This window comes from Salvia hispanica, chromosome 4 (genome assembly GCF_029641045.1).
Source record: "Salvia hispanica isolate PSC_SH4W2 chromosome 4, Shi_PSC_v1, whole genome shotgun sequence".
In the NCBI taxonomy this organism is placed as follows: domain Eukaryota; kingdom Viridiplantae; phylum Streptophyta; class Magnoliopsida; order Lamiales; family Lamiaceae; genus Salvia; species Salvia hispanica.
The window spans coordinates 43,259,236-43,401,198 of NC_142695.1; the positions used below are offsets into that span (position 1 = coordinate 43,259,236).

Below are 141,963 nucleotides of genomic sequence, written 5' to 3' on the forward strand. Positions count from 1 at the left end.
ACATTCAAAATTAGGGTTCTCATCTTCTTGCCTTTCTGTCTCCACCATGGTTTCGTCGTTTGTTGGTCTATCCTCCTCTTTCTCCGCCTCCTGTGAAGCGGTTCCTGCGCGTTGAGATGTAGATTCTTGCGGTCTTTCTTCACGAAGATTCGCCGGTTGTGCAGTAGAGTCTGCCGGAGTCGTCTGTGTGGGTACGACCGGCGTGGACGTCATCAGGCTAGCGGCGAACAGGGCATATACTTCTTTTGCTTTTTCGACGCTCCCCAATTTCTGCGTCAATTCCGCCAACAGGGCTGGGTTGAATCCATCACTGCAGATTTGAAACTGAAAGAAAATCTGGTCGAATTTGGGTTAGGGTTTATTTTCTAAAGAGAGAACAAAAGTAGAGAGAAGGGAGAGTAAATTCAGATTTCGTCGATTTGGGATTATTGGAGAGAGAGAGACGACGGTTGCTTTTCTGATGAAAGGATGGTGCATTGCAGGCATGATGTAAGCAAGCGTACAACTTCCATAATTATCGGCAGATTTGAAATTCAAATTTTCTCCGTCCCTCCTTGACCTCTTCCTCCAAGCTTCCCTTGACTTCTCCCTTCAGGTTCTCCTCCAGACGACTCCCTAGACCATGACCCTACACAATAAAAAAAATTGAACGTTCCAGACTCCCAGGTCAAGGTTAGAGTATAAAGTATCGGTTTCCTTCGGAGTCTGATGCTTCGAAAATATTTTTGGATTTTCTAAGTTTGAAAAGTAATTAAACTATTTACACACTTCTTTTAGAGTATTCCCGAGATTCCCTGGTTCAGTTTGTGTTTTTTTTTTTTTTAATTGTTAACCTACTACTTGACCTAGGAATTCATCGAGAATATCCCCTCGTCCGTCTAGGCGATAGTAGGGAGTGCATATAGTGGAACTTCGTCCACTACACACAACTCGGAATTATCCCTATAGACTTTCACTCTATGAACATTGACAAGGAAAGGAACAGAGTTAGGAGCACTTCCCTGGATCTCCACTGCTCCGTTTGCGCGGATACCGACGACGGTATAGTATATGGGCCGATCCATTTAGACTTCAATTTTCCCGGCATTAGCTTGAGCCGGGACTGGAAAAGGAGCACCTTCTGTCCCACATGAAGTTCCTTGACCCGGAGATTCTTATCGTGCCATAACTTCGTCCTTTCTTTGTACCACATGGCAGACTCAAATGACTCCAGCCGAAGTTCCTCCAATTCTTGCAATTGTAACTTCCTCTCTTCTTCGCAAGCTATCGGTTTCATGTTTAGTTCTTTCACTGCCCAGTACGCCTTGTGCTCAATACCAACAGGTAAGTGACACATCTTGCCAAACACAATCCTGTAAGGCGACATCCCAATAGGCGTTTTAAAAGCAGTTCTGTAAGCCCACAATGCGTCTCCGAGCCTCTTGCTCCAGTCCTTCCTTGACGGATTAACTGTTTTCTCCAATATCGTCTTGATCTCGCGATTAGAAATCTCTGCCTGGCCATTAGACTGGGGATGGTACGGAGTCGACACTCTATGGTGAACACCATATTTCTTCATCAAAGCCTCGATGGTGCGATTACAGAAATGAGTTCCCTGATCCGAGACGATTGCCCGAGGAACTCCATATCTGTTGAAAATATTGGCCTTTAAAAATTTTGCCACCTCCTTCGATTCGCATGTTGTGGTGGCCTTTGCTTCTATCCACTTAGACACATAGTCTACTGCAACCAATATATACGTGTTCCCACAAGATGATGGGAACGGTCCCATAAAGTCCATTCCCCACACATCATAAATTTCGCACACGATCACCTGGACCTGAGGCATCTCGTCCCTTCTTGAAATTCCCCCCGTCTGCTGGCACCTCTCGCAACATTGGCAGAACTCAAAGGCATCCCTATTTAGCGTTGGCCAATAAAAACCGTTGTCCAAGATTTTCCTCGCTGTCTTCCTCGGTCCAAAGTGACCTCCACATGCTAAGGTGTGGCAATGAATTAACACATCTCTTTGCTCCCATTCGGGAATGCAGAGTCTAATCACTTGATCTGAGCACATTTTCCACAGGTAAGGGTCGTACCAAAAGTAATATTTAGCTTCACTTCTAATCTTCATCCTCTGGGCCCGGGAAACTTCGTCTGAACTTGACATCTCTCCTGTGACCAAGTAGTTGGCTAAATCAGCAAACCACGGTTCTGCGTTCAGTGTGCGCTTCCCCTTATCCGATTCCCCTAGACCGGTCAGAGCCAAAACTGCTTCCCAGTTAAGTGGTCTAGGAAATTTCTCCAGAAGGTACAAATGTTCCTCGGGGAAGGCATCGGGTATGGCCTCTTCTGTCTCCCCCTGATGTATTCTGCTCAAGTGATCGGCTACTCTATTCTCCGTCCCTCTTTTGTCTCTTACTTCCCAATCAAACTCCTGCAAGAGTAACACCCAACGGATTAATCTCGGCTTAGACTCTTTCTTAGCCAGCAAGTACTTAATCGCCGCGTGATCCGTGAAGACTATAACCCTCGACCCAAGGAGGTAGGGTCGGAATTTTTCAAACGAGTATACGACAGCCAACATTTCCTTCTCCGTGGTGTCATAATTTTTCTGAGCCTGGTTCAGCGTCTTGGAAGCATAGAAGATTACATAGCTTTTTCCATCAATTTTCTGTCCTAGGACAGCTCCCTCAGCAAAATCACTCGCATCACACATTATCTCGAAAGGATGGTTCCAGTCTGGTGCCCTGATAATTGGTGCTGATACTAACCTGTCCTTAAGCAACTGGAACGCCCTTTCGCATCCTTAGTCAAAGAAGAATTCCACATCATTATGTAACAACCGAGTGAGTGGTTGCGCGATTTTTGCGAAATCCTTGATAAACCTCCTATAGAACCCTGCATGGCCTAGGAAGCCTCTCACCTCTTTTTGGTTCGTAGGGTATGGTAATTTTGATATCACATCCACCTTTGCTTTGTCTACTTGAATACCTCTCTCAGAAACCACGTGACCCAGGACAATGCCTTCAGTCACCATGAAATGACATTTCTCGAAATTCAACACTAAATGCTTCTCTTGGCATCTCTGTAACACTAGATCAAGGCTGGCTAAACAAGTATCAAATGAGTTCCCATATACGGTGAAATCGTCCATGAATATCTCAATGCATACTTCCAACAGATCCGAGAAAATGCTCATCATACACCGTTGGAAAGTTCCCGCTGCATTACAGAATCCAAACGACATTCTTCGGTATGCATAGGTACCAAAGGGGCACGTGAATGTGGTTTTCCCTTGGTCCTCTGGATTAATGTAGATTTGGAAATAACCGCTGTATCCGTCAAGGAAACAAAAGTACTGTTTGCCAGCCAGTCTTTCCAGCATCTGATCAATAAAGGGTAGGGGAAAATGATCCTTCTTTGTGGCTTCGTTCAACTTCCTGTAGTCGATGCACATCCTCCATCCTGTCACTAATCTGGTGCGTACTAGCTCATTTTTTTCATTCTTAACAACTTGTATTCCAGATTTTTTTTGGTACCATATGTACAGGACTGACCCACTCGCTATCTGGAATGGAGTAGATGATCCCTAGGGCAAGCAATTTTAACACCTCCTTTAGGACCTCTTCTCGCATGTTCGGATTCAGTTTCCGTTGTGCATCTCGATGAGCCTTCGCACCTTCTTCTAAACGAATGTGGTGCATACAAAGATCAGGACTTATTCCTACCAAATCTGAGAGAGTCTATCCTATTTCTTTCTTGTTTCTTTTGATGACTTCCAATAACTCCTTCTCTTGCTCCTTGGTCAGGTTGCTGTTGACTATTACCGGAAATGTCTCTTCCTCCTCCAAGTAAGCGTACTTGAGGCCTGGTGGAAGTGTCTTCAGCTCTTTTTTTGTTCCATTCGTCTCCCGGGGCAAGGGATTTTTGTCCGCAATTTCTGGTAATGCCTCCTTCCCAGACCCAGGAGATTTTTCCAGACTAGCCACGTGAGCCGATCCCTTAGATTTGGCTGACTCAGGACTTCTGCAGAATTCCATAATGGCCTCCGTGAGTTCTTCATCTGTCAATTCCGCTATGTTCATTGCTGCACACCATCCTACAACTTATCTGTCAATCGAATGACTCAACTCCGAGTTGTCGATTTGTTCCTGTATTAATTCCGTCTCAAGATACTCTTGGACCAAGGGGTTAATAACATCAATAGCATAGAGATTCTCAACATCTAAAGGCCTTTTCATCCCCTAATCTATGCTAAAAGTATACTTCTCCCTGTTATAATCCAAGCAAATTGTTCCATCAAAGACATCGATAATGGTCTTAGCGGTACGCAAAAATGGTCTCCCTAAAAGTACCCCACTGGACTCAGCAAACTCATTATCATTCATCTTGATCACATAAAAATCAGCAGGATATAGAAAATCATGCACTTTGACTATAACATTTTCCAACACTCCTTCAGGGCAGATGCAAGTTCTATCTGCTAACTGGATCACTACCTTGGTAGCAACCATCCTCACTCCAGTCAATTTCTTATAGATCGAAAGCGGTAAAACATTTATTGACGCCCCTAGATCACACATAGCATGATCGACCTTGATATCCCCTAGAGAGATGGGTAATGTGAACATACCTGGGTCGGTGCATTTTGAGGGCATCCTTCTCTTTTGTATCACAACAGACACATTCTCCCCGATCACAATCTTCCCATCTGGCTTGGTCTTTCCTGCAATGAACTCCTTGATGAACTTGCTGAAAGAAGGCATCTTTAGGGCTTGCAAGAATGGCAGGTTGATTTCCAACTTGCTAAAAATCTCCATGAGATCCTCTGTATCATTCTACGCTTCCCCGCGGTATGGAAATGGCTTTGGTCGCTTTACTGCATTGGTGGAAGTCCCAACCTGGGTTCCATCAACTCCACTGTTTCCTTCCTTACTCACTTCTTCAGGTTCGGGGTCTAGGAAGAACGGGTCCCTTGGTCGAGGTAGGGATCCCCCTAAATCTCCCTTCTGGAGGTCTTCCTGAACAAGGATTTCCCTGGTTCTAGCGCTTTACTCTTGATGCAGCTGACTCTGTTTTCCTTCATTAGCCTGCATGGGCACTTCCTCATCAATTTCCAATGTCGGCCCTTCATAACCCCGCCCAGATCTCAAGGTGATTTGACTAATGTTTGCTCGGTCTGGCGGCTTGACGGTGGCCGGAAGTTTCCCTTCATTTCCTCGCATCTCATTCAAGGAGACTGCAATCTGGGACAATTGCTTTGCCATCATATCCATGGCGGCTTTATGTTCAGACTGAGCATCTTGTAACTTGTGCACCACGTCATTGTTGGAGTGTAGGTTACTCTGCATGAACTGCTGTGAATTCACTAGATCGTGGACCATGTCATCCAAACTCCTCTGTGGTCTGGAGTTGAATTGACCAGAATTCGGTCCTTGACCTTGATTCTGACGATAGTTACCTTGATGATTGTTATATTGGTTATTAGACCCTTGATTTCCCTGATGGTTGTTGTACTGGCTACCAGACCCTTGATTCCCTTGATGATTTGGTTGGGAGTTCTGGTAGTTCCCTTGGTTATTTCTCTGATGAGGTGGCACATAGGAGCTCCCTGGATTGTTCTGATTCCTATTTCCCCAATTAGTATGGTCCTGATTCCTGTACCCCAGCTGCAATTGCCCCTCTTGACCCTTTCCTGACCAGTTGGACTGCCTCTCCAGAGGGTGTGCATAATTCGTGAGCTGAAGTGGGGGTGGCTGGCCTTGATCATGGTCAGTCCACCTGAAGTTTGGGTGAGTCCTCCATGGAGCGTCCCTCTGTCTTCCTTGGTTCCAACTTCCGTCAGGATTCCAACTTCCCATCGAATTTTCCTGAGCTTGGCACTCTCTTTCGCAGGGCTGACTGTAGTATGGTTGAAGTTTCCTTTCCTCCTGACCAGAGGGTTTCTCAATTTCCACTGGAGCATGCAGATTGTATTTCTCAATGGCATTTAGCAAGGCTTTTTCCAGTTTATCGATCCTATCTTCCACCTTCTTGTCTTCTTGTTCCATTAATGCATTGGCTGATCCTCTCCTCAATATGCTTCGCTGGTTATCATAGGCCTTATTCGCCTCGATCAGCCTTCCCAAAGTTTCCCGAGCTTCACTTGCTTTATTCTTGGTTAAATTTCCCCCGCTCGAGGAGTTCATCAAGTCCTTTGATTCAGGGTTTGCACCTTCGTAGAACAGATAATAAGTCTCCGCTTCTATCATCCTGTGGTTCGGACAAGCATCCAGCAGCCCCTTGAAACGGGACCAATAAGAACTCAGAGACTCATCGTATTCCTGCTTGTACTCCTGAATCTCCTTCTTCAAGGCATTCGTCTTGTTGGACGGAAAAAAGTAATCCAAAAATTCTAGTTTAAAGTCCTTCCACGTGTTGATCGAGTCCGGTGAGAGCCTTAGCAGCCAAGTGTTTGCCTCCCCTTTGAGAGCAAACGGTATTGCTCGAAGACGGTAGTCCTCCTCTGTTGCCTCGTTGGGTCGCTTTTGAATACTGCATAGTTTACTGAACTCGTTCAAAAATTCACAGGGGCATTCGTTCCTCCGTCCAGAGAAAGTGGGTAAAACTCCGAGTACATTCGTCTTGATATCGATCGCCCTCCGTCGTTGGTTCGAGACTATAGCATGAGCGGGTTCACCGTCGAGATGTGCGGTGAGCGACCCTATTTCCGGATCAGGATCTACTAGATGAGCCATATTCGGGTCTTCCTCCTCCTCGGTCTCGGAATGCTCTGGTTCTGTTGACGACTCCGGGTTCTCCTCTGTCGACGAATTCCACTCTTTTTCACTCTCTGACTCGAACGGGAATGGATCCTCCGTCCTCAATCCTGATCTGGTGGTGATGGTAGATGTAGATTCCTTAACTCGCCACTTGTATTGGCCACTCCCCGACCCAGATGAGCTCGCCCAACTTCCAGAAAGGAAGCCTGCGTTCATAAACTGTCAAGGAGAAAGAAAATAACAGATATTAAAATATTTACACCAAATCCTTAAACGCAAAAACAATAAACGCCATCCTTCACCGGCAACGGCGCCATTTGAAAGTTGGTATTTTTTCTCGGTGCGCACAGAAGGAAATAAACAGGTTCCCTTGGTCCAGCAAATCCACTAGATCACGCGGTCTAGGAACTCGTTGGTTGTAGGAAATCCTGGTCGTCGGACACACAGAGCACTCTTTCAAAAACCCTCAACCACTTTACTAAACCTAGTATAAAGAAGTAGGGATCGATCCCACAGAGATGGATGCGTAATAATCGTGTTCAAGGATTTAGACTTGTTTTTGGGTTTGGTTGCTGCCACGCATTTTTTCTTGGGTTGAGGAAAATAAACTTAACTTGGAATTTTTTTTATAAAAAAGAACTACTACGCTAACAGCTAGATCTAGGCGAAACAACAAAGCATGCACGAAAACTACCCGATCTATCACTAGATCTAAGAAACTACTCTAATTACCTAGACTCAGGAAACAAACTGACTGTGGGGACCATGACTGAAAAAGCAGAGTACGGACGAAAGGCTGGCAGAATAACTAACTCTGGTACTAACTAACAGCGACATCATCTTCTTCAACCAAATTGCGTAAAAACTCATAAGAAAAACAACATGAACGAAATCAGAGCAGAGCAAACTAAATCTAAACCAATTTGATGCATAACAACAAGAACTAAACAGATCTAGAGATGCTAGACGAAGTTAAACAGGAAAACAAGCGGAAAACTCAAATCCATCCAACAACTCCCCTTTCTCACTTCGGATCCAACCTCAGACGCTAAATCCACTCCGGATCCAAGCGTCCGACACAAACTCCAACCAACAGAAACATTTCATAACTTCAGATTTTTGACGACAACCTCCAATAAATCAACAATCCACAGATCTATCACCAAATTCCCAGATCGAGTACCACAACATCAAAATAAAAACAGAGATCGACATAAACTTGTTAAAATAAACTCTCAGCAGCAAGATCTACGTAAATCAACTTGAAATATCACAAATAAACGCAAACCAACAGAAACGAAAGGATAAAAAGTAACATCAACAGTCAAATTGACTCCCAAAAGTGAAGTTCGACCTCAAAAGTGCAAAAACAACTGAAATTTAAAGAGATTGTATCTTCGCCCACACGCGGACGGTGTTGCAACTGAAATTTCTAAAGAAATGAACCCCTTCGTGACCCAAACTACCCCAGATCTCCCATTCCCAAGTGCGTGTTGTGTGTATGAGCTAAGAGTGAGCGAAAAAAGTGATAAAGTTCTCTTTTGTGTGTTGCATGCTCTTCTATTTATAGGCGGTGGAGTGGGGCCCAGCGAGGTATAGATAGACTTTGTTGCCTCAGCTACTGACTCCCTCCGTCACGCCTTCTTTTCTTTTGAATTCTGCTCATTTCACTTCATTCCTTCGCTAGATTGTTTCCTTCAGCATTCCCTCGATCTAGCGATTCTATCACACACCTGGCTTAGGAAACGTGTTAGACCCAACAAAATGTAACGCCTTATCAGACTGCAGCTGGCAGCTTTGCGCGACTTTGGTAGGACGGCCATAACTCTCTCCACAGAACTCCGATTGAGTTAATTCCCGCATAAGCTCTTTTCAAGATGAAGAGAATGGTGTATAGAACGCTCCGATCGGACTTCAGGATCGCCGGAAAATTGAGTTTGAAGACAGCTGTCGTGTGCCGCGTTTCTGTGGCGAGCCGCCGCACCTTGGCCGGCGGTCGCCGGGCGTGTCTTTGTTTCCGCTAAGTGCCGGCGGTCACCGGAAGTGTTGCGGCGGTCGCCGGAGAAGCTCCAGATTCCCTACTTCGCGTTGTAACTCCCTTTTTTGGCTCAAATATGCACATTTCTCACAAAACATGTCAAAATACCAAAATAGATAAAATATTCAAATAATGGACATGTAATGCAACTTTGACCTTAAAAAACGGGCCAAATAATGGCCTTAAAACCGTGCAAAATCCGAGCGTATCAGGATTTTAAGAAGAAAAAGGACAACCCCGTGGACTTCATGGAAATCTTTGGAAAACTGGGAATCAATCTCTCGTTCCTGGAAGCTTTGAAGCTGTCCCCGTTCAGCAAATTCATTAAGGAGTTCATTGCTGGCAAGGCAAAATCCGATGGAAAGATCGTGATCGGGGAGAATGTATCTGCAGTAATTCAAAAGAGGATAATACCGTCGAAGCTGACTGACCCAGGTATGGTTACCTTATCTATCACTATAGGAGGTTTTAGAGTCGAGCATGCTATGTGTGATCTAGGTGCGTCTGTTAATGTGTTACCGCTTTCCATATATAAAAAACTGGTATGAGCAAGAATGACTGCTACGAAAGTGGTGATCCAGTTAGCTGATAGATCATGCATTAGCCCTAAAGGAGTGTTAGAAAATGTGATAGTAAAAGTGCATGGTTTTATGTACCCTGCTGATTTCCATGTGATAAAGATGAGTGAAAATGAAACTGCTGAGTCTAGTGGCGTTCTTTTAGGAAGATCATTTTTTAGGACCGCTAAGACTATAATTGATGTTTTTGATGGCATCATCTGTTTAGATTACAATGGGGAGAAATTCACTTTTAGCATTGATGAAGCTATGAGGAAACCACTTGATGTGGAAAACATCCATTTTGTTGATGTCATTAACCCCCTGGTCCAGGAGTTTCTTGAGACCAAACTATTGCAGGAACAGGCTGATGCCTCGGAGATGACTGAATCGATGAGAAAAGAAGTTGCAGGATGGTGTGAAGCAGTTATTAAGCAAGGACTATCTGATGAAGAAATCACAAAGGCAATAATGGACTTCTGTAGCGAAACAGGATCCCCTGGGTCCAAGGGATCAGTCCAACTGGCCAGTGTGGAAAAGTTGCCAGAATTGGACGAGCTGGTCAAGAAAGGTATGGAGAAGAACCTGTTGCCCCCTGAAGTACCCCCTCCAAAAAGAGAGAGTTGAAGAACCTTCCTCCTGGTCTGAAGTACGCCTACCTAGGCGAAGGCGAATCATTGCCTGTCATAATCAACAGCCATCTGACCCAAGAGCAGGAGGTCAAGCTATTGGAAGTGTTGGGGAGGAACCAAAAAACAATAGGGTGGACTCTATCTGACCTGGTGGGGATCAGCCTCGATCTATGTATGCACCACATCCGTTTGGAAGAAGGAGCCAAGGCACATCAGGATCTCCAGAGGAAACTCAATCCCAACATGAGAGAGGAATTCTTAAAGGAAGTGTTGAAACTGCTGGCCCTGGGAATCATATACTCCATTCCCGATAGTGAGTGAGTGAGTCATGTTCACATGGTGCCGAAGAAATCAGGAATCCAAGTAGTCACGAATGATCGCAACGAGCTTGTGCCCACAAGGTTAGTCACGGGGTGGAGAATGTGCATAGACTACCGGAAACTCAATGCGGCCACACGCAAGGATCATTTCCCGCTACCCTTCATCGACCAAATGCTGGAAAGGTTGGCGGGAAAGCAATACTTCTATTTTCTAGATGGCTACAGTGGATACTTCTAAATCTATGTCAATCTGGAGGATCAGGAGAAGACCACATTTACCTGCCCCTTTGGAACATACGCCTACCGAAGAATGTCGTTTGGTCTATGCAACGCACCTGGGACGTTTTAGCGATGTATGATGAGCATTTTCTCAGATTTGCTGGAGGATTGCATAGAGATTTTTATGGATGATTTCACCGTATATGGAGATTCCTTCGAGACTTGCCTGGGGCACCTGGATGTTGTTTTGGAGAGATGCAGGAAGAAAAACCTGGTGCTAAACTATGAGAAATGCCACTTTATGTTCAAGGAGGGGATAGTACTGGGACATGTTGTATCGGAAAAGGGCATCGAGGTGGATCAAGCGAAGGTGGAGGTGATCTCTAAACTTCCACACCCAACGAATCAGAAGGAAATTCGAGGATTCTTGGGGGCATGCTGGGTTCTACCGAAGGTTCATTAAAGATTTCGCAAAAATCGCACTGCCCCTGACAAGACTTCTCCAGAATGATGTGAAGTTTGAGTTTGGTGATAAGTGTAAAAAATCCTTCCAGCTACTCAAAGATCGTCTGGTCACAGCCCCGATAATCCGCTCGGCCAACTGGAATTACCCCTTCGAGGTAATGTGCGACGCAAGTGACTTTGCAATAGGAGCGGTCTTTGGCAAGAGGATCGAAGGAAAAATTTATGTTATATTTTATGCCTCAAAGACTCTCAACCAGGCCCAGAAGAACTATGACACCACCGAGAAGGAGATGTTGGCTGTGGTGTACTCTTTTAAAAAATTCCGACCATATCTACTGGGGTCGAGGGCAATAGTGTTCACTGACCACGCAGCCATTAAATATCTCATAGCCAAGAAGGAATCCAAGCCAAGGCTAATCAGATGGGTGTTGCTATTGCAAGAGTTCCACTGGGAAGTCAGAGATAAGAGAGGGACCGAGAATAGAGTGGCTGACCACTTAAGCGGAATTGTCCAAGGGGAAGATGAGGAAACCGTACCCGATGCTTTTCCAGAAGAGCATTTGTATTACTTAGAGGGATCAACTAGCCCCATCAGATGGGTAGCAGTGTTAGCATTAACCGGCCCTGAGGAGTCAGAGAAACGAAAAGGCAGGCCGAATGAGGAGCCCTGGTTCGCAGACCTGGCGAATTATTTAGTTACTGGAGAACTACCTGCCGCACAAGAAATCACTAGGGCCCAGAGGATGAAAATTAAACGTGAATCCAAGTACTACTTTTGGGATGACCCATACCTCTGGAAGATGGGTTCAGATCAGGTGATAAGAAGGTGTATTCCAGAGTAAGAGCAAAGAGATGTACTCAACCATTGCCATGCACTGGCATGTGGTGGCCATTTCGGCCCAAGGAAAACTGCAAGGAAAGTTCTGGATAGCGGTTTCTACTGGCCCTCGCTGAGTAGGGATGCTTATGAGTTCTGCCAGAATTGCAATAGGTGCCAACTGACCGGAGGGATTTCTATAAGAGATGAGATGCCACAGACTCCGATAATAGTCTGTGAGATCTTTGATTTTTGGGGCATGGACTTCATGGGCCCATTCCCATCTTTATATAGAAATACGTATATATTGGTTGTTGTGGATTACATGTCCAAATGGATAGAGGCCAAGGCTACAAGTTCAAACGACGCGAAGTAAGTTTCAAAGTTTCTAAAGGCCAATATATTCAACCGATATAGAGTGCCCCGTGCGATCATCTCAGTCCAAGAGACTCACTTCTGTAATAGGAAGATTGAAGCACTGATGAGAAAATATGGAGTCCACCATCAGTTATCTACTCCGTATCACCCCCAGTCAAATGGTCAGGCTGAAATTTCAAACCGAGAAATAAAAAGCATTCTGAAGAAGACGGTGAATACCTCGAGGAAATATTGGAGTAAGCGTCTTGGTGATGCCCTCTGGGCCTATAGGACTGCTTACAAGAGACCAATTGGAATGTCACCCTACAGATTGGTATTTGGAAAAATGTGCCACCTGCCCGTGGAGATAGAACACAAGGCATATTGTGCAGTAAAGGAAATGAATATGAAGGCTCATGCCTGTGAGGATGAGAGGAAGCTGCAACTGCAGGAGCTAGAGGAATTGAGGCTGGAGTCATATGACTCAGCCATGTGGTATAAAGAGAGAACCGAACTCTGGCACGATAAGAACCTTCGGGTCAAGGAGCTGCAAGTTGGGCAGAAAGTACTCCTTTTTCAGTCAAGGCTCAAACTCATGCCTGGAAAGCTGAAGTCCAAGTGGATAGGCCCATACACAACTGTTGGCATTCGAGCACATGGAGCAATGGAAATTCAGGGAGTCAATGCTAACTCTGTTCCTTTCCTTGTTAATGGCCATAGAGGGAAGGTGTTTAGGGATAGTTCGGAGTTGTGCGAAGTGGAAGAAATTCAACTCCACACACCTTCCACTATTGCCTAGTAAGCTGTTAAGGCTAATTTCATGCATCGGTTATATGGTGAAAAGCACTATATTTTACTAGGTCTAACACAGCTTTTAAGCCAAGTGTGTGACAGAATCGCTAGATCCAGGAGAAGCTGAAGGAAACTGACTAGCGAAGGAATGAAGGAAAAGTGAGCAGAATTGAAGGAAAATGAGGCTAAAAGAAGGGAGTCAATAGCTGAGGGAAACAAAGACTATCTATACCTCGTTGGGCCCCACTTCAACGCCTATAAATAAAGGAGCAAGCAACACACACGATATACGATTTTTCGCTCTTAGCTCACACACAACACACACACTTGGGAAATGGGAGTTCTGGGGTAGTTTAGGGTTTTAAGGGTCTCATCTTCAGAGGAAGTCCGTCGTAACATCGTCCGCGTAAGGGCGAAGATACAATCTATTTACTTTCGGTTCTTTTGCACTTTATTTCGTTCGAACTTCACTTTTGGAAGTCGATTTGGTTGTTGTTGTTACTGATTATCTATGCATTCCTTTAGTTTCTGTTATATTTGTGTTATCTCGTGTTGATCCTGTTGTTTGAAATTTTATTTCGGCAAGTTGCATGTTAATCTCTGTTTTTGTCACTTTGGTGCTTGATCAGGGGAATTTGGCGTTGTTGTTGATCGGAGGTTGTTTGGTGATTTTGTAGATATGGAACGTTTTTGGCCGGAGTTTGTGTCGGATGCTTGGATCCGGAGTGGATTTAGCATCCGAGGTTGGATCTGAACAGGGGAAGTCGAGTTGTGCATGGATTTTGAGTTTTCTGTTTACTTTCTGTTTTACTTCGTCTAGTAGCTGTAGATTTGCTTAGTTCGTAATTGTTTTTTTTTTCGTTAAATCGCTAAAATCCAGTCTGCTCCATTTTTCGATTACGCTTGTACCTGTTTCTTCTGACATTTTGTGAAATTTGATTTGAAGAAGATGATGTCGCTGTTAGTTAGTACTTTAATTAGTTGTTTCCCAGCTTTTCGTCCGTACTTGCTTTTTCAGTCATGGTCCCCACCGTCAGTTTATTTCCCAGGTCTAGGTAATTTAGAATAGTTTCTTGGATCTAGTGATTGTCTCGATTTCAGTTTACATGCATGATTTCTGTTCTGCCTAGATCTAGCTGTTAGTGTAGTAGATTTTAATTCCAAGTTTAGTCTAATTTCCTCAACCCAAAAAAAAATGCGTGGCACCAGCCGACCCAAAAATAATTTCCAAATCCTTGAGCATGTTCATTACACATCCATCTCTGTGGGATCGATCCCTACTTCCCTGTGCTAAGTTTTAGTATAAGTGGTTGAGGGTTTTTGAAGAAGTATTCTGTGTGTCCGACGACCGAGATTTTCCAACGACCAGTGTGCTCCTAGGCCTTGTGATCTAGTGGATTTGCTGGACCTATGAATCTTGTTATTCTTTTCTGTGCACACAGTCTGAACAACCGATCTTCATAAGTTTTCGATCAACTGACTGGACCAGCTAGTTCCCAAGAATATTTAAACATTTAGATGTAAAAAACTTGAATAAGTTTTTTTTTTATGAAAATACAAAAAAAAAGAAAAATACTTCGAAAATCCAAAAAGATTTTTGAAATTCTGAGCATCCGTGGAAAATGCACAAGTTTGAAAAGCTTATCTCTTTGACCTAGATGCTCAGCAAACTTCGTTTTTTTTACCAAGTGTTTAAGTTAATCGGTCAAAGGGAAGTGGAGAAAAATCAGGGGGAAGTTTGAAATTTGAATTTCAAAAAGCTGGCGAAGCGTACGGTTGCATGCGTCAGAGACGCGACCATTCGCCTGCAGCCAATCATGACATTTTCTTTTCTTTTCTTTTCTTTTTCTTTTATTTCTTTTCTTTTATTTTCCTTTTCCTAAAATAACTTCCCTAAAAACTAATTAACTTCCCTCTCCTAAATTAAATTTCCATAACTCCCAAAAACCTAATTCCAAATTTCTCTTTTCTCTCTCCACAGATACCGAGAGCAACCACCACCACCGATCATCTACCACCGCACACCACCGCCGTTAACCAAAATGCAAAGAAATCCGTTGCCCCGTTCAGCCCGTGGGAAGAATAAACCGAATGAGAAGGTCAAAGGAGCGTCGACGGAGGCGACGAGTTCAAACCCTGCTACCGAGAAACCACCGTCACCACTACCCGAAGAAAGTCTAGCACCTACACCGGCCGAAGTTCAACCGCAGTCGGACAACAGTCAGAGCATCCCCATCACCGAGATTACTCCCACTGAGGCGGCATCCGACGACGATGATCTATACCCCGAGAAGGTCATACAAGAATTCATGAAGAAATATGGCAAAAGACCGCAGGCGAGCAAGTTCTTTGCCAAGATGTCGGAGGCATGCCGGAAGCAAGAAGAGTTAATTCCTGCCCTAACCCCACTTACAATTCCACCAAGGCCCCAAACCTTAATCGAAACACCCACTGCACAAGCCTTACCCACACACCCAGAAAATCCCCAAATTTTACCCGAAACCCTAACCCAAGAGACGAACCCCCCAAACACCATCCCTCAAACAGAGACAGAACCCCATGTTGAGCCTTCTATAAATGAAGAAGAAATTGTCGAAGAGGAGGGCGATAAGATAGATACGGATGAATCTGAGAGAGATGAGGAGGGGGATGAGCGAGTTGAGCAAGAGGAGATCTTGGAAGTAGATACCACTAGGTCTGGGGATGAAGGGGAGACAGGGGAGGGTGTAGATTGTGAAGAGAGTGTTAAGGCAGGGGATGACAAGGAGGAAGAAACCGAGGATGTGGAGAAGGCTGTAGATGGTGAGAAGGGTAGTGAGGGTAGTGGGGATAGAAGAGGTGAAGAAGGTGAGAATGGTGGTGAGGAAATTGTTGAGAATGAGACAGAGAAGAAAGAGGAAACTAATGAGGAAGTTGGTGGGAAAGAAGGAAAGAAAGACGGTGATAGAAAAGAGACCGGGGATGTAAGGGAGGAGATAGAGACGGAGATCATCGTGGTAGACGACACCACTACTGATGACCAAGGACCCCGACAGATGAGAGGTTGACAAGGAGGCAGTCCCGTCGGAATAGAAGGCAGGAGGATGAGGCAGATGCAAGCAGGGCCAAGAGCCTAAGGCTGGAGGACATAGAGGAAACAGGGGATGATATCCCCCAGGTCTAGGAAACTCTGCCGGCTGAGAAGGATATTTCTCCGGAGGCCCTGGAGATGAGATATGAGGCAGAAAGGAAGAGAAAGGGGAAGCATGCTGCTAAGCCCCAAAAGAAGAAATCTCGCCCAACGTCCACCACTATGGTGATTAACGAACCGGAGGCAATCCGAGTGCCCTTTGCCCATTCAACAGAAGAAGAGAAAGAGAAAGAGCAAGAGGAAGCGCATGAGGAGATGGGGATACCTACTGTGGAAGAAAGCCCGTTTGAGACGATGGAGGTCCTTGTGACCAAGAAGTTGCTGAAAGCAATGGTCCAGTTTGGGGACCCCAAGTTGCAGCAAGCATGTGATGGACGCGCCGCGAATGGGAAGTCAGAAAATTCCGGAAAGAAGCTGTGCCTATCGGACCTAAGGGATCTGGGAGTAGAGAAGAAGTTCATCTCCTACTTCAAAAGCATCGGGTTCGAGTGGCTTCTAAACCAATGTGAAGAGAAAGTACCGGTGGCTCTGGCGAAGGAGTTCTTCACGTCCTTCAAATTCAAAGAAACTACGGATCTCGACGCTGACGCAATCTCATTCCTACTGTTTAATGAAGAGATGGAAATGAGTATCAGGGAGTGGTCGCTGAGGATGGGGCAACTCACACCCGAGGAAGAGGAAGAAGGAACCTGGAACGAGAGGGAGATCGGCGCACCAAAGAATACAGAAGGCTTCGATGCTGAGGAGGCCTGGAGGATGATTGCCCACAAGAAGGTGAAAAAATTCAAGACGAGCTCATCAAAGGGGATACACATCACTGACCATGTACTCCGATTGGCACAAGTATACATCGGGTACAACCTCTTGGGTCAAGTGGGTGCAACTCTCACTACTCCAGAGCTGTACTTCATGTGGTGTATGTTGAACAATGTGAAGGTCCACCTCGGGTACTGGACTGCCTACGCATGCCAAAGAGTCAGAACCCACTCCGACCGCCATCTCTAGACCTGCAACTTGCTAGGAGCCTTCCTCCAGAGGAACGTGTCAATGAAGATATCCGACTCAGTCACTAACCTGCCAATGTGTAGCGCCCCAGGGTACTTCGATCTCGCGTTCTTTTTCAACAAAGGACTGACGATAATGAAAGACTATGTACTCAGATTCTACGAAGTGGGGAAATTCGATGAAACCAATATAAAGACCGAGAAAGTAGAAGGAGATGGCAATGAAAGAGTGACTGATGAAGGATGGCAGACTAGGATGGAAGAGACGATGCTAAGGCTGGGCGCGAATACGGTGCAGCAACAGGAGATCTTGTTGAAGCTGCACGAGGAGGCAGTGGCTCAGAGGGAGATGATGGTCGCGCAAGCTGATAGGATGACGCAGGCCGTGGAGACAATGATGAGAATGGTCGTTGTGGTCGACCAAAAGATCCTCCGGGTCCAACAGCAGCGCATGCCCCCGAAGTTGCCCACAGAATCTAGGCAACAAGCCCCAGGAGTCACCTCAGAGCAGTCAGCATCCAGCGTCCAGGAAATGCCATCAGCCAGGAAGAGAAAGGACAGTGAGACCACACCCAGTGTACCAGTGAAGAAGGATACTGGTCCCACAGGGGACCAGAGCCAGAATTAACCCCCCCATAAACCAAGTAATTTTAAGTTTCTATTTTTTTTATGTCTTTTTATGTTTTAGTTTTTTTTACAAAGCATGACCGTATATATGTGTCTGTGAATATTTGTGTTATCTTCATGTGTATATGTGTTAAGTTGTCTTCTCCCACTTAGCCCAATCCTTGGTCTAAGTGTGAGAAGTTTATGTTAATATGGCATGTTTTGGTATCTATTAGTTTGTATACCTTCTCCCACTTAGCCCGATGCTCGGTCTAAGTGTGAGAAGTTTGTTTTTATATTTTATGTGTTTTGTGAGTCTGTTGAGTATCGCACTAACTTAGCCCTGATTTCCACTTCACCGAAAATGCTTGGATGGTGAAGTGGGAGGGGGGAGGGAGTTAGTGCAAGTCAGTATCAAGCATGTGTGTCTGTTTGCTAGGTCTAGGAGTTAGTAGTAAGTCACTTAGTAGGTAATTATGTGTTTGTGCATAACTGGTAAATAGAAAGCAAATGCCCCTTAGTGAGAGTAATTGAAGAGAGAATGCATGTCAACTTTGATGCCCTTTTCCTTAATAAATCAAAATCGGTTTGGATGAAGTAAAGACGATAGAATATGCCTCGACTGATCTAGTTGTGAAGCCCTCCATGAAAGTGAGTTTTAAGCCTTAAACACTTCATACTAACACAAAATGAGAGGGTTGCCACTTGATGCTTAGGGAGAGAACTTAGAAGGAGAAAGTTTTGGTGATAGAAATAACCTCTCGGGCCTAGGGAAAGGGTACTGGAGGTATAAGCTGGACGAAGTCCAGGGTCTAAAAAGGAGGAATAAGCTGGACAAAGTCCAGAGAGTCTAAAAAGAAATTGGAGGTATAAGCTGGACGTCCAGGGAGGTATAAGCTGGACAAAGTCTAGGAGGGAAGAAGAGAAAATATTATAATAAGAGTAAAGACAGGGGAACTCTCTGACCCGAGGCATCAGTGGTATGACAATATAAGAGCAAACGACCCTAACATCCCTGGTGAGGAATGAGTGATCGAGCGAATCCAACAATTAGTAAAGTTAGAGGCTATCTTGGCAAACTGACAAACCGATTAAATAGAAGAGGGGAAGGGGAAGATTCGGAGACTGTAGGTTCTTGGATTGAACTTAATCTTGTGAGGATGGCTGCTAAAAGATGAACCAGTTTATGCATTTATGTGTTAATGTGTTTTATTATGTGTGTCTTTGTCTGTTTTCTTTGTCTAAGTCCTTTAGCGTCTGGGTCTAGTAGTTTGAGTCTTTTTCCTTTTAGTAGAGTCGGTTAAGGGGAAACCATGCATTGAAACTTGCCTTGTTCCTTTTTCTTGTCTTTATACTTGAGGACAAGTATGGTTTAAGTGTGAGCAGTTTGATAAGACTCGTTTCATGCATTGGTTTTGGGCCAAAATTCTGTGCATTTGGGGCACTAATCTGTGTTTATGAGTTCAGGTGCGTAGTAAATCTGCCGGACCTAGGAGTTGTTGTTACCTGACCTGGCAGATGCAAAAGAGATGAAATTGAAGTAAAAATCAGAAGTCGTCGTTTGGACCTGGGAGAATTAAAAGTTGGCGACAGGAGCAGAATGGAGCAAGAACAGATTATTTTAAAGAGTCTTATTCAAGGGCAAAAGCGTCTAATTACCAGAGGGATACCCTAGGGATCAGAGCCTCACATATATAAAGAGCTCAACCTTGAAGAACAAGAGCGCCTCTTCTACACACACTTTTAGTTCAAGCTCTTGTTCCATTCCTTAGTTCCACACTTCAAATTTCTCATTTCACTTGCTGTGCACTTGGAGATGGAGTGATCCTGGCTACCGTGGTTCTCATCGTTGTTTTGCTGATGTGTAACACCGCCTTGTGAAAGCGAAGAAACAATATTTACTTTGCTTTGTTTAGTTTGCTTTCGGTTTCGAGTACTTGTTGGTTTTTAAGTTTCGTAACTCTAGTTTCTGAGTTTGATCTGCTGGATTCGAACCTATTTCTCGTTATTATGGAAGTTTATGTTGGTTTTTGTTGGATATCGTGAGTTGACGTTTATTTCTTGCTTTTCACTTTCAGTCTTGATTATTGTTGGATGTTTGGAGCTGAAATCTATTGGTTTGTTGATGGAGGTTGTGGATTTTCATATGGAGATGTTTGGATTTGTTGGATCGTGGTGGATTTGAGTTGGAGTTTCGTAGATCCGGTGTTCTCTATTTACGTTTGCATGATTATGGCTATTTACTTTCTGTTTCTGCATCCTTTAGGTCCAGTAGCATAGATCTGTTAGTTTAGGCTTTAATTTCTCATTTCAAGTTTAGATCTGAAGTTTGCTCTGTTTTTATGGTGTTTAATACTTTGTTTTATCTGCTATTCTTGTTTGATTCCCGAAGAAGATGAAGTTGTTGGTAGTTAGAACCAGATCTGCTTTTGTCAATACTTTCTGCACATGTACTTTGCTTTTTCTGCATGTTCTCCAGACCCTTTTAGTACTATCTGCATTGTCTTTTTACTTTTCTGCATGCTTTTCCAGACCCTGGTAGTTTAAGGAAACTTGTCCCCACTTTTCGCTTTATACTTGTTTGTCCAAATTAGGAAAGTCCGTCTAGTTAAGTTAACTCCGGTTGTCTTAGAACTTTAAAATATCTCATTTCTCTAAGTCATACATGTTCCGTACGTTCTCATTTCTTAGACCCAGTAGGTAGAGTAAAGTAATTTAAGTCTCTCAGACCCAGTAATTTTAAGTTCTCGACCCACAAAATTGCGTGGCAGCAGCCAATCCCTTTTTCCCAAAACATTCTCAAATGCAGTTTCGTAACACATTCGTCCTCATGGGATCGATCATTTACTTCCCTGTACTAGTTGTAGTATAGTGGGTTGAGGTTTTGAAGAAATAGAGTGCATCCAACGACCCCTGTCTGATAGTTTCATGATCTTCTAGCCTCTGAAGTCTAGTCGAATCCTTTGGACCTGTTAGATTGAGATTTATCACACATCACTGCACGTCTATAGCATCTTCAGAGAGTTCATTGGTGGTGTGGAAGGGATTTTATAGGCAAAAGTCTACTCGTGTAGCCTTAATTGGGGCTGTTGTAATTCTTTGTTATTTTCCTGCAGCAAATCTCCCTTTTCTTTGATTTTTGCAGCAACTTTAACTGAATTTGGTGGTATACTAAGGAGGTGAGGACTATGCATTTATGTTATTTGTAGTACTAGGTACTTGGCTGTTTACTTCATCTTGTTCTCATATGGCCACCTTGTGACCGATACATAAACATTTCAGGTGTGGCCATATGGTGTGAAGGATTTCAGAATTTGACTTGCCCTCTTTGGTGAATTTTTGGTCTCCTATTATCAAAGAAGGGTTGTTTCTTCTCTTCTAATAGTAGTTCCTTAATTTCTCTTGTTCCTTAGCCATTTAAACTTGTTTTTATCTTGCAGGTGAGAGAATGGTTTGGCTGCCACGTCGTTGTCCGAATGTCACGCCCGCATTTTCTAAGGATAGAAAACAAGGTGAATCGCGACTAGGGGAGGGTTAATGAAGCGGGGAAGAAAGGGGAAACAACAAAACTCGACCATAGCTCAACATAAATGGAATAGCTCGAATAAAATCAGAGTATCAATTCAACAATCAACAACTCGAAATGAATATTATCTCAACAATACTTGGAATAAAAGAAACAACATTCAGCGAAAGCATTCGAGAGAAGAATAATACTATGTATGAAGACATAATATATTCGAGATCTTTTATTTGTTATCTTCTTCATTTTTATGCTCAACACCCACCGTGCTCGTCACAGCTCAACCTGCACATTTTTCAAAAGAAATGCAGGGCTGAGTACTTGATGCACTCAGTGGACTAGTGTCGAAAACATTTTTATAAAAAGTATTTATCATGCCACCTGACAAGATGAGGTTTTTATTAGGGCGGCGACTCTTGTGAGTGTGTGTGATAAGGCTAATTTCATGCATCGGTTATGTGGTGAGAAAACACTTTATTTTGCTGGTCTAACGCAATTTTTAAGCCAGGTGTGTGAAGGAGACGCTAGATCCAGAGAAAGCTGGAGACAATGGACTAGCAGAGGAAATTGAAGGAAAGTGAGCAGAACTGAAGGGAAAAGAATGGCTAGAAGAAGGAAGTCAATAGCTGAGGGCAACAAAGACTATTTATACCTCGCTGGGCCCACTTCAACGCCTATAAATAAAGGAGCATGCATCACACGCCATATACGATTTTTGCTCTTAGCTCACACACTCACACACACACTTGGTAAATGGGAATTCTGGGATAGCTTAGGGTTTGTAAGGGGTTCATCCTCGGGAAAGTCAGTGTAACACAGTCCTCTCGGAGGGTGAAGAAACAATCTGCTTTTCATTCAGCTTTTCATACTTTTATTCCGTCGAACTTCATCGTTTTGGAAGTCGATTTGGTTGTTGCTGTTACCGATTATCTATGCATTTAGTTTCTTTTTGTCATGTTGGTGTTATCTTGTGTTAATTTATGATTCTGGGTTTTCTTTTGAAGTTTTATTTTGGCAGCTGAATATTAATCTCTGTTTTTGGATAATTCTGTGCTTGATCTGGGGAAGAGGTTGTGGATCTGAATTGTTGTTGTTGATCGGTGGTTGTTTGTTGAATCTGAAGCTATGGATATATTTTGGTCGGAGTTTGTGTCGGATGCTTGGATCTGGAGTGGATTTAGCTTCTGAGATTGGATCTGAACAGGGGAATTAAGTTGTGCATGGATTTTGAACTCTTTGCTCTCTTTTCAATTTACTCCGTCTAGTAGCCGTAGATCTGCTTAGATTTTAATTGTTCTTCGTTTAATTGCTATTAATCCAGTCTGCTTCATTTCCAATTTACGTTCCATCTCTGTTTTTACTGAATTTTTATGCAAATCAATTGCAGAATATGATGTCGCTGTTAGTTAGTACTTTAGTTAGTTGTTTTCCAGCTTTTCGTCCGTACTTTACCTTTTCAGCAAATGGTCCCCACCGTCAGTTTATTTCCCGTGTCTAGGTAATTTAGAAATAGTTTCTTAGATCTAGTGGTTGTATTGCTTGATTTCCAGTTTACATGCATGATTTCTGTTCCGCCTAGATCTAGCTGTTAGCTTAGCAAATTTTCAATCTCAAGTTAGTTTAATTTCCTCAACCCAAAAATGCGTGGCAGCAGCCAACCCAAAAATAGTCCCAAATCCTTGAGCATGTTTAATTACGCATTCATCTCTGTGGGATCGATCCCTACTTCCCTGTGCTAATTTTTAGTATAAGTGGTTGAGGGTTTTTGAAGCAATATCCTATGTGTCCGACGACCGAGATCTTCCGACGATCCGTGAGTTCCTAGACCTTGTGATCTAGTGGATTCGCTGGACCTAGGAGACTTGTTATTCCTTTCTGTGCACACAGTACTTAGTAAAATACAGAAAAAGGTTGAGCTTCAAATGGCGTCGTTGCCGGGGATGGATGGCGTTAATTGTTTATGCGTTTGAGGATTTGGTGTAAATAGTTTAATTTCTGTTATTTTGTTCTCTTGACAGTTTATGAACACGGGCTTCCATTCTGGAAGCTGGGCTAGTTCATCTGGGTCAGGAAACGCCCGATACAAGGGGCAAGTCAAGGAGTCTACGTCCACCGTCACTACCAGATCAGGGTTAAGGACAGTACACCCGTTTCCGTTCGAATCAGAAAGTGAGAAGGAGTGGAACTCGTCAGGAGAAGAGGACCTGAAGTCGTCCACAGAAACAGAGCATTCCGAGACTGAGGAAGACGTGAATATGGCACATTTAGTGGATCCCGATCCGGAGATAGGATCACTCACCGTGCATCTAGACGGTGAGCCCGCCCATGCCATAGTCTCAAACCCGCGCCGGAGGTCTATCGATATCAAGACAAATGTGCTCGGGGTTTTGCCCACATTCTCTGGACGAAGGAACGAATGTCCTTACGAATTCCTAAACGAGTTTAGTAAGCTTTGCAGCATTCAAAAGAGGCCCAACGAGGCGACTGAGGAGGACTACCGCTTGCGTGCAGTCTTGTTTGCCCTCAAGGGGGAGGCTAATACTTGGCTGTTGAGGCTCCCACCAGACTCGATCAATACATGGAAGGACTTCAAGCTGGAGTTCTTGGATTATTTTTTCCCATCCTACAAGACAAACTCCTTGAAGAAGGAGATCCAGGAGTGCAAGCAAGAATATGATGAGTCTCTGAGCTCTTATTGGTCCCGGTTCAAGGGACTGTTGGATGCTTGTCCGAACCACAGGATGATCGAGGCAGAGACCTACTATATGTTTTACGAAGGTGCAAACCCTGAATCGAAGGACTTGATGAATTCCTCGAGCGGGGGAAATTTTACCAAGAATAAAGCAAGTGAAGCCAGAGAAACTTTGGGGGGATCGATCGAGGCGAAGAAGGCCTATGATAACCCGCGGAGCATTTTGAGAAGGGGATTAGCCAATGTAGTAACAGAGCAAGATGGCAAGAAGGTGGAAGACAGGATAGACAAATTGGAGAAAGCACTGCTGAATGCAATTGAGAAGTAAAACCCTCATGCTCCATCAGAAAATGAGAAACCCCCTGGTCTGGAGGAAAGGCAACTTCAGCCTTATTATGGTCAACCGTGTGAAGGGGAATGCCAAGCCCAGGCAAATTCAATGGCAAGCTGGAATCCGGATGGAAGTTGAAACCAAGGGAGACAAAGGAGGCCCCATGGAGAACTCACCCCAATTTTAGATGGACTGACAATGATCAAAGTCAGCCGCCCCCACTGCAGCTCACAAATTATGCACACCCTCTAGAGAGGTAGTCCAACTGGTTAGGGAAAAATCAAGAAGGGCAATTGCAACTGGGATACAGGAATCCAGATCATACTAATTGGGGAAACAGGAATCAGAACAATCCAGGGAACTCCTATGTGCCACCTCACCAGAGGAATAACCAAGGGAACTATCAGAATTCTCAACCAAATCACCAAGGGAATCAAGGGTCTAGCAACCAGTACAATACCCACCAAGGAAATCAGGGGAACTATCGACAACCCCAAGGACAACACCAAGGTCAAGGATCAAATTCTAACCAATTCAACTCCAGGCCACAAAGGAGTCTGGATGACATGGTCCATGACCTAGTGAATTCACAGCAGTTCATGCAGAATAACTTGCATTCCAATAACGACGTGGTGCACAAGTTGCAAGACGCTCAGTCGGAACACAAAGCTGCCATGGACATGATGGCAAAACAACTGTCCCAGATCGCGGTTTCTTTGAACGAGATGCGGGGAAATGAAGGGAAACTTCCTGCCACGGTCAAGCCACCTGACCGAGCAAACATTAGTCACATCACCTTGAGATCCGGAAGGGGTTATGAAGGGCCAACATTGGAGATCGATGAGGAAGTACCCGCACAAGCAAGTAAGGGGAAGGAGAGCCAGGTGTTTCAAGAAGATAGCCCTTGACCCAGAGAAGTTCCTGTTCAGGATGACCTCCAGAAGGGAGATTTAGGGGGATCTTTACCTCGAGCAGCTGATCCATTTTTCCTGGATCCAGAGCCTGAGTTAGTAAGTAAAGAAGGAAGTAGGGAAGCTGGTGAACCCCCAGCTGGGAGTTCCACAAATGCGGTTAAGCGGGCGAAGCCGTTTCCATACCGAGGGGAAGCAAAGAAGAAGAAGGATGATACAGAGGACCTCATGGAGATTTTTAGCAAGCTAGAAATCAACCTACCCTTCTTGCAAGCCCTGGAGATGCCCGCCTTTAGCAAGTTCATCAAGGAATTCATAGCAAGGAAGACCAAGCCGGACGGGAAGATTGTGATCGGGGAGAACGTGTCTGCTGTGATACAAAAGAGAAGGATGCCTTCGAAATGCACAAACCCAGGTATGTTCACATTACCCATTTCTCTAGGGGATATCAAAGTTGAGCATGCTATGTGTGATCTAGGGGCGTCTATAAATGTTCTACCGCTTTCAATCTACAAGAAACTGACAGGGGTTAGGATGGTCGCCACTAAGGTGGTAATCCAATTAGCAGATAGAACTTGCATCTGTCCTGAAGGTGTGTTAGAAAATGTCATAGTCAAGGTGCATGATTTTCTATACCATGCTGATTTCTATGTTATCAAAATGAATGATAACGAGTCTGTTGAGTCTAGTGGCGTGCTTTTAGGGAGACCATTCTTGCGCACTGCTAAGACCATTATCGATGTCTTCGATGGAACAATTTGCTTGGATTATAATGGGGAAAAATATACATTTCGCATAGATGAGGGAATGAAAAGACCATTGGATGTTGAGAATTTGTATGCTGTAGATGTTATTAACCCCTTGGTCCAAGAATATCTTGAGACAGAATTGATACATGAACAGATTGACAACTCGGAGTTGAGCCATTTAATCGACAGAGAAGTTGTAGGGTGGTGTGCACCAATGAACACAACGGAATTGACAGACGAGGAACTCACAGAGGCCATCATGGAGTTTTGCAGAAATCCCGAGTCAGCTAGATCTAGGGGATCAGCTCACGTGGCTAGTTTGGAGAATTCTCCTGGGTCTGGGAAGCAAACATTACCTGAAATTGCAGGAAAAAATCCTTTGCCCCAGGAAACGAATGACACAAAGAAGGAACTGAAGACACTCCCACCAGGCCTCAAGTATGTTTATTTGGAGGAGGATGAGGCATTCCCAGTAATAGTCAACAGTAACTTGACTGAGGAGCAGGAGAAGGAACTGTTGGAGTGATCCGGCGGAACAAGAAAGCAATAGGATGGACCCTCTCAGATTTAGTGGGAATCAGCCCTGATCTCTGTATGCACCACATCCTTCTGGAAGAAGGTGCGAAGGCTCACCGAGACGCACAACGGAAACTGAATCTGAACATGCGAGAGGAAGTTCTGAAAGAGGTGTTGAAATTACTCTCTCTAGGGATCATCTACTCTATTCCGGACAGTGAGTGGGTCAGTCCTGTCCATATGGTGGCCAAAAAATCTGGAATACAGGTTGTCAAAAATGATAAGAACGAATTGGTGCCCACTAGGCTGGTGACGGGGTTGAGGATGTGCATCGACTACAGGAAGCTGAATAAGGCCACAAAGGAGGATCACTTCCCCCTACCTTTCATTGATCAGATGTTAGAAAGATTGACTGGCAAACAGTATTTTTGTTTCCTCAATGGATACAGTGGCTATTTCCAGATCTACGTTAACCCAGAGGACCAAGGGAAAACCACGTTCACATGCCCTTTCGGTACGTATGCATACCGAAGAATGCCGTTTGGATTGTGTAACGCACCAAGGATGTTCCAGCGGTGTATGATGAGTATTTTTTTGGATTTGCTTGAAGTATGCATTGAGATATTCATGGATGATTTTACCGTATACGGGAATTCGTTCGACACTTGTTTGGCCAGCCTTGACCTAGTGTTAAAAAGATGCCAGGAGAAGCACCTAGTTTTGAATTTTGAAAAATGCCACTTCATGGTGATTGAAGGTATTGTCCTGGGTCATGTTGTTTCTGAAAGAGGAATACAGGTGGACAAGGCAAAGGTAGAAGTGATATCAAAATTACCTCACCCCATGAACCAAAAAGAAGTTAGAGGTTTCCTGGGTCAAGCAGGATTTTATAGGAGGTTTATCAAGGATTTCGTGAAAATCGCGCAACCACTCACTCATTTGTTGCACAACGATGTGGAATTCGTCTTTCACGAAGGATGCAAGAAGGCTTTTCAGTTGCTCAAAGACAGACTCGTGTCAGCACCAATAATCAGGGCGCCAGACTGGAATCACCCTTTTGAGATAATGTGCGACGCGAGTGATTGCGCTGTGGGAGTTGTCCTAGGGCAGAAGATTGACGGAAAGAGTTATGTGATCTTCTATGCATCCAAGACTCTAAATCAAGCTCAGAAGAACTATGATACCACGGAGAAGGAAATGTTGGCTGTCATTTACTCGTTCGAAAAATTCCGACCTTATCTTCTTGGGTCGAGGGTTATAGTCTTCACAGATCACGCAGCAATAAAGTACTTACTGGCTAAGAAAGAGTCTAAGCCGAGGTTAATCCGTTGGGTGTTGTTTTTGCAGGAGTTTGATTGGGAAGTGAGAGACAAAAGAGGAACGGAGAATCGAGTAGCCAATCACTTGAGAAGAATTCATCAAGGGGAAACCCCGGGAAAACTTGTGGAAGGGACAGATCTATACACTACTGGAGTACCGGAGCCCATTGAGGAAGGGCTAAATCTGATTGTGGACCTGGTGGACGACCAGGAAGAAGAGGCACCCCGGGTGGACGAACGAGCAGAGAGGAGAAGGGCCAGGCGGAGTCTGCTTGACAAAGTAGATGACTTGGTCTATTCCGAGAAGGAGGAGTTCCCTGCCCGAGGGACGGAAGAGGAAGTGGCAGAGGAGAGTCGCCTGGTCAAGGAAAGGGCGAGAAAAGGAAAAGCAGCTGCGACCGGGTCAACACGGTCGAGGAAAGCTCCCTCCGTCAAGGAGTTTGAGGAGACCCTTTCCCCAGTGACCGAAACTCCCTCTGCCGAGGAACAAGACAAGCCTACTCATGAGTACGACTCTGAACTTGGAGAATCTGAAGAGGAGTTTGTCCCAGGATGTCCGGAGGTATGGCTGACTAAGGAACTGCTGGAGTCGATGAGGCAGTTCGACGATCAGAAATGGGCCACGGCGTACAAGGAAAAGTGCAGTGCAGGGAAAATGGCTAAGTCTGGCAAGCAGTACAGTCCTAAGGAGCTTCGAATGATTGCATGCGATGAGGACTTCCGCGTATTTATCTATTCAATCGGGTTCGAGTGGTTGCTAAAGCACAGCCAGGCGAAAGTGCCGGTGGACCTAGCACGGGAGTTTTTCTCAACATTCCGATTAAAGAACACCTCTGACCTCGACGCGGACTCCATAACATTCAGGCTTTTCAATGAAGAACACGAGATGAGCATCCGGGAATGGTCTTTGAAGATGGGGTTGTTTACCCAGGCTGAGGATGATGAAGGAATATGGAACGAGAGGATGATCGGCATGCCGAAGAATACGCCGGGTTTCAAAGTACAAGCAGCATGGGAACTAATCACTCACTCAAAGGCAGGGGCATTCAAGTCAAGCTATTCCAAGGCTTCTCACATCGAGGACAGAATCCTCCGTTTTGCTCAGACGTTTATCAGCTACAACTTAATGGGAACTGCAAATTCAGCTCTGACGATAACAGACCTTTATTTCACTTGGTGCATGGCAAAAGGCGTTAAGGTGCATCTAGGCTATTGGCTGGCTCAAGCATGTCATCAAATGACCAGCAACCCTGCTCGACATATGTATACCTGCCATCTCCTAGGCGCCTACCTCCAGCGGAACGTTGAAATGAAGATAGCCAAAGCCACTCCCTTGGTCGTCATGTGCGAGCCCCCGGAGGTTTTCAACGTTGAATACTTTTTCAACAAGGGGTTGCTCCAAGCTCACGGCAAACAGACCTTCTTCTACACGGTAGGAGACAAGGTGAAAGCGGAGGCTGGAGAGGCTGAGGAGGCTATGACGAGTGAGGAGGTCGAGGAGCTGAGAAAGGATGTCCAGGATGTGAGGAGACAAATGCAGGTGATGAGGAAAGAAATAGTGAAAGAACTTGGGGGGATAAGGAAAGAATTGAACGGGAGCCGCGAAGAAGTGAAGACCTTGCGGGGCAATATTGCGGACTTGGCGGTGAAGTCCGCCAAACAGAACGAGCGGATGACGGAGGCTGTGGAGCTTGTAATGAAAATGTTGAAATGGTTGGAGAAGACACTCTCCTTGACCCAGTCGAAGGCAACTCCCGGGTCCAGCAGCGAGGACAAGCAACCAGGCCAGAGCAGTCCCTCCGTCCAGCGACCACCGCACCCGCTCAAGCAAATGGTTACCCCGCCCGTGTCTAAGCCAGTGTCAATCCCAACGAAATCAAAGTCCCTGACGATTAGGAAACCAATGTCTGATCAACCAGAGAAGGAGGAAGAGGAACCATCAAGAAAGAAAGTGAAGATGACCCGACCTGGGATCCCACCCCAATCTGGCTCTCGAGGGAGCCAGACCCAGAAGTGAATCACCCCCATGACCAAGTAACTTTTAAATTCTGCTTTCAGTTATTTTGTTTGTCTTTGTTTCTGTCTGTGTTTTGTTTGTTATTAACTATAAGTATCTGTCTTCTCCCACTTAGCCCAATGTTTGGTCTAAGTGTGAGAAGTTTATATTTTATGTTTTGTTGTGTCTTCTCCCACTTAGCCCGTTGCTCGGTCTAAGTGTGAGAAGTTTATCTATTTTTCTTTATTTGTGTCTTCTCCCACTTAGCCCGATGCTCGGTCTAAGTGTGAGAAGTTTTTATTTGTATAAATTGTTTATTGTGTGTTGAACTGACTACCCTTTCCCCCCTTCACGACGATGGCTTGGGGACAAGCTTGAGTGAAGTGGGAGGGGGAGGGGAGTCAATGCGTGTAATTGTCAGTATGTTATGAGTCGTTAAGTCTAGGTTCTGTTTGCGTCGCATGAGCTGGTGAATATAATATGGCATGATCTCCTTAGTGAAAGTAATTGAAGATAGGATATATTTCAACTTAGAAGCCTTTTCCTTTAATAAGCCAAGTCAATCTGGACGAAGTGAGAACGATAAAGGATGTCTTAGCTTACTTAGTTGTGAAGCCCCACTATAAGAGTGAGTTATAAGCCTTAAATAATTTTGAGCTAACACATGTAAAGGGGTCGCCACTGAATGCTTAGGGAGAAGAGTCATGAAGGAGAAAAATAGGGGATTTGGGTTATGAAGGTATAAGCTGGACGAAGTCCAGGTAAATGGAGTTATAAGCTGGACGAAGTCCAGAGGAGAGAAGAGGGAAATGGAAGAATAAGCTGGACAAAGTCCAGAGAAAAAAAAAATACTGAAAAATAAAAAAATAAAAAGGAGGTATAAGCTGGACGAAGTCCAAATGGAATATGTCTAAGGGCAGGAAGCAATAGTAACCTGACCCAGTAAAAAAAAGGGGAAGAAAGAAAAAGGTATAAAAGAAGAAAACTCTCATAACCCGACGCTTCAGTGGTATGGCAATAACTTACGAGAGAATCGATCCTAACATCCCTGGTAAGGAATGAACGATCGAGTAAATCCAACAATTGGGGAAGTAAAGGGCTATCTTGACGAACTGACAGATTGATTAGGTAGAGGAAGGGAAAGGGCCAATTTGGAGAAGTGCAGCCTGTTGAATTGACCTTAATCTTGAGGGGACGGTTGTCTAAAAGTTGAAGCTAGTTCATGCATATGTGTCTATGTGTTTTTATTTTTATTTTTATTTTTAAGTGTTTGTTATCTGTGCACTAGTTGTGTCTAGGTCTAGGAGTTTGTTTAGAGTCTAAGGAGTCAGTCAGGGGATAACCGTGCCTTGAAATTCGCCTTATTCTTTTTTCTTGTCTTTATACTTGAGGACAAGTGTGGTTTAAGTGTGAGCATTTTGATAAGGCTAATTTCATGCATCGGTTATGTGGTGAGAAAACACTTTATTTTGCCGGTCTAACGCAATTTTTAAGCCAGGTGTGTGAAGGAGACGCTAGATCCAGGAAAAGCTGGAGACAATGGACTAGCAGAGGAAATTGAAGGAAAGTGAGCAGAACTGAAGGGAAAAGAATGGCTAGAAGAAGGAAGTCAATAGCTGAGGGAAACAAAGACTATTTATACCTCGCTGGGCCCACTTCAACGCCTATAAATAAAGGAGCATGCATCACACGCCATATACTATTTTTGTTCTTGGCTCACACACTCACACACATACTTGGTAAATGGGAATTCTGGGATAGCTTAGGGTTTGTAAGGGGTTCATCTTCGGGAAAGTCAGTGTAACACCGTCCTCTCGGGGGGCGAAGAAACAATCTGCTTTTCATTCAGCTTTTCGTACTTTTATTCCGTCGAACTTCATCGTTTAGGAAGTCGATTTGGTTGTTGTTGTTACCGATTATCTATGCATTTAGTTTGTTTTTGTCATGTTGGTGTTATCTTGCGTTGATTTATGATTCTGGGTTTTCGTTTGAAGTTTTATTTTGGCAGCTGAATATTAATCTCTGTTTTTGGATAATTATGTGTTTGATCTGGGGAAGAGGTTGTGGATCTGAATTGTTGTTGTTGATCGGTGGTTGTTTGTTGAATCTGAAGCTATGGATATATTTTGGTCGGAGTTTGTGTCGGATGCTTGGATCCGGAGTAGATTTAGCTTCCGAGGTTGGATCTGAACAGGGGAATCAAGTTGTGCATGGATTTTGAACTCTTTGTTCTCTTTTCAATTTACTCTGTCTAGTAGCCGTAGATCTGCTTAGATTTTAATTGTTCTTCGTTTAATTGCTTTTAATCCAGTCTGCTTTATTTCCAATTTACATTCCATCTCTGTTTTACTGAATTTTTATGCAAATCAATTGGAGAAGATGATGTCGCTGTTAGTTAGTACTTTAGTTAGTTGTTTTCCAGCTTTTCGTCCGTACTTTACCTTTTCAGCAAATGGTCCCCACCGTCAGTTTATTTCCCGTGTCTAGGTAATTTAGAAATAGTTTCTTAGATCTAGTGGTTGTATTGCTTGATTTCCAGTTTACATGCATGATTTCTGTTCCGCCTAGATCTAGCTGTTAGCGTAGCAAATTTTCAATCTCAAGTTAGTTTAATTTCCTCAACCCAAAAATGTGTGGCAGCAGCCAACCCAAAAATAGTCCCAAATACTTGAGCATGTTTAATTACGCATTCATCTCTGTGGGATCGATCCCTACTTCCCTGTGCTAATTTTTAGTATAAGTGGTTGAGGGTTTTTGAAGCAATATCATGTGTGTCCGACGACCGAGATCTTCCGACGATACGTGAGTTCTTAGACCTTGTGATCTAGTGGATTCGCTGGACCTAGGAGACTTGTTATTCCTTTCTGTGCACACAGTACTTGGCAAAATACAGAAAAAGGTTGAGCTTCAGCGTGTCAACTGGCCAGGAGGGTGCCTAGACCTAGCTGTGTCGTTGGGTCTGTGCCTAAAACCTCTTGTCAACAAAAATACCTCAACCCACTTCTACTGGCTAGTATAGTGGAGTAAGGGTTGATCCCACAGAGATGGATGTAGGCGAAGTGAAATTGCAAAGACATTTTGGAAGGGTTGGTTAGCTACCACGCTTTTAAGGGTTGAGTTCTGCCTAGGCGTAAAATTAAAATGAGACTCTACCTATACTGACCAGTAGGTAACTAAATGCTTAATGCTATTGGATGTGTACATGAATGTGAAAGTTGGACACCTAGTTATGCATATGAGAAGCTACTAGACGAAACTTACTAAAAATGGCTAGACAAAAGGTAAAGGGAATCAAAGGACATGCTGGCAGACTGGCTGCTGGGTTTGCAGAAAAGCTGAAAAAAGTGCAAGTACAAAAGCAAAAAGTAACAAAAGCAACATATCTTTGATTGTGACATTTTCTTCTTCACCAAGCTAAACTAACCAGATCTAACAAACTCCATTGATGAATGCTCAAGCACAAAAATTCGTAAATGCAATATTTAACTTGAAATCAAGAACGGAAGCAAGAAAAACTGAGATTTAGGCATAATGGTCAACAGGACAGAGTGACAGACACAAGCAGAAACGAATTCCATGCATTTTTGTGAAACTTAAACCGATTAAAACTTGTAAACACTTGAGGAAAGACTAGATCTAACTAAGCTAGGCAGATTCAAGCACTTAAACAACATAAAACTATTAGATCTAGTTAACTAGAGAGATTTAAAGCAATAACAAAGCTGAAACTCAAACTTAACTTCATTCAAACATTCAAACCATAAGATGCTTCAAACAGATTAACTACTGAAATCCCAGACAAATGCAAGTAAAACAAGTTTTTAAACTAAGAAAGCATTAAAAGAAAGCATGTAAATAGCTGATGGCTTCTTCTGAAACTGGAACTGGACTACGGCGGCTGGAATGATTCAGGCATGATGACTCCCCACCAACTGGTGGCCGGAATCTTCATGGCAGGCTGTTGGATTTAGAGAGTGGAACTTAGAACTAATGGAACTATTCTCCCAAAAAGTGTTCTCAAAGTGATGATAAAGTGATGATAAAAAAATGATTCCTCCTTATGTTCAACTCCTATTTATAGGGTGCCCTAATTTCTAGGGCTGCCTCTTCATGCAAAATGATAATTTTGCCCCTCTTTAGTAGTTGATTGTTCCAAGCAAGTCCTTCCTTCTAGTGTCCAATTCTGTAGCATCCATCCTGGCCAGTTTGCACCTATTCTGCTCATAATTGCCAGTTTGCACTTTTTTTGCTCATACTGGCCAGTTGCACACTTTTTGATGCTTTTTCACGCCAATTCCTTCTGATCCTTTCCTCCTGATTTAGTACCTCAACCTGCACACTTTAGCAACTATTTTGCACATATTATCAAATAAAGCACGTTATACTGACCAGTAACCAAGGCCTAGAACGAGACTCATCACCACCATTGAATGCCCTCGGGGTTTAACTTTAAAAATGCCGAGACACTAAAATCATTTCCATTGTAAAATTCGACTGCAGTCATTTTCTCATAGATGTCTACCATATCTGATCCATTGATGACAAGGAATGTGGCCACATTCCAAGTCACTAGACCGGCCGACCTAAAAGACGGCTCACGATCCCCATTGGTGTACACTAGCCTGAGTAGGGACTCACTCCCTAGTCAGACCCGAATTCGATTATCCATAGATGGCAAAAGCCACAGCAGATAGGTTCCACAGATAAAACAAAACACGGCATGACAAATATTCATTTTCACATAAAAATATACTTAGGGCATTGCCCTTATTTAAAAAGAAAGCCCACCTCACAAGCTTAACTCTTCAAACACTTTCTTGTTCCCAACCGCAATAACGTGCACAAATTTACCCTTTTCGAAAAAACATGATATGAAAAAATTAGACTTTGTACAGATAAAACTTAACATCGATGCATGCATCCTATGTGTGTGCTCAAAATTTCCTTCATTTATTTCCTTAGAAACTATATACACACAAATAAAGTCTCGCATCTTATGGTCCAAAACTTAAGTAATTCGCCAACAATTGGTAATTAATTCCAAACATTTTTAATTAACTAGCCAACAATATACTTAATACTCCCACATCTTTACACGTCTACTACTCCCTTCTCAACTCCATACACCATATTGCCAATCCACTCAAACAATTAAGTTGGCCCACTCTTAAACAAATGCCCAGTAGGCCGAATTTAATTAGAGGCCCAATTACACAAACGAACGAAAAAGAAACAGCAACTCTTTCTCCTTCTAAAACACCCACACGTCCTTTACTCCATCTAAAACCAGCAACTCTCATCCTCTCTCTAAAAACACCCACTCTTTCTCTTCTGACTCCTTTCAATACAGAAGCTAAAGTCCAACAATTAATCTGCACTCTACAGCTCACTTCTCCTTCGTTCCCATCGCACTGCCCCGTCTTGTCCAGCTCCGCCGTTGCCTCTCCTTCGCACCGCTGTTGTAGTCTGCCGTCGTCGCTGCAGAAGCTCCAGCGGCAGCAGCAGCCGCCGCCCTCTCTCTTCTCAAGTTGGTAAGTCCCTCCCCCTTTTCCCCACCCAAAACTATTCTTTTATTGATTCCACGGTTTTATTAAATTTCAGAGTGGATTAACAAATTTGCAAACGATTTGATTCAGAGAGGACTAAAGCACTTCAACGATAGGAATTAAAGATTGAAACTTTATCAAGAAGAATCATTCCACAGTTCAGAAATTCAATTTGGTGGACTACCGTGAATGTATGGAACTATAACATGGAATCTAAGAAAAGATGATACCTTTGGGAGGAAGGGGATTTGCACAAGCAGCAGGTATTAAAGATCACAACCCTCTCGGTTTCAAACTGCAGTATTACGGAATTGACTACAAAATCAATATGACTAAGCGAAGGCTTATTATTCATGGAATTGGGGAGAAATATACCTTTTGTGGAAGAGAAGAAGCTGCACAAGAATTTTGGAATGGCGTTGATAAATGACTGAGATCATGAGAAGGGAGTGGAGATACTGAGAAATATAACAATTATGTGGAGATTTGGTTTATTGGAGAGATTTTAGGGAGTGGAGATATGGAGAAAAACCGATTGGTGATGGGTTTAATATAATCATATTTGACCAAGCAGTTGACTGCAAATTTGAATTACCTAATTGATTTTTGGGCTTCTCAAAAACATGTCTTCAAAAAAAAAATCAAGAATTGGGCTAGCGAACAAGATTATTCCTTAGGCCCACATGTAGATTTATTTTCCATCGTTGGTATCCTATGTCTCGTTCTTTGGTTTCCATTCGCATCTTTCTCACTGGTCGTAAGTCGAGTCCTTCAAACGTATAAAGGTTTTAAAAAAAAATTGGTTGTACACACAATGTCTTTGAGAACGAATAAAAAGGTAGAAAAAGTTGGGGTGTTACACCGAGACATGGGCTCGCTGCCCTGGGCTCGACGGCTGGTCGGACACAGGTCGTGGAGGTGGGGTGCGACTTGGGCTCGAGGAGAAAGAGGCTCCAAGTGTAGCAAAAGAAAAGATTTTAGTTTCTTAGCTTTTTGGCTCATGACTAATTGTAAAGTTTCCTATATTTACTTCTATTCATGTAAGAAGATCATGTAAATTAAAGTATTACTCGAGATGTATGCAAACACCTCCATTCGGGAAAAAACCTTGTATCCTTGTAGCATTCTTTTTATTCCGTAATGTATATTAGTTTGTTTAGTTCGTTCGATTATTTTTTTAACCTTTACTTTGCAACTAACAATATTAAGTTTCATCAAAGGCTCGAGTTCCATTTATTTTCACGAAACAAGAGAACGATACATCTTTAGTTCGACATTAACATAACAAAAGGAAAATAAAGATGCGGGTATTACAATATATTCACCTAAAATATAAATTTAAATTTCAACATAAGAAAGGAAATAAATTATGGGTGATGAATAGGATGACAGTATCCACCCGAGTGTAAGTAAATATTTTCCAAAAAAATAGTACTGTACTATATTCCTGTTGCACATGGGCTGGGTCAAATTATCCATGTTTCATACTCCTAGTGAAGGATAATGTGCTGTATTTGATCGTAATCCTTTCGCTCTTGGATTCCAGCTATGTTTTTACTCATTTCCAAATAATAAGAAAAAGAATTTAGTTAGTGACGTATCCAGGATTTTTAATTTGGAGGTGCAAAAATAATTACGGCTTCTTAAATTTTCAAAATGTGACTAATCTTTTTGTTTTCTTTGTTGTGCTTTTTCAATTATTATTTTTAAATAAAACCTTTTTCTTTATTTTTTTTATCAAAAAACTTCATTTTAAATAAAAGTAAATTATTTTATAGTATCACGTAAATTATACATTTGGAATACATATATAATATAGATATGAACATAATGAGGAGGTTAGTTTTATAAATATGGAGTATTTTATGGAGTAATACTTATTTCAATTTAGTAATTTACATTGAGTTTTTTTATTACAAATATATAGTTTATATTAGTCATATAAGTACCTATTAAAAAATTAATTAGTGAAAGTTAAATATGAAAGAATGTATAATTAAATTAAAAAAGAGCAAGTTAGTGGTTAAACTAGTAAACGTATTTGTTAAAAACAAAATAGTTAATAAAACTTAAATATGAATTGAGAACAAAAATAAAGTTTAAATTAGTATGTTAAAAGTTGGAAATGTGCTCAGCAGGTCAAACACGAGTCTCCAGCTTGGAGGAAGAGACAACTTACCAATGAGCCACCGACGAATTTAGTGTAAATTGGACTACATATAGTATTAATGTAAAAAATTTTGGGAGTACAATTGTATCCCCTGTACAAATGTGTATACGCCACTGAATTTAGTATTTGAATAGATAATCTAGAAAAAAAAATGGATATTGGAGTAGTAATACTTATGTCGATCTGTATTGGTCCAAAAAGAGCATTCCACAGACATGGGTGCTATCTTAAATATATAGTACTACTAGATGAAAAGTGACTTTTTTGCAAACATTTCTTGTGACCAAATCTTATCTCTTTTGCTTTTCCTCCAAGTTGGGTTGATGATGCATTTGCATCCACCATTATCCTATATAATAAAAGCATTCCAGTATTAAAAGAAAAAAAGTAGTACTACTAATAAATTAATCAGAACGTGTGAGTCATGCGCTTGACCCAGAAGTGATGATATTTATGTTTAGTATTTAAGGTTTAGGCATTGCAACAACTTAATTGGCTTGACTATTCCAATGAAAATCATGAAATCTAATCATATAATTATACTTATACTAGCCATGATATTAGAGATGTTGTCATTCCATGAACAATCACTTGTCCGCTGCTTTTATTTCTGCTCAAAGTGTGACATTCAATCAATTTTAATGACCTCCACAGACGACTTCAATACATATGAAACAATTGGCTAGAAAATAAAATATTGAGCATTAGGTATGATATTGACGTCCATCTATTAAACAACAATTATAAGATTAGACCCATCCGGTGGGTCAGGAAGTTGAGCGATTTGTTTTCTTGTTTATCATTAATAGGTTTATTTGCACAAAATAAAATAGACTATGGTAAGAGACATTCATGGCTGTAATCACGTTATTGATATCTTCAAATTGGAAACGAAAACAAAATAATACTTAGTTAGTAAGTATATAATTGGGCAACTTAAGAGTATTGGTAAAAATAATCAAAACGACAAAATAGACAGATTTTCATTTATCATAACAAAATAATTAAAATACTATTTCTGCATACCAACCATAATAGTACTATGGTATTGGATGCAAAACTAAATAAGACCAATTAATACACACACGAAGAATAAAAACTAAAAAGAGATCCCACATTTAGTACATCAAGATAAGTGAAGTTCATAAAAATAAGAGTGGCAACAAATGCTTATTAGAATCCTTGTCAGCATGTGAATCCTCAAAGGAGGGTTGTCTCGGCAATCATAGAGGTGACAACATATGGATCCATATTGGACGCCGGCCTTCGATCCTCGAAATAGCCCTTGCCCGCCTTCTCCGTATCCCGGCCCACCCTAATCGAGGCTCCCCGGTTTGCTACCCCCTTCATCGATACAATATGAACAAGTGTTAGATGTGTAAATAGAAGTCTTGTGTTTAAAAAAGAAAATAAGTATTACCCATAAGAAAGTGTTGATGTCGGCGGTCTCGTGCTTCCCGGTGAGACGACGGTCATTACCCTCACCGTAGGCAGCGATATGTTCCTTATGCTTCAATCCCAGCTTCTCGATCGCCTTCTTTATCACTTCGTATCCGCCTTCTTCCCTCATCGATTTTGTGCTGATTTCACATCTCAACCATTAATTCATTTATCATAACAAAATAATTAAAATACTACTAGTATTACACTCTCCATATGTACCTGTAGTTTGTATGAGCACCTGCACCATTCCAATCCCCCTAACCCAAAAATAAACACACTCAAAATAAGTTGAAAGAAACGTAGCTTAAGTTGGGTAATGAAATGAGAAATAGGTTACCGGAATAGGCTTCGGATCGAAGGAAAGAACAACACCGGCTGTCTCTGTAATCCTCTGTCACCAACCAATGAAGCTTGAAGAAATGAACATATATGAAAAGACATCTAAATTCATTGATAAATATTACTAGTAAATGATACCTCAAGAATGTAACGAGCCACCCAAACTTGATCAGCTGCAGAGATGCCGACAGACGGCCCAACTTGAAATTCCCACTAAGGAAAGGAACCAAAGTTGATGAAAACAAGATTAATTGATGAAAACAAAGACATAGTAGGCACAGGTACTAACCTGGCCAGGCATGACTTCGGCATTAATGCCACTAATGTTGATTCCGGCGTACAGACATGCTTTGTAGTGAGAATCTACGATGTCGCGTCCAAAAGCCTTATCCGCACCAATCCCGCAGTAGTATGGCCCCTGAGGCCCCGGGAAGCCGCCAACCGGCCACCCGACCGGCCACTTCACCTCCTTCTGGAGTAAAGTGTATTCCTGCTCTATGCCATACCAGGGCTCCTCATTAGCAACCTGAGGCTGGCTAAATATTTTAGCAGCACTATGCCTGTTGTTGGTTGGAATAGGCTCCCCTGCTGGTGTGTATGCATCACACATCACCTATAAATATCATATTACTCCATCAATTTACATACATACATACATACTTCTACTGCTATCTATATGTACAATACAAGGAAGAAAATGACTAACCAGGATGTGGTTTCCTCTCCTGAAAGGATCACGGAAAATTGCCTGAGGACTAAACAAATACTCCATTTATTGCATTCATATACTAACATAACTAACTCAAATGAAACAGAGAGACAAAAATTAGTACTAGATGATGACTTCAGAGTCTTCACCGGGCGCTTGGCCAGTGCTGGAGCCGTCGTAATTCCATTTTGGCAGCTCCGATGGATCACTAACGGGGCCAGAGAGCGTCTGAATTCATATTTATACATATTATCAAAATCCAACATCCAACATGCACATATATATGTTTCAATAAAATTATTACCCTGGCCTTGCTTCGGAGATCTAGACCACTTCCTCCGATCCTGATCAATCATCAAAACACATACCATAACATATAAGTATGAAACAAACATGAAGAATCTAACACCCAATTAATAACTAACCATATATACTCCGCTATGATTTTCTCGGTAACGTCGGAGAGATCCAAGTTGATGAGATCGTTGAGCAGAGCCATTTTTTTGCACTAAATCAAATTACAATGACAACTTGCTTTGCTTGCTAATTATCACTCTTCTGCCTTCTATTTATTGGCAGCGTCAACAGACTTCACAATTTTTAAACAGCGTTGGAATTTACAAATTACTACAAATTACACATTTTTTTTGGGGAAATAGTACAAAAACTAATCTAAAATATGGATAAGAATATTCATCTGTTTAGAGTCGCCAACTTGAGCCAGCTCTTACAAGGAGTGACATGAATCACATTTTAATATTTTTCTTCCAAACTAAACTTGATTTTCTTCCCATATAAAAATAAAGAAATAATTTGATTGCAAGCAACCTAGGCTCTATGATGGAAATTATTATTATTATTATTATTATTATTATTATTATTATTATTATTATTATTATTATTATTATTATTATTATTTTGGAGTATTATTTGATTTTTTTTTCCACACAAGAGTAGTTGGCGAACAAGTGGTGAGGTTCAACCAACCATACTAATGAATTGGATGCTTTACTGATAGCTATATGTCTTCTCTACTAATCAATTATATGGGTCGACTATTCACTTTTTGATAATTAAAGTTAGTAGTAGTAGTATTTTTTTTTCCTTTCAAATGAACAATTTTCGGCTCATATATCTTTTTTTTTTCTACTCGTTCCATGCTTCTTGCTTTTTCTTTTTCAAAGTATACATGACTATTTCAACTTATATTAATTACATACACCATTTTTTAAATTAGATATTCCATATTGAGGACTTGTGGATGAGTGACTTGACGATGCAATCCTCTTTATATTTCATATATGAAGCTAGTTTAATTTCGAAATTGCAAAACTTGTGATTGGGAGAAAATTTCATGCAGAGAATCAATTAATATTCCGAAATTCCGAAATTCGCAATAATCCGAAGATTCCTTAAAATCATGGAGTACTATCAAGGAATAAATTCTGTTATTCAAAATGGTAAAGTAGGTATGCAATGAATGGAAATTAATTTCAGTTTTTATCTTTTTAATAATGTCAAATGGAGAAGAATAAGAACAAGATTCCAAATTCTAGAGAGAGAATCTCCAGAATCTCGGGTTTATGGAAACTTGACTCATTCCATGGAATCCGATTAGGATTCATGATGGAAAATAGAGATACTCCAAAATCCCTAAAATTTGGCAAGCAATCTTCTTTATCTTCATTGCATGTGAATTAATTTACTGTTAATGAGATTTTTGAACTTTCATTAGTTAATAGTATTCTATATTTCATCGAGTTGGTGATGTACTAGTTTATATCACACCAATATAATTTTGGAGGAATTACTCAAAAGTATTTTTAATGCCTTGATATGAATTTTTAAAAATATCAAGTAGAACTGCTTGTGGATGTCCATTTTCCACGTCATCACGAATATACTCCATATTTTACATCTATGTATTTGTTCAGTGTTCTTTAAATAGATATACATATTGATGGAAATTAATGTTAGATTCCAACAAATGTGTGTAGGATCACTAAGAGTGGGGCTTGGAAACTCAATTTATTACACATGAGTCCAATTTTTATGAAACCACAACTTTATCACACTTTAAAGCCAACTCATACTGGACCCAAAATGTCTTGGAGGGTGGGGGGTTAGTTACGTTAGAACAATGCATAAACTTTAGTGTATAATATGATTATGAAACACAAGAATATATGAATAAAAGAATAAGTGTAATGCAATATAATTATTCTATATAGATGGCCTTGTTGTTGATAGATGTATCCTATTTGCTAGCTACTTAGGCCACCAAAGCATAAAACAATGGAATTTTGTCACAAACTATATCTCTCCCTTGTTGTTGCGTTCTTGAAGCCGGCAAAACTATGCTGGACCACCTATCCCTCCATCAACCAATCTTTGTTGGTTTAATCGATTAGATAGATATTAATTGTCATTAATATTTTATACTAGTAACTAATAAAAGATTAATGCATACTATATGTTATGTTACATATCTTATACTAGCAACATTTTTACTTAGTTTACATTTAGTATTATTATTTATTTTGTTTTATGTACATTTCTTTCAAATAACTTAATTGTTATTGACATTAGTAATTTTAGAAATTATACAGATAAAATGAAGTTAAATATTAGAACTAACTGATATTTTTGTTTCTTCTCTCCTCCTCTACATAGAGTTTCAAAGATAAGAAATTACAATATAGACAAAGGGACCAATATCTAATAATTTTGGTACGTAAAATTTGCTCTATAATTTTGTGATGAAATGTTTTGGCCCACAAGTATCAATATAAACGAGGTTTTACCTATTTCTTATTTGTCACAGTAGTTTTGGAATATTGATGACACACAGATTCTTACGTACATGCTTGCGTGATTGAAACAAAACTAGACAAATGCAATAATACAAAAATATCAAGAAATAATTGATATAGATAATATCGTATAAGAAGCAGGAGTATTATGGAGTACGTATTTAGATATTCGAAGTTTGTTGCCACTTATTCTTTGGTGAGGTTGATATTGCTTTTCTAGTTGATTGGGTCCATTCTCAAAGTAATTTTAAAGATATTCCGAAACAGGACATTAATTATGATCGTCACTTTCTTTTAATTATGATTATCTAATAATTATTTAAACCCAATTTGCATTACTAATAACCATCTCCATGTGGATGCAATGCAAATATTGAATATTTGTAAGGCATTTTTGTAAATTTAATAATTTTTGCAATGTACTAGTATAGAAGTAATTCTTATTTGGTGGATGCTCACAAATTTATAAGAGACACTTTAAAAACGAAATGTTCTAGTACTTGTTTTTTGAGTCATTCGAATGCTATTTAATACAGGAGTAGAATATTTATTTTTCAATTTAATACTAGGTTTTATCACTGAAATAGTTTTGGGATAATTTCGGAATATGATTAATGTTTTCAACAAGCTTATTAATATTTACCATTTAAGTTTGAACTCGCGCCGGACTCTATTTTCCTTCCTGCCGCCGCCGCCATGCGATCTGCGGCGGAGAAGCTCCGGTTCTTCCACCGAAGCTCATCCCTCAATCTCTTATCTCCATTCTCTGCATCCAGACAATTGAAGACGTCTACAATAACGACCAACGCCCTAACCGAGGAAGAAGTTAACCAAATCAACGCCGTAACCCACCGCCTATGCGACTCAAACCACCTGAAAGAAGCTACCGATCTCATCTCCGCGGCCCTCTCCACCGCCAGCCCTCCTCTCGCTTCACTCCCTGTCTCCTCTCTCATCAGCCGCCTCGCTTCCCAACCCGATCTCACCTACCCTATGCACCTGCTCAACTCCCTCAAATTCAACCCTAACGCATCGGATCCGTCGGTTCTAATCCCCGTCGTGAAAATGATCCTCGCCTCACTCTTCGACAACGGTCGGCCGAAGATGGCCGTCAAGATTTTCCAGTGGGTGGCGCGGCCCGATTTTCCCGGAGGTGTGGCGCCGGACCTGGAACTCTACGCTGGTTTGGTTGATGGATTTTGCAGGAATGGAATGATGTTAGACAGTCTCCGTGTTTTGAGAGTGATGGCATGTGAAAAATTGGTAATTGGGGATGAAATTAGGGTTTGTGTTTACAGGGGTTTGTTGAGGGAGGCTAGGGTTAGGGAAGCTTTGGAGCTGAATGCTGCATTGGGGAGTTGTACATCAGGGAGTGATGGGGATACTTGTGTTTCAGAGAAGGTTGTGCATTTACTGGAGCGGATTATTTCAAATTGGGTGGACTAGAATTTGTGAGTTGTTTATCTTTATCTCTTAATTTCTTGCTTATGTTACTCACTTTCTCATGTTTCGTCTTAGCTCGTTGAAATTCAAAAATTATGTAAATTATTTGGTGTATTTAGACTTGGAACAACAATTTTATTCGAGGTTTCATTTCAAGATGAAGTCTTTAAAGTTTGAACCATTGCCGTTTTGCACATATAGGCGCAAAATAAAAAAATCGATTAAATACTCAAAACTATTCTAGAGCTAAAGAATAATATTGTGCCACAAAATTCAAATTTGGGCATTGATATAGTAGTGCATCTAATCTTTGAAATGTTCGATCACATAGTATTTCATTTATGCATCCTTCTGAGTATGACTATCGGTTAACAAATCCAACCGTTTGAGTTTGACCGACTAATGCATCCGATTTTGTGAAAAGCAAACAAAATTGTTGGATAGTTTGCCAACTAGTGAGAAAGGCCACCCTACTAATCCAAAGGTGATTGCAGAAAACAACAAATTTGGGGATATGTCTTGCAGTTGATAAGACTGAATATTCACCACTCTTTTTTCACACCTCAATTAATTACTAAACTTGAGTTTCCACTTTCTGCATTGCTTGCTTCATCGTATCTACTCAACTATGGCTTCTGTTTCTGCCAATTTTCTTTGTGCAGTTCGACTGCCCAACCAGGTGAAAATGCTTATATATTCTTGTTAAAATTTCAGCTTTTCCATGTTCAATTTTGGAAAACTTCCATTAGCTAGAGTCTGTTTTATGAATCAATTCACACTCTGGACCAATTCTAAGATATCGAGTAGTAATTAAGAAGCAGATCTGGAATGTAGGTTTAATTATGTATAGAATGTGATGTAATAACATTATGGCAGATGATGCTGTGCAAGAGTTTAAGGTTGGCGACAGTTGGTTGGAGGAGTACATCTCGTCTCACTACTTCCCGCTTCCAAATTAGTTGTGCTGTAAGAACCCCATACATCCTTACATCCCCATCTCCCCCCTCCCCCTCATGCTGAGATATGTTTATGGTGCAGGCAAAGAAAGAAACAGTGGACAAAGTGTGTGAAATAGTGAGGAAGCAGCTTGCACTGCCTGCTGACAAGGAAATCACCCCTCAGACTACTTTCACAGATCTTGGAGCTGACTCGCTTGACACTGTAACCAACCCTCACCATTTTCTTTCACTTACTTACGCTCCCTTTTTAATAAATGTCTCATGCTTTCGATTATGGCCATTAAATCAGAACGAAGTAACTTCATTTCAAATCTAGAACTGACCCAAAATTATGCTCTTCCTAGATTTGGAAAATAAGATATTTGTACTGAGTAGATTCGAAAAATCGAGCTTACGTTTTCACATGGCCTCTCATACTTCTGATAATAACAAATGGACTTGCCTCCCAAGTTCCAAATCTAGGACATACCCACTTTTTCATGTACTTTGAGGTCATGTTGGAAACTGTCCGTGTGAATGAATTCAGTCATTCGCCTATTTGTAGATTTCCGATTGCCTACAAATCCGAAAAAGCTGGCTTGCTGCCTTGTCCTGGATTTGGAACAGATTGAGTAGTGGAGTATCTGATTTTGAATGTGTGACTATGATGTGCAGGTGGAAATAGTTATGGGGCTGGAAGAAGAGTTTGACATTACAGTCCAAGAGGATAACCAAGACAACATATCATGCATCCAGGAAGCTGCTGATCTCATTGAACAGCTTGTTGCCAACAAATCTTAATACCTTCTTTTTTATACTATATCAAACTTAGAATTATGATAATCATTTGATGTGGGATTTTTTTTTCTTTTGAGATACAATCTGTGATTGGGATCTGTCGGGGGAGGGGGAGAAAAATAGTTCTAATTTGAATTACTACTTCCGTCCAACTATAAGAATCACATTTTGCTCTTACCATAAATAGTTAGTAAGTAGTTTTATTATAAAATTAATATAGTATATAAGTAGGATTCATAGTCTACTAACTTATTTACATTTCTTAATACTCGTGTCCACACCAAATGTTACACCATTCATGGGAGATGGAGTAGTTCAGATCCACATGAAAGCTCCATTCGAATTTCTAATATCTACTAATTTTGTGGAATGGGTGAAATTGGGACTCAAAGGTTACATGAGTTTTGATTATTCCAATTCCAACACTGTATTGATTGAATTTGCATCTTCTATGATGTTTTGTTTTGGTTAGATGAGTCAAATTGAATTGTTTGCGGTAAAGTTCCAATAAATCTATATATGATCGGTGGAGCGCGTATACCCGCTGATTGTTAAAATCAACCCAAAAATAAAAAATTACGCCGTTGCCGGGGATCGAACCCGGGTCACCCGCGTGACAGGCGGGAATACTTACCACTATACTACAACGACTTGGTTGTTAGTTTTTTGCAATCAGGAAATATAATTAATGATCCATTTTGGTTGGAATTCCAACATAAAGAGCAACTCAAAATAAGTTCCAATGAAGATGAATAGTAGTAAGTTTCATGCTACTCATTCCATCCTTATTCCTTCCATCCCATTTTATACTACTCATTCCATCCCTAAACATTCCATCCTTATTCCTTCCATCCCATTTTATACTACTCATTCCATCCCTAAAAAGATCCCCTTCCTTAGGAGACACGAAATTTTATGTAGTTTTAATTTATGCGTTAAGGCATAGTTTGGTAGCTCTGGCAATGATAGATTAGATTAATTAACCTATATTATTGATCATTTGGTAGTATAAACTATTTATGTTTAAGCCTGTGATTAAAAATGGGCCCGATACAATAATCTCCTATATTATAGAATAAATTATCCGATCATCATGGTCGGATTATTTTATCTGGATCAATTTTAATATTAAGGCATAGTTTGGTAGCTTTATAAAATAATCCTAAGTTAAATTATATCCATATAAATTATCTTAATAAATATGATTACTAATCTATTCTACACGTTTGGTAGACATTAAGAAATATCAATTTTATTTTTTATGTTGTTTGATAGAGTTTCTAAAATAATAGATAAAATAGATAATGACAATATTATTATTTAATTAATTTCATAAATTAAGGTTAATTACAGAAAAAGATAACATCCACTGTTACGGCAGCTTCTTCTCCATTACTCCACTCTCTCAACTCTCCATTATTCATTCCATCACTCCACTTCTCACCCATTTTAATCCCACTCTCTCCACTCCATCGATCTCCTCCAAATTTTGTATGAATAGAACTCCCCCATTTGCTTAATAACAGTTCAACAAAAATTGCAGGAGGTATACAAAATTTGTAGCTTTTGTAATTTCATTCCCGAACTTGTATTAATATATCTGTTCTTTGTTGGTTAGGCATGGCTGAAGGTTCCGCAGGTGGTAGTGATATGGGGCGAAAGACAAGACGTGCAGTTGAGATGTGTAGTTTTTTTAGATGGAACGGTTGTAGAGAAATAATAAAAAGAAATAATTTTTTAATATTAAAATTGATCCAGATAAAATAATCCGACCATGATGATCAGATAATTTAGTCTATAATATGGGAGATTATTGTTCGAGCCCATTTTCAATCACAGGCTTAAACATAAATAGTTTATGCTACCAAATGATCAATAATAGATTATTATATTATTTATATCTAAAACCGTTTCATACATATATTAGGGTACAGAGTATCAATAATAGATTATTATATTATTTATATCTAAAACCGTTTCATACATATATTAGGGTACAGAGTACAAATTGAATGCCATATAAATAATAGGAGTGAATGTACCCCCACTCACTCGAAAATCATGTTCAAAACCAAATTGCATGAGTTTTGTCAGCGGCGACGGTGGGACTTGCCGGACTACGCCACCGCCAAAGACGGCCCCGATCATATGCCGCGCTTCACCGCCACCGTCACTGTTCAAGGCTAGCTATTCCACACCCTTGATCACTGCAAGTCCTCTAAAGACGCACGGAACGCCGCTCCCCGCATTGCTTTCGATCACCTCACCTCCTCCGATCCGCTTCCCACCCCTCCCAATATACCTCCGCATTCTCAAATGGGAGATTTATACTTTCAAAGAGGGGAAACGATAACTAAACAACTAACAAGCTAAGATGTTCACACACCATGATTCAAAAGCCATGAAACAGATAATCACACAGGAAAAACAAACTCACATCACTCTTATCTCCAGCAATTTATCAAATTGAGAAAAGAGAAATTTATTGAGTATAAAAAATGAATACCAGGAGCAGGGTTTGGCAGGAAGGGGGGGAGCGATACAGGCAGGGGAGGAGGGTCTGCAGCAACAGAAAGGGGCTGCATTTGAGAATGCGGAGGTACATTGGGAGGGGTGGGAAGCGGATCGGAGGAGGTGAGGTGATCGAAAGCAATGCGGGCAGCGGCGTTCCGTGCGTCTTTAGAGGACTTGCAGTGATCAGGGGTGTGGAATAGCTGGCCTTGAACAGTGACGGTGGCGGTGAAGCGCGGCATATGATCGGGGCCGTCTTTGGCGGTGGCGTAGTCCAGCAAGTCCCACCGTCGCCGCTGACAAAACTCATGCAATTTGGTTTTGAACATGATTTTCGAGTGAGTGGGGGTACATTCACTCCTATTATTTATATGGCATTCAATTTGTACTCTGTACCCTAATATATGTATGAAACGGTTTTAGATATAAATAATATAATAATCTATTATTGATACTCTGTACCCTAATATATGTATGAAACGGTTTTAGATATAAATAATATAATAATCTATTATTGATACTCTGTACCCTAATATATGTATGAAACGGTTTTAGATATAAATAATATAATAATCTATTATTGATCATTTGGTAGCATAAACTATTTATGTTTAAGCCTGTGATTAAAAATGGGCCCGATACAATAATCTCCCATATTATAGACTAAATTATCTGATCATCATGGTCGGATTATTTTATCTGGATCAATTTTAATATTAAAAAATTATTTCTTTTTATTATTTCTCTACAACTGTTCCATCTAAAAAAACTACACATCTCAACTGCACGTCTTGTCTTTCGCCCCATATCACTACCACCTGCGGAACCTTCAGCCATGCCTAACCAACAAAGAACAGATATATTAATACAAGTTCGGGAATGAAATTACAAAAGCTACAAATTTTGTATACCTCCTGCAATTTTTGTTGAACTGTTATTAAGCAAATGGGGGAGTTCTATTTATACAAATTTTGGAGGAGATCGATGGAGTGGAGAGAGTGGGATTAAAATGGGTGAGAAGTGGAGTGATGGAATGAATAATGGAGAGTTGAGAGAGTGGAGTAATGGAGAAGAAGCTGCCGTAACAGTGGATGTATCTTTTTCTGTAATTAACCTTAATTTATGAAATTAATTAAATAATAATATTGTCATTATCTATTTTATCTATTATTTTAGAAACTCTATCAAACAACATAAAAAATAAAATTGATATTTCTTAATGTCTACCAAACGTGTAGAATAGATTAGTAATCATATTTATTAAGATAATTTATATGGATATAATTTAACTTAGGATTATTTTATAAAGCTACCAAACTATGCCTAAGTAAAAAGAGTAAAGTAAGAGAAATAAATAAAAGTAGAGATATATGTGTTTTTATTTTTTTTCAATAAGTTATCTTGCATTGGAACAGCTGAAAAGGAAAGTGAGTACTACCCATCGACAGTTTAATACAGACAGCAAGAAACAAACAGAGAGAACCAATGTCTGAAGGGAATCACCATCCGAAACAACATACCCCTGCAAGAGTAACAACTCATCCCAACTGAAAGGCTAAAATTTTCATACAGTTCATCAGAGTAGTTGATATAATAATCTAAAGAGCTGCTGGTGCTGGCCGTTGTTAACGGACGATGACCACTGCATCGCCGGATGACCATTCGCGGACAAATTCAAACGCAATACAGACAACACCACCATAGTCGATAACTCAAAGGCAAAGTCTAAACTACCATGGGCTCAGGCGCTGCCGGTTCGGGAGGGGTACCACTGCTCCCATTGAGAACTATCACGTTCCCATCTGAATCCACATCCACAATAACGGAATCGCCTTCCTTTATCTCACGTGCGAGCATCTTCTCAGCCATGCTATCCTCCAAGAGTCTCATGATGGCTCTTCGGAGGGGCCTAGCTCCATAGCTCGGGTTGTATCCTTCGTCCACCACCCTATCTCTGAATCTCTCTGTCACCTGAAGCTCTATTTCCTTGGTTTTGAGCCTCTCGAAGACCTCCTTCAGCATTATATCCGCAATCTCCTTCACCTCGAGCTTGGTGAGCTGCCGGAATACAATCATCTCATCCAATCTGTTCAAGAACTCAGGCCGGAAGTATTGTTTCAGCTCTTCTGTCACCAAACTCTTGATCCGGTTGTAACTGCTATCCTTCTCGTCGTAGTCCAGATCGAAACCTATACGACGGCCTCCCTTCTCGATTACACTGCTTCCAACATTTGAGGTCATTATGAGCAGCGTGTTTTTGAAATCCACGGTTCTACCTTTGCTGTCGGTCAACCTTCCATCTTCAAGAATTTGAAGCATCATGTTGAAGACATCAGGATGAGCCTTCTCAATTTCATCAAAGAGAACAACGGTATACGGGCGGCGCCGGACGGCCTCTGTCAGCTGTCCACCTTCAGTGTAGCCAACATAACCAGGAGGCGAACCGATAAGCTTTGATACAGTGTGTCGCTCCATGAACTCACTCATATCGAGCCTAATCATGGCCTCTTCAGATCCAAAGTAGTAGGCAGCCAGTGCTTTAGCCAGTTCTGATTTACCCACACCAGTTGGACCGGAGAAGATGAAGCTAGCGATAGGGCGGTTGGGATTCTTGAGACCAACACGGGCCCGGCGAATAGCACGACTAATGGCTTTGACGGCTTCGTCTTGCCCAATGACCCTCGTGTGAAGGGTCTCCTCCATCTTGAGGAGTCGGTCGGATTCGTCAGTGGACACCTTCTCTACAGGGATGCCGGTCCAAGAAGAAACAATGTGTTGAATGTCAACCTCTGTGACTACTGGACCTCCATCCCCAGCCTCACTTTCTGCCTTCGACATCTCCTTGTTTTTGTCTACAAGAGCCGATATCTGTGCCTTTAGATCCATTTCTCTATCACGCAGCTCCCCAGCCTGACAATTTGTTTGACGTTATTTAGTTTGGGAACCAGGCACAAATAGAACATATACCATAAATCATAAATCCAATTTTACCTTCTCAAAGTCTTGACCTCGGACAGCCTCATTCTTCTCCTTAGTGATCTGCCTGAGTTCTCTCTCGAGCTCTCTAGCTTCTTCGGGTAGCTGAAGAGGATGAAATGATAAATCACCATCATATATTACCATATAACACCAAGAAATAGCAAGTGAACCTCTAAGAATGGTGCCTACCTGTGCATGACGAAGTCGGACTCGGGAACCAGCTTCATCAACCAAATCAATTGCCTTATCAGGCAAAAATCGATCACTGAAACAGGCAAAGTGATTGTAAGTACAGAGTGTTCATATAATCAACTATACCAAAATTGAAAAGAAGTAAAGAACTACTGATAAAAAGATTTTAAACAGAAAAAAAAAAGAAAAAAAAAGAGAGAAATGGTAGCTAATTATGAGACTGAAAACTCCATACCTGATATACTGATATGACAACTGTGCTGCAGCAACTAATGCTTCATCAGTGTAACGAAGCTTGTGGTGGATCTCATAGCGCTCTCGAAGCCCTTTAAGAATCTGAATGGTTTCATCTACTGTTGGTTCAGGGACCTTGACAGGTTGAAACCTCCTTTCGAGTGCAGGATCCTTCTCAATGTGTTTCCGGTACTCATCAAGTGTAGTGGCACCTATACACTGCAAGTAGATTATAGTTGCCATTAGTAAGTAAATACATCTCGAAAAATCTTAGAAACACGAACACAATTTTGGTGATGACATTTCATCACATTAATAAACACTGGATTATTCTATCTCAACACTACAAGTTTCAGAAACTTTCATAGTGATTTATGCAAAAAGTAGCTGGCAAATACAACAATCTATATATCCCAGCTTACCTGTAGTTCACCACGAGCCAAAGCAGGCTTCAATATGTTTGCAGCATCGATTGCTCCCTCTGCAGCTCCTGCTCCAATCAATGTGTGCACCTCATCAATGAAGAGAATGATTTCATCACTTTGCTTAATTTCCTCCATCAGCTTCTTCAATCTTTCTTCAAATTCACCACGATACTTAGTCCCAGCAACAAGAAGACCCATATCTAGAGTAATAACCTGATATAACCAAATAAAAACCTTCTCAAAATTGCAGTTCCAGTATAGTAGCACCAATAATCAGAAGAGAGAGAGAGAGAGAGAGAGAGAGAGAGAGAGAGAATTTGTGTGTTAGCACATAAACTAAATTTTCCCTGCCAATTATTTTCATGTTCCATCATTATTCATTATCAAATGCACCATTTCATATATTCAAAAATTGAGTATCTGCATCTTTTTGTGCTTTGTCCCTCCAAGGTTAACTATTAGCAACCTGCATATACATTTTTAAGTACTACTCTTATCGTAATGGTGTCAACTAGCTAACCTTCTTCCCCTCAATTGTCTCTGGAACATCCCCAGTGGCAATTCTCTGAGCAAGACCCTCAGCAATTGCTGTTTTTCCAACTCCTGGTTCTCCGATGAGACAGGGGTTATTTTTAGTGCGACGTCCCAGAATTTGAGTCACACGCTCAATTTGATCCTGCCGTCCGACAACTGGATCTAGCTTACCCTAAAATAATCATGAGGATTAGATATGGAAGTGCTTCCATAAAAATTTTAAAAAAGATATAGAACTTAAGAAAAATATTACCTCCTCTGCTAGCTTGGTCAAATTGGTACCGTACTCCTCTAGTGTGGGCATCTTGTTGCCCGAGCTCCCACCCCCAACACCAGCTCCAACAGCCTCAGCACTTTCACCCACCATTCTGATAACCTAATCACCATAAAATTTTACTTGGGTTTCAAATTACAAAAAAATATGTGAATTGTGAAGTAGACAAAAAAATGAAGAAATACTTACCTGAGTTCTAATGTTGCTAGGGTCAGCACCTAAATTCTCAAGGACACGAGCTGCCACACCTTCACCCTCACGCAGCAATCCCAACAACAAGTGCTCCGATCCAATGTAATTGTGACCTGAATCAACAGGGAGCACCAACGTGAAAACATAGATGATCAGTGAACAGGTCCAATACAAGTACTGCATCATTTTGATAATCGAAGGGCTAGAGCTTAAAAACAAAATAAGATAGTCAATGTTGCAGGAATAGTTGTATCCATTAGGTGAGGTACAAAAAATGCAAGAAGAAAAACACAATCATGCAAAACAAACTTACCAAGCTGACGGGCTTCCTCCAAAGAGAGTTCTAAGACACGCTTTGCACGAGGCGTAAAAGGGATCTCCACAGCCACAAATCCACTACCTCGTCCAATTATTTTCTCAACCTCCACACGTGCATCCTTGAGATTGATACCCATGGACTTGAGCACCTTTGCAGCAATACCAGTGCCCTCACCAATAAGCCCCAGCAAAATCTGTTCTGTTCCAACAAAGTTATGGCCAAGCCGTCTTGCCTCCTCCTGTGCAAGCATAATGACTTTAATTGCTTTTTCTGTGAAGCGCTCAAACATTGCCCGTGGCACCATTCGCTGTTTCTTCCCTCGCTTGCCAAAGGTGGCTGAGGCAACCTTTGATTGGAGTGTCTGACCACTTTTTCTCACCAACATGTCCAAGGCATTAGCTCCTCGAAGTCCTGAGTAACTCCTCGCTCTCACAGGGGCCGACTTTGTACAGCAGAGCATTGTGGATGCCTTTTTGTTTTTGCTAGATCCCTCAAACTGCCCATTATTCACCAAACCAACTGAAGATGGGAAGCTGGTCGATTGAACTAAAACGTGCGCCATATATACCTCCAAAGGACTGGGTATAAATCAACAAAACGCAGTTAGACAGGTCTCTCAAGCAGAGTATTGCTAGAAGAATCACTGTACCAACACTCGATTGATCATTATGCAATAACACAGACAACAAATTTGTATCCCTACAATCAACAAATTCCACAGTTCATATCCCAGAGACAATAATTAACATGAAATCAACTTTCTCTACAAACAAAAAATATACTCCTTGAAGTCTGCCACCAGCTGAAATGAGATCAAGATACCGTCCGAGTTCAAATAAGAGTAGAAAGCTCAAATCTTAGCAACCAGCAGTAATTTGCACAATTTAATTACAGATTCATGCTAATAGTAAGCAATACTACCAAAATCCCAAAAATCAATTCTGATTGCATACAATCAATTGACCAAAGCAACACTGAATTTCAATTACAAGCTTTCACCGCTCGCAAGCAACAGAGAGAAAGACCAGATTTTTTTCAACGAGACCTCGAATTAATCGAAGACCGCAAAAACTCATAAAATTAAACCAGAACCCACATCGGTAAATCAGGTGAAGAAGAAGAAGAAGGAGAAGAAGAAGAATAACTCACTGGAATGACGGAAAAAAGTAATCGCAGATACACTAATCTGGATAAATAAGGTAGGAAAAGGGTCCGTTCCGTTTTCGAGAGAGAAAAAGAAGAGCCACCCTAAATTTATTCGGCCGGATTTCCTCGAGCTCAAATGCCGATATGCAAGAGATATATAGATAAATGTGGATGATAAATCGATAATAGCCTCTCTCTCTCTCCCCTCTTTGATTTTATTTTCTTATTTTCTTATTTACTGAATTTACGTTACTGTTTTCTTCTACGCTACTTCCATTAGCTTACTAATATTTCCACAAGCACACACCAAGCCGCTTGATTCGAAAGCAATACGATCTGACGGCCTGAGTTCATTTATCATGCGCTGCTAACTACTCCCTCTGTCCCGGCTAAGATGACACATTCTTTAGCCGGCACGAGATTTTAGGAGTAATTGATTAATGTGTTTAATTGGAGAGAGAAAAGATGAATGGAAGTATTAAAATAGAGAGAGAAAGAATTGTGAATATTTTAATAGGGATGGGAAAAAATGGTTGAGTGTATTAAGAGCATCTCCAATGCAAATAGGTCAGCCACTCTCTCTCCCTGCCACGTCAGCAGCACTAAAAATCCACCTGCCACATCAGATTTAGGCCAGCCGCAATAAAAATAATTCAAAATATACTACATTTACGGAATTAAAATTACGATTAAATTACCGAATTAAATTTACGAGACATATATGGGAAAATTCATTAATTTTATTTAAATAAAAAAAAGTACATTAACTAAAAATCAAAAAAATTACATAATAAAAAAAAATCCGGGCTTCCACACACGAGCCACCGCCCCACTCTACTCCTCACTAATTTATTAAAAAAATACATTAAAAAATGTTAGTATGCCTTGAATAAAAAAAATACATGTTTCTGTTTTAGGTCTTAATTTTGTATTGGGCTAGTTGTTGTTGTCCATCGCTAGATGTTGCTCTTGTACAGAAATTTAGAGATAGAGAAAATCGCGTTTATATAGTTTTTCAAAAATTAAAAAAAAAAATTTTAAAAAAAATAAAAAATAGCGCTGGCCGATCGGCACGCCACAATGGCGGCCAGCGCATCGGCCAGCGCCACGCCATCGGCTAGCCCACGCCGAAATTTTGGCCGATTTCCCGCTGGCCTACTCCAATGGTTCGGCTAGCCGACCGGCTAGCGACGCGAATTGGCTAGCCGGCATTGGAGATGCTCTAATTGGAGAGAGAAAGTTTCCAAAAAAGGAAATATGTCATCTTGGTTGGGACAAACTAAATAGGAAAACGTGTCATCGTAAGCGGGACGGATGGAGTATCTGGATAACAGTCAAACAGTGCATATATTAACTGTACACTACAAGAAGAGGGTATAATAGTAAACTATGTACAATCAGTTATAGCGTGTACTCAGCTACTCCCTCCATCCGCTATTAGGAGTCTCATTTCTTGGCGACATGGATTTTAAAAAATGTTAAGAAAAGTGTGTGAAATAGGAATCTTCACTTGTATATATTAGTTTTAAATGAAATGCAAGTAGAATGAGTTAGTAGAAGGTGAGACTCTATTACTATTGTAAAAGTGAACCGGGACTCCTATTCGTGGACGATTAAAATAGCAAAACGGGACTCCTATTCGCGGACGGAGGAAGTACTATGGCGGGACGAAATTATTTGGTACTCTCACCCATCTATTTATGATGTCCACCTTTCATGTTTTGTTTATTTTTTAATTTGAAAATAAAGTATTTTCTCTTTTTTTTTCATTAAAATATTTAATTACATTTTTTCTCTTTATTCATTCCACCTAACAACTTCTTATTAAATTTTGTATCAAACGTGAATATGGACATCTAAAATGGAACAAAAGGAGTAGATTGGATTTTCTTGATTTACCTATTCTGCCCCTATTTCTCAATACTTCATTCTTTCGGTCAATGCAATTTTAAAAAGCGATGTTTTATGCATTTAGTGGAGGGGTAAATCTTCATTCCATGCAAATGATCATGATATTTAAATTTTTGGATTGTTTGATTAAAGCATTAATTAATGTTATTCATGTTCAACATTCATAAATGAGCATTCATTGGTATGTCCGTTGAGATATAAAAATGTTTCAAAATTATGTTGATTGGGATATAAAAATATTTCAAAAGAACTCTTAAATTTTATAAAGTATTAAAAGATGGTACTCCTTCCGTCCCAGAGAAGTTGGCATACTTTGAAAATGCCACGGGATTTTAGGAAGTTTTGTTTTGTGTGTTAAATGGACAGAGAAAATATAATTTTTATATTCATGTGAGAGAGAACTTTTTCCAAAAAGGAAAATGTGACATCTTTTGTGGGACAAACTAAAAAAGAAAGTGTGCCATCTTTTGTGTAACAGAGGGAGTATATGTCTAATACTAATAATATCGAGTATCATTGAGATTAACGAGCATATGCTCCCGCATGGGTAGCAGGTTTAAACATATAATATCGAGTATTATCGGCATTAACGGATATACCCGCAAGGGTAGCATCAACACACTTAATTCTTAAGCCTGCATTTGTATCTCAGATCAATTTATCCTGACAATATTTACATGATTTAAAAAAATATGAATCACTAGTTACTTATACGCACAATATATCAAGATTAGTGGATTTCTAGCATTTAAATGTACTCTATGGATATGAAGCCGCACCAAGCATCACGTCCTCCATTAGCTTGTAGCTTGCTTCTCTGCAAATTGATTATCCAAAACATTCGCGATTGCACGTTCTCATAATCGTTTAGATACATGTACCTTAGTTCAACATCTAAATGCTGGAAGAAAACTAAATAGCCAGAAACTAAAACATAGCATCACCAATTCCTTGAAACTTTTAACATCCTCCAGATTATAAACAGATCACAAACTACTTACCTGTACATGAGTGCAGATATAATATGTACCTCACAGGCCAAGCCGATTTATACTAATGCCAGCAACACACTATATATGCCTAGACAATAAACCATGAATCCCGCAGGAACAAACCCACACTATTCTTCTGCACGATGCATGCTGGGGATTCTGCAACTGGTGCCTATTTACAGAGGTTGAATATCTGGTGGCACATACCATTCTTAGATAATGTCAAGCAGATTATGTCAAAACGGATCCAAAACTGCAAATTCTTAGGTGCATCTATATATAAGAGCAATCTGGTCATCACGCTGAAGGGACACCATTCGCTTCTCACCATTCAATGTTCCCAAAATTCAATGGTCAGATGGATTATACAGCCAGACCATGCTTGAACACACCTGTGAGATAGCATAGCAGCTAAAATTAAAGTGCTCTCCAAATTACATTATTTACAGAGATTGAGAAATTCATCAATAATAGAACAAAAATAGACAACAAAAATACATTGGAGTATCATGTTCGTGAACACATGCGAACTGACATGATGGAAAAAGCAGTAATTTGCAAAAGATGTTCGGGGGGGGGGGGGGGGACAAAAATAACTACCTAGATAGAGACAACTAGCAGTCATCTGGGCTCGATGATGGAGAACTCGGGACATTAGCATCTACACCATATGCGATTGATGAAGTGACCTCTCCTTTTGAGTTTAAGGTCTCTGGCTTCATACTTAGCATTTCCTCTTTTGTAAGGATTAAGAGCTTGCGGACCATGCAACAAAATTCCCTGTTTTCAAGGAGATACCAGAAAATATGAGCATGCGATGATTATAGAAGGAATTATAGTGAAATCAGTATTCTAAACACAAATTTAAATTATTTGACATGTTCCAGGTAATATCTTACGCCCAAGGATCATCTCCTACAAGCATCATGTCATCCTCATCATCAGTGTAGACAACTAGCCAATTCTTGTTCCTAGCCTTGAGTTCACCCTTAAATTCGAAGAGATTGTCCAACTCAGAGATCAATTCATCATAGTTGTTGAATTTGGCCAGATCCACAGACCTACCAAGGGCGGACCCCTGCTTTTGAACCTGAAATCACAAGACTTTCAGAAAAAGAGGAATGAATAAATAAGCATTCCTCCAAACAGAAAATATCAAGCTCCAGATGAAAACCTTGGTGCAACTCCTTGTTGAACCAGAATGACCTATCGTTTCTCTCTCTGGCACTGAAGGATGGAGGAATTGGAATTGATTCTCTTGATCACTGGCAGAAACTCCATGATCTCCCACTTTCAATCCCTTTGATTGATATGACCTTTGATCTAATTCAAATGTGGAGAAATGACGAGAATGGCCCGAATTTTGAGTAAAACCAGATGGGTTTAGTACATTTCTATTTGACATTTCTGGCTCCAATGATGAAGATTTACTTATGAGGGGGATACCAAAGAGCTTGCAGTTCCCTTCCTTTGGCTTCATAGCACCATGTTGCTCTGCAAATACAGGCTTTGGCATCAACTCTCTTGGCTGAGAAGGCCTCACCTGAAGGTATGTTGAAACGGGTGGGGGCATCGACCAGTTTGATCCCTGATTGTCACCTCTAGGATCACTAATCATGGGAAAGTCTCCAAAGGCTCCATGTCTACCACCCCCATGATCAAGATAAGAAGCGTCAGTGCCCTGTACATGATTCTTCATACTAGAATCCATCAGATTAAGTGAGAGGCCAGAAGGCATCAGAGACCAAATATTCCCCGTTAAGCTAAAGTTTGCATTGCACTCTTGTGTTTGTCTCTTTGAATTTTCTTGATTGCCAAGAGGCATACTGAGATCACGGGACACATTAGTTTTCAAAGCAAATCCTGATAACAAATCTGTAAATGATGACTCGGAGCGCCCTAAAGGCGACCAGTTATCTACTCCATATCTTCTTGAAGCAGAAACATCAATCTTCTCGTCTTCCAGTGAGGGCTTCCACACAGATGACTTTTCAGAGGAGCCCAACTCATTATTCTCAGAGAAAGTCCCTCTCAAGGTCAATGATTCTTCACCTTGCAAGACCAGTGGGAACCCATTGTTAACAGGTATAGGGTCTGCAGTCAACTTTGTAGGACCTGTATTGCACCACAGTAGATTAGGTAAGAGATCCACTCAACAGCTGATAAAAACGTTATATAGCTCTAACAGAAGTTCCTCCAGCAGAGAGAAAATAGAGAAAAAAAAAACAGACCTTCCCTAGTAAGCACAGAGGAATCAGAAGATGAGAGTAGGGCACTTGGTCGAGGCCTTTTTGGTCTGGGCACTGGAACATGATTCAATGCAGGAGGAGAAAGTGTTTGTTCAATTTTCCAGGGTGAAACTCTCTCAGGTCGAACAATTGCTGAAGTTTCATCCCACCGCACCTTAACAAAGAAAAATGCAATAAACTTAACAGAATGATGGGTTGAAAACATTAATAATGGGATAGCAGGAGTCTTGAATCCTAGTCATCATTAGAGGAAAAATAATATACCTTAAGGCATCTCCATTTAGACTCTTGCCACCTATTTGGATCTGCATCCTCGGTACCAATAATAGTTCCAGTAAACCTATGCATTAACATCGGAATAAAAATTTCACTCAAGGCTCATTGAATTCTTTGTTGAGGTCACAATATGCTAGCATGCTCCATACCTCTGTTCTGGAGCTTCTTCACCTTCGAATCTCATTTTAAATCTCATTCCTATTGAATAATTTTTTTTAATAGAGTCCATGTATTGATCATATGGAACAATAAATTCAGCTGGGCTTGTCCTGTAACAGATAACAAGACATCATAAGGACATAGGTTAGCATCCATACTGACCACACACACAAGAATTCAACATTTAATCGACACTTGACAAAGGCGAATGAGATTATCGATAACCTATCATTAAAAAGGAAAACAAGACAGAAGACAGAAACCCTCAGCTGCTTCAAAAACAGCAGAGACATGAATGGGCTAATTGACCAAGATACTAGAGACACAAGTCAATCATGAATCATGTCACATACCTGGGCTTATAATAAACGGTGAACATGGTATTGGTCTGAATAGCATGCCAAGCTGTTGCTAGGACGCCAAGATGCATGCTGTGGCTAGATATGACAGATGATGGAACATTACCCTGTTGTCTCATGGCACGCCTAACTCCAGCACGTAGCTCTCCATCCTCTCCTCTACAAGTTCAGCACTCATTTTTAAATTATGTATACATTAGTAAAATCATTATACAGCAATATATAGAGCAGCATCAAACCTCAAAAAAATGAAGGCATCCCCAGCAACCAGCCTCTTTGAACTAACAAAGATACTCCAACCACTCTGAAGAAGGTGCCTGCGTGGTTGACCTGAAATTTCAGAACCAAAATTAGTGCAATTGCCCTACACAAGTGAACATTTTCCAGTCCAAAGTGAAAGTTATATCAGTGAACTTATAGCACAGGTTGCATTCAGTTGTCCGTCTTGCTTTAACTGTGAACTTAGTTTAGTAGATAATTTATGTACCACGAAATATATGCCTGAACCGCCACTCTTGTCCATGCAAATCTTTGGCCACTAACTCCTGGGTTGGAGGTTGCCGTGACATGTCCTATCATAGAAGACAAAACCTTATAACTAGCAGTAAAAAAGATCCCCAGGAAGTGAACGTCACTGAGTTTAGGAGGCGTCATCCTAACCAGTGGTGGCAAACATTCATCAGCATGCCGTCTGAGCACTGAGAATCCACCATGAGTGCTTGTATCTGATGCAGTAAGAGTTTTACAAAAAGAAAAGACACGGAAGTGTGGCACAGGAGGAGGAGGTGGTTCTTTCCTCTCTACATTTTCATCTTGCTGCAACAGAAAATCTAATTAGTAGTACAAAATAACCCACGGGACATTAAAACTAAAATATGGAAATACACAGCATGTACATTATGCAACACAGATCAGCTTACATCAGTTTCAGGCATCAAGGTAATCTGAGCAAACACTTCATCTGTATCTGCTTCGGCCTAATCACCAACCAAGCACAAGATCATAGTAAGTCATGAATCACAAGAGCCATAAAACAATTTATACCAACCCCAAAAAATCCAATAGCTGAAATTACAATTCTCGCAAATACTTAGACCAAATTATAGAGTACCTTCAACTGGACATTAACGACTCGGCAAAGGATCTTAGGAGGAAGATTGTACACTGGCATCTGCTGGTCCGAGCTCTGATTAGTGGATGCCTCCACCTACAACCAAGAACCCCCAAACTATGAGCAGAGAGCTAAATAAATACCTTTCCGATTAGGAAAAGCTAACAAAAGAAAAAAAGGAAACCCATATTCAACAACCCCTCAATTATGATTCGAAACTCAATAACTAAAAATTAAGTCTAAATTAGATCAACTAAAGCTGCAAGACCCAAAATTAAAATTAAAAAAAATAGAAACAGAACAAAAGGGAGGGAACCTGTTCTATGTGCCCCTGTGGGAAGTAGAAAACAAGTTCATTTTCGCGCGGCACCGTCACCAGCGGGCCGGCGCAAGCCTTCCACAGCTCTGTGTACAACGCTTTCTCAGCATCCACTGCCAAAACGAATGAGAGAATTCAGAATATACGCCATCAAAATCGACAATAATACATCCAGAATTAATTACCTCTCCCCGAGTCGTTGTAGCCTTTGATCAAAAGCTCAGAAGAATCCATTAGTTCAGGCGCCATAATTCCAAGCCAGATCTCTCATTTGATAAAAACAATATAAATAAATATTCCACCGGAAGAGAAGCGGAAAAAGGCAAAAATCCGGAGAATTATAGGCTAGCAATCAGGATTATAAACGGTAAATATTAGACAAATTGGGAGCATCTGTTATGAGAATTGTAGCAAAGCAAGGATATCGTGAAGCAAGGAAGCTCAAAAGGTGTGGGCTACACTGTGAAGTAATAGTTGATGAGATAGAAACTAGAGGAGAGAGAGAGAGATTGGTCATGGGCTTCAAGACAACAAGAGCGTTGTAAACGGGTGATGTTTCCACCCATACTTCTTTATTTTTCTACTAACATTTTTATATGTATCATACGGTGTCGTTTTTATTCTCACTGATTAAGTGATGATGCAATCGCCATTAACCAGCTAATTTTTATATATGTTGTACTAATTTTCATCCTCTGCAAAATCAGATTAAATTAATAGTTTAATAATTAATATTTGAAGTTTAAAGTAAGTATACAAAATCAGAATTCATAAAAAGTAGAGAAATTTATAGGCAAATAACTAATCTTTATTTATACTAAAATAGATATATGGAAAATATATGGAAAATATAGTGTCGAGGATGAGTTTGTGTGACGAAATTGTGTTAAACAACGAAGCATTGTGTCTTTTGCTCAGAATATAAGACGAGAAAATAAATTTGGGGCAGTAATATCTATGAGAAATAATTTAAAATTGTATTATATGAAATGATTTAAAATTGCTCAGAATAACGACATTGTTAATTATCATTAAATAAATTATCTTGAGAATTGGTCGCTCGTATTGATAGGACGGAGTGTTTATAATTATAACATAACTTTATTTTTATTACTATATTATATTGTAATGACATAATGTTTTATACTTGATAGTTGAATCTGTGTTTAATCTTATATTTGTCGAACGTTGCATTTTAATAATTACTAATGTTGAAAAGAACTCCAAAGAACCCAATAAAGAATGTAAAAAGAAATGTGTTTATTGAAGAAATTTGAATCAAACGGCAAGCATATGAGAAAATGGACTGTCACACTTTGTATATTTTGGTAAATTTCAACACCAAGAACCAGTTTCTTGAATGTTTTCTCGCAAATTAACAATTACCCATCTCACAAGTTTTATGTAGCTGTTTTACAGCCTGAGAAGTCAAAACTTTCAAGTAATTAAGAAGCTCTCTATCCTGTCTGCCCGGTAATATTTCAAACATAAATAAAGGTAGAGAAGAAAGAAGGACCAAAATCTAGATTTAATGCGTAGAAGAAATTTATCCCCAAAATCTACTCAGCAATCCTTTCTTGTCTTTCTTCATCCTGTTCTCCAGTGACGGGAAGTCAATGGAATTGTAGGCAAGATCCATTATAACTGGATTGCGCGGGACTGCTTGAAAGGCAGGCGGGAAGACTGAAATGCTTGGGATTGACTTTGTAGTAGGATCACCAACAGCTGATTCATAATTCTCCAGGTTCTCCATTAGCAGCTTTTCAAGCTGAAGCAACAGAGTACATGGATAAAAAGTCATCTCAGGGTAACAAAAAAGATTGTAGAGAAAACCATCCCTAAACTCAAACATAAGAAAACCCACCCCAGCCTAAACTTGAACCCATCCCGACCCATACAGAGACCGGCCACAGAAATCCATTCATAACTCTTCTCTTATTTCACACAGTTAACTCTTGTTGTATACTAGAACTTCACAGCACAAACACTACCCACTTAAAATATAAATATATTTCAGATACATAAGTATAAGTACCGTTTCTTGGGCAGGTTGTGGAATTATCACAAAAGTTCATTTGATAAACTCAAGCACTGATAACTTTATCTCTGTTTCTGTTTAGTTTATGGGTGTAGCACTGATCAAGATTATACATACTATACTGTACGTTTGAATACAGAATCTCATTAATTCAGGGTTCCTGAAAATAGTAGGCCTAGGCAAAGAAATAGGTGAATTTATTTAGGAAAGTATTCAAAGGAAGTAACAAAGTACGATATTAACTTAAAAATTCTAGCTGCTGTGAATTCAATTTTCAACTAATTAGTTTAAAAATTTATTCAAGTAACATAGGCCAAAAGATAAAGTACAAATCCTCCCGACCAACAAGTTAGTTAGTACAAGAAGATATACCAGAATCTCAAAATCATTAACTAGTTTCCAGATTGAACCAAGGCAAGGCAAAGCTATAAGTTACAATGCATACCTTCTTGTCATTTCCTGTTAATGATATACTTGAGATCTTTTTAGAAAGATTTTCTGGAGCCTTCTCCTCCTCCATAACTCCTGTTGCATGTTCTATGCAAATGTTGGATTGACAGTCATTGTAAAGCATCTTCAATTCCTTGATAGCAGCCTGTAATAAAACAACTATTGTTCAAGCAAATTGCACCGGCCACATAGCAATAAAAAGTTCAATGAACTATGCTACTGCAAATGAAAATCTCCCTAGTCCCTACTATATTTAGTAACAGATATTAGGCCACCATATGATTAAGGAATAGTGTTTCCCCACTAAATAAAAAGGAGTTTTCACTACAACAGAGCATAGCCAATAAAGGAAACATATTGTCAGATGGCACTGAAAAGGAGTATACTGAAGTAGTAGGGAATGCAATGCAAGCACCTGGTCAGCTTGGGTCAAACTCTGAAGCTTCTTTAGAGCATCATCAACTAAGGAACGAGCTCTGCAGAATAAAGCATATGCTTCTACCCTCTTTCCAGCCAAACTATAAGATTTTGCCAAGTAAAAGCACCTACAGGAAAGTGATGAATAGATCATTACCCAGAGGATGCCATTCAGAAACAAAGGTGAGCTAAGCAAAAACAGAAGGCTAATTAGGGATCTTGAAGATGCTATACAAAAAGAGCTAGGTATTTACTATTTCTATTTCATAGGAAACAAGTAAATACGAAAAATTAAATCTGATAAATAAAGTGCGACAACTATTTCATAAGCCAATAAACCAACAACTGTGAAATGGTTACATAAACAACAAATATCTTTACTGCTATCACATTGAGGATTGGTACAGTATTTTACAGTTAAGTGGTGTACCATTTTTACTTTATGAGAAAATTAATTTTCTGGATACCAAAATGAAACTAAATCAACATGAAACATAAACTGTCTGGAGAAAAAAGAAAGACATGATAGACTCCAAAACATTACAAGGGCCAAACCTTTCTGCTCGGAAAACTAAACTTTTCAGTTCACATTCTTCACCGAGGGCCACTTCTTCTGGTTTTCTGTCTCTTCCCGAACTAACCAGATCAGAAAGATCAGCAGCATTCTGTTTGAAGAAGAAGCTGCTTAGTTTTTAAAAACTTAATTAGAGCTAATATTAATATGAAGATAGTGTCAGTCTTTAGGTACTCACCTGTAGCAGGAGATCATACAACCGGACAAGCTCTTCAGGTTTTGTAACCTTTTCATTTTTGTCATCACGAACCTTACTGAGCTTGTTCTTTGCAATGTGCACAAGCAATTGGTTACGTTCGATTGTTCTCTCTCCTAGGATAGCACCAATAGCTTTATCAAGGCCACTCAGGTCATCCTTAATGCTCTCAGAATTACCTGTGTTAGCCTATAGCAGAAAAAATACGGTCAAACACTTCAATGCATAAACCGTCACACGTAGAAAGTACATGGGGTAAGTAGAAATCACATAACTCAAGCAGAACTCACCAAGTCATTCCTTATGCAGCTCCTGGCTTCACTATAAGCAGCAAATATTTTGTCAAATATGGCTAGTTTTTTCTCTGCAGGTACAGAATCCGCTACTGGAACATTAATATCTTTCTCCAGTTCCTGGGCTGATAAAAAAAATCAAGCAAGAGGATTTTAGATTTGGTATTTGCGAGTTTAAGAATTTATGAGGATAATCAGAGCAGTAATGGAAATCGATAAAATCCAACTGGCGTATGTGCTGCACATACACAACTGAGTATACATCATATGAAAAATAAAATATAGGCTTTAGGAATATGAATATATATGCAGAGCTTCCCATACATAAATGGCATGCAAACATAAGGCTATAACTTCCACTATGAGTTCTATTCACCTTTAAAATCTGTGTTAGCCTAAGCTCAACCACAACAGGATAATTGAAAACAAAACACTAGGCTGATCAAATGGAAACTAAAAAATGAGTTAGTGCTAGGTGCATCCAGTAACTAACTTAACTAAGGAGATCCTGGAAGCATGATCATCCATAATGGCACAAAAAATGAGGCTTCACCATGGGTTCCCAGATACATGGCTTGGTCGTCTTATATAAAAGCCATACAAACACAACTCTGTTAGCCTTTTTCTGTCATGCCATAATGCATCAAGCAGGAAAAGAATGGTTCAATTGCTGCAAACATAATATTGACTCAATTTTTAATTATTAACATTAACACAATTTCTAAAACATTGCAATTGCAACATCATATTTGAATCTTTTGCAATACAACATCTACAAGTTTTGCAAATGAAATCGTACATGCGACAAAATTCGTCAAAAAGAATCGAAGGATGTTGCAAAAACAACTAAACGATGATGTTGTAATTACAGCATTTCCAAAGTCATATAGTAATTGCGATTCAAGGGTTTTGCTCAAGTCCACTAGGATTTGTTCATGTCCACGCTCCACGGTACTTATGATACATCTAAAAAGCATGTACCTTTGAGTATGGCCACCCGAATCTTTGCATTTAAAATGGGAAATCTGTGACCAAGCCAATGAAATTCAGTCAATGATGCCGCTTGTTGAGATCGGGCTTCGGCCATGACCGCCTGGTGATGATGGCAAATCAAATTACCAATAACAATACACGGAATTAGAAATGCAGCAAGGATACAAAACTTGAAAAGGACAGAGCACACTGCTTTGAGACAGATTCGGGTGTGAAGGAGCTGGCAGTTAATAAATATATATCGTATGCTGCCTTGATGATATAGACTCACCTCCAATTTAGCTTTAAAAAGGTCCAGGGCAGGCCCTTCCATTTCTCCTATATGGACTAGTTCAGAAGTCTGTAAATTTGACTCCCCAACTTTGTGTAGACAATATCTTATGCTAGGCTCAAGTTCCTCAACCCGCTCCCGGCATAAAACTTGGTTCTCTAGATCTCCATACTTTCCAAGTTCCTCATACACGGCCCTGTCAAAATGAAGGAAGTTAGCCATCAACAGACAAGTCTTCATGAGAGCAAATACTGCGTTTTCCGAGAAAGCTTAAATTTTTCAATGAAGCAGTAGAAGAGATGAACTAGCAAAATATGCCACTAAGGCCAACTTCATAAGTCAAAAGAAGAACCATTTATTAATATTATTTTTCCAGAAACTTGAGATTAAAATTACCTGGCACTTTTGAAGCACTTTAACGCGATGTCCCAGTGTTCATCTCGCTCGAATAACAAACTCCCTTTCATATAAGAGGCATACGCCTGGATATTACACCCAAAAAAAGCTTCTTCATAAGAAAAGACATATTTTTGTAAAAACTCCAAGCAACCAATATAGACTAACTTTAAATCCTTAATGAAAACAAAATTATGGGAAATACTGTAAAAAAATATGTGGCCTACACTGCTTGGAACAGAAACATAAAAGTGATCCTAAAACTGGGGACACTGACAAGTGAAGTCGTGTCAAGCACCCCCCTGCCCTTCTTTCTTGGCCCCAGCTTCTTGAAATAGAATATAAATTTTTGCAGAAGACTCAATCTGATAAAACTGTTTGACCTATTTATATTATAATGTTCTTGAAACGCTTGTGGAGCCACAAGATTAATACTACTAATATAGATCATAGCTCCATAAGATCGTTTTTCAACATCCAGCTATATTGCCACAATGTCGTTTTTCAACATCAACTAACAGAAAAGATGAAACATCTTCAAGTAAAGATGTGCTTGTACAGCATTCGCTAATGTATCATTATAGTAGGGAAGGCAGAAGATGGCCAAACAAATCATCCATAAGTTAGCACGAAATAATAGGAGCATATAGTAAAAGATCTGATTCACACCTCAGCTTCCAGAGATGTTCTCGAGTCTCCCTTGATGGCACACAACTCTTGAAACTGGGAAGCCCATTTTACGGCCTTCTTTAGCCTGCCAATGAGGTAGCTCCTCTGCCGTGCATTTGGGCCATCTGGTAAAGTTTTCTTTTCCATTGCATGGCTCCATGCTCTTTCAGCAGCATATAGAAGCAAATGTAGAAACCTAGAACGAATTCCAGGAGCCTTAGAAACTAAGAGAGATATAGGTTGAAAATCAGTTTTCATTGCATGCTTTAAATGAACAAGAAAATGAAACTTAGGAGAACAAACTTGTCCTTTTAATGCCATATTTATGATAGAAAACTGCATCAACTGATCATCTCAGATGCCGGCAGGAGGATCAGCAAAGATTAATGCAGCTCCTTAGTTTGTTTATGATGTTAATGCTACTTAACTACTACTATTAATTCTATTATCAATAATTGCCTACTACTATTCTGTAGGATGCTTATTACAGCACGCAAGAAATGCATCAACCTACTTCAGGATCAGGATATAACTAAATCTATAGCTAGATGTTGAATGGGAAGTCGTTAACATACATGCCAACCAGCTGCACACCGGAATTTGACGAGTGTTTTTTTGCTTCTCAGCCAGAGAAAGAAAAAGCATGTATCAGAATTACCTCCATAAGGAGGACCACAGCCTCAAAAGAACGTCTCATTGAGAGTGGCAAGAGGACCATAGGTTCAGGAATTAACCAGTTCGTTGACACTAAAAATATAAATGAAATGCAATTACAAAGTAGTACCTGACTTCAGTAACAGTAGATGACGATATGGCTCTCTTGGAATATTTTCCACGGCCATGGGTGAATTTCAAGGACTTGTACAATCTCCGTAAGCGTGCAGTGCAGTACCTCCTGAAAAATCAAATTCAAAATTCAATATATCCCAGTGATAATAACATCAATCTCAATTCCCATAATGCTCAGAAACCTTCCTCCCAGCCAAACAGCAGATCCCCAATAGGTACATTGCATGAGTAAGCTGAATTTCAAACAAACACGACTTGACACTACCTGTAACGAGCGTAATCACTGAAGCGCAATCCGTGCTGCATTTGTGCTGATTTCAATAGCTGCAGCACTGCGAAATTCACGGCCAAAATAAGAAATCTAATCCACACACACATAGATGAAATGATCCGTACAGAAGGAGAGGGAACCACCATTGATAGAGAATTTAGGGTTACTAATCTGATCCGGGGCGGATGAATCCTGATCGATTTCCATCCTAGCAACGTCGTCTCCCTTCGCCATCAATTGAATTTGAGATAAGTGAGCGCCGGAGATAGATTAAAGGTTGATGGTAGAAATGGGGCAAATGGTGGAATATTCCGGCCAGTTACACGGTGCGCCGGCGGGGGCTGTAGCAGGGGCGGATTTTGTGAAGGGGTTTAGTTTTGTGTCACTTGATGTCCGCTTCGACTGTTGATTCCGTACAGTGATTTACGACTACGAGTAGTTAAGCGGGTTGGGCCAATGGATGGGTTGACACTGGATTTGTTTTAAGAGTTAGGACCAAAATTAGTCCTAAACATATAATCATTTTATCTTTTTGGTTCTAAATTTTATCTTTTGGATTTTTTGGTCCTTTAAGAAATTTGATCATTTTGGTCCTTCGTCAATAGTTACGTTAAAAACTAACGGTAAACGGCGATTTTGACCAAATTAAACTTTTTATTCTGATTTTTAAGTAACTAATTAATCTCCTAATTATTTTAACAAATATCCATTTAAAATTAGAATTAAATCTAGGATTTTTATTTTCTTGGCGGAGGCGGGAGTAATGGCGGCTGGAATTGGGGGCTGAAGAAGACAGATAGATGAATCATCGGTGGCTAGCTTCACAGCGGCGGTGGCCTGAGCAAGATAGTTTGCGGACTTTTTGGGGGCGAATTGGAATTTTGGAGGGATTGTGGGGATTGTTGTGTGAGATTTCGGTGGGGATGGCGTGGGATGCCTCGGGTACGAAGGTGGTGGGCTGGGGGTAAGGGATTTGGAGATTGGGGTCGAAATTAGGGTTGGATTTGGGGCGGTGATGGATGGGAGTTAGAATCTTGATGCAAATTGGAGTTTTCGATTTGGGATTCTGGTTTAGGTAGGGCTTCGATTTGGGTGTGAGTCTGCTCACCCATGAGAATCTGTTGCAGCGTGGAGGGGTAGTGAGGGAGAGGGTGTCGGCGGCGGTGGGTGGGAATTATGAAGGAAGAAGATGAAAGATTAGAGGAATAAAGAAGAATAAATTAAGAGTTTAATTTGGAGATTAATTAGTGACTTAAAAATCAGAATTAAGAGTCTAATTTGGTCAAAATTGTCGTTGACCGTTATTTTTTAACAGAACTATTGACAGATGACTAAAATGATCAAATTTCCATATGTGCAGGACCAAAAAATCCAAAAAATAAAGTTTATGACCAAAAAGGTAAAATGATCATATGTTTAGGACCAATTTTGACCTTTAATCTTGTTTTAATTTAGGAATGAAGCCAAAATGTTGCACCATCTGTCTCACAATACAAGTCACATTTTGTCATATCGGTTCGTCCCGAATCCTATTTCACTTAATATCTCTCACATTCTACTAACTCACTTCACTCATATTTTATGATAAAACTAATATTTAAAAATGGGTCACATATTCCATTCATTTTTTCAATCTACTATTCATTACATTTCTTAAAATTTGTATATACACTAAATGCGACTCTTGTGGAACGGGAGGAGTAGTTAGATTAATTGAGAATCGAAAATTAAGGTTAGATTTCGGTGTAGGTTAGAGTAGTTGTTAATCGAGGATCGATTGGATGAACCGAAAATTTAATTAGAATTAAGTTTTTATTCCTGTATTCATTTTAATAGTTTCTGTCAAAAGAAACCATAAAGAGTCGTTGCATATTTATTGTGAGAGAGTTCCTAGATTACATTCATATCTGTATAGTTCCTATGTAGTGTAGAGTTCCAATTATATTTAATGATGTACTCCCTCCGTCCCAAGGTATTAGACCAACTTTCCTTTTTGGGTTGTCCCAACATATTAGACTCATTTCTTTTTTTAGCAAAAAGCATCTATCTTATTTTATTCTCCACCTACTTTTTTCTCTCTTCTCTCCCCTACTTTTTCCCTCTCTCCTACTTTACTCTCTCCACTTTAACTATTTAAATATCAATTCCTTAAATCATGTGCCCAAAAGAAGTGAGTCTAATACTCCGGGAGGGAGTACTAAAGAGCTTCAAATTACCCTATAAATACTAGGGTGATTTGCTCATCATACACAACAAGAAATATAATCCCTTTACTTCCTATAGCAATGCCTATCCAATCTTTCTATGTCTCTCTCGATTACCATGTTTAACATGGTATCAGAGCAGTGTCGATCTTGTGGATCGGTCACTAGCTCGACACCTTCCACAGAAAATTTTACAAATACAAAAATCATGATTACAATCCAAATATCTCAGTTTCTCAATCCTGAACAACTCCTTGAATGCATATCAAAATTGATTGCTCAAAACAAAGATACAACCTACCAATGTTGCAACGAACAACAAACTGCTGCAGCCCAAAAAGGACTTGCTGCCGGGAGAGAAACCAGTAGCTACTGCAACTGGAAGAGAATCTACATCCGTCGCCGCTGTCGGGAGAGGAACAACAGCCGTCGCTGCTGGGAGAGAATCAACCCATCCAGCCGCAGGAAGAGGATCAGCAGCACAAGCAGAACCCGCCGCTGCCTACGTTAGAAGAGAACCAACAACTGCACGGAGAGAACCAGCCCCTCCAGCCGCCGAAAGAGAATCAGCAGCAAACGCCGCCACCGCCGCTGCCGTTAGGAGAGAACTAGCAGCTGCCGCCGTCAGGAGAGAACATACCATCGCTGTCACGCATCGCCAGCCGCCGTCATATGCCGAAGTCGTTTCCAATTCCGGCACCAAACAATCGCCACCTCCGGCTGACCACTAGTGGGAAGAAGGAAGAGAATTGTGGGTAAAGAAGAATGGAGTAGCGGCGTCCGGCCGTTCTGTAGGAGGTAAAGGGTTTGGGGCTTTGCCCCCAAACCCTTCTATTTCTCATAAATTACAGATTTCACCCCAATCTTTCAAAAATTCCAAATTTAAGGAGCTAAAATGTGAAAACCTTGAATTTCAATCCAACATCAAGTGTAAAAATTCCTTTGAAGCCTTGGCTTATTCCTCATCCTCAAACATAGGCCCCAAAGACTACCATTAGATTTTTGATTGTGGGGCAACCGATACCATGTCCTTCGATGCATCCGATTTCCTTGATATTTCTAAGTCCACAAAAACTTATGTTCAAACTGCCAGTGGGGAGTTAGCACAAGTGAAAGGGGCGGGCACGATCATTATCTCACTAACCCTTCACCTCTCGAACTGTCTTTATGTTTCGTCATTGTCCCACAAACTTTTGTCTGTTAGTCATGTAACAAGAGATCTCAACTGCTAATTCAATCTCGTTTTTGCATGTTACATGATATCAAGACGGGGACGATAGTTGGGCGTGGCACTGAGCGACATGGACTGTACTACGTGGATGAGATAGCCCAACAGAGTACTGCGATGCTGACTCACGGACTGACTGACAGACAAATTTGGCTCTTGCATCGCCGGTTAGGGCACCCATCCATAAAATATCTTCGCCTACTCTTTCCTTAGTTTCATCCACGCATGTTTTGAATTGTGAAACTTGTGTTTTGGCAAAAAGTCACAGACATTCCTTCAAATTAAACAATACTAGAGAAAAATCTTCTTTCGCTTTGGTTCATTCTGATGTGTGGGGTCCTGCCCCAATTACTAGAGGACAAGGTTTTCAATATTTTTTGTTATTTATTGATGATTTTTCACGTATGACTTGGATTTATTTTTTGAAAACAAAATCAAAAGTTTTTGAGAAGTTTACTGAGTTCTATCATCTTGTACAAACTCAGTATAACTACAAAATTCAAATCCTTAGATCTGATAACGGGAGGGAATATGTGAACTCTAGGATGACATCTTTCTTCACTGAAAAGGGTCTTGTCCACCAAACTTCGTGTGCTTAAACGCCCGAACAGAATGGGGTAGCCGAGCGAAAAAACCGATACATCCTTGAGATCACCCGTGCACTCCTTATAGAGTCTAACATCCCTAAATCCTTTTGGCCGGAAGCCATCGCAACAGCCGTGTACCTCCTCAATCGTCCACAGGAATCCTAAATTTCAAAACCCCTTAGAAGTCTTCTCTTCCCAAAATTCGATCCCATTATCTTCCACCCTCGAACCTAAACTTTTTGGGTGCACAGTTTTTGCTCACATACCCAAACATGACCGTGATAAATTCTCATCATGTGCAGTCAAATGTGTCTTTTTGGGTTATGGAAAAAATCAAAAAGGGTATAGATGCTATGATTTGTCAACAGATCGCATGTATATTACTATGAACTGTGACTTTGTTGAGAGTGAATACTTCTATAGCCAATCTAGCAGTCAGGGGGAGAGTGAGACAGGAAATCAAAATAGTGACGTACTACATTGGCTACCTTTGTGGGAAGAAACCATTCAGGGAGAGGATATTCAAAGGGAAAACAGCCAACCTAGCCTACCAGAGCCAAATCTTATCACAGAAGTCGGTCCAACAGAGTAAGTTAGCAGTAACACCGGGCAGTCAAATTCCCAAGAACAGCACATGCCACTTCAGGGCACCGCCAAGCTATCCGACCGTCCTTGAATCCTGAGGTAAATACTTCTGATCCCAATATTGGTACTGTTAGTAACAGTGTGTGATTTGTGTGGAAGATTGAGAGAGATTGTTGTTGGAAAAGAAGAAGTATTATTCAATCCCTTTTGGAAGAAGATACAAGTGAGAAGACAAAACAATTCTGCTAACTAAAACAAAAACAGAAAAGTCTATTTTAGTCAACATCTGCTGATCCTACAGCTAAGATTCAATTTCAATATTAATTGAGATCTAACGGTTGTTGTACACTCTAAGTAACGAATGAGATATTCAGCTTCTTTCTCATAAAACTCTTCCTCCAACTAATGATCTGATCACATCTTCAGCTCAAACAACAATCCTCTACCTTGATCGATCATTTGCTGTCAGAATCCAGTTTGCACGAGTTAATCAACTTCATGCAAGTTTCAAGCTTTCCCTTTTGCAGCGGCTTAGTTAACATATCAGCCGAATTTTCTGAGGTGTGGACCTTGAACACTTCAACCTCCATTTCTTCGATCTTTTCTCTTATAAAATGCAACCGCACATCAATGTGCTTGCTCCTCTCGTGTTATACTTGATGTTTAGCCAAGCAAAGTGCGCTATTATTGTCACAACCGATAGCCACAGTTTTTTGCTTCACATCAAAATCATTCAAGATCCCCTTCAACCAATAACTTTCCTTCACCGCTGCTGTAAGAGCCATGAACTCAGCTTCAGTCGTGGATAGTGCAACCACACCCTGCAGACTCGACTTCCAACTGACAATTGATCCATAAAGTGTAAACACATAACCTGACTGAGATCTGCGGTTGTCTATGTTACAGTGAAACCTCTCAATGCATCTCCTTTATGTTGCTCCTTTCCCTTGAACAGAATCCCACAATTTGCAGCACCCTTGAGATACCTTAGCAACCACTTCAAGGCAGACCAATACTCCTTTCCATGGTTTGACATAAATCTGCTAGTCACAGACACTGCTTGAGCAATATCAGGGGGGGTGCTTATCATAGCATACATCACACTGCCAATGATATTGGCATAAGGAACGTCCTGCATTTCCTGTTCCTCAATTGCATTTTGTGGACACTGCTCAGTAGACAATTTGTAACGCTACCTCATGGGCACCCCAACTTCCTTTATGCTGTTCATCTTGAACTTTGAGAGTATTCTAGACACATAATCAGATTGTGTGAGCCAAATTTCTCCTTTTTCTCTATCTCTGATTATAGTCATTCCCAATATCCTTCTAGCTGGCCCAAGATCTCTCATATCAAAAGCTGCACTAAGATCATCTTTCACATTCTGTACTGCTTTCTTTGACATTCCAACCACCAACATATCGTCTAAATATAGCAAAAGGTATGCCACAACAGCTCCACCTTCTTTCTTAACATACACACACTCATCAAATTTTGATCTGAAAAACCCACTATCAAGCATGTGCATATTAAACTTTTTGTGCCACTGCCTACTTGTCTGCTTGAGCCCATATATGTTTCTCTTTAACAAGCATACTTAATATTCATGCCCTGGTCTTGAGAAGCCCTCAGGTTGAGCCATATAGATGGTTTCCTCTAGGTCTCCATGTAGAAATGCAGTTTTAACATCTAACTGCTCTAACTCTCAATCTCTCTTAGCCACAATTGCTAACAAGATTCTGATCGATGAATGTTTCACAACATGTGAAAAAAACTCATTAAAATCCACACCTTGCTCCTGAGTGAATCCTCGAGCAACAAGCCTAGCTTTAAATCTGACACTTTCAGCATTCTGGCCTTCTATTTTCTTTTTGAATACCCATTTACAGCTCACTACCCTTCTTCCTGGAGCTCTTTCAACTAGAACCCAAGTACCATTTTTGAGCAGTGATTCGATTTCCTCTATCATAGCCTTTGATAAGGCTAACTTTATGCATCGGTTATGTGGTGAGAAAACACTTTATTTTGCTGGTCTAACGCAATTTTTAAGCCAGGTGTGTGAAGGAGACGCTAAATCCAGGGAAAGCTGGAGACAATGGACTAGCAGAGGAAATTGAAGGAAAGTGAGCAGAACTGAAGGGAAAAGAATGGCTAGAAGAAGGAAGTCAATAGCTGAGGGCAACAAAGACTATTTATACCTCGCCGGGCCCACTTCAACGCCTATAAATAAAGGAGCATGCATCACACGCCATATACGATTTTTGCTCTTAGCTCACACACTCACACTCACACACACACTTGGTAAATGGGAATTCTGGGATAGCTTAGGGTTTGTAAGGGGTTCATCTTCGGGAAAGTCAGTGTAACACCGTCCTCTCGGAGGGCGAAGAAACAATCTGCTTTTCATTCAGCTTTTCGTACTTTTATTTCGTCGAACTTCATCGTTTTGGAAGTCGATTTGGTTGTTGATGTTACCGATTATCTATGCATTTAGTTTGTTTTTGTCATGTTGGTGTTATCTTGTGTTGATTTATGATTCTGGATTTTCGTTTGAAGTTTTATTTTGGCAGCTGAATATTAATCTCTGTTTTTGGATAATTTTGTGCTTGATCTGGGGAAGAGGTTGTGGATCTGAATTGTTGTTGTTGATCAGTGGTTGTTTGTTGAATCTGAAGCTATAGATATATTTTGGTCGGAGTTTGTGTCGGATGCTTGGATCTGGAGTGGATTTAGCTTCCGAGGTTGGATCTGAACAGGGGAAGAGGTTGTGGATCTGAATTGTTGTTGTTGATCGGTGGTTGTTTGTTGAATCTGAAGCTATAGATATATTTTGGTCGGAGTTTGTGTCGGATGCTTGGATCCGGAGTGGATTTAGCTTCCGAGGTTGGATCTGAACAGGGGAATCAAGTTGTGCATGGGTTTTGAACTCTTTGCTCTCTTTTCAATTTACTCCGTCTAGTAGCCGTAGATCTGCTTAGATTTTAATTGTTCTTCGTTTAATTGCTTTTAAACCAGTCTGCTTCATTTCCAATTTACGTTCCATCTCTGTTTTACTGAATTTTTATGCAAATCAATTGGAGAAGATGATGTCGCTGTTAGTTAATATTTTAGTTAGTTGTTTTCCAGCTTTTCGTCCGTACTTTACCTTTTCAGCAAATGGTCCCCACTGTCAGTTTATTTCCCGGGTCTAGGTAATTTAGAAATAGTTTCTTAGATCTAGTGGTTGTATTGCTTGATTTCCAGTTTACATGCATGATTTCTGTTCCGCCTAGATCTAGTTGTTAGCGTAGCAAATTTTCAATCTCAAGTTAGTTTAATTTCCTCAACCCAAAAATGCGTGGCAACAACCAACCCAAATATAGTCTCAAATCCTTGAGCATGTTTAATTACGCATTCATCTCTGTGGGATCGATTCCTACTTCCCTGTGCTAATTTTTAGTATAAGTGGTTGAGGGTTTTTGAAGCAATATCCTGTGTGTCCGACGACCGAGATCTTCCGACGATCCGTGAGTTCCTAGACCTTGTGATCTAGTGGATTCCCTGGACCTAGGAGACTTGTTATTCCTTTCTGTGCACACAGTACTTAGCAAAATACAGGAAAAGGTTGAGCTTCAGCCTTCATCCATTTGTCTTTCTCTTTAGATTGCATAGCCTCTTTGTATGATGAGGGTTCTGCAAAATCCACTTCTTCAGCCACAAATAGAGCAAAATAGAGCATCTCACAATCTGAAAACTTAGCTGGTGGTTTGGAGACCCTCCTGACTCTATCTCTGGCCAACATGTAATCACTAAGATCCTCTGGTGCATCAGGCTGATGGTTAGGTGAGCTAACTGGTATATCAGCTATTGTTTCCTGAGTTTCTGATTCAGACTCTTGAACCTCCACCTCAATCTCATAGGCATTGCTCTCTTTGTTAGGAACAATAGTTGTTGATCTAAAAGGAAGATTTTTCTCCCAGAAGACCACATCTCTATTTATTAACACCTTCTCATTCCCAGGTTCAATGCACCACAATCTATACCCCTTAACACCAGATTGATAGCCCAACATCACACACCTCAAAGCTCTAGCCTCCAACCATGTTTGACATGAGCAAAAGCCTTGCAACCAAAATTTCTCAATCTGGAATAATCAGTATGATTCTCATACCATAAGAAATCTGGGATTTTTCCATCAATGCTAGAAGATGGGCATTTATTAATAAGCTTTGATGCAGTAGTTGTTGCCTCTGCCCAAAACCTTTTTTCCATTCCAGCAGTCAAGAGCATACACCTCACTCTCTCCATGATGGTCCTATTTGCCCTCTCAGCCACCCATTTTGTTGGGGATTCAATGGGATAGTTCGATGCCTTTTAATCCCTTTAGTTTTACAAAACTCATCAAATTCCTTAGACAGAAATTCAAGACCATTATCGGTTCTTAAACATCCAAGCACACATCCTTTTTCCCTTTCAACCTCAGAACACCATTCCTTGAATTTAGAGAAAGCCTGTAATTTATCTTTTAAAATGTACAACCATATTTTCCTAGAGAAATCATCAATAACAGTCATGTAGTATCTTCCACCCCCTACTGATTTCTCTTGAGCCGACCCCCATAAATCACTATGTGCATAGTCTAACGGTTTAGATGAAGTATGTTTACCTTTAGGGTAGGGCAGCTTATTGGATTTCCCCAATACACATTCTTCACTTGGAGCCTGATCTCTGGTCTCAACCCCTTTGATCACTCCCAACTTTGCCAATTCTTGGATGCTTTCTGCAGCTGGGTGGCCAAGTCTTGTATGCCACAATTTGAAATCATCTTCAGTCACAGAATGGCGTTCATCTTGGCCCTTTTCAATAGAAGCCTTCAAGTAATAGAGACTGCCCTTTCTTTCTGCCTGCAACAGAGTTTTCCCTCCTCTGCTAACAACCATCTTACCTCCAACAGTGTGACATCCCTAACCCGAAACATACATTTTTTTGCATATTAGCATATTTTACTGTCATTGCACATTATATTGTCCTTTGTACTATAGAAATATTAAGTGTGTCATAGAGGATGTGTCAGTTGATAAGATGATAGTTGAATATATTTATAGAGAATTTTGAATCTAGAATATTTTTAAAATAAATATAATTATATATTATGTGTGAAACATATATTTTTGCCTCAGTATAGTAAAGTTAAATGTGCATGTTAATTACGTGTGTGTGTGTGTGTGACTGTGACATTATATATATGTGCAAACTTGTATCTAATGCATGGAAATTAAGTGTAGTTCCGTAATAAAAGAAAGTTGATATGTATATACGTTGTTTTATTCTAATACATAACTTTTAAATATTATATATGAATATGTGTAGGCCACTTGTGTGTATATAGAACTGATAAAAACATCACAAGTGTAATGCTAAGAAATACGTGTCGTGTATACACATATCAATATTTTTGATTAGTCTGATGTCGGTTTAATTTTAAAATTTCCACCGATCCTATGAATATATATATATACACGTCTATCAAGGGTTAGTGGTAAGAAGAAAAAAATAATCCAAATAAAGAATGAGTAGAGAAAGAAAGGAATAACAATATTAAAAAAAAAAGTAGAGGAAAAGGAAAATTAGTCAAGGGATGGAGAGCCGTGGATTGGAAATCAGAATCAGGAGCTTAGTTATTTGTCATAGTCAGATGTGTAAAAATCACATTTTTAATTTTATATGTTATATGTGGATGATTGTTATATGTTAAATTGGAGTAAATATTTGAATTATATGATGTAAGCCTAAAATAGTTATATGTTATTTGATTTTGATGGTGTAATATGATGTGGATATGTGATTTGTGCAATAGATATATTTATCTATAGTATTGGAGTTAATTGATGAATTATATGATAGAAATATGTAATTGATGCAATTGATATGTTTGTACATGGTATTGGAATTATTTGAATCATAGAATTAAAGATGATATGTGACAATCTTGTCCTGGATCTGATATCAATGGAAATGAAAATAGACCTATGGGTCATATACAATGATAATAGACATATGGGTCAATACAAAGAGCAAAGAGGGACCTTCGTGGAAAGGTCAAATCAAAGAGGGGCCTTCGTGAAAAGGTCAAAATATGCAAAGAGGGGCCTTCGTGGAAAGGTCAAATCAAAGAGGAACCTTCGTGGAAAGGTCAAATAAATATAAGGGACCTACGGGTCGTGTACAATGGAAATCTCGGGCAGATATCAGGCTTGATCTGTCACAGAATAATGAAAAAGACGGAGAGGCATATGCATATGAATATTAAATTGTTTATGATATTTATTACTTTTGGTGATATATGTTGGTGAAAGAATGTGTTTGATATTTGGAATGTGAAATTAAAGGTGAAAATTTATATGCACTGAGTTATGGCTCATATAAACCACTAATATTTTTCAGGAATAAGATATCAGTAATGTTTCGGTTAATGTGAGTTATACAAACTCCACATGTTATCAGGGTCGGCGGCTGACGCGTTTTGGCAACCTTCTCCTCCTCATCATTTTTGCATGTAAATAAGTGTATAGTTGATAAGTCGTATTCTAAGCCTTGGTTACTGGTCAGTATGTCGTGAAATGCATGTATTATCTGCAAAACAGTTGCTTAAGTGTGCAGGATTAAAGGATCCAAGTCAGTAGGAGATGATTCAAGTGACGCAAGTGAAAAGGGCGCTAGAAGGGTGCAATACTGACCAGGATGCATGCCAGAGAAAAGGCTCGAGATGGAGAAGAAGGATAGCTGGGATGATCATTAACAAGGGCAAAAAAATCAAAACTTGAAGGAAGTCTACCCTAAAAGCAAGGGCAAGCCTCCCTATAAAAGAAGCCACTTGGAGAGAGAGAAAAGAGTTCGCCTTTAGAGTTGGTTCCTTAGAGTTCGAGAAAATCCAACCACCACACTTAGTAGAATTCTCTCGAGAAGATCAGTCCTTCAGCATTGTCCAACCTCTCGTTCCTCGCCACAGCTATGGTCACTTGACGTCCAAAAGTCTGCCGGAGAAGTCATCGATCCACCGTTCCAGCCAATTGCCGTAGTAGTATAGCAATATCATCGCCCGAAGTGGCCAAACAATCGTTATTTTGCTTTCTAGTTTAATCTTTACTTGTTTTCGTCGTTGGTTTTATTGCAAACACTCATCGTTGTTGCCTTTTGAAGTACTTTGTGAAGTTCCAACGCTTAAATTATGAAGTTTCTATTTCGTATGTCGGTTTGGTTCGAGTTTGCTTCATTCTGCTTAGGAAAGTTGGATCTAGTTGCTGCTTTTAATTTCTAAGTGTTTTCTTACCTGGAGTTGTCGATCTGAAGTTGTAGTTATGTTTTAGTCTAATCTTCGTGCTTGAGTCTTCGTGTTGCATTATAATCACCGCCTTGCATGTTAGTCAGTAGAAGTAAAACTGCAGTTTCACCGTTTATTTTAAGTTCAAGCATTTTAATCAATCGATCTTGAGTTTGAGGTTATAAATCTGAGTCTAGTTATGGTGTTTGTGTTCATCTGATTTTTTTTGTTAATACTTGGTGAAGAAGAAAACGTCAAAATCAACTTTAGTTTGGACCACTTTACTTTTACAGACTGAAGGCCCTACCTTTTGTCCTAAAGGGAGAGGCCAACACTTGGTTCATGCGCCTGCCAGCCGACTCTATCAATACATGGGCCGATTTCAAGTCAGTTTTCCTAGCCGAGTTTTTTCCGTCTTCAAAGACAAGTGCATTGAAGAGGAAAATATCGTGCATAAGGCAAGAATATGATGAAACCCTAAGCGAGTACTGGAAGAAGTACATGAGTCTTCTGGAGTCATGCCCCAACCATCGCATGAAGGAGATAGAGGTGCACCACACTTTCTATGAGGGGATGAACAAGGAAACCAAGGATCTGGCGAATTCATCATCCGGAGGCGATTTCACCCAGTTGAGAGTCAGTGAAGCCAAAAAGGTGTTACGCAAGCTGTTAAATGCGAAGAAGACGTACGACAACGCAAGAGATGGGTACAGCAGAGAAAGGGTAGCAAGTGCTTCAGCTACTGACCAGGAGGAACAGATGGATTTGAAGATGGAGGAATTAAAGAAGGAGTTGCTGACTGCAATCAAGCAGAACACTCTACCACCTTCTCCGACTGGAGGCAAAGAGGCCCCAGAACTACCATATGATCAGCCGGACAACTCGCTGGATGTGGAGCAAGCAAATGCCGCAGGATACTACAATTCCAACGCAATTGGATTCCGGGAAGGCAGAGGGATGCACCGTGGAGGGACCACCAAAATTTTCGATGGGGAGATGGAAATCAGAATCAGAACCAAAATCAGGCTCCAAATCAACCCAACCCCCACCCGAACCAAAATTCCAACCGTGGCCCGACAAACCCTGACTACCAGTCTAACTGGGTAGGAAGAAATCAGCATCCTCAGAACCAAAACCCTCAAAACCAGAATCCGAACCCTGCCTATGTGCCACCCCATCAGCGAAACAACCAGAACCAAAACCAGAACCAATTTAACCCAGGGCCTCAACATAACACCCACAACCAAAACCAAAATCAGTACCAGCACAACCACGACCAGTACAACCCTCCTGCCCAGTATAACCAGTACCCACAGAACCAAAACCAACAAAGTTTCTCGGGCTACCAGTCAAACCCACCACCCCAGTATAACCAGCACCAGGGCTCGAACCAATTCCATCACCCAAACAGGTCGAGGAGGTCTATGGAGGACATGATGGGAGAGATGCTTGCCTCGCAGCAAAGCATTAAAAACGACTTGCAGTCCAATAATGAAACAATGCAAGGAATGCAAAGTGCCCAGAAGGAGCATAAGGCAAATATGGATATGATGAACAGGCAGTTGGCCCAGCTCGCTAACTCGGTGGGCGAAATGAAAGGGAACTCAGGGAAACTCCCATCTACAGTCCATGTACCTGAAAAGGCAAATGTGAGTAAGATTACACTGCGGTCCGGAACAGCCTATAATGGACCTCAACTCAAGAACCCTATTGGGGAATCTAGTAAGGAAAGGGTGCTGAGCGACACCATCTCAGTGGAAGAACTCAAGAGGCCTCTGCCTCAGATGGAGGATCCGTTTTTCTAAACGAGAAGCCTACTGCGGAAGGAAAGGAGGGAGAAACACAACCTGGAAATGAGCAACCGGAAGGTGCAATGCCCACATCAGAACCTCAAACCCATGAGGAACCAAGGGAAAGTCCACACGGACCAACTGGAGAGGCTAAGGGAGAAAAACCGTTTCCATACCGGTTTGTGACGAAAAGGAAGAAGGAAAACCCTGTGGATTTCATGTCGATCTTTGGAAAGCTGGATGTCACCATACCATTCCTCCAAGCCGTGAGACTGCCCCCTCTGGGGAAGTTTATAAAGGAGTTTATAGCCGGAAAGGCCCAGGAGGATGGAAAAATCATGGTGGAAGGAATAGCGTCAGCCATTGTACAGGAGAAACTACCACCCAAGAGAGCCGACCCAGGTATGTTTACTTTACCCATAACAATTGGAGATGTGAAAATTGAGCATGCAATGTGTGATTTAGGAGCATCTATCAATGTCATGCCGTTATCCATTTATAATCAGTTAAAGGGGGTAAAATTGTCACAAATACTAGGGTGTTGATCCAACTGGCTGATAGGTCATGTATAAATCCTGAGGGTGTGTTAGAAAATGTGTTGGTCAGGATACAAAACTTTACTTATCCCGCTGATTTTTATGTCATTAAAATGAGCAAACCAGAAGCTAGGGAGTCCAGCGGGATATTGTTAGGAAGACCATTTTTAAGAACGGCTAAGACAATTGTGGATATGGCTGAGGGGACAATCTGCATTGACTTTAATGGTGAGAAATTTGTCTTTGACATCAATGAAGCCATGAAAAAACCAATAGATTCTGAAAATCTATGTTATGTTGATGTAATTGACCCCTTAGTCCAAGAATTTCTTGAGACCGAATTATTGCAGGAAAAACTCCAAGCCTTGGATGTGTATGCCCAGGCTGATGTGGAAGCAGCTGCATGGTGTGATCTGATCAGTAGCCGAGGGTTGACTGACGAGGAGATCGAAGAAGCAATTGCGGAATTTTGTCAGAAGTCAGAACTAGCAGGATCCGTAGGGGCCGTGCTGCCGGCCAGTACGGAGGAAAAATCAGATGCTGAACAAGAGCAAGAGGAGGATTCAAAGAAGAACCATCTACCTATAGACACACTACCCCTGCAAGTGGAGTTGAATAAGTTGCCAGCGAACCTTAAGTATGCCTGCCTCGGGGAGGAAGACTCGTTCCCTGTAATCATCAATAGCGGGCTAACTGAAGAGCAAGAGGCAAGACTACTAACTGCGCTGAGCAAAAACAAGAAGGCTATTGGATAGAGCCTTACGGACCTGGTAGGTATAAGCCCGGACGTCTGCATGCACCACATTAGGCTGGAGGATGGAGCCAAGGCACATAGAGATTCTCAAAGAAAGGTGAACCCAAACATGCGGGAAGAAATACTGAAGGAAATCTTGAAGTTACTCTCACTGGGCATTATATACTCGGTACCAGATAGTGAATGGGTCAGCCCAATCCATATGGTCCCCAAGAAATCAGGGATCCAGGTGGTTAAGAATGAGAGGAATGAGCTAGTTCCCACCAGACTAGTTACTGGGTGGCGAATGTGTATAGATTACCGAAAGCTGAACACTGCAACCAGGAAGGACCATTTCCCCCTGCCATTCATCGATCAATTGCTGGAGCGACTGGCTGGGAGGAAGTACTTCTGCTTTTTGGATGGCTACAGTGGTTACTTTCAAATCTACGTGGACCCGGAGGACCAGGATAAGACCACGTTCACCTGCCCGTTTGGAACCTATGCGTATAGGCGTATGCCATTTGGCCTATGCAACGCCCCCGGTACTTTCCAACGGTGCATGATGAGCATATTCTCGGATTTGATTGAAGATTGTATAGAGATCTTTATGGATGATTTCACTGTCTATGGAGACTCTTTCGACTCGTGCTTGCAACATTTGGATGTGGTACTAGAAAGGTGCCAAGCAAAGAGTCTGGTTTTAAATTTTGAGAAATGCCACTTTATGGTTACAGAAGGAATTGTGTTAGGACACGTGGTGTAAGAAAAGGGAATCCAGGTGGATCAAGCTAAGGTGGATGTCATATCCAAACTACCATTCCCTACTGATCAGAAAGGAATAAGGGGTTTTCTTGGCCATGCTGGATTTTATCGAAGATTTGTCAAGGATTTCGCCAAAATTGCCCAACCCCTTACCAGACTTCTCCAGAACGAGGTGGAGTTCGTTTTTGACGAGCATTGCAAGGCTGCTTTCAACCTCCTTAAGGAAAAATTGATTTCTGCACCGATTATTCAGGCTCCTAACTGGGATCACCCCTTCGAGGTGATGTGCGATGCTAGTGAGTATGCAGTGGGGGCCGTACTGGGTCAGAAGATCGATGGGAAAAGGTACGTGATATTCTATGCATCTAAGACCTTGAATCAGGCCCAACGGAATTATGACACAACCGAAAAGGAGATGTTGGCGGTTGTCTATTCATTCGAAAAGTTCAGGCAGTACCTACTGGGATCCAGAGTCATCGTCTATACTGATCATGCGGCAATTAAGTATCTCATTGCGAAGAAGGAGTCAAAACCACGACTGATCAGATGGGTGCTGCTTTTACAAGAATTCGATTGGGAGGTAGAAGACAAAAAGGGGGTTGAAAACAAAGTAGCGGACCACTTGAGCAGAATAATACAAGAAGGGAACAGTGAGGATGTGAGAGATCGATTCCCGGAAGAACATTTGTGTGAAGTAATTTTCTCCGCAAGGAATATCGATTGGGAAGAAGTGATGAGACTTACTGGGCAGGACGTAACAACCAAGGGCAAGGAGAAAGTAGGACATGAACCCTGGTATGCGGACTTGGCCAACTACCTAGTGACGGGAGAGCTACCAATGGTGCCAAACATGACAAAGGCTCAGAGGATGAAGATCAAGAGCGAAGCAAAGTATTATTTCTGGGACGACCCGTACTTGTAGAAGGCAGGAACCGACCAGGTCATTAGGAGATGTGTTCCTGACTGGGAGCAACGGGATGTACTAACGCACTGCCACTCCTTGGCATGTGGAGGACATTTCCGGCCAAGGAAGACTGCCAGAAAGGTGCTAGATAGCGGATTCTACTGGCCAACCCTGAATAGAGATGCATACGAGTTCTGCAAAGGCTGTGACCGTTGCCAACTGACCGGTGGGATCTCGGCGAGGGATGAAATGCCGCAAGTTCCAGTAATTGTTTGTGAGGTGTTCGACATCTGGGGTATGGACTTCATGGGTCATTTTCCCTCATCTTATGGGAACTCCAACATCCTGGTGGCAGTTGACTATGTATCAAAGTGGATAGAAGCCAAGGCCACAAGCACTTGTGAATCTAAGGAAGTCACCAAGTTCCTCAAGAGTCATATATTCAGCCGATTTGGGATACCAAGGGCAATCATCTCCGATCAAGGGACTCACTTCTGCAACCAAACGGTCGAAGCATTGATGAAGAAATACGGAGTTCATCACCGCCTATCCAGTCCTTACCACCCTCAAGCCAACGGGCAAGCAGAGATCTCAAACAGGGAAATAAAGAGCATTTTAGAGAAGACAGTCAACCCTTCCAGAAAAGATTGGAGCACAAGGTTGGAAGATGCCCTGTGGGCATATCGCACCGCCTACAAAACTCCTGTCGGGATGTCCCCCTATCGCATCGTCTTTGGGAAGATGTGTCACTTGCCAGTAGGAATTGAACACCGAGCATACTGGGCAGTTCAGCAGGTTAACGTGGATGCTAAGAACTGTGAAGAGGAAAGGAAGCTACAACTACAAGAGCAGGAAGAACTCAGATTGGAGTCATTCGACTCAGCCATGTGGTACAAGGAGAAAACAAAAATGTGGCACGAAAAAAATCTGAGAACCAAGGATCTCCAAGTTGGTCAGAAAGTACTACTCTTCCAGTCAAGATTGAAGCTAATGCATGGGAAACTCAAGTCAAAATGGGCAGGACCTTACATTATCACTGCACTACGTGCTAATGGAGCGGTCGAGATTTCAGGGAGTATCCCTAACTCTGAACCTTTTGTCGTTAATGGACACAGATTAAAAATATATAGGGAAAATGAAGAGATGTGTGTAGTGGAAGAAATTCCACTACACGTTAATAGCGTCTAAATGACCAGTAGAAAAGGGGTTTAGAGTTCCACCTGGTCAACGTAATATGATTTGTGCTTATTGACCAGGTAAAACTTTAAATACCCTTAGTAATGATGTAAATATTGTGAATAATTACTAATTTAACTTAAGTTAAGAAAGAAAAGCCCCAAAAATATTTTTCGGATCTTAAATATTAATTTGGAGTTCATACTGACCACGAGGATACCACTTGGGTGAAACTCTGAATTATATTAAAGAGCCATTTATTTGCTTTATTTCTATTTCTAGCTAATTGAGAAGGGGGAGATGAGTAAAATTTGAATTTTGGTGCGTGTTGAAGCTTTGCAGGCGAGTGCAGAGACTGGGAGGGCGCGTGGAGCAGGGACGTGACAGGAGACGTCCAATCAGCTGCGAGAACTCCCAACCGCCTTCCACACGAAGCGTCGCAACCTGGCAACCGCCTACCACCGGTCAAAACCCTCAACTACCCACCCCTCTATAAAACACCCCACCGCCTACTCCTCTTCACTTTACAAACCCTTACCTGCATTCTCTCACCCACAACCGCCATCCCACTCCGAAAACTACCACCCACTACGAAAACCACCGTGGATCACTACCGGAAAAAAAGAACCACCACCGATACAACCATGGCAAAGAGAAAGGCAACCAACAACCCAGCATCTACCACCGGCGAAGTCCCGTCAGAAGTCCGAACGACAGCCGAATCGCAGCCGCCAAGTCCACAACGATCACAGCCAACGCCGACGACACAAATCCCGGCAATGGTTCCTTTAGACGCACTGGCAGCGTATCTGAATGAAATGGCCAGAAAGCAAGGGTTAATGACGGATGATGAATTCCAAGCGGTTTTGGGCAAGGGAGATAGGATCGTGGTAAACCCTGAAGGGGTGGCTTAGGTACTGGACCTCGCATCCCAGGCAGTAGGGAGAGGGGAAACAACCACGGAAGCAGAAGAGTCGGAAGGCGTAGTCCACCAATCAGTGGAGGAGAGGACAGACGAACAACCGAAAAAAGCTGAACAACTTGAGGAGGAGAGGCAAGAGCCAGGCACACATCAAGAGGAAGCCTCAGTGGTAACTAAACCCAAGCCAGTAAAGAGGAGGCTAGTGTTGAAAAACGACCCCAAGGCAGAGAGGCAGAAACCCCAAAGAGTGTCACAGAGATGCTTAGGAAAGTGGAAGTCCAACAAGGCAGGAGCAAACACAGCAGCAGATGCGGTGGATGTTTCGAGCGAAGACGAGAAGACTACACCTACAAAACCTGGGGAGGAGCCTTCGAAAGCTAGCCAGGAGGACACCCAAATGGCAACAGGGACAGTATCATCAACACCGACTGACCAGAAGGAGAATACTGACAAGGTGGCTGAGGGTCTGGACCTCGCATCAAAGTCAGTAGGTCGGGAGGAGGCGACGAGAAGTGATACTAGTACCCGTGCGGTGACCGAACCTACCACCCAGGAGGACGTTTCAACAAAAGCCGACGAAGAAGCAGAGGCAATGGAAATCGAAGAAGCTAAGTACATCCAGGAAAGGAAGAGAAAGGGGAAAGCCCCTGTTAAGAAGAAACAAGCCGTGAAGAAACAGTGCACTGCCAATGCCAGCATAGTGATCAGAGAACCGGAAGAGAGAGGGAGATTAAGCGACAGCGACTACACTTCCAGCGAGGAGTCTTATTCAGAGAGTGATATCTCTCTAGAAGGGGAAGAATACCATGAGCAGCAGCTCCCCGACAACCACCACGAACTAGTCCACCCTCCGATAGAGAGGATCGTTTACCGACGATGGAGGGTAGAGCTCACTGATGAGCTTATGGAGGACATGAAGCACTACGACACCAAAAATCTTCAAGACGCATTTGACGACAAGGAAGATAGCAGCAAGCAGGTTAAATGCGGAAAGGTACTCCACATACCCTCTTTGGATGAGTTATCTGTTCGTGATTCCTTCCTGGCCAGTATGGAAGCATTGGGTTTTGAATGGCTGTTAGAGATTAGGGACCCGGAGATATCTGTGAGGTTGTCAAAGGAGTTCTTCACCACGTTTAGGTTCCAAGTCACTACGGACCTATACGAGGTGTCAACTTCCTTCAGAATATTTGGATGAGAACTGTCCATGAGTCTGATAGAGTGGACTGTGCGACTGGGTATGTGTAGCCTGGAGGAGGCTATAGGACCAGACTGGAGAAGCCGTGAGAGGGGGGTACCGAGGAGACACATAGAATTTGAGCCCCAGGAAGCCTGGGAGGAGCTAACCCACCCCGATGCTGGCCAGTTCGCCTCCACTAAATCTAGATCCACCCACTTCAACAATTCCATGCTGAGATTGGTGCAACTCTACTTAGGCTATAACCTACTGGGGCAGAGTAATTCAGCTTCCAGAACGTCCATGACCGAATTGTACTTGGTATGGTGCGCTAATCGTGGAAGAAAACTACATTTGGGATTTTGGACAGCCTACCAATGCCACCTGATAGCCACCTACCCAGCTAGAAACTTGTCCCTCTGCCACATACTAGGAGCTTTCGTGCGCAACAACATCATCATAACAGAGGCAGAAGACCTATCTCCGATGTACATGGTCGACGCTCCTGGCCTGTTCGATATACCCTTCTTCGTCCGCACCAACTTGGTATACTACAGAGAAGGAGTACCCCAGTTCTACCCAATGGGAGAAGCCCCTAGGGGAAGGGCACAATAAGGCCAGGAGGGGCAAGCTGGGCAGATCGACCAAGCGCAAAGGCTGAGGCAAGAAAATCTAGAGAGGGCAGTAACTGCGCTGGCAGAGGAGAATAGACAATCACGGGCAGAGATGGCGAAGCTGACAACCCTAATGGAGAGCATCCTAAAGGAATTGGCAAGAGGAAAGGCAAGCACTGGAGCTGGAACAAGCGGACATGGAGGACAGGAAGAAGAAACCACCGGACCTGAGGAAAAAGAAGGTGATGAACAAGAGGAGGAAGATGACAACCAACCGGAACCCACTGAAGAAGAACCAAAGGACCCACCTGCACAGACCCATGCGCCAAGGAGGAGCAGGAGGAACGTCTAATCGACCCCCCCTCCCCAAACTGACCAGTTAGTTTTCTTTTTTATTTTAAGTTTTTTTTTTTAGTTCTGTTTTCTTACTTTTGTTAAATAGGTAGAATTATGTGTATTAATTGTAAGCAAACCCCATTCATAACACTTAGCCTATTTAATAGTCTAAGTGTGAGAAGTAAAGGGTTTGCTACTTCGGTGCCTGTGTTTTTTTTATTATGTTTTTGTGTTCTGTCATAAGCATGTTAACTCACACTTAGCCTACTGCGTAGAATTATGTGTATTAATTGTAAGCAAACCCCATTCATAACACTTAGCCTATTTAATAGTCTAAGTGTGAGAAGTAAAGGGTTTGCTACTTCGGTGCCTGTGTTTTTTTTATTATGTTTTTGTGTTCTGTCATAAGCATGTTAACTCACACTTAGCCTACTGCGTAGTCTAAGTGTGAGGAGTTTATATGTTTATATAACATGTTTGTAAAATATTCTGCTTTGTTTTATAAATCTAGGTATATATCTGAAACTCTCCCACTTAGCCTATTGCATAGTCTAAGTGTGAGAAGTTTTTAGATATAATATGTGTTTGTTGTAAATGTGTGTCTGTCATACTAGCCATTCCCAATTTTCACTTCACAGCCCGTATCTGGGGCAGACACTTGTGAAGTGAGAGGGGGGAGCAAATGGCCAGTATGACATGTATATATATGTTATTTGAGTCAGTGCATGTTAGTTTTTTTTTAGGGTTTGTTTAGGTCTAGGAATTATGTGTTATGTTTTTTTTTTATGAATGGGCTTAAAACTCAACTGCCTCGAACTGACGGTAAGGGGAATTGAGGGAGATAAGGCATGCCGGAAAACAGAAACCACCCCCTCCAGTAACCCCAAGTCAGTATAGATGATGCAAGTATGAAGGAAAAACCCATCCCTTAGGTCAGACACGAAAGCCCTCTTAAAAGGTGAGTTAGAAGCCCCAAAGTGGAACTGCTTTCCACTAAACACTGAAAAAAAAAAAAAAAGAGGCTACCACATGATGTCTAGGGTAAGGTGACCGCGTGTAGCAAACCCTGAAGGCAGTAGGAAACCCCCCCCCCCAAAAAAAAAAAAAAAAAAAAAAAAAACTACCCTTAGAACCCCATTTTCTAACCTGATCTATACCCAGAAATGACCCATCAACCATTAGAACTGTGTGTGTGCAAGGCATAAGGCAAGGAGGTAACTGCCTAGGAGGACATACAAAAGAAACCAGCTAAAGAAAAGAAAGACAAAGAAAGAAGGAGAAAATCGATCTGAAAAATTCCAGATCCAAAAAAATAGAAGAAGGTATAAGGGTGGCAAAGCCACAGGAAGAAAACCGAAGAAAATGGTCGCATACTTGACCACAAAAAGAGAAAGGAGGAAGAAGGAATAAGGGTGGCGAAGCCACAAGGAAGCTACTGACCAGTTGGAAGCCAATGTCAGAAATTGTCCAGCCGAAGAAGAAGCCTTAGCTAGAAGCCTGAATGCACACAGTTCTCCCTCATCACATAAGTAGTTAGTTTTTGAACCCTAGAGCCTTAGGGACAACTGCCCAAACATTACAAACCAATAGCCCCGTTACAAGCCTTAAAGACCTTTAGGAGCTGCACGTGAGATCTGAGTCCGAAACATCTGTGGTTTAGCATTGAGAGGAAACAGTCCTAACATCCCCTGTGAGGAATGAGTGACTGAGTGAACCCAGTGTTTGGCCTTGGATTGGGTGATCCTGACAAGCAGATATACTGACTGGGGAAGAAAAGGGGGGCGGCGGAAGTTCAAGGCTGCCTAAGGCCGGATTGCACCTGATCTCGAGGGAAAGGGTGGTTGAAAATATAGTCTATTCTATGTGTTTAAGTTAACTATATGTTTAATGTGTTTGTGTCGTTGTTTGTTTTCTTTTCCTTTGCGTCAGAGTCTTGAGTCTAGTTAGGTAGAGTCGGTCAGGGGGAGTAACCAGGCTCGAATTCGACTTATTTCTTTTTGTTTGTCTTCACGCTTGAGGACAAGCATGTGGTAAGTGTGAGCAATTTGATAAGTCGTATTCTAAGCCTTGGTTACTGGTCAGTATGTCGTGAAATGCATGTATTATCTGCAAAACAGTTGCTTAAGTGTGCAGGATTAAAGGATCCAAGTCAGTAGGAGACGATTCAGGTGACGCAAGTGAAAAGGGCGCTAGAAGGGTGCAATACTGACCAGAATGCATGCCAGAGAAAAGGCGCGAGATGGAGAAGAATGATAGCTGGGATGATCATTAACAAGGGCAAAAAAATCAAAACTTGAAGGAAGTCTACCCTAAAAGCAAGGGCAAGCCTCCCTATAAAAGAAGCCACTTGGAGAGAGAGAAAAGAGTTTGCCTTTAGAGTTGGTTCCTTAGAGTTCGAGAAAATCCAACCACCACACTTAGTAGAATTCTCTCGAGAAGATCAGTCCTTCAGCATTGTCCAACCTCTCGTTCCTCGCCACAGCTATGGTCACTTGACGTCCAAAAGTCTGCCGGAGAAGTCATCGATCCACCGTTCCAGCCAATTGCCGTAGTAGTATAGCAATATCATCGCCCGAAGTGGCCAAACAATCGTTATTTTGCTTTCTAGTTTAATCTTTACTTGTTTTCGTCGTTGGTTTTATTGCAAACACTCATCGTTGTTGCCTTTTGAAGTACTTTGTGAAGTTCCAACGCTTAAATTATGAAGTTTCTATTTCGTATGTCGCTTTGGTTCGAGTTTGCTTCATTCTGCTTAGGAAAGTTGGATCTAGTTGCTGCTTTTAATTTCTAAGTGTTTTCTTACCTGGAGTTGTCGATCTGAAGTTGTAGTTATGTTTTAGTCTAATCTTCGTGCTTGAGTCTTCGTGTTGCATTATAATCACCGCCTTGCATGTTAGTCAGTAGAAGTAAAACTGCAGTTTCACCGTTTATTTTAAGTTCAAGCATTTTAATCAATCGATCTTGAGTTTGAGGTTATAAATCTGAGTCTAGTTATGGTGTTTGTGTTCATCTGATTTTTTTTGTTAATACTTGGTGAAGAAGAAAACGTCAAAATCAACTTTAGTTTGGACCACTTTACTTTTAAGTTACTTTTGCTTTTGTTCCCTACTTTTCAGTTGTACTGTCCAGATCTGTCAGAGAACCACCCAGCCACCAGATATGCCTTGTAGTCTAAATTTCCTCTTTTAGTAACTGTCTACTTTTCATATGCCTCTGAGACACCTTGTCCCCTATTTCCACGAACACCACCACATGCCTGTTATTTTCACACCCACTAGTCAGTAGAGTACCTCCTTTATTTCTTGCCTATGTAAAATCTCAACCCAAGCGTGGTGCTAACCAAAAACACCCAGGAAGGTCACCGCAGTTATCCAAACGTGTCCATCCTTGTGGGATTCGACCCTTACCTCCACTATACTAATCAGTAGAAGTGGGTTGAGGAAAATTGTTTGAAGCCAGGTCCCGGTTGTCGTACCAACGACTCAGCTGGGTCGGGAATCTCTTCCTGATCAGTTGGATACACTCCAAATTACATACGAAAACCGACATACAGAGACCACCTAGAGGCCCTTCAATAGTATATAGAGTGGTGAGAGGGTTCCACTACAGTTTAGAATGTTTGAAATATGTACTTGATAAATAGTTGGCTTTTGAACTTATATAATATGTGTGTTTTATTTACATGACGAGTGGATTATTTATCTTAAAATTTGAATTTAGTTACTATAAGTAGTTACGTCAGATAGGATTGGGTGTGACAAACAGTGACAATCATGCACCCTTTCTTCTCAAGCACACCCAATGAAATCAGATTTCTTTTAACATCTGGGATATATCTTACTTCATTAAGTAATTTTACACTCTCATCTTCCAACTTCATCCTTACAGTGCCTATCCCTTTTACACAGCAAACTTGGTTGTTACCTAGGATTACAAAGCCAACAATCTCATAGATCTCCTCAAACCAACTCAATGTTGAAGTCATGTGAAAACTAGCTCCTGAATCCATGATCCAGAGGCTCCAATCACTACCTTCCATCACATTCAAAGCCTCAGGGATTTCATTACCCTCTATACATTCTCCCAAATTAACAGCCTTACCTCCTTCATTAGCTTGCTTTCGTTTCCACGCAAAGCAATCTTTCTTCAAGTGTCTCGACTTCTTACACCAGTGACACGAGCGTGTTTCTTTCTTGTCACTTGCCGAGCCCTTGCCATTTTCTTGATCCTTCTTCCCAAATTTCTTTTTGAATTTCTTTACACTCAAGCTCTCAGCCATGGAATCCCCTGCATTCATCCCTTCTTTCTGCAATTCCTTGGCCCTCATAGTTGACTGAACTTCAGGAAGAGTGATCGATTTGTCACGACCATATAGAATCGCATCGCGCATCTAATCATAAGACTTTGGGAGCGCATTCAATAGAAGAATCGTTTTGTCCTCATCTTCCAATGAGATGTCGATGTTTTCAAGGTCATCGATCGCCTTGTTGAAATCTTCCATCTGCTCCAATATTCCTTTCTCCTCCGTGAATCTGTAGGAATATAGCCGCTGCTTCATGAAGTAGACGATTTGCAAGCTATTTCGTCATATACAGATCCTCCAATTTCTTCAAGATGCTAGCCGCAGTTTTTTCTTTCGATACTTCTATGAGCACCTTATCACCCAAGCATAACACAACAGCACTGTGAGCTTTTGCCTCCATTTCAGTCTTCTTTTGAAGAGCTTTCTCGTCAAGAACCCCCTTCTCCTTCGCATCATCGCTCTCGGATTCCAACGCCGATGAAAGCCCTTGTTGAATCAACATAGCTCGCATCTTCATCCTCCAAAGGCCGAAGTCGTTCTTGCCCGTGAATTTCTCAACTTCAAAACGAGAAGCCATCTTTAATCGTGGATTCGATTCCGCAATTCGAACTCGATTAACCCTGCGTCGGCGAATTTCCCTCGGACGGCGCCAATTGTTAGTAACAGTGTGTGATTTGTGTGGAAGATTGAGAGAGATTGTTGTGGGAAAAGAAGAAGTATTATTCAATCCCTTTTGGAAGAAGATACAAGTGAGAAGACAAAACAATTCTGCTAACTAAAACAAAAACAGAAAAGTCTATTTTAGTCAACATCTGTTGATCCTACAGCTAAGATTCAATCTCAATATTAATTGAGATCTAACGGTTGTTGTACACTCTAAGTAATGAATGAGATATTCAGCTTCTTTCTCATAAAACTCTTCCTCCAACTAATGATCTGATCACATCTTCAGCTCAAACAACAGGTACCTTACCTGAAACCACTAATAGTGACAGGGAAACCAGAATTGATACAAATACATATGAGCCACCTATAGAACAAGAGACAAGGCACGACAGATTGACTCACAGAAATACAAGGGGCATTCCTCCTCGAAGATACTAACCAGACTGGAAGGGACGGTAATCTAAGTACTTTGAGGAAAATTTTACTCAGGGCCATCTCACTGAAATGACAAGGGCATTTGAGGCTGCCCTATATGAAGAAGAAGAAGAAGAAGAAGAAGAAGAAGAAGAAATTCCACAGTCTTTCGAGGTAGCAATGAAACATAAGCATTGAAGGGAAGCCATGAAGAAGGAGATTGATGCGTTAATGAAAAATGGAACATGGGAGAAATGTACTCTACCACCGGGAAAGAAGCCAGTAGGCTGTCGATGGATCTTCACCATAAAAAGACGTGCAGATGGTTCAATCGAGAGATACAAGGCAAGGTTGGTCGCTAAGGGATACACTCAAGTATATGGGGTAGATTATGAAGAAACATTCTCCCCTATGACCAAGCTAAATACTGTGAGAACTCTGTTATCTGTAGCAGCATGTAAGGAGTGGCCACTATACCAGTTTGATGTTACAAATGCATTCCTCTATGGAGAGCTTGAGAAAAACAAAGAAGTTTACATGGAAGTTCCCCAAGGATGTTCTGAAGAATTTGGAAATGGACAAGTTTGCAGGTTGAGAAAGACCCTTTATAAATTGAAACAATCTCCCAGAGTGTGGTTTGGTAGATTTTGCCAAGCAATGGTGAAGCATGGCTTTAAACAGAGCCACTCAGATCACACACTCTTCCTGAAGAAAAGAAATGACAAAGTGACATGTTTGATCATTTATGTTGACGACATGATCATAACAGGAGATGATGTCGAAGAAATTCAAAACCTGAAAAAGAGCCTCTTCGAGGAGTTCGAGATGAAGGACTTAGGAGCATTGAAGTACTTTCTGGGCATTGAAGTGTTGAGATCAAAACATGGAATATTCCTAAGGCAGAAGAAGTATGTACTTGACTTGCTCGCTGAAACGGGCCTACTAGACTGTAAGCCTGCAGAGACTCCAATGGTACCCAACCATGGATTGAAGATTATGGATGGAGCGAAGCCTACAGATCGAAAAAAGTACCAACGGTTAGTAGGAAAACTTATCTATCTTTCTCACACTAGACCCGACATCACATATGCAGTTGGAGTCATCAGTCAATTCATGCACCAACCACAAGAGGATCACATGGACGCTGCCATGAGGATTGTAAGATATTTAAAGGGTACAGTTAGTTATGGGGTTTTTCTAGAGAAAAAGGAAAACTTGGAGATTGATGGATACACCGATGTTGATTGGGCAAGCAATCCGATCGATAGAAAATCCATTGGAGGATATTTTACCTTTGTTGGGGGTAACCTGGTCACTTGGAGGAGCAAGAAGCAGAAAGTTGTTGCCCTATCGAGTGCTGAAGTAGAATTTCGGGGAATCAGAAGTGGCTTGATGGAGATATTGTGGCTAAGGAAATTGTTAACAGAAATCGGCTTTCCAGCTACACGGAAAAGTCAACTCTTCTGTGATAATAAAACAGCAATCAGTATTTCAGAGAACCCGGTGCAGCATGACAGAACTAAACATGTTGAAGTTGATCGTCATTTCATCAAAGAAAAACTTGAAGGCGGCATTATTGAGTTTCCTTTCGTTCGATCTGAGGAGCAACTTGCAGATATACTAACCAAGGCACTAAGTCCTAAAGTCTTCAAAGAAATGCTTGGCAAGTTGAGTATCGGAGATACTGTTGCTCAACTTGAGGGGGAGTGTCAAAAGAAACCATAAAGAGCCGTTGCATATTTATTGTGAGAGAGTTCCTAGATTACATTCATATCTGTATAGTTCTTATGTAGTGTAGAGTTCCTAGATTACATTCATATCTGTATAGTTCTTATGTAGTATAGAGTTCCAATTACATTTAATGATGTACTAAAGAGCTTCAAATTACCCTATAAATACTAGGGTGATTTGCTCATCATACATAACAAGAAATATAATCCCTTTACTTCCTATAGCAATATCGATTTCTATGTCTCTCGATTACCATGTTTAACAGTTTCATATATTCATATAGTTTTAAGTTAAAACTTTTAAATGTGGTTTTGTCTTCTCTAATTCTCCCATCTCTCGCAAATCACGATTTCTAAACATAATGAACCATAGATCTTCGTCAGTCCACCTCTCCCGCTTTTCGGCATCTCGGCCTCTCCTTAATTGTTATTGATAATATAGAGTTCAATTAATTTATCAGTTATCATGATAAATTAGTTATTTGATTATAATTTAACATAATAATTTATACTACTACTCCACTATGTTTGTCACTCCAACTTTATTTTACTGTCAACCAATTCCGGTTCCGTTACAAGCAAACACTTCTTTTGGTAATGGGATTCAAACAATCTCCAACTATATACTAAATCTTATTTTTGGTAGAGAAAACTTCTCCGATTAAACTCAAACCTATTTTTTGCATTTTTTTTTTATAGAACAACACCAAATATGAAGCTATTATAAAATTTTGTGAGACATATACTCAAAAATGGTAAAATGGCTCCCCCGGTTCCACAGTAATTGAGACATTTCATTTTCTGCGCTCGTTTTGGAAAAATGATAGTAATAAATTAGTTAAATTGGAGAAAAAGTAAAGTAAAAAAAAATATAGATAAGAATATTTTATACATTATTCTCTCTCTTATTTTACTCTTTATTCACTTTAACTATTTTTTATTTTTTCAAAACGAATGCAGAAAATGAAACAACTCTACTACTGTGAAAATATAAAATTTAAAATTTAGTGCAAATAGTTAGAGTAAATATAACACATACAAAAATAAGTTTGTAATTTGTGTAAATAATTGGAGATATCCTAAAATTGATATTTAAAGAGTTGGGGTTAGTAAAGAATTAGTGAGGAAAAGTAGAAGAGTGAATTGAAAAATAAGATAAGTTAAAAAAAGATAAAATAAAAGAAAAAATGGAAGTATTATTTGTTGTTAAAAATAGAAATCGTATTATAGTGAACATTGCAAAATGAAAGTGACTCTTTTATGGTAAGAAAAAGGAAATATTTTTTGGAAGAGAGAAGTCGCTCCCTATTAAATCTCGGCCTCAATATTTTGTTATTATCAGCTGTAATGACGTAATTTGTTGACCGTTGAACTTCAAATATTGCAGGAAAAATCCTAGTTATTACAAAACAAGAAAAAAGACATAAATGATCCATGATTCTCTCAATTCAACTACTACAAGAGAGAGGGAGAGAGAGACAACAAAGTAACAATGATCACATCTCACCAAGAAAACCAGCTGTTTATTCTCAAAGCATTCTGATGCATCCGACATGTCAGCAGCCGTTATTCGAACTCTCTATCGAGCTATTTACATAGGTGTCCAACTAACAAGATCGATGTCCTTCCCGGGCATTGCTCCAGAATGCAGCATGAAAAACCAACTCACCTCGTGTTGTATGGAACAATATCTGAGTTGAAGTCGAGGATGAAGGTCCGCACTTCCATGGGGGCGAGCTCGACCACCAGCTTCTCATGATCTATAGGACCACCTCTCAAATCAGAGAGAGATTCTGTGTTGGAGCCTTCTACTTTCCAAGGTAATCTTTTCCTTTCCATTTCTGCTCTTTCTTGGTTGGCAGATAGACTCATTTCCTTGATTTTGTTGATCTGATGGGAAAATAGACCATTATATGAAAAAATATTTCAGGAGAGAATCATGATAAGAAGGATTATTTATCAACTTATGCATGAACTCCAGAGCATTTTGCAAAAATGTAACGACCTTTCGGACAATGTTGCAAAACACACCAAAGTTTAGGTTTTAAGTATGTCATTTCACCTTCCGATTTTGAAAAACCCGCTTCAATTCCACAGTTGCCAAGCTAGATAAGTCCTTGTCCTCTCCAACCTGACAGCATACGAGAAATAGTGTATGAAGTTATACACCAGAAGTTGATGCTATTTTTCAGAAATTTATTACATTTTGCAGGGGAAAAATGGATCTTTAGGTGCACTGAAAGTGGGAACTGACACAGTAACAAAAAGCATGATTTAAGAACAGAAACCTCATATAAATGCGCCAAACGGAGGAGAACAGTGCCATCTTGAAGTTCCTGATACGACATAAGAGCAGAGATAACCTCGCATGATAATTCATGTCTTGGTATATATAAAATTCAAGATTCTTCGTACTTTCTTCATTTTGACTATCTTACCTGGAGTGTTATAATTGCGACGTTATCAGGTAGGCTGTAAGAAGGATCCATGGCCGAAAAAGTTGGTGTTGGGAAATTTGTCCACTTATCATCCTGCTTGTATACGTATGCAATGTCAAGCACATAAATGTCGATAAATCGGCGACAGGGGCAGCTTATCCATGGCTTTTACCTGCTCACTGAAGGCCAGGAGGAAAGGTGAGTATATCTCCTGTCCAAACGATCGACGCCACTTGGATCCCTCTCCGAGTGGATCAAATCTGAGATAGTACTTTCCTTGGACCTGTGTGAAATATCATTGATAAATCTTGTGCAAAATATATAAATCTTCAAGCATGAAAACCAGGCAATATCTAATCATTTGAGTTCTCTCTTTACATCGATGTGGGACATATTAAGACAACGATGATGATGATGATGATTATACCATGATACAAGTCCATGGGTTCCATCCTAAAACCAATTGGTGATAAGTGGAGTGGCACATGAGAGTTAAATAGTGGTTCTACTTCTAAGTGGTTCTACTTCTCTCTTTACACCAATGTGAGATATATGTATCATTTGCCAATAACAACTACATAAATGGATGCAAATATCCATCATCTGCTAACATGGCATTCAAAACAAGGATAAAATAAATCCATGTAAGCATTTTACACTTACAGTCAAACCCGTGCATGTATCAAGGGCACATACAGTTTCATTTAGAGCCTCGGCAACACCTCTACCATCATCATGAAGCAACCTCCTGCAAATTGATGCCTAATGTAAATATCTTAAAGCTGCATGCGTTTGTGGAAGAAATTATTAATATTTCTATAAACTAGAAAAAAGTGACTAAGTGAGACAAAAGAAAACAAGTGAATGTTTACATAGAAGACAAAAGGAGCAGATTGACCTGTGCAGCATTATCTCGATTTTGCCATCAATAATACTTGACCCTCCAACTGATCTATCCACCAAAACTGACATCTCTGTGCTCGTATCTTTGATGTAAATTCCAAGATTAATCTGAAAGGGAAACAGAGATGTATATAAGATAAACTACTATAAACCAAGACTGATCTTAAACTTGCATTCCATGGATTTGCCATTTTCGATTACAGAAATAGTGAGGTCAGATCTATCTTGCTCAGCCAAAATGTGAGTTTTAGCAAGAACTATGTGAAATGAACCTTAAGAAATTACAAATGTTGTACCCACATCCAATGAAACTAGTACGACTTTTCTCATGGATTGGTGCTTATATGACATACAACTGAGCAAATCCTTCACGTATGAGTTTCATGGATTCACCTTTTTAAGGCTTTTTTTCCTAAGCTTACAAAATTTCCTCCGTACATGAACCACAACATAATACTGTAAGGAAATACACAGTTTATGTGATACTTTAGTGCAAACATACTGGGTAGTAATTTCCAGCAATTGGTTGGTCAACTTGAAGGTCCCAGTCAGCTCTGTAGTCTCGAACCTGAGAAGAACCGTTCAAACTTACAACGTCAGCACAAATTTTGATATTAACATTCAACTAGAATGAACACAATTTGGAATGGAATATACATACCCGTTCCAGAAAATCACGCCCATTTGAGTCTGTATAGAATGTTTTGTTGTTTCCTATCATGGTTTTGAGTTGAGTCACAATCTCTTTTCCATTCCCATCATCTATGGGTATGGGTCCGACCTGATATCAAGGATATTAATAAGGTCTGTAATATGAGAATTTCTATTATTTTTATATTCTCAGCTTGACTTATAACAGAGATAAATTAAACAGACTGATAGCACATAATTTACCGAAGAAAGACTATTAACTTACAGTAAATTCAATCTCAGCATGTTCTTTCTCCTTGTAAACTCTTGTGGTCTATGCAAACACAGTTAATCGGTCAATCAAAAACATAATTTTCAACTTTGCTTCAATTATTTCAAAAGAAACATAGGTATCTATATAAAGCTAGAAGTTATCGTACAACATGAGGTCCCAATTATTCATAAAGCCTGTCACATGTTAGAGCGCAATCATTCTCTCTAAATAGTGTTATTATAACTAACTGTAACATACCTGATGTACCCATGAACTAAATGTCTGATGAACTTCATCATAGAGTGGCCCCCTATATACTGTTAGTGGAATCTACAACACGCGATGAACAATTACAGCTTGATCGTGTCAGAATAGAAAAAACTGTAGCACTATCAGAAATACAAATACCTTTTCTTCAGACTGTATTGTATGAGTGCCATTTGGCCGAAAAACATATGCTCCAGAAGCCTTCAAGCAGTAAGAATATGACAGATTAAACTCAACGCAACAACTCTACGAGGGAAGTCTCAACCACGCATAAGGATTACCTGAAGTTCATCAGTACTCCCAACATAATAAGTATATGATTGCTCCAGAGAGACATTGACCTTCAACAAAAAAATGTATATCATTTGGGCACGAGAATGGCTAGTAATGGACAGTAGTAATATTTGACTTTGACCTTGAGCATATTACCAGATTGAATGCAGATGACATGAAAAAGACATTGACCTTCTCTAAATGGCTTACCGAGTTTCTGAGGTTAATGTATTTCATAAGCTTGCCATCCTTTCCAGAGTATATAAGCTTCAAATTGCCTGATCCGACTTCAATGCCACCAGTACCAACGGTGTTTGGTATAAGTTCAGTCGTGGCAGAAGCTAGATTGCAACATGTAAGTATTAGTAATGTACTATACTCCACTGCTTTAAAGATAAGATCTAAGGCTTACATTGTCCACTTGAGATCACATAAGTACTAAAACCCAGAGGCGGAACAACTGCTGTGAAAGCGAGCCAATATTTGGGGACGGATGAAGGGGATTCACCCGTATATGCACTAGCATAGAATTTTCTCGTGGATACTGAAGCGTTAACTATAGGAAGAAGCTGCGATAAAATCAATTTTCCAGCAGAATCTGATACTGAGAGATTCTCGTTGATGACCTGGGTGAAGTTGATCAAGAATGCAAATGAACAAGATCTTATTAAACTATACCAATAAATTTAGTAAAAAATGAATCAAACAGAAGAGGCTCACAGGAATCCTGACAACAGATGTTCTTTTCCACCCTAGAGGGTTGTAAACAAGAACTGCCTGCAGATGGAAAACAGACAGAAAGTTAAATTATAAAATACAATGAAAAGGAACATGTAAATTATTATTTTAATTAATCGTCACACGGTCAAGTCAATATATTACTTACTAATTTTTTCTCGACGGAAAGATCAATTTCTGTTGCAGGACAATAACTTATATTCAGCAGCGGGCACTGTTAAAAAACATTTCATGCATATAATTAATTCCGAAAGAAAAAGTATCATATCCAACTAGTAACTGAAATGGTGAGGAAAACATAACAGAAGTTAAAATGAAGACAACACTCAGATAGAACGGAAAGGATAAGTCAGATAGACCGGAAAGTGCATGATTTCTTGCCTGGTTGAAGTTTGTGATAGAAATTTTGCATTCTGAAGACAATGGTGATTGAGTTAGACAACCAAGGGAAGCAGCTACAACATCCTTGGACTGCAGAATTCAGGTCAGAAGATAATGATTTTACAAAAAAAAGATAGTGGATGTGAGCAACTATACTAATGGCAGATTCATAATATCGGGGGAAACCCTACCTCCTCGTAACCTATTGAAAGTCGTTTTGCATAGTCATCAGCCACGTGCTGCTTCTCAGTACCTGTAGCAGCATCATGGTGTTGTGCTATTGCCAAAGCATCAGCTAAGGAGTCGGTTGTAAGACCGGATTTATTTCTTCCTACAAAGAACTCCAACTGTCTTGCTGCCTAATAAGTTTACAAGTATGGAATGTCATATAAATCCTTGATGATCCAACATATATAGAGGAGTTTCTCGGCATACCAAATAGTAGCCACTCAGCACTCTGATATATCCTTTACTGGTAGGCCTACTTGTAAAATATCCAGTCCAGTAAGCATTTTCACGGTCGGCGTACCTGATACACAACTTGATTTTGTTACTACAGAACTGAAGTAGAATAATGCATAAACCCTCGTATATTCAATATTGAGCTCACGGGAAGAAGTCATCGGATTTAAGAGGCCACGGTTCATCCAGAGCATGTTTCACATCAGTGTAAATAGATGGAGTTGAATAGAAGGCATTGACGCGGCCATCCTGCAAGCAGGCTCAGAAATATAAACTACATATCATTGAAAACAGAACAAACACACATCAATATTATTCATATAGTTGATTGTTGGCAATAACACTTCATAAGCAACAACTTATTTCCTAGCAAATAATATTGGGCTGTTCATTAACGAAAGACAAAAATGACACACTTCCACATGTGTGTAGGTTTTTAATAGAATAGGATATCTTCATGTAAGTATGTAACAAACGATTAAGAGTGTCAGGGAAGGCAAGTAAGAAGTTCAAATACAGATATTTCTGCCAATAATCATTAACCATCAGGAAGCATCACTAACTTGATTCACATAGTGTATGAGCTTGTCCGTATTCCTGAACCACGTATGCGCGTATTGATATTTGAAATCTGTTCCCATAGTCCACATTATATGATTGGAACGAGTAACATTAGCCTGCAAACAAAACCAATTGAAGTTAACAAGTACACCAAGATGATTTTTGTTAGAAACGTATTTGAAAAGTTTCAAATCACAATAACTAAACCAAACAGAAAGGAAAACGACATGGTGAAGATAACAGTGTATGAATTGAATACGTATCAGCAAAAGTCCACAATAAATGATAGTTTTGCAGCCATAAATATTAGACCACACCTGAAAATAGGCAGCAGCTACAAAGGCATCGACACGTTCTTGAACATTGTAATCAAACAGCTCGATGTCATCCTTCGGTCAAGAAAATGGAAAATATCAGTATCAGCATAACGCAAAAATTGAGGCGACACATGGTCCTCTAAAGAGTTACCTGTACTATAGGGGAATCATCATTGACTTCATAATAAAAACCAGTTGGAGGCTCATAATTTCCGGCATAGAAAGCACCAGTAAATATCTGAAGTAATTATAAGAAAATTAGACGGCTAGTAACTAGTCAATAAGTTGAGATTTTATCAAATTGTTAAAAGTATTGAAACCTGGGAGGAAGAACCACGACTTTTTGAACCCTGCCAGATAACCTCAAGGTTCTTCTCAGCAGACCTCTTGGCTCTATCTTGGTAGTCAATACGTGCAAAGTATAGAGCGTCAAATCCCACCTAAAAGTCCGACAAGAACAGGGATTCAACTTAGTAAAAAAAATATACTGGATTATAATTTATGAATACATTCCTTCTGTAATGGCTATAAAAAAAATCAAGAGCTAAAAACATGTAAATCAGAAGTCAGAAAACATAAGTGCGTACAGTTGCATTTTCTAGAAGATGGTACCTCTGCTCCCAAAAGGTAAGCCTGTACAGCAGAATGACCGAACGGGTCAATCTGCCAGCCAATTCTAGGAGTGACATTGAAGTCCCATTTTATGTACCAGTGGCCTAGTGTTGTCTGGTCTATCATATCAATGTAATGTGTTGCTGCCTCATCATGCATGCACATACCACCATTTCTGCAAATGCAGATTCAACCGGACATGAGAATGAAAACTATGAACTAAAACCCTCATTAGCTTATGTGAACCATGTGATGCTTCTAACACTTACACCTCCACAACAAAAAACACAAAAACAAACAAACAGCAGTACATCCTACTGCCGTCATAAGATTTTCTCTTCTTTTCGAATTTTTCATAACAATATATTTTAAAATTAGTACATGAACTCAAGTTGACCCGAGCTAACTAGTACTTTGACCGTATCCTTCATCCCATCACTCTGCTGTCTCCACCACCGCTGAAAAAACGCCTATCACAACATAAAAGCATCTAACATAAGCAATGCATTCCATCAACTTTTTCATCAAATAAACGGGCTTATATTTGAGAAAACTGATACCTGTTCAACATAAATGAATTTCCGGTTTTTATCAGCCAAAAGCGCTGGAATCAGTGAATCCAACACATTCTGCACGCATGCAACCTACACAAGCATGCTGGAATCAAGGAATCCATTTTGCAACTCAACAAATTCCACAGAAACTATTCAATCAGTAAATTAAGTCAACGATGTCACGATTAAGTCAACTGGGAGAAAGAAACTCAAAAACCCCAATTCATGAAGAGAAGAGTCAAAGTACCTGGATTGAGTTATTCGATCCAACATAGTACTGATCAACAGTCTTCAACCACCCAACATCATCATGCGTGTGAGGAACCAAATGCACATTAATCTTCCCTGGAACAACGCCTCCCGAGGTGTTGTAAACCATGTACGTCCCCTCCACCAAAAAACACATACAGTACACACTGAAGACCACTGCTAAAACGCCAAATGCAGCCATGGTATGATAATTGCAGCTGGAATCGACCCAGGCAGCAGCTAAATAAAGAAATACAGCAACCCACCCCAGAAAACAGGACAAGAAAATGGATCAATACCTACCCTTGTCCCACAATCATTTGGTACCAAAGAACAAACGTGGGTATCAGTGGATTGCAGCAAATGACAAGCAGAAGGTAAATTTATTGACTTGAAAAATGGATTTTGGTGGAGGCGTGTTGGAAAAAGAGGAGTGGAGTGAGGAGGCACTGTAATTCTCTTTATCGAGAGATTAAACTCCACTGCAGTACTTTTTTTTTTATACTTGATCATATCAGATTATTTATGTTGTTGAATTACCAAACTCGCGGAGTGTACATTTCAGCTGAGGAAAATGTAATGGACAGAGACTCACTACCACCGTCCCCCAAAATTTGCTACACTTTGACCCAACAAGGGTTTTAAGAAATGTAATGAAAAGTAAGTTGAAAAAGTTAGTGGGATGTGGGTCCTATTTTTAAAGTACTATTAATTTTATAATAAAATATGAGTAGGAATGAGTTAGTGGAATTTGAAGTCCACTACCAAAAATAGTAAAAGTGAAGTATATCAAATTTTTAGGGACGGACCAAAATAATAAACTGTATCAAATTTTCGGAAATTGAGGTAGTACTATATTTGTATGTAAGTGTGATATTCTGTTTAACACAAATTTAAAAATCGAATTAAAATATCGCAAACGTGGGATTGAAAGGGAAAGGGATCGTCTGCTCAGCACCCCTGCTGTCCTCAAAACGCAGACTCAATAGAATAAAACGCAGACTCAATATTTTACTCCTTTTTAATTTTTTATCATTTGTTTTCGGCTGCTGAATGGAATGAAACACTGCTCCATATTTTACTATTTTTCCCTTTTTTTTTTTTTGTCGTACGTTTTATGTAAACAAAACAACATTACAAGATTACTGTAATTGGAAACTTCATGTGGTCAAATACATAAAAAAAAAAAAAAGAAACAAAACGACAAATGTTTTAAAAAAAAGAGTAAATGTCAAAATTGGTCATGAACACATGACCATTTTATCTTTTTGATCCTAAATATTATCTTTTTGATTTTTTGGTCTTGAACATATGAGAATTTGATCATTTTGGTCCTCTGTTAACTTTTCCGTTAAAAACTAACGGTCAACGGATTTAAATTCGATTTTGACCAAATTTAAGTTTTAATTTTGTTTTTTAAATCCTTAATTAAAAACTCTAACTATTATTAAAAATATTCTTTCAATTATAATTAGAAATTATGATTAAAACTCTAAAATATTCTTTCATTCTCAACACATAAATTGCTTAAGATGAACTCATGTTGTGGTGTGGGGATAACCCTATAAACTCCTTCCTTTCTCACCAAAAATGGATTTTGGGGTGCTGAGCCGCAAGCAAAATGCAGGCTATCTGCCTTCAGATGAAAACGCCCATGGATCTGTGAACCAAACATCTCAGGATTGCTGGAAATCGCACAAATTACTCAAGCCTTCTCAGCCTGATTTCTCCCCCAAGATGGCCTCTGACGCTTTCGGGAGATCCAATCTCTGGCCTCCGCCGCCCGACGACGGCCAGAAGATGCTCTCCTTCTCGTCTCCGGCGCCGCCGCCTGATGCTGCCGCCTCCACCAGGAGCATAGCCTTCTCGATTTGCCAGGATCAAGCCAATGCTGGGAATGGAGGTATGCCCATTTTTATTTTTTCTTAAAAAGATGCTAAATTTGTTAACTTTATTAATGGGGTTTAGTTGAGTATTTTGATTTGAGTGTTTTATTCGTTTTCACTGTTTAATTTGAGATTTGGGTTTTAGGGTATAATTTTGGCATTACACCCTAAATCGTGTTTTGTGTTTTACATCAATTTTCTCATAATTTCTAATTATAATTAAAAGAATATTTTTAATACAGTAATAGTTAGGCTTTTTAATTAAGGATTTAAAAAACAAAATTAAAACTTAAATTTGGTCAAAATCGGATTTAAATTCGTTGACCGTTAGTTTTTAACGGAAAAGTTAACAGAAGACTAAAATGATCAAATTCTCATATGTTCAGAACCAAAAAATCCAAAAGATAATGTTTATGACAAAAAGGTAAAATGACCATATGTTCCGGTCCAATTTTGACCATTACTCTAAAAAAATACTAAACAGTAAGAAACAAAATATAAAATATTAAAATACAAGTGCAAAAAGAAAAAGAAAAGTAGTAGTAGTACAAAATTTTGGAGCACAGTTCGAAAACTATTCTTGTTCATTTAATACTATAAAACTATCTATGATTATCAATTAAGTAAAATCGTATAGTTAAATTACAATCTTCTTTAAATTACAAAATATGATAAGTAAAAAATTTCATCAAAGCTTTCAATGTTATACTACCTTTGAGGCTTTGACAGACTAAAACAAATTATCAAACATAAAAAGGAGTAAATTCAGGAAGCTTAAATTATAAATATTAAAACTTACGACAGGAAAAATAGTAAAATATGGAGCAGTGTCTCATTCCATTAAACAGCCGAAAACAAATGATAAAAAATTAAAAAGGAGTAAAATATGGAAGCTGCATTTTATTCTATTGAGTCTGCGTCTTGAGGATAGCAGGGGCTGCTGTGTTTCAATCCTATTTTTTTTTCTCTCTCTTATTTAATAAGCTTATTTTATTCTATTTTTATTTAAAAGTTAAAAAAATGGAATGAATCAAGGTATCATTATAAAAATTTCATTGAGTTTTTTAAGGGACGGACAAAAAATGAAAGAATTTCTATTTTTAGGAGACAAAGAGAGTATATATTATATTTTTGTTTAACATTTAATTTTTTACATAAATATCTTATGTTATAAAGTATAGAATTTAATTATGACATACATAAATAAAAAGGAAATATTACGTCAGGTATAAAACTATGCGGTATATAGGATTGATTAAGTTGTTGATAACTAAATATAGAGAATTGATATGCCGAGGACCTAATTGTGAGCAACAAACGAGCGACAACTATATTTTTCTCTCATTGCTCTCTTTTTGTCATCCTCTCCACGTAATTTTCTTCTCTCCATCATTTCTTTATCAAATTCACCATCCTCAGTTCCTCTCTCTACAACATTCTCAGATCCCAAATTCACACAGTAACGAACGCCGCCGCAACTCTCCTCTCGCTCGCTTCTCCATTTTTTATCACGGTCAAAACTTAAAAGCTACATAAAAGAATCATGTTTTCAATTGAAATGGAGTAAGAAATACAGTACACATTAAGAAGTAAATGTAATTTCAAATTGTATGACATTAATTTCTTCACAAACAAGATCAGAACCTTTCCTCAAATTAGATGATGCAGAGAAACATAACTATCTGCCGATTTGCGCTATTTTGTTTCAGTCAAATTGCCTTCCATTCATCCAAAATTCTCAATGATATTAGCTATATCAGAAAGAGTGGGGAAGATAATGTAAGTTTTGTGTCTCACATATGTGACATGTGATAGAATTTTAAATAGAATTGGATTTTTAATATAATACATTAACTTGGTACAAGACACATTTTTCCCTAATTAATTAGCTATCAATTAATTATTGGTCTTCTATCAATTAATTAGCCATAATGTATATTGTCTATTTTAACTAGGCATTAATTGGTCGAATTAGAAGGAATATCTTCGTTCCTATTACTAACCAATAAATGAGAATATATATATACATTTTGATTAGCCTCCATTCGGCTACTCAATTAGAGAGTATATATATATGGCAAGATTACAATTAATTTAATAGTTGATATTAAAATAATTGATTGTAATCAATTAGTGTTTCCAATTGATTGAATAAAAACGTGTATATTAATTGATTGTGATCAATTATATTCTCGACCAATAAGAAATGTATTTACTAATTATTTTGGGTCTCTTTGATGGAAAGGGCTTTTAACGTTTTATAATTAGGGTTTGTCCTCTCTCTGCCTATATATACAAGTGTGGTGATCCCATCAAATCACACACATTATAGAGAACACATAAACAAGGGAAAGAGAGAGAAACAAATCCTTGGAGTTGGAGCTGCGCTACTACGCCAAAGAAAGTCCGGGGAAATTCTCTCAGTCTTCCCCAATCGCTTCCGCTATGGATCGTGAAGGTAAGCTTTCGATCCTATTAAGTTTATGGTTAATACGTGAAATACATGATGTTCGAAGATCTTGCTTTATTTATATTCAATTATGTATTCTTGAATATATGATGATAAATAATGTTCAACATGTGGTATCAGAGCATGGTTGAGAACTCATGTATTTTCGTATTATTGAAACCATAATTTTTTAATTTTAATTTGTTTTTGTGTGATTATGAAATTACATGAAACACATATGTATGTATACTGCACCCGTTATTAAATTAGATGATTTCGTATGATAGCATAAAAATCGAATGAATCTGTGTAATCCCTAATTGTGTATTTCATATTGTGAATTCAATTTTCAGTGAATTCAATACATGTATGACGTATTAGTGGATTATGAATACAAATTTAGTTGATTCAATTCATGTAAATTACGCTGACTTCATTGAATTCATATACCCAATTGAACAATTATGTATCCATTATTATGTCCCTACGGATTATTGTTCCTGCGCATCGAGACAGTGGGTGAAAGGAGTGTAATTCAGTTTATTTAACTATGTTCGCTTAATAAATTTGTGAATTATATTGGTTAATTGCATTATCAAGTAAAGGTTGTCCATTTTGGGTGATTGTGCTTGAAATATATTGTTTCTAATTTGTTTCTATTTATATATATGAAATTGATTTGGGTATTTTGTTTGTATATATATTTTATATAAATTGAGTTTAAATATATGCATAGATGAATTGAGATTTCAATAAAATGTTTTATGATTATGAATCTGCCGAAATGGTGGAATGAATGATTACATAATTCAATTCTCGTTTTAACATGTATTTTGATTATATTATGTTTATTTTGCAATCACCAAAATGAGGCAAAATAAGGAGAGTCTATAATCAAACTCATATTAAAATTTGTTTAAGCAATTAATCTCTATATATTCTTGATTATATTATGTTTATTTTACAATCACCAAAGTGAGGTAAAATAATAGTTTATAATCAAATTAAGTGAAAATCTGCTTAAGCAATTAATCGCTATACATTCTTGATTATATTATGTTTATTTTGCAATCACCAAAGTGAGGTAAAATGAGAAGAGTTTATAATCAAGTTAATATGAAAATCTATGTATGCAATTAATCATCATGCTTGTTGTGGCAATTCATTATCTAAATAGTTTGTTTGTTATAAGGTCTAGATTCCCAAAGGAAATAGTCTTTGCGACATAATAAACACTAATGGAGTTAATAATTTAAATTGGTGCCGATTACCCAAAGGTAACGCCAATTTATTAGTACTCAATTATTGAACTGAGATATGGATATTAAAAGCATGATTTTTATTATTGTATGAAGGCTACCCAAAGGAATTTTCGTAATTGCCTCATGATATGGATTTTCAAATTAATGTTTGTGTTATTATTCAAAGCTTTTATATGTGAGCATTCATTCTTTTAATTGCTCCTATAATGTCAAGCATTTTTTTTCTACTAGTATGTTTACCTCAAACGTTCCCCAACTTAATGGAACTAACTACTCTGAATGGAAAGAGAAACTTAAGTTCACTCTTGGAGTAAATGGACTTGGACCTAACACTGTTGAATGATAAGCCAATTATTTTATGATCAAAGTAGTTGGCTGATTACCCATAATGCTAGGGAAAAATCTAACAGGACTAAGTTTACAGTTCATTAGAATGTTCGTTGCAGATAAAGTCTCTCAACGACTGACATTGCAAAAGAATGTTTGCAGAATGTTGAGGATCGCTTCACAACTGCATATAAGTCTATTGCAGGAAAACTTATGAAGGATCTCATGAGCATGCAATATAATAGTTCTCGGACTATGTACGAGCATGTGATGGACATAAATAACATCTCTTCTAAGCTGAAATTAGAATTATAGGTGAATGAGGATTTCCTTGTCCAATTGACCCTAATTTCCTTACCTCCTCAATATGGACCATTCCAAATTGATTCACTATAAAAGATTAGTGGACTCTTAAAGAATTGGAAAACGTATTGGTCTAGGAGAAGCATAAGATGAAGAAGTATGGAATGGGTGCATCTCATGCTCACATTGCAACCGAAGGAGCGTCTAAAGGATAATGTTCATTCGAATTTATCATTCTTATGGCATAAAGGAACTGGATCATACTTCTACTGAAAGAATTAAGAGGCTTACAAAGGATAATATTCATTCGAATGTAGACTTTACAAAGCATTACCGTTTGTGTGGAATGTATTAAGTGTAAACAAACCAAACAAAATAGTAAAAATGCCACAAGAAGCAATGAGCTCCATAAAATTATACATACAAATATTTGCGGACCTTTTGATGTTTCGACTTTTGGTGGAGAAAAATATTTTATCACTTTTATTGACGATTTTTTCGCGTTATGGATTTATTTATTGCAAGAAAAAATCTCAGGCACAGTTGACCATTTTATGACTGAGGTTGAAAGGCAATTAAATAGAAAGGTGAAAATTATTCGATCTGATAGAGGTGGTGAATTTTATGGTCGTACCACTAAAATAAGTCAATTACATGGACCTTTTGCCAAATACTTAGAAAAGCATCGCATTTGTGCTTAATACACTATGCCAAATACGTCTCAGCAGAATGATGTTGCTGAGAGACGAAACCGAACTCTCATGGAAATGGTTAGAAGTATGTTAATTCTACCTTACCCATATCGTTGTGAATTTATGCTCTTAGAATGGCTATTTATGTATTAAACCGGGTTTCTATTAAGGCTGTTCCAAAGACCCCTTATGAACTTTGGACACATAGAAAAACCTAGTTGCAGCACCTTCATGTTTGGGGTTGTCCAGCGGAAACTAGAGTATACTCTTCGCAAGAAAAGAAATTGAATTTTAGACAGTTAGTGGTTACTTTATGGGTTACCAAAAAAATCCAAAAGGTATAGGTTTTATTGTCCTAATGATAGCAGGAGAATTGTGGAAACTGGAAATATATGATTCTTTGAGAATGGTGAAATCAGTGGGAATTTTAACACTCATAATGCGGTCATTAATGAAATAAGGTATAACCTTCTTCCCTCATTTCCTTAAGAATTAAGTGTGCCAAATATTGTTGAACAGCCTAACAATATTTGAATGACCAACCACTTAATGATGATGTCAAAGTCATTGAACATAGGTGTGGAAGAAGCATCTACAGAAGTGCCATTAAGGCGTTTTCTATAAAAAATGAAGGTTGGGTATTTCTGATGACTATGGCTAATATCTCCAAGAATCTGAATGTGATATAGAAATACGTAATGATCCAGTTTCATATTCACTAGCCATTAAGTGTAATAGTTCTAATAAATCGATTGATGCGTGATAAAAGAGTTAAAATCTATGGATTATAATAGAGTCTGGGACCTTGTCGAATTACCTGATGACAAAAGTGTATTGGGTGTAAATGGGTCTTCAAGACCAAATTCGACATAAATGGTTTAATCTAGCAATTTAAAGCCAGACTTGTTGCCAAAGGTTATACTCAAAAAGATAGCATTGATTGTAAACAGACTTTCTCTCAAGTATCAAAGAAGGGCTCACTTAGAATCATTTTGGCACTTATAGTCCATTTTGACTTGGAACTACATCAAATGGGTGTGAAAATTGCTTTTCTAAATGATGATTTGTAAGAAGAAGTCTACATGAAACAACCTGAAGACTTCATTAAGAAAGGGAATGAAAATTTAGTCTGCAAACTTAAGAAATCAATTTATGGACTGAAACAGGCTTCTCGACAATGGTATTTTATATTCCATGACACTATTACTGCTTTTGGTTTTAAAGAAAACACTGTTGATCAGTGCATATACCTCAAGGTTAGTGGGAGCAAGTTCATTTTTTTGGTTAACATATGTTGATGATATATTGCTTGCTAGTAGTGACATTGGATTACTACATGACACTAAAATTATCTCTCTAAAAATTTCATCATAAAAGATATGTGTGAGACATCCTACGCCATGAGGATAGAAATATCTCATGACCAATCATGTGGACTTTTGGATTGTCTTAGAAAAACTACATAGATCAAATTAAGAGAGATATAGGATGAGTGCATGTTCTCCAAATGTTGTTCCAATTCATAAAGGTGACAATTTCAGTTTTGAATCAATGTCCAAAAACTGAATTGAAACGTAAAGAGATGGAAAATATTCCTTATGCATCTATTGTGGGAAGTTTGATGTATGCTCAAGTCTGTACTAGACCTAGGGCTGGGGAAAAATATCGAAAAAATGATATATCGCTCGTATCGTATTGAAAAGTATCGGAAAATTATCGAATTTTCGATATATCGTAATTTTCGATACGATACGATATCGTATCGTAAGTTTTCGATACGATAACGATATGAATTTCCTTATATCGCGATATATCGTTTTATATCGAAAATACGATATATATCGAAAATTTTCGATATATCGATATTTTCGATATATATCGATATTTTATTTTCGATATATATCGATATATATCGAAATTTTCGATATATATCGATATTTAACGATATATCGAATTTCGATACGATATATCGAAATATCGATACGATAACGATATGAAATTTTTTTATATCGAAAGTTCGATATATCGAAACTTTCGATACGATAACGATATGAAATTCTTTCATATCGATATTTTCGATACGATACACGATACAACGTTTTCGATACGATATATCGTATCGACCCACCCCTAAGACCAGACATCAACTTTGCAGTTGGAATGCTAGGCCGTTACCAAAGTAACTGATGCACTTTTTATTTACACTATAAATACCTGCAAGTATACAGAGTAAGTATAGTATAGCAAAAGGTTAGTACCGGGTATCGAACACGGGGAAGATGTACACAAAGTGTCTATCTTCTACTAGAACTCAATTACTATCTGGAGAAACAAGAATTTTTTGTAACTTTTTGAAAACAGTAAATATTAAAAACAGTAAACAACTAAATGCAAGCAAATCACGGAGAGAAAAGTATAGAGATAAGGGGAATTCCAGGGATGTGCTTTCGCTTTTATGGTTATACAAATTCCAAACTACAATACCCTAGCACAGTTAATACTTTGAAAGGACGAGTCACCTAGCTTATGCTCATGCAATACAAACGTTGATTACTAACATTAGGGTTGTCAATCCTAACACGTAACTCCAAAAAGCTCCTAAGACCCTTGAAAAGTCCTCACTCTCAATTAACAGTGCCGTATTAAAGGAAGCTAACTGTAGTGTCTACTAAGTGGATCTAACTCGCTAGAACTCTGTCACAGTTATGAAGCAAGTTGTATTGAATCATACATAATTGTGTCACTCAATTATGAAGCATCATGATTAACTTAGGGAAGAAACAAAGTAAAAACAAAATGGATATTAAATAGAAAACGGAATTGTATAACCAAAGTTGCTACTAACACATCCTTAGAATCCTATGAGTTTAGTTACACATGACTGAATAAACTAAAAACATAGATTGAAGGGAAAGCAATCTGAACATAAAACTAAAGAAAATAAAACCCGTAGGTTGAATCCTTGTCGTTCTTGATGTTCTTGAAATCCTTCTTCAACTCCTTGCACAATTGAAGTACTCTAGCTTTTGATCTCTATGAATGTGTTCTTGTTGTGTGAAAAAAAACTCTTTTTTTGATGAAGCTTGGGGTCCTATTTATAGGGGAAGATTATTCCTCATCATAGAAGGAAAAGATCTTCAAAATTTGGTAAATCTTGGAGCAAATCTAGGGCTGGTCGGATTCGCCGCCTTTCTCCGGCGGGCCGCCGCACCTTGGCCGGCGGTCGCCGCGTTGGAGTCCAGAGATTCTGACCCTTCGGTGGCGGACCGCCACATGTCCTCCGGCGGTCGCCGGGCGAGACTCTTCTCCTAGCGTAAATTTCCGAGGCGGGCCGCCACATAGCTCTGACCGCCGGGCGCCGGCGGTCGCCGTACAACTTCGCGGCGGTCGCTGGTCGCCGTCTGACTCCAGATTTCCAGACTATGCGTTTTTACTCCCCTTTTCGGCTCAATTATGCACATTTCTCACAAAACACGTCAAAATACCAAAATGTATAGAATATGCAAATAATGGACATGTAGAGTGATTTTGATAACAAAAACGGACCAAATAATGGCCTTAAAACAGTGCAAAATCCGGGCGTATCAGTAACCCTGGTGTTGAACATTGGAGAGCTGCAAAAATAATAATGAGATACTTAAAGGGAACAAAAGATTTTAAGCTCACGTTAAGGAAATCTGATCAGCTAGAAATAATTGGATTTCTATTAAAGCTAAATTTATGGCTTGCTTTGAAGCATAGCATAAATGATTGCAAAATTTTATTTCAGGCCTTGGTATTGTCTCCTCAATATCCAAGCCCTTGAAATGTGTTGTGATAATAGTGCAATCGTATCTTTCTCTAAGAATGACAAGTATTCAAAGGAGCTAAACACATGGAATTAAAGTTTCTTGTCATGAAAGATTAAGTTCGGAAACAAAGAATATCTATAGAATGTATAAGCACGCAGCTTATAGTTGCTGATCCATTGACTAAGGCGTTACCACCTAAGACATTTATGGAATAAGTTAACATAATGTGTCTTGGGTATGGAAACGTCAAATTCTTTATGTTTCCATGTTGGTTCAGACACTTAAGTTATAGATATTTTGAATTCAATAAAGTTGTTTCTACTTTTCCTGCATATACTTATTATTTGATATGCATATGTACGTTTTTAGTATTAATGCAGGAGGTCTTGAAATAAGACAATTACGGACGCGGTGTCACTTATAGATTATATTAGAGTGGATATTGGTGATGTGGTACATGGAAGGAACTATATCGCTTGAATGATATACGCCCGCCATGACCTGCATTAGTAGTCTCTCTAATATAATACTTATGTTTGCCAATGATGAAAGTATTTATAAAGTCCAATATTATGCGCGCCTTATGTTTACTATGTTTATTTTACTGTGGCTCTGTCAAGTGTGACAAGTGGGAGAATCGAAAACTTTGTGTCCCACATATTCGCCAAGTGGGAGAATGTAAGTTTTGTGTCTCACATATGTGACATGTGATAGAATCTTAAATAGAATTGAATTTTTAATATAATACATTAACTTGGTATAAGACACATTTTTCCCTAATTAATTAGCTATCAATTAATTATTGGTCTTCAATCAATTAATTAGCCATAATGTATATTGCCTATTTTAACTAGCATTAATTGGTCGAATTAGAAGGAATATCTTCATTCCTATTACTAACCAATAAATGAGAATATATATATACATTTTGATTAGCCTCCATTCGGCTACTCAATTAGAGAGTATATATATATGGCATGATTACAGTTAATTTAATAGTTGATATTAAAATAATTGATTGTAATCAATTAGTGTTTCCAATTGATTGAATAAACGTGTATATTAATTGATTGTGATCAATTATATTCTTGACCAATAAGAAACGCATTTACTAATTATTTTGGGTCTCTTTGATGGAAAGGGCTTTTAACGTTTTATAATTAGGATTTGTCCTCTCTCTGCCTATATATACAAGTGTGGTGATCCCATCAAATCACACACATTATAGAGAACACATAAACAAGGGAAAGAGAGATAAACAAATCCTTGGAGTTGGAGCTGCGCTACTACGCCAAAGAAAGTCCGAGGAAATTCTCTCAGTCTTCCCCAATCGCTTCCGCTATGGATCGTGAAGGTAAGCTTTCGATCCTATTAAGTTTATGGTTAATACGTGAAATACATGATGTTCGAAGATCTTGCTTTATTTATATTCAATTATGTATTCTTGAATATATGATGATAAATAATGTCCAACAGATAATTGTAGTGTGAATTGAAATTCGTTCAAAATTCTCCATAAATTTGTGCTTTTTCTATCAATTTGCCTTGCGCCATATTTCGGAGTAAGTAAAATCTTCAATGATTTTGAGAGAAATTGGGTTTTAATAAATCGAAGTGGAGCTATGTCCAAGAAATTGGTTTTTATCAATTGAAGAAAAGAACAACATCGTTGCTCACTTCTGTGTGAATTTGGGAAAAGAAAGAAATTGGTAAAGAGAGAAATTGACTATTGAGAATGGAAAATTTGATAAAGAAGTAATGTGGAAGAGAGAGGAATTGAGGATAGAGATTTGATAAAGAAATTAGAGAGGGAAAAAAACGAAAGAAGGAGAAGATATAAAAGTAGAAGGGACTCAGCAGTCCCTCACAATAGGTCCTAGCATATCAATTCTCACTAAACATATTAATATAAAAAAAGTGATGATTGATAACTAAATTGGCAGGTGCGTTTCATTAATAAATTTGTGCGTTTTAGACCACAGCACTTAGGTGCTGTTTTGCTACACTGCAGGGGATCTCATCCCGAAAAAGACCTACTACTACTGTAATGCCGAATGCTGCAGTCAATAAAATATTGAAGGATTTTAGCGACTTTGTTTCGTCCACGACTTCTCCTCTCTATTTTCCCGCGCATAATTTGTTCTCCGCAATTTTTTTTAAGAATCGAGCGATGGAGCCCTATAATTTCTAATTCAAAATCTGTAGATTGATTGACTGAGTGTGAGAGCATAGAGAGGGGAAATGGCGAGCGATGTGGAGCGAGGAGAAGAAGAAGAAGAAGAGGAAGAAGAAGAATCGGCCAGCGAGCTGTTAAGGGATCGATTCCGCCTCTGCACAATATCCATTGCCGAAACTGAAGGTTTAAGCCTTTTTTGCGAACAGAATGTTTGCACTGATTAGGGTGATTGTTTTTAATATTTTTGCTTGGGAATTGTGTGCACAGCGAAGCGAAACGGCATGGAAATTTCTCAGCCAGTAATGGCGTGTATCTCCGATTTAGCCTTCAAATATGCTAGTAATCCTCTCTCCTGGCTTCTCTCATCAATCATCATCTCTCTCTGTGTGTCTCCTATTGTTACCTTGAACTCGATGCATTATAAATATTGCTAATTGATTTATACTATTATGACTTTTATGTAGTGTGTGTGATCCACAAATTGTATACATTGTGGGGCCCAGACGTAATGTGTACAACCTTAAGGTGAAGTGATATGATTTCACTTTTTTCTTAGCCTTGAGAGTAGAACTAAAAACAAGTACTGTAATGTCGTATGTAAATAAGCTGAACATTATCTGGGAAGGAAATGTGTGGACTGTGGAGGGATGATGATAACTGGAAGAAAGGGACTGAGTACAAAAAATTCAAGAAAGTGATTAAACTCTCACATCTAATGTTGCTCTTAAAGAAAACCTCAGATGAAGCAGTTCTGTCTGATGGATATTATGAAATGAAATTACTTGTTATGATTAATGCACCTTTGGCTTCAGTTGTGTTCATGACTATATTACTTTTTGGCAAGAGGTCTATATATTTGTAAGAGTCAATAATTTCGTTAATGGTAATAGTAATATAGTCCTATCAGTTCACACAGCCGTGAGAAATCTCCACACATATATGACAAGAGGGCTTGAATTCTTGCTAAAGGTAAACCTACTGTTGTTGGAAATGCAGAACAGTTAGCAAGAGATGTAGAATTGTTTGCACAGCATGCTGGTCGCAAGTCTATAAACATGGAAGACGTCATACTTTCTGGTAAGATTCGATGGAGTCATCTAATGCACACTCTAACTGCATAACATACATACACTGTCTAAACTTTATGGTCAGTGATCGTTGGGTATCTAACACAGCAGCTACTCTTCATCTGGTTTATCTTTGTTCTTTCACATATTCTTCGTGAATGATTTTTAATTTCATATGATCACGGATTCTTTGATTTTGTTGGGATTGCTTTCAGCTCACCGCAATGATCATCTGTCTGCATCACTGAGGTCCTTCTCCAATAATCTAAAAGCAAAAGAACCTCAATCTGATCGGAAGAGAAAGAAGATCACGAAAAAAGAAGACAAAGCTGCTAAAGAAGTGCTCCATATTGATTCCTAACCTGGAACATGTTTAGATCTGCATATATAAGCCATTTTGCTTCACAGATCTAATCCCCTTTGAAACAGATAGGAGACAAAGAAAATGTTTAATATTTATGTGATGTGAATCCACAGAGAAACCTAAGATGGTGGTTGAACAGTGCCAGCATGTCCATTAAACAGCCAGGAAATTAGTCTTGTTCTTACTTCATCTTATGTTCAATTTTTTTACTTTCACATTTCCTAGTTCATTTCTTCACATTTCGACTTGAATTTATCCATGTTGATGCAGAAGGTAGTGATTATATCTATAAAGACTATAATCGAGTGGGTCAAGATTTTGTGCCTTCATGATTGTTATATTACTGAAAAGTATTTTATTGTGTAGATTTGATGTTTGTTGATTGGGGCACTTTTTCTATTTCGGTTATGAAGGAGCTGAAACAATGTCGACTTGCTAACTATGACAGATTTGTTTTATCGAAAATTTAGTCCAATGTTGTAATTGCAAATTTTGAAAATTTTGTACAGTATGAAATTGAAAATCAACCAAAATTGTGATCCCTAGAACAGTTGTCCTTAAAAGAGTAATACTCACTCGTCCCATGCTATTTGCATATTTCAGTTTTAGACTGTTCCAAACTATTTGCACTATTTTTATTTTGAATAAAAATTATGGTATTTAATTATGATATTAGAGTTAGTTCGTGTTTTCTTTATCAAGTGTTGCCTTATTGCACTTAAAAATTTATTTTAACTAGTATTATCACCTGTGCTATGCACGAGACATAAGACTTTTAAATAATGAAAAGAGATTCTAAGATAAGTGGAATAAAATAAAAAGAGGATAAAGAGAATATATTGATGACTATAGTTAAGAAAATATGTGTTAATTAAAATAAGTATTCATAATATTATAAATAATTAAAAATATTATAAACAATAACAAAAAAAGAAATGTACTTCTCTCAACATACTTTAAATGAAACATTTCATATCCGGCAAACGATTTTATACAGTTTTAATTTCTGATAAGAGTGGAATAAAATTAAATAAAATAAATGACAAAAAAGAAATGTACGACTAATTATCAAAGAGTATGAGTTAAGTATAATAATATATACACATAAAAGATGCGACTAAAGATCAAAGAGGATAAAAACATATAATTTGAATAAATAAATAGTTTAACAATTTTACATCTCATATGGTGAATATCAAAATCTTGTCACCAAAATAAATTATTTTAAATAATCGTATTTCATTGAACCATAATATACTTAAAAAAATATTTATAACACAATTAAATAATATGACATTTTATCTAACGTATTTCTTCTGTAAATATGATACTCCCTTCGTCCCACTTTAGCAGTCCCATTGACTTTTCTGCACTCGTTTTGTAAAAATGATAATAAATAGTTAAAGTGGAGAAATAATAAAGTAAAAAAGAAAATAATGTAGATAAGACTCTTCTCTATATTATTCTCTTTTTTACTTTATTATTTCTCCACTTTAACTATTTATTATCATTTTTACAAAACGAGTGCAGAAAAGTCAATAGGACTGCTAAAGCGGGACGGAGGGAGTATTTATTTTTAATTAATGTCCTACACGACACCATATATCATATGTTCATCTCAATATATTTATTTTTAAAATATAAATTAATAATATTAAACTTATGTTGTCATAACTTTCATATGTCACATTAGATTAAGCCGACATGAGCAAATTAATACCCAAATTAAATGCAATACAATATTCATAAATATAATATTTTGAGAAGCATCAAAAAAATAAATACTCTCTCTGTTACATTAAAAGTGAAACGTTTTTCTTTTTAGATTGTCCCATTAAAAATGAAACCTTTCCTAAAATAAAAATAATTTTATCTCTACTTTTCTCTATCTCTTACTTTATTCTCTCTCTTTAACTTACAAAACAACACTACATAAAATCTCGTGCTAAATATAAATGTTTCATATTTGTTGGGACGGAGGGAATAAGATCCAAAGTTGTATAGTACTATACAACAATATCCAAGTAGAATAAATCCAAATCAACTCAATTATAACTACACATACTAATTTTAGTAATTTGAATATAGATATAATTAAATTTACATATAAATATACAAATATAAATAATATCAGTATATTTACTCGCTGTGCCATTGTCGTCTTCTTCCAATTACCTGCTTCGTCTGCTTCGTCGTGATGTGCGGCATTTCTGGATTTGCTTTAAATTTCTTGGGTGATAAGTACTCTGGTTTGATTTAATCTAATAATACTCCATCCGTCCCTAAAAATTTGTCACGTATTTCTATTTTCGTACGTTCCTAAAAATTTGTCTCCTTTCACTTTTACCATTTTTGACAGTGGGTCTTATATTTCACTAATTCATTTGCACTCACATTTTACTATAAAACTATTTTATAAAAGTAGGACCCGCATGCTATCAACTTTTATAACCCACTTTCTATTATATTTCTTAAAACTCATGCCCGATCAAATAGTGACGAATTATTAAGGACGGAGGGAGTATTTCTTGTTGAATTCCTGTTTGCATTCTATAGTATTTGCAGAGTTTTGAAACTTATATGGGAGCTCCACAACAACACAATATTTTCATGTCTTTGAATAATTTGGAAGATTCAATACAAAGAAGGGAAATAAAGGATACTCCATCCATTAAACTGATACCTTTCTATTTTGCCTTTAAAAAGAGCAAAAAATTATCATTTCAACAATTGCCAGGGTATATTAAGTAGTAATATTATAGATATAGCTTTCTTTATTAAATCATTGTGTTACAGATTTAAATTGCACGTAATAAATAATCTTATTAATGTATAATTAATTATGCATTTTTTATAGGCTCGACAATTGAATGTATAAAATTTAATTTGAAGTAGAAATTATAAAACTTAAATTCGATAATTAAAAGTTAGAGATTTTATGGCTGTCATAGTTTTATTTTCCAGAATAATTTAATTAGAGAGAAAATTTTTGAAAAAAGATTCCACTTAAAAAGTACAGTACGTCTTATATATTTTTCCTCTTCGTTGGAATTTTATTTGATAGATTTAAAAATTGATATGACCGCCTCTGTTATGGAATATGCCAACTCAGTATTTTGATGTGACTGCATCTCTTATGACATATATCAACTCAAAAATTTACTCTCACTTCCACATAAGATCACGAGACTCGAGATAATACTCCACCTCCTTCCAACGACTTATTATCCAATGAATATTCAAGTAATGGTAATACTCCTATATTATCCAATGAATATTCAAGTAATGGTAATACTCCTATATTATCCAATGAATATTCAAGTAATGAATATTCAAGTAATGGTAGAAGTTAATATATGTTCCACATAAAATCACGAGACTCGAGATATCACTCCACCTCCTTCCAGCAAAGCTGACTTGATATGACTTATTATCCAATGAATATTCAAGTAATAGTAATATATTATTGCAAAAGCTTGACTATAATACTCTACAGTCTACAATATGTAACTGAGAAGTTAATATATGTTTCAGCCATATTTTATCAAATTGGGTGGGAAGAATAGGCCCACTAAAATTGTGGCTTTATATATGTATAGATTACACTAATTACTCATGTTTAAATTTATGTTGTTAAATTGAAAAGTGCGAGTAGTAGAGACCAACACCATTATAATTGGATCCAATATTACACATTTATATAAGAACTCATGTAAACAAATATTTCCCCGTCCGGGCCAACCTATCCTAATTGATGTGTTTCTTTCAAACATAAAGATTAAAGAATGTACTTAAGTTAAGTTGAGTGCAACTGCTACTACTTAATAAGTATTGAAAATTAAATGCTTTGATTTTGTAGGGAATACTTTCATATGCAATTGGGACGAAGAGAATATAATATATTGACTATATTGTTGATTTAAAATTTAAAATACGAATATCATTTTATAAAGTGGCAGACAAAACCATTCACATTGTTGGTATGGTAACATTCACAATATAGAAGGGAAAATACCAAAAAAGTTAAATTATGAAATGAATGAATGAAAAAAAGAAATAATAAAATATATTTAATTATACATATATAAACTATAAATTCGCATTTGAGTACGCATTCATTACGTTTCATAATAATTGGCTACAATTGAAATTGTAATTTTAAATTTTAAAAAGTATTCATTATATTTTTATATTATACAAATATTTAACAATAAGCCTAAGCGCACTCCCAATGGTCTCCCTTATTTCTCCCTTATTTCTCCCTAACTCCTGCCACATCAGCGCCACATCAGCACCAAAATTTATCCCCAGTTTTTAGCCAACTTTTAGCCAACCTCTGCAATGGTTTCTCCCTTATTTCTCCCTAACTCAACATTTCATTTTTACATCATCACTAATTTAATTGTTTTATTTTAATATATAATAAAGCTAGCTTATTTAATTTATAAGTACAAAACAAATAATAGTAATAAAGTTCGTTGTATTAAACACGGGTACACATTACAACGAAGAAAATTATAAAAAAAAAAAAAAGTACACGAATGGAAAAAAAAATCAAAAAAAAAATTCAAAGAAAAAAAAAATCAAGGGCGGTGGGCGCGGTTTCTATTTGCCCACAATTCTTCGATGATATCGTGTTGTAGTGCTTGATGGGCCTCCTTCTGGTGTATGTCCATGAACGCCTGGAACCGTTCATGTTCGTTGTGCGGTACACCCTGGCGGGCGGACTCGTTGTTCGTTGCAACACTTGGGTCGTTGGTGACGTCGAGGACGCCTTCGTGTTCATCTTCGATGATCATGTTATGCATGATGATGCACGCATACATGATATCGGCAATATCCCCCTGGTAGAAAAAGCGCGTCGGGCCCTTTACCAGTGCAAATCGCGATTGGAGCACCCCAAATGCCCTCTCCACATCCTTGCGCGCAGACTCTTGCGCTCGGGCAAAATACCTTCTTCTATCTCCGAGTGGGCATCTGATCGTCTTCAGAAACACGGGCCATTGCGGATAGATGCCGTCAGCCAGGTAGTACCCCATGTTATGCACATTGCCATTGGCCGTGAATTCGATGGAGGGGCCTAACCCGTTGATCCGCTCGTTGAAAAGGGGCGAGGAATTGAGAACATTTAGGTCGTTGTTCGACCCGGCTATACCAAAATAAGCATGCCAAATCCAAAGCCGTTGGTCGGCAACGGCTTCAAGAATGATGGTGGGATGCGTACCTTTGTAGCCGGTAGTGAACTGGCCTCGCCACGCGGTTGGGCAGTTCTTCCACTGCCAGTGCATACAGTCGATGCTGCCGAGCATCCCCGGAAAGCCGTGGGTCCTCCAGTGCCAATCCAGTAGGAACTGGCAGTCAGCTGCGTCCGGCGAGCGAAGGTAGTGCTCCCCAAATATCTCTCGCACGCCCTGACAGAAATTCTTCAGGCACTCGTTGCCAGTCGTCTCGCCGCAGTGCAGATACTCATCGAACATGTCGGCGGACCCTCCGTATGCCAACTGCCGGATGGCAACAGTGCATTTCTGTAGGGGCGATAGTCCGGGCTTCCCTGCTGCGTCTCGCTGGAGCCGGAACTCGGGGTAACGCGCGGACAACGCATTAACAATGCGCAGGAAGAGGGAGCGGCGCATTCTGAACCGGCGACGAAATACATCTGCCGGATAACGTGGTTCCTCCGCGAAATAATCGGTGAACAGCCGATCGTGCGCACCAGTGTGGTCGCGAGGGATGTATCGGCGCCGCCGGCGGATTGGCCGTTGGGGGGGTGGCTGCTGCATTCGAGCGATCTCGCTTTGTATGCGGCGGGAGATATAGTTGTTGATTGAGTTGTTGGCGAAACCCGCTACATCCCATCCGGTGGGAGCGGGAGGTACCTCTTCTTCGGAAGAAGAATGTGATATTTCCTCGTCGGACTGAGCACGAGACGATGAATCAGAACTCATTTAATAAAGATGGAGAGAAAAAAGATTGAAAATTTGTGTGAATGAAGTTTGTGGGTGATGAATGGAGGAAGAGGATGAAATATTTATAGGGGTGGAATTTAGAATATGACCGTTGAAGGAAAAAAAAAATAAAAATTTTGATCATCGCCGGATTATCGCCGAACAGCTCCCCACAGTGGCCGGCGATGATCCGGCGATTTTTCGGCGTTAAAACGCCGCTTGGCGTAAATTCGGTAGGAAATTCGCCGAAAAATCGCCGACTCACTCCCAATGGCCGGCGATAAGTCGGCGATATCCGGCGAAAAATCACCGGATTATCGCCGTCGCCATTGGGAGTGCTCTAAGATAGTTAGAAATTTGAAATATATTTATTGAAATTAAATTATACTGATATTTGATAATATTAAGCTATGCCAACTTAAATCACATCACAAGATAAAAGTTAAATATATACAAATTACAATTAGGGAAATGATATTCGTAGATAATTTCTACGTACATAATACTCTTACTTTTCAATTGGACCTAACCGGTTATTATTAGTTAATTCTTTATTTGTGAAATTATCCTTTATTATATTTAAATCTTAAAAAGACTTTAGTGTTAATATTTAAATATATCAAATTAAATCTCCATGATCATGATTCATATCTATACTGCTACCTCCACGTAAACTCCCAATTAAATCTCCATGATCATGATTCATATCTAATACTCCACCTTCACGTCAAAAATTTTCACCCCCCTTTCGTGTTAATTTTTTTCTAATTTTCTTTTTCTTTCATTTTTTTTTGGCTCACAACAATCAATTGACCAGAACTCACTAAAATTTAATGAATTAGCTTTGAATCATATTTGATTTATTCACTTCGATTTTTCAATTATTAATTTTAATAATATTTAATTAATTACAAAATGGAGTATATAAATATGACAAGAATAAGAAATAGTAATATTTTCATATATTTCTTTAGACATTTGCATAACAATTGACATAAATATCAATTAATTTATATTCTGCAGTTAACATAATTAATTAAAATTAAATGGACTATTATTTTATTACATTTATTTCCTAGATTTTTTTTTGGTGTGTATGTTTATTTATCCTAGTATTTTTATAATCTATATTGCATTTTGTTCTATATGCACCAAAATAAACATTTAAAATATTTATAAGACCTTAACATTTACTCATTTACTTATATAGGAGTGTAACTTTTTGCACTTTTATTTTTAATCGAATTAACATAGTGGTATTTTATTTATTTTAGCATAATTATAATAAAATAGTTGAAATTATTATTATTTAACTTTTTATATATAATTTTTAGCTGAATAATATTTATGTTCAACCTAATACTGCATGTTTATATTTTATTTAAGGTACATGCTACCTAATAATATATTTGTATCATATCAGATTTCTAGTTTACTTTATACTAAAACATATTACCTCCGTCCCACAATAAGTATCACATTTTGCCATTTCCATTCGTCCCACAATAAGAGTCACATTTAACTTTTACCATAAATGGTAAGTAGACCTCATATTCCACCAACCAATTCTACTCACGTTTTATTACAAAACTAATAATATATATATGTGAAACTCATAATCCACTAACTTATTCAAACCACTTTTTTTTACATTTCTTAAAACACGTGCCCACACTACGTGACACTTAATGTGGGACGGAGGTAGTAAACATTATGAATTATATGTTTAAATATCTTATTCTTATTACATATATTTGACTTTCAGTGTTATCTATATTATAGTTAAATTCTAGTTTTCACGACCAATAGACACTACTGCTAATTGAATATTAATATGTTATTTATTTTATTATAAAATATATCAAATTTATAAATATTTAAAATTCTACCCCGGAAGGATACATAATTGAAATTAGATATGCATCGATGATTGTTATTAGTAGCGCTGACATTTATACACAATAATGAAATTAATGTAGAAGATAAAGAAATGAATCAAACAATCAATTTTAAAAACAAATTATATTAAATTTACCTTTTTAACTTTTTATTATATTTAACTTTAATAATATCCATAAATAGTTATTCGACTAATTATGCATATATATCAATATAATAAAAGGTTTCAAAGTAAACTATTATAAAAAGTCCAAAAATTCTTTGAATTTTATTAGAAATTTCATTAGGTATTTCATTTATAGCATTAATGAAATTAGTGTAGATGATAAAGAAATGAATCAAACAATCGATTTAAAAAGAATAAAGAGAATATTTTAAAAATTAAATTTACTTATATTTTATAAATTATTATTATATTTCACTTTATTAAAATTCACAAATATTTATTCGATGAATTATTCACAATAATAAATGGTTTCACAAAGTAAACTATAATAAAAAGTCGAAAACAACTTTGAATTTGATTTGAACTTTCATTTGGTATTGTATTTATAACATTAACGAAATTCAATGTAGATAATAAACAAATCAATCAAATATTTTTTTAAAAATAAAGAAAATAAATTTGAAATTAAATTTATCTATATTTATTTTTTATACACATTTAACTTGTTATTAAAGTGTATAAATATTTATTTGATGAATTATGCATATATATCAAGATAATAAAAGGTTTCAAAGTAAACTATAATAAAAAGTAAAAAAATAAACTTTGATTTTAGTTAGAACGTTCATTTGGTATTGCATTTATAACATTAATGAAATTCAATATAGATGATAAAGAAATGAATCAAACAATCATTTTTTAAAAATGAATAGAATAATTTTAAAATTAAATTTACTTATATTTTGAAACTTTTTACTATATTTAACTTTATTAAAGTCCAAAATTTTTTATTCAATGAATTATGCATATATATACCAAGATAATTTTCAAAGTTACAATAACAAAAAGTCCAATTTATTTTTTTTATAATTTTATTAGAACTTTCATTTGGTATCAAATTTATAACGTTGAATGAAACGCAAAATTGTAGTATGCAGTTATTTTTTAATTATGTTACTATAACAATATAAAATTTAAGTAAAGTTATAAATTAAACAAAATAAAGAAAATATAGAAATAAATCTCCTATCATAATTAGACTTTATAAGTAAAGAAAACATACGAACATTATATATAAGACTGTAACATAATTAAAATTTAGAATTTTGCATATTATTAATTTATAAGTTGAATTGAATTTTTTAATATATTTTAATTTATAAACTTAATTTAATTTAATTTAATTTAATTTAATTTAATTTAATTTTCGTAGTGCATGACAAAAAAAAAAACACATAACAATATACAATATCACAATTAAGATTTGCAAGTATTTTAAATTACAAGTTTAAATTTATTTTATAATGTTATGTATTACTTGCTTTTTAACCCATTGAAGACTGAAGATAGTGACGGAAGAGAAAGAAGTTTATTAATAATTCAAACTCAAAAAAATGTGAAAGAGAGAAGAGGGAGAGAACTGATAGGCACTATACGGTTTAGCCAAAATGTAGAAGAGAGAGGAAAGAAAACTGCTCCAGGTTTTTAGCAAAAAAATGTGGAATAAAGATGAGAGATTAGAAAATGCACAATTATCTACATAGAATTTATGTACATTTATCACTGCTCTTTCACGTAATTGAATGTGAACAATATTATGGATTAGGTAACTCATCATAATTATGTTTTTGATTGATGTTTATTTCGTTAAGAAGTTAATTATTTTATAGTTTTTAAATCAGCAATGAATACAAAAGGTGAATATAAAATTTGATTAGCTAATTTGTTATAAATAACTTAATTACCAAATCAACTTTTGATATAGCAATATTTTGTTCTTCTGTACTTAAATTGTTGCTATGCATATGATATCTTTGATTTTTTTTTTTTGTATTGTAATTATCCTCCACATAAAATAATTTACTTAAAAGTTAAAAGTCACTAAGTTTTTAGTATGAAAAATATTTTTATATTCTGTTATTAATTTGTACGTGTATGGTTTCGTATTCTTTACATAAGCATATAACGCAATATGAAGTAAACTAGTTTGATTTAAATTTTGGGGGTTTAGGGTTCTGTTCTCAATCCAGGAAACAGAGAGACAATGGATCAAGAAGAGATCGATAAAGTGGTACTCGCGTACTTGGACAAGAGGGGTTTCAAGCAAGCGGGCCTCGCTCTTCAGCAAGAGAAGCAGCAAAACAGTAAAGGCAGCAACGCCTCCTCCACTGCGCAGATTGATCCTGATATTGCGAAACAAATTCTCTCTCTCTCTGAGTATGAACCAAAATTTACTCATATTTGCTCGCATTTTTCAATTTTCGCTGAATGTTACTTATATTTGGTGGAGGACAGAATTCAAGTGTGTCTTGTGTGTGTGGTTTTTAGTTGCTCTTCGGCTCGAGTTGTACGACAGTTATACTGAGCTGCAAAATTGACAACTATTAGCTATCCTGATTATATTATTGCATTTTATTCGCATTGATATCAAAAGTTATTGGATTGCGATGTTTCTGTTGAATTCATTAATGTAAAATTGAAGAAGAGTGTCCATTCTCGTTGATCGGTGTTTGGCATTTGACGGTTTTATATATATCATGATTTTCAGAGTGGATGGTCCCGCTCAGTACCAGGAAGGTTATAGCAAGCTACGGTCTTGGGCTTATAGTTCTCTGGATCAGTACCAGGTGATAAATGCTTATCTTCTTGTGATTCTTATTGCTTCCTGCACCAGTAATAATTTGTTTGTCGTGTAAAAGAGAATTCCTTCTGCTGGCTTGTACACATTGTTGGTGTTTTTATTCAACTGTTAATGCACCTTTGTTTGCGGTAGGTCCATTTGACATTTATTGGAGGCTCTAAGTCTAATATAGCAATCTATGCTTCTCTTGGCACTCTTATTGTTTTAAGTTATCTTCCTAGGTTTAACAAATAGGCTTTCCATTATCAGTTTTATTTTGTGCGACTATGACTCAGTATCTCTTTGAGAGCTATGGCTGGTATTCCTTCGGTAATATGGTACAACCAAATAAAAGGCATTGACTTGCATGAAATTGAAGAGAGAGTGAAGATGGGAAGGAGGGTATCATAACTTAGAAGGAGTAAAGGTGCTTGTTTTAAATAGTTTACAACAGGGTTGAAGAGTTGGGAATGCCCCTTATCCAATCAGGAAGGCCATAAAGTTTACATTCCAGTTTGAAGTTTGTTTTTTTCATTTTGCCCTTCCGAAGATTACTGCAGGTTGCCACCCCTTATTTTGCTATTATGGATTACAATTCCAATAAAAACTTATGTTGGGACAAAGCTGTTGTTTAACAGCAATTTTTAATTCGTTCCAGTAACCAAAGGGTTGCAGCATTGTTATTTTGAACCCCTTAGATGGATAGAATAATTTGACTTTACTCTGTAACAATGCTTCCCATTTCCATGCAGCACGAGTTGGTTAGAGTCTTGTATCCAGTATTTATCCATGCATTCATGGATCTTGTTGCAAAGGGTCATATCCAAGAAGGTGAGTTGAATATTTTTAAATTTCTAAAAACATCATGAATGCAATCGCTTGAGATCATCGCTTGCTTTCCAGCCCGATCTTTTTTTAATAGCTTTCGAGGAGACCATGAAGTCATGCATACACGCGACCTTCAAAAGTTAGAAGGTGTTCTTTCTCCCTCACATCTGGAGGTCCATCACTCTCCTAGAATGATAACTCAAATTCTGTAAGTTGATGCATTCAAGCGCAAGAGCAAACCATCCTAAAATCTCCACTTACTTTTACTTAGGAAATGGAATTTGCACATTCTCTAAGACAGAGCAAAGTTGGCATCAAGATTTGCCAAGTAATATCTCTCTCTCTCTCTCTTGCAAGTTCCTTTTAGTGCTACATGTATAACATATTAGAGTAGAAACTAACTGAGACTCTAAACATGAATTATGTATAATTACATAGCAAGAGTGTCTGGTCCATTCTTAGTTTTTCAATTTTTCATTTCAGTATTCCTATGATCTACTTCTACAATACTTGCACAAATCTCAATCAATTACAATGCTTGGGATTGTCAATGAACACATCAACTTTCAAGGTGCAGTTCCCTCTTCTTCCTGGTTCTTTATTATTTTATTGGTGCTTTTTATCTGCTTTTGACCTCCCCTTTTGTGCACTTTTTTTCATGGTGAATGAAGATACTAACTGTTAACCTGGTTTGCAGTTTCTCCTGGGCAACCGAGCTCCATTGCTGATGATGCTGAATACGTCACGTTTTTTGGAAGTGAACAGGACGCTGCTAATTTAATTAACCAGAAAGAAATTCACTGGGGGGTGAGTCAGCAGTAGCCATAGGGCTTCTTTTTTTAGTCATTTTGCACTTTGTTCCCTTAATTTTAGCATGACATGTGTATTATTTACAAAGTTAATGCTATAGATAGCACTATTTGGAATACCATAGAGGAGAGATTTAACTCACTGCAGTATTCATTTGGACTTATTATGAAGTGGTGATAGCAGATGGTTATGTTATGTCCTCAACTATTTACTTCTTTAAGAATGGATAAATCTCTAATTGGTTTTGGTTCTAGGATGCATTGGTGATCATTCTGGATCTTACTTACTAATATTTCAAGTTGTTACTCTATTTTGTTGGTAGTGTAGAAATGAGAACTATTCCTTTCTCTATATCTGGATGTTTAGAAAGGCATGTGGTTGATACTTGATAGTATCTAATTAAAAATGCTTGAGCTGGTATTAAGACATTAAGATTTTTTTTATCTGTATTTTTTCTGTATCTTTGGTACAGTTCCTTCCCCTTATTGCTTATAGTATAGAGCATATGTTAGCTGGAAGAGTATCTTATCCTGGCATTCTTATACTGTATAAATATAACAGTTGCTTGAAGATACTTTGGAAGAAAGGTTGGAAAAGATGGGGGCGCCAAATATGGATTCCGACAAAGCAGATGGGGAAGGTGAACTGGAAGAAAATAAGGTTGTTTGCTTGTATAGACTGTATTACTGGCAGAAGCAACCTTCTCTTTTTTCGTCTAGCTGACAAATGTTTTCTACAATTTATATCCAGAAAAGGTCTGATGGTGGCAAGCAAGGCACTACACCCAAAAAGTTGAAAAAGGATAAGGTTGTTGTTGGTGCCACAGCAAAAGCTCATCGTTCTGATAGTGTTGCTGCGTCTGGAGCACCACGTGTAAAACCTGAGCTAGCATTGCCAGAAATGTATATCTATAATAACCTTGTCGAGTTGTGCTTTACTGCTTTGTTCCTATAATAATGTCTTTCCTGATTCATGGTAGATACTACTAAATAATAGCTTAATCATTATAGGGAGCCTTTTAATTCAGACAATTGTTATTCCTGACATCAATTTGTTCATTTAATGCCAAGTTGCCAAAACATTTTATAATACTGGTATACATCTGGAATTCCATGGTTCATCTTAAGTGAATTTTCTAGCTAATTTGGGTAGAGAATTTTGACTAATTATTAATTTTCTGTATATTTAGACCAGTAGAGGTGGAACAGTCTATCCTTGAAGATTTGAGAAACCGTGTGCAGCTGAGTAGCATGGCATTGCCTTCTGTTAGCTTATATACTTTCATCAACACTCATGACAGGTATGCTTTTCATAAATAAATAAATATTATAATTGTATTTGCAGTCTACGGGTATTGACATTATAGTGATAACTAAAACCGTTAATTTCTGTAGCTTGAATTGTGCTTCAATATCTCATGATGGGTCATTGGTAGCTGGTGGATTTTCAGACTCATCATTGAAGGTTGCTTATTTCTCTATGCACTTTATTACCATAATCAGTTGTCTTTGCTCATTGATGTGCTAATTAAAGTTCAATGGACAGGTTTGGGACATGGCAAAGCTTGGGAAACAGAATGTAACCTGTAAGTTGATTTATTAGTTCTCTCCACTTTTTTTAATTAAAGGCCAATTACACTTTCCCACCCAAAGTATTCCCAATTTTCAGAATAGACCATGCATGATTTTGACATATAACTACCCATTATATGTATTCTGTTTTCCAAATCTAGACCGGTTCCACTTCTCTAGTACCGTATACCCCACGTGACAGTCTGAACTTCGTGTGGAATTTATACAATATGATAGTATGATAGATCTGCCTCACTATTTATTTTACTCAAATTCCATGTGGATGTCAGACTGCCAACACAACTATCTGGTACCGAAAAAGTTGACCCTCTCTGGGACTCTAGATTTAAATAAGTAATGCATCTACTGAGTACTAATTTGTAAAAGTCGGGAGTATGTTAGATATAGTTTTTTAAATTTGGAAAACTTGGGGTGTAAAAATATAATCATCCCATTAAATAAATTTTATGTGTTTTTATGTTCTACGTTTAATATCTGAGTGATGAATTTACCATAAGTGAAAAATGCTTCAGTGTAGGTGGATATTTGTTCATGCTTACAAGTTATAGTATGGTGATTAGTGAGTGTTTACCCTTGTCAGATTTCTGGCTTTGAGTTGCTTAATGTTGATCTCATCCCCCTTTCAATTTTTTTTTGTGATTTTGGTCATGCATATAGATAGAGATAAGCTTGAGATTCTAGGGACACTTTTGGTGAAGATTTTTAATTGTATCTCTGAAGTTATGTTGGTGAATTTCATGCCATTCTTTACCCTATGGTTGAGTCTTCTCCTTTTTGATATCAAAACATGATGTATGTACATTTATCAGTGTATGTTGATATTGACTCTAGAATGTAGCTCCTTTGCAGGGTGAAAATGATTTGGCTACCAATGAGCCAAGCTCAAGTGCTGGGGGAAGAAATTACACATTATTTCGAGGTCACGCTGGTCCTGTGCATTCTGCCACTTTTAGTCCGTTTGGTGATTTCATTCTGTCTTCTTCATCAGATTCTACAAGTAAGTTATAGTAGTAGTTCACTATTATTCTTTTCTCTGCTTCTCTACTCATTTCCCATAAGCAAGCATTGTCATCTAATTGCAGTTCGACTATGGAGCTCAAAACTGAATGCAAATCTTGTCTGCTACAAGGGTCATAATTACCCTGTATGGGATGTACAGGTAGGAGTAAAAGCTTAAAGGTCCAATTGTTATGACAATCATCTCTTCTCCTATTCATATAGCATTGCAGTAAATTGCTATTCCTCTCCCGTTCACTTTATTGGATAAACAGAAGAGATGATCTATATAAATTTTGTTATATTCATGCCTGAACTAATGTATCTGTGATAATTTTATGCAGTTTAGTCCACTTGGCCACTATTTTGCTAGTGCTTCACATGATCGCACGGCAAGGATCTGGTCAATGGACAGAGTGCATCCTCTAAGGATAATGGCAGGTCATTTATCTGATGTGGATGTAAGTATTTCATTTGGTGGCTAAGCATGCTTGTTCTACTAGTACAATCTTCAGTGTATTGGAGAAGTTATATTGCCTTCTTTGGTTTCCATCTTTCAGTGTGTGCAATGGCATGCAAATTGCAACTATCTTGCTACCGGATCTAGTGATAAAACAGTGCGCCTATGGGATGTCCAGAGTGGCGAATGTGTTAGAATATTCATTGGTCACAGAAGTATGATCTTAAGTTTGGCAATGTCACCTGATGGTCGCTATATGGCATCTGGTGACGAAGATGGTGCGATAATGATGTGGGATCTCGCATCTGGTCGCTGCGTTGCCCCATTAGTCGGTCATGGCTCTTGCATTTGGTCACTGGCTTTCAGGTACAGTGTGCTTCTCTTGCATCTTCTACTTTAAATTTTGTAGACTTGTATCAAGTAGAAAATGACTTCTTAATCTTTTTACCGATAACTACCTTCATTTCAGCTGTGAAGGTTCGCTTCTAGCTTCTGGTTCTGCTGATTGCACGGTGAAAATATGGGATGTAGCTACAAGCTCAAGAGTGCCAAAATCAGATGAGAAGTAAGTTTAACCAAACGATTATACTAGTAGGTAGTAGTAGTATATATATAATTTTCATCATTATCGTTTTATGTATAATTGGGTCTTCATCCTCAGTGGCAAAAATGGAAACGTAAGCAGACTGAGATCTCTGAAAACTTTGCCCACCAAATCTACTCCCGTTTATGCTCTGCAGGTAAAATCCATCACTTCACCTTTAATCCTTTGCTTTATCTAACCGGATCTTCTCTTGATTGCTTTAACAGTTCTCCAGAAGAAACCTTTTATTTGCTGCCGGCGCTCTCTCAAAGCAGTCGTAGATCAATTATGTGGTGCCTCAGGTTTGGAAAATCTTCAAACATCTGCACTCTATTCATGTTGCTTTATTTGAGTATCAGTTTCGATAACTTCGCTATTTTATTTGTGTAATCTTATTTTATTTATGATGTAGAACTAGTTTCTGTTGTATACTGATCAAATTCTTAGTGCTAGTTTTTATGACATGTAGCTATATTTTTGTAGCCTGAATCAATAATTTGGTAGTGCTTTGTATTGTAGCCAACCTTTTGAAATATTTGCTTCTACCTATGTTAAAATAGGGTGAATTCAACATCGAAGTGCATGATTTTTTGAATTAGGCGTTCTCCATTTTGTCGGCTTAGCTTATGGAGCAGTACTATTTTAGTTCCCATTATCGTCCACTTAAGTTGTTTTACGTACGTAAGTGATATGTTCTGATGAATAAATATGTAAATTATTTACACTCCATTTTATTATAAATTTAAATTTTCTAAAGGACTAGGTCCTAAATCGTGGATCCACTGAGCTACCATTGTTTAGAGAAAAAGAGTATCGATCGAGCAAGAGTAATAACAAATGCCAAATGTTATGAAAATATATTTACTTTCAACTGGGGTTACAAATGCCAAATGTTATGAAAATATATGTGCTTTCGACTGATACCCCATATTTGATCTAGTTCAACCATATTCAATTTGTTGGATCATCACATTTTTAATACTAGTAGTATTATTTTGTAAATGAGTAGTACTCCTATATGACCAGTCTACAGAATTAATTATATGTGTATGAGTATGCAGTCTCCTCCACAACAGATAAATTGATGAGTAATCATAACCTGAGTATTATATTGGTCTATAATCTGGAGTATATATTATGAAAACACACTTGAAGAGGAAGGGCATAATACTGCAACTACAAATCATATAGGTGGACATGATTAGCCTAAAAAGGAATGAATATGGTGTATTTTTTAAGACTTTTTGAGCTAGTGGATGACTTCTAGACCTTGACTTAATTACATCCGAATTTCGTGCTGTAGGGCATAATATGAATTGATTATGTTATTATGCTACTTCGTTCCTCCCATAAAAATAGCTTATTTTCATTTATAAAAAACTCTTCGTAACTTATTAACTATAAATATTAATTTATTTACAATTTATATCACTAGAGTCCACCATTAAAAATTAATAATAATATGAGTCACACTATCTACTAACACTATTTTAACCTCTCTTCTCATCTTCCTCTTTCTTACTTTAATGGAGTATATATTAATTCTTGTGTCGTTTCAAATGTTTATATTTTTATGGAACGGAGGGAAAATGTTACAAATGCCTATGAGAGCATGAGTTGGATAAGGGGCGGAGCTACGACGGGGCATTGGGGGCCTTGGGCCCCCAACCATCTGAACTTTAACTATAATATATGTATATTCGAAAAATATTTGAAGTAAATTAGGTGGTCCAGTTGGCAAAGTCTCTGGCCTTAAGAGCTCACCAGCAGGAGATGAGATGCTGAGTTTTATTCCCACTCAATGCCTTTAGTTTATATATTTGCCTAGTGTATTTTAAACTACTTTTGCCCAATGTTAATATTGTATTTTAACTACCTTTTATTGTAATATAACTAATAGTTTTTAACTACATTTTATTTTCTTATATCTATAATTAAACAATTTTGTTTTACTTATGAAAAAACTTAATTTTATTACTAGTAGTTTTTAGTAGGTCATCACAAATTGCTTATATCAATTATTTTTGAAGCGATTAAATTTAGTTGATATGCATTTATTCTTGAGTACTACGTATTTGAAAACATTCTTTTATTTTAAAGATTTTCTATATGATAAAAAAGGCAAAACATTAGAGGGTCTACCTCCGACTACTTGCGATGACGAAAACATCAAGAGATACTCCGTCACTGGTTGGATACGAATCATTTTGACAATTCAGTTATACACAAATGCATACTCCTATTATATGTACATGTTAGATATCGGACAAACAATCATTTTAAGAATTTCTTACTATTATTTGGTTGGGTGGGTTTGTGTGTACCGAGTGCTTGTTGTCGACATTTCCACTTAATATTGGTTACATTAAACACGACGTGTCACTCAAATAACATAGCTCATGTAGTATTGCTTCATCAACATTAATTACAAAACATTATTAGCTGACTAATTTTGTTTTGTTAAACTTGAAAAAAAATTACTGCTACAAAATATTCGAGCTACTACGATCCATCATGGTAGGTATTTAGAGCATCCACAGTAATTGGCGAACGACCGGCTAGTCGATATCCGACGCTAGCCGGTCCGCTCGCCGAACTATTGCAATCGGCGAGCGCTCACCGATCCGCTCGCCACCGTTGTAGGCTGGCGATCGGCGAGCGATCGGCCAGCGCATTTTATTTATTTATTTTTTTAATTTTTTTTCAAAACACTATATAACGTGATTTTCACGTCATTTTCATCCGCACCACTTGTTTTAACGAGTTTTCTCTCTCTCTTAATTTTTGTACAAGAGCAATAATGCGAAATGGATCACAACAACGAGTCTACTCCATCAACCATCGGGGCTCAAACTCCCACAATACCCACGGGGGCGGGATGGGGGCAGATGGGCGGCGGGTACTACAACATGTACCCTTGGCGGGGCGGCGGGCAGGGGGTACCGGGCATGCAACCCGGTATGCAGATGATGCCCGGTTGGGGAGCCGAGATGCCGATGATGCCACAAATGATGCCGGGGTGGCAGGCGGGGGTGCAACCGGTGCAGCCCTTGACGCAGGGGGGGGGGGACAATGTCTATCGCCCCACCCTTGATTTTTTGACGGCGTCTTCCCACACATCGACCCCAGTGGAGACGCAATTCACTGGAGATGACACTTTCTCCATAGAGGATTTGTTACCGGGCGTTCGATGCAGAGACACTCCCATTCAGACAGGGGGAGTAGGTCAGGGGCGGGGGCAGGGTCAGGGTGCACCGAAGAGAAGAAGAAGGGGAAAAAGGTGGTAGGCGAGTCGTCACAGCTGGTTGATGACGACAGTGCACAGAGGAAGTGGACGGATGATGAGAACGTCGCGCTGTCCAAGGCTTGGGTGTCTGTTTGTGACGATCCCCTCGTTTCGAACAATCAGAGGATTGTCAACATGTGGGCTAAGATTGCAAAAAAGAGGAGGTATAAGCTGGACGAAGTCCAGGGAAAATCATTAGGAAGGAGGATAGAAGGAGAAATTCTCATAACCCGAAGCATCAGTAGCAGGAACTAACTATGAGCGATAGATCCTAACATCCATGGTGAGGAATGGGTGATTGAACGAATCCAATAATTAGCAAGCTAATGGCTATCTGGACGAGCTGACAAACCGACTAGGTGGAAGAAGGGAAGGGGAGGATTTGGAGAGTGTAGACTATTGGATTGACCTTAAACGTGTGGGGACAACTGCCCAAAAATCTGAACTAATTCATGACTATGTGTTTTATTTTTTTTTAAGTGTTAGTGTCTTTGTTTCTTTTTCTTTCGTGTTAGTGTCTAGGTCTAGGAGTTTACTTTGGTCAGGGAACAACCATGCATCGATATTCGCCTTATTTCTCTTTTTCTTGTCTTTATACTTGAGGACAAGTATGCTTTACGTGTGAGCAGTTTGATAAGGCTAAATTCATGCATTGGTTACAAGATAAATTTTGTGATTTCCTGGTTCTAACAAACCTTTTTGAGCCAGGTGTGTAGAAAAAATGCCAGCCCCAGGAAGAAGATAGAGATCACCTGGTGAAAGAAGCTGGCAAGGAAAATTACGCAGAAGGATGAAGAGCCACTAGACTGAGGAGCATCGATTGGAGGGCAAAATAGGAATCACAAGAACAGTCTAGAAGCTCTATCCGCTATAAAAAGGAGCACGCAATCTACATGAGAGAGACTTGATCATCACCTTTTCCAGCTCCTTGCTTAGTTCTCTATTTTTTCTACACTCATTTGGGGGAATGTTTCTGGGGGTTCTCGTTTTAGAGGAAGTTTGGGTGCAACACCGTCTCTACGGAGGCGAAGAAACAATTATCTCTTATTTTCTGTCTACTTCTGGTACTCGCCGAGTCTTCGCTGTTCGAGGCTCGGCTTTTGTGTTGTTTCTATCGTTGGATATTTCGTATTTTGCAATGGATATGTTTGCTTTTGTTTCGTTTATCTTATTGTGTTGTTTTGGGTTTGATTTGCTGATCTTTGTTGGTTGATCTGAGTTTGAAGCTGGTTTGTGAGAAATCTGTTGTTGATCGGTGAAATCTACGTAGATCAGTGAGAATCTGAAGTGGAAATGATGTTTGGTCGTTGTGGATGGCTTGGATCCGGAGTGGATAAAGCGTCCCGTGGCTGGATCTGTTTGATTGAGTTTCATTTGGATGTTTAAATTCTGCATTCTCGTTTACCTCGTCTAGTAGCCGTAGATCTGCCTTAGTTTTAACTGTTCTTCGTTTTACTGCTTTTAATTCCGTCTGCTTCGTTCCGATTTACGTTTTTTTGCTCTGTTTCTTAACTAGTTGTTTCCTGATAAATGTTGAAGAAGATGATGTCGCTGTTAGTTAGTCCTTTAGTTAGTTATTTTGCAGCCTTTTAACCGTACTCTACCTTTTTCAGAAAATGGTCCCCACCTTTAGTTGTTTTCCCAGGTCTAGGTAATTTAGGGAATAGTTTTCTTAGATCTAGTGATTGTCTCGCTTTTTCCAGTTTATATGCATGTTTCCTGTTTCTGCCTAGATCTAGTTGTTAGCGTAGCAAATTTCAATTACCAAGTCTAGGAATTAAAACTCAACCATAAAAATGCGTGGCAGCAGCCTACAAAAAATAGTTCCCGATTCTTTGAATATGTTTACTTGCGCATTCATCTCTGTGGATTCGATCCCTACTTCCACGTACTAGTTTTTCTAGCTAAGCGGGTTGAGGGTTTTTGAAGAGGGAGTTAAGGAAGTGATTGTGTGCCCGACGACAGGTAGCTCGAGGTTCTCTGAGTTCCTGGACCCAGTGTCCAGCGGATTTCCTGAATCGAGGGTTTTCTTCATTATTTTTAAGAACACGCTTTCACTTACCATCATTAGCTTCTGAGCAACATAACCAGTCTCTTCAACTGACGCCGTTGCCGGGGATGGATGGCATAATTTGTTTACGTGTTTGAGGATTTGGTGTATATAGTTTAATTTCTGTTATTTATTTTTCTTGACAGTTTATGAGCAAGGGCTCACGATTTGGGAACTGGAGCAACCCGTCTGGATCAAAGGACGCTCAGGTCAGGTGGCAGGTTAAGGAATCGACATCCACCATCACCACTAGATCAAGGTTTACGACAATAGATCCATTCCCATTCGAATCAGAAAGTGAGAAGGGGTGGTACTCGTCAGGGGGAG

The 141,963-nt window shown here is 38.9% G+C and overlaps 9 protein-coding genes, 2 long non-coding RNA genes, 1 other non-coding gene and 1 pseudogene across 21 annotated transcripts; 5 read left to right on the plus strand and 8 right to left on the minus strand.

The window, feature by feature from the left end:
• Positions 1–33,440: 33,440 nt before the first annotated feature.
• LOC125193010 (uncharacterized) lies at positions 33,441–35,812 on the minus strand. 2 transcript variants are annotated; one of them, XR_007171510.2, is made up of 4 exons: positions 35,639–35,812; positions 35,494–35,558; positions 34,506–34,569; positions 33,441–34,065 (listed from the first exon to the last, which is right to left on the minus strand). It is a non-coding gene; the product is annotated as an uncharacterized LOC125193010 (long non-coding RNA). The 2 variants fall into 2 exon arrangements; XR_016137772.1 differs by having other exon boundaries at positions 33,441–34,569; positions 35,639–35,803.
• LOC148929223 (uncharacterized) lies at positions 34,567–36,422 on the plus strand. The gene is made up of 2 exons (XR_016137773.1): positions 34,567–35,248; positions 35,354–36,422. It is a non-coding gene; the product is annotated as an uncharacterized LOC148929223 (long non-coding RNA).
• Positions 36,423–38,394: 1,972 nt separating this feature from the next.
• LOC125196233 (glutamine synthetase) lies at positions 38,395–40,659 on the minus strand. The gene is made up of 10 exons (XM_048094661.2): positions 40,350–40,659; positions 40,229–40,268; positions 40,049–40,152; positions 39,922–39,970; positions 39,505–39,828; positions 39,354–39,428; positions 39,214–39,267; positions 39,096–39,133; positions 38,854–39,013; positions 38,395–38,777 (listed from the first exon to the last, which is right to left on the minus strand). The coding sequence occupies exons 1-10, from the start codon at positions 40,421–40,423 to the stop codon at positions 38,634–38,636; spliced, it is 1,062 nt and encodes a 353-aa protein (XP_047950618.1). The 5' UTR covers positions 40,424–40,659; the 3' UTR covers positions 38,395–38,633.
• Positions 40,660–43,237: 2,578 nt separating this feature from the next.
• Positions 43,238–46,068, plus strand: LOC125194305 (acyl carrier protein 1, chloroplastic-like). Of its 3 annotated transcripts, none has more exons than XM_048092450.2 (4): positions 44,048–44,188; positions 45,057–45,146; positions 45,219–45,341; positions 45,794–46,068. In XM_048092450.2, exons 2-4 carry the CDS (start codon positions 45,057–45,059, stop codon positions 45,917–45,919), a joined length of 339 nt encoding a protein of 112 aa, XP_047948407.1. In that variant the 5' UTR covers positions 44,048–44,188; the 3' UTR covers positions 45,920–46,068. The 3 variants fall into 3 exon arrangements, 2 of the variants coding, with proteins under 2 accessions (XP_047948407.1, XP_047948406.1); XM_048092449.2 differs by lacking the exon at positions 44,048–44,188 and adding an exon at positions 44,705–44,859; XR_016128929.1 differs by lacking the exon at positions 45,794–46,068 and having other exon boundaries at positions 43,238–44,188; positions 45,219–45,269.
• Positions 46,069–46,495: 427 nt separating this feature from the next.
• On the minus strand, positions 46,496–46,567 carry TRNAD-GUC (transfer RNA aspartic acid (anticodon GUC)). Its single transcript has one exon. It is a non-coding gene; the product is annotated as a tRNA-Asp (tRNA).
• Positions 46,568–49,843: 3,276 nt separating this feature from the next.
• Positions 49,844–54,937, minus strand: LOC125194304 (ATP-dependent Clp protease ATP-binding subunit ClpA homolog CD4B, chloroplastic-like). Its single transcript, XM_048092448.2, has 10 exons — positions 54,726–54,937; positions 53,571–54,154; positions 53,255–53,370; positions 53,045–53,167; positions 52,778–52,963; positions 52,255–52,470; positions 51,834–52,051; positions 51,596–51,671; positions 51,419–51,508; positions 49,844–51,337 (listed from the first exon to the last, which is right to left on the minus strand). The coding sequence occupies exons 2-10, from the start codon at positions 54,136–54,138 to the stop codon at positions 50,153–50,155; spliced, it is 2,778 nt and encodes a 925-aa protein (XP_047948405.1). The 5' UTR covers positions 54,139–54,154; positions 54,726–54,937; the 3' UTR covers positions 49,844–50,152.
• A 2,524-nt stretch (positions 54,938–57,461) lies between these two features.
• LOC125197074 (auxin response factor 2B-like) lies at positions 57,462–62,650 on the minus strand. Its single transcript, XM_048095773.2, has 15 exons — positions 62,284–62,650; positions 62,096–62,211; positions 61,780–61,875; positions 61,589–61,645; positions 61,329–61,484; positions 61,156–61,240; positions 60,908–60,998; positions 60,663–60,827; positions 60,300–60,419; positions 60,139–60,214; positions 59,857–60,028; positions 58,800–59,740; positions 58,525–58,715; positions 58,226–58,405; positions 57,462–58,017 (listed from the first exon to the last, which is right to left on the minus strand). Exons 1-14 carry the CDS (start codon positions 62,345–62,347, stop codon positions 58,240–58,242), a joined length of 2,496 nt encoding a protein of 831 aa, XP_047951730.2. The 5' UTR covers positions 62,348–62,650; the 3' UTR covers positions 57,462–58,017; positions 58,226–58,239.
• Positions 62,651–63,392: 742 nt separating this feature from the next.
• LOC125197075 (uncharacterized) lies at positions 63,393–69,881 on the minus strand. Its single transcript, XM_048095775.2, has 13 exons — positions 69,599–69,881; positions 69,450–69,516; positions 69,180–69,290; positions 68,396–68,591; positions 67,727–67,812; positions 67,331–67,526; positions 67,048–67,159; positions 66,064–66,191; positions 65,756–65,962; positions 65,559–65,668; positions 65,002–65,131; positions 64,582–64,731; positions 63,393–63,866 (listed from the first exon to the last, which is right to left on the minus strand). Exons 1-13 carry the CDS (start codon positions 69,687–69,689, stop codon positions 63,645–63,647), a joined length of 1,806 nt encoding a protein of 601 aa, XP_047951732.2. The 5' UTR covers positions 69,690–69,881; the 3' UTR covers positions 63,393–63,644.
• A 7,761-nt stretch (positions 69,882–77,642) lies between these two features.
• LOC148929224 (uncharacterized) lies at positions 77,643–78,978 on the minus strand. Its single transcript, XM_089056757.1, has 2 exons — positions 78,517–78,978; positions 77,643–78,182 (listed from the first exon to the last, which is right to left on the minus strand). Exons 1-2 carry the CDS (start codon positions 78,976–78,978, stop codon positions 77,643–77,645), a joined length of 1,002 nt encoding a protein of 333 aa, XP_088912883.1.
• Positions 78,979–87,907: 8,929 nt separating this feature from the next.
• LOC148929225 (uncharacterized) lies at positions 87,908–89,669 on the plus strand (annotated as a pseudogene).
• Positions 89,670–98,781: 9,112 nt separating this feature from the next.
• Positions 98,782–106,557, minus strand: LOC125195746 (putative alpha-mannosidase At5g13980). Of its 4 annotated transcripts, XM_089056464.1 has the most exons (30): positions 106,388–106,554; positions 106,083–106,261; positions 105,842–105,925; positions 105,663–105,751; positions 105,282–105,456; positions 104,990–105,109; positions 104,821–104,907; positions 104,670–104,741; positions 104,355–104,468; positions 103,940–104,040; positions 103,765–103,858; positions 103,521–103,688; positions 103,330–103,419; positions 103,097–103,162; positions 102,931–102,987; positions 102,623–102,836; positions 102,421–102,551; positions 102,219–102,278; positions 102,079–102,138; positions 101,929–102,000; positions 101,683–101,730; positions 101,428–101,547; positions 101,269–101,334; positions 100,762–100,874; positions 100,527–100,611; positions 100,036–100,146; positions 99,864–99,956; positions 99,714–99,761; positions 99,488–99,556; positions 98,782–99,315 (listed from the first exon to the last, which is right to left on the minus strand). In XM_089056464.1, exons 2-30 carry the CDS (start codon positions 106,239–106,241, stop codon positions 99,091–99,093), a joined length of 2,991 nt encoding a protein of 996 aa, XP_088912590.1. In that variant the 5' UTR covers positions 106,242–106,261; positions 106,388–106,554; the 3' UTR covers positions 98,782–99,090. The 4 variants fall into 4 exon arrangements, with proteins under 4 accessions (XP_088912590.1, XP_047949897.2, XP_088912591.1 ...); XM_048093940.2 differs by having other exon boundaries at positions 106,083–106,554; XM_089056465.1 differs by lacking the exons at positions 105,842–105,925; positions 106,083–106,261; positions 106,388–106,554 and having other exon boundaries at positions 105,257–105,456.
• Positions 106,558–118,027: 11,470 nt separating this feature from the next.
• Positions 118,028–120,766, plus strand: LOC125196957 (Histone superfamily protein). Of its 4 annotated transcripts, none has more exons than XM_048095624.2 (5): positions 118,028–118,148; positions 119,000–119,153; positions 119,238–119,309; positions 119,967–120,047; positions 120,253–120,766. In XM_048095624.2, the coding sequence occupies exons 2-5, from the start codon at positions 119,036–119,038 to the stop codon at positions 120,396–120,398; spliced, it is 417 nt and encodes a 138-aa protein (XP_047951581.2). In that variant the 5' UTR covers positions 118,028–118,148; positions 119,000–119,035; the 3' UTR covers positions 120,399–120,766. The 4 variants fall into 4 exon arrangements, with proteins under 4 accessions (XP_047951581.2, XP_047951583.2, XP_047951582.2 ...); XM_048095626.2 differs by lacking the exon at positions 118,028–118,148 and adding an exon at positions 119,435–119,495 and having other exon boundaries at positions 118,750–119,153; positions 120,253–120,304; XM_089056040.1 differs by lacking the exon at positions 118,028–118,148 and having other exon boundaries at positions 118,783–119,153.
• Positions 120,767–130,389: 9,623 nt separating this feature from the next.
• On the plus strand, positions 130,390–136,895 carry LOC125192079 (transcription initiation factor TFIID subunit 5-like). Its single transcript, XM_048089534.2, has 19 exons — positions 130,390–130,628; positions 130,960–131,038; positions 131,784–131,862; positions 131,935–132,032; positions 132,131–132,187; positions 132,343–132,430; positions 132,557–132,666; positions 133,231–133,329; positions 133,420–133,571; positions 133,859–133,969; positions 134,064–134,133; positions 134,215–134,254; positions 135,100–135,258; positions 135,344–135,420; positions 135,602–135,718; positions 135,818–136,083; positions 136,187–136,282; positions 136,379–136,457; positions 136,528–136,895. Exons 1-19 carry the CDS (start codon positions 130,456–130,458, stop codon positions 136,579–136,581), a joined length of 2,004 nt encoding a protein of 667 aa, XP_047945491.2. The 5' UTR covers positions 130,390–130,455; the 3' UTR covers positions 136,582–136,895.
• Positions 136,896–141,963: the final 5,068 nt, after the last annotated feature.

Bases quoted from the DNA above. Each gene is read 5' to 3' on its own strand.
- LOC125196233 (XM_048094661.2), bottom strand. From the start codon at position 40,423: ATGGCTCTGCTCAACGATCTCATCAACTTGGATCTCTCCGACGTTACC. The intron at 39,971-40,048 runs GTACTAATTTTT...GTATTTGTTTAG, and splicing joins GACTCTGAAGTCATCATCTA to TCCTCAGGCAATTTTCCGTG. The intron at 39,429-39,504 runs GTTAGTACCTGT...TCCTTTCCTTAG, and splicing joins CCGAAGTCATGCCTGGCCAG to TGGGAATTTCAAGTTGGGCC.
- LOC125194305 (XM_048092449.2), top strand. From the start codon at position 44,809: ATGGCTTCTGTTTCTGCCAATTTTCTTTGTGCAGTTCGACTGCCCAAC. The intron at 44,860-45,056 runs GTGAAAATGCTT...ACATTATGGCAG, and splicing joins CAGTTCGACTGCCCAACCAG to ATGATGCTGTGCAAGAGTTT. The intron at 45,147-45,218 runs GTAAGAACCCCA...TTTATGGTGCAG, and splicing joins GCTTCCAAATTAGTTGTGCT to GCAAAGAAAGAAACAGTGGA.
- LOC125194304 (XM_048092448.2), bottom strand. From the start codon at position 54,138: ATGGCGCACGTTTTAGTTCAATCGACCAGCTTCCCATCTTCAGTTGGT. The intron at 52,052-52,254 runs GTAAGCTGGGAT...ATCTACTTGCAG, and splicing joins TGGCTCGTGGTGAACTACAG to TGTATAGGTGCCACTACACT. The intron at 51,509-51,595 runs GTAGGCACCATT...CATCCTCTTCAG, and splicing joins TCCGACTTCGTCATGCACAG to CTACCCGAAGAAGCTAGAGA.
- LOC125197074 (XM_048095773.2), bottom strand. From the start codon at position 62,347: ATGGCGCCTGAACTAATGGATTCTTCTGAGCTTTTGATCAAAGGCTAC. The intron at 58,716-58,799 runs GTTTTCATCTGG...TTGTGATTTCAG, and splicing joins CAACAAGGAGTTGCACCAAG to GTTCAAAAGCAGGGGTCCGC. The intron at 58,406-58,524 runs GTAAGATATTAC...CCTTGAAAACAG, and splicing joins GTAGGAGATGATCCTTGGGC to GGAATTTTGTTGCATGGTCC.
- LOC125197075 (XM_048095775.2), bottom strand. From the start codon at position 69,689: ATGGCGAAGGGAGACGACGTTGCTAGGATGGAAATCGATCAGGATTCA. The intron at 65,669-65,755 runs GTGAGTACCTAA...TTCTTCAAACAG, and splicing joins TGTATGATCTCCTGCTACAG to AATGCTGCTGATCTTTCTGA. The intron at 64,732-65,001 runs GTGCTTGCATTG...GTTTTATTACAG, and splicing joins GTTTGACCCAAGCTGACCAG to GCTGCTATCAAGGAATTGAA.
- LOC148929224 (XM_089056757.1), bottom strand. From the start codon at position 78,978: ATGGTTGTTAGCAGAGGAGGGAAAACTCTGTTGCAGGCAGAAAGAAAG. The intron at 78,183-78,516 runs GTTGAAAGGGAA...TGATTATTCCAG, and splicing joins TCAAGGAATGGTGTTCTGAG to ATTGAGAAATTTTGGTTGCA.
- LOC125195746 (XM_048093940.2), bottom strand. From the start codon at position 106,286: ATGGCTGCATTTGGCGTTTTAGCAGTGGTCTTCAGTGTGTACTGTATG. The intron at 105,926-106,082 runs GTACTTTGACTC...ATGCTTGTGTAG, and splicing joins GATCGAATAACTCAATCCAG to GTTGCATGCGTGCAGAATGT. The intron at 102,279-102,420 runs GTAAGCCATTTA...TTTTTGTTGAAG, and splicing joins ACATTAACCTCAGAAACTCG to GTCAATGTCTCTCTGGAGCA.
- LOC125196957 (XM_048095624.2), top strand. From the start codon at position 119,036: ATGGCGAGCGATGTGGAGCGAGGAGAAGAAGAAGAAGAAGAGGAAGAA. The intron at 119,310-119,966 runs GTAATCCTCTCT...TTGGAAATGCAG, and splicing joins TTTAGCCTTCAAATATGCTA to AACAGTTAGCAAGAGATGTA. The intron at 120,048-120,252 runs GTAAGATTCGAT...GATTGCTTTCAG, and splicing joins GGAAGACGTCATACTTTCTG to CTCACCGCAATGATCATCTG.
- LOC125192079 (XM_048089534.2), top strand. From the start codon at position 130,456: ATGGATCAAGAAGAGATCGATAAAGTGGTACTCGCGTACTTGGACAAG. The intron at 131,039-131,783 runs GTGATAAATGCT...ATTTCCATGCAG, and splicing joins GTTCTCTGGATCAGTACCAG to CACGAGTTGGTTAGAGTCTT. The intron at 131,863-131,934 runs GTGAGTTGAATA...CTTGCTTTCCAG, and splicing joins AAAGGGTCATATCCAAGAAG to CCCGATCTTTTTTTAATAGC.